This window comes from Oncorhynchus keta, chromosome 25, assembly GCF_023373465.1.
Source record: "Oncorhynchus keta strain PuntledgeMale-10-30-2019 chromosome 25, Oket_V2, whole genome shotgun sequence".
NCBI lineage: Eukaryota > Metazoa > Chordata > Actinopteri > Salmoniformes > Salmonidae > Oncorhynchus > Oncorhynchus keta.
The window spans coordinates 27,735,578-27,857,473 of NC_068445.1; the positions used below are offsets into that span (position 1 = coordinate 27,735,578).

At 42.7% G+C, this 121,896-nt stretch overlaps 1 pseudogene; it reads right to left on the minus strand.

Annotated features, from left to right (window-relative positions):
- Positions 1-68,249: 68,249 nt before the first annotated feature.
- LOC118357876 (hexokinase-2-like) lies at positions 68,250-121,569 on the minus strand (annotated as a pseudogene).
- Between the last annotated feature and the right edge of the window lie 327 nt (positions 121,570-121,896).

Consider the following 121,896-nt stretch of genomic DNA (forward strand, 5'->3'; position numbering starts at 1 on the left):
GAAGTGACAAAGAGCTCTTACAGGATCAGGGCACAAATAATAATAATCAATAATTTTTCTCTTTATTTAGCCATCTTACATATAAAACCTTATTTGTTCATCATAAATTGTGAATAGCTCACCACAGCTTAATGAGAAGAGTGTGCTTGAAAGGAAGCACATATCTCTGCAATGTTGCGTTATATTGGAGAGTGTCTCAGTGTTTTTCCACACACAGTCTGTGCCTGTATTTAGTTTATGCTAGTGAGGGCTGAGAATCCACTCTCACACACTGAAGGTACATGGTTGCAAAGGGAATCAGTGTCTTAATAGCGAGATTTGCCAAGGCAGGATACTCTGAGCGCAACCCAATCTAGCAGTGGCTTCTGATTAAATTATATTTTCACAAAACCGCTTGTTGAAATTTTGATGAGGCTCTTTTCTTCAGATATGGTTAAGTGGACTGGAGGCAGGGCATGAAAGGTATAACGAATCCAGTTGTTTGTGTCATCCGTTTCGAGAAAGTATAATTGAAGTCGGAAGTTTACATACAATTAGGTTGGAGTCATTAAAACTTGTTTTTCAACCACTCCACAAACTTCTTGTTAACAAGCTATAGTTTTGGCAAGTCGGTTAGGACATCTACTTTGTGCATGACACAAGTAATTCTTCCAACAACTGTTTACAGAAAGAATATTTCACTTATAATTCACTGTATCACAATTCCAGTGGGTCAGAAGTTTACATACACTTAAGTTGACTGTGCCTTTAAAAAGCTTGGAAAATTCCAGAAAATTATGGCATGGCTTTAGAAGTTTCTGTTAGGCTAATTTACATTATTTGAGTCAATTGGAGGTGTACCTGTGGATGTATTTCAAGGCCTACCTTCAAAGTCAGAGCCTCTGCTTGACATCATGGGAACATCAAAAGAAATCAGCCAAGACCCCAGGAAAAAAATTGTAGACCTCTACAAGTCTGGTTCATCCTTGGGAGCACTTTCCAAACACCTGAAGATACCATGTTCATCTGTCCCAAACAAATAGCATGCAAGTATAAACACAATGGGACAATGCATCTGTCATACCGCTCAGGAATGAGACGCATTCTGTCTCCGAGAGATGAAAGTACTTTGGTGTGAAAAGTGCAAATCAATCCCAGAACAACAGCAAAGGACCTTGTGAAGATGCTGGAGGAAACAGATGCAAACGTATCTACAGTGGGGAGAACAAGTATTTGAAACACTGCCGATTTTGCAGGTTTTCCTACTTACAAAGCATGTAGAGGTCTGTAATTGTTTATCATAGGTACACTTCAACTGTGAGAGACGGAATTTAAAACAAAAATAATTTTTTTATTCAGATCATTCAGATGAGAAAAAACATCACCCAGGTAGGCCAGTCGTGTGAGAAACTCGTCATCACGCAAGCGGTCAGAGAAGTGACAATTATGGTCAGTAAAGAAAACTTTAAGCTCCTCTCTCAATAAGGAAAACGTGTCAATACTTTGTCCCTTGATAACTAGAGCACTTCTGTATGTTGTAAAAGCGTTACATGGTCGCTGTTCATATCACTGAATAGTGCAGAAAATACACGAGAGTTCAGGGGCCTTGCTTTTAACAAAGTTAACCATTTTCACTGTAGTGTCCAAAACGTCTTTCAAGCTGTCAGGCATTCCCTTGGCAGCAAGAGCCTCTCGGTGGATGCTGCAGTGTACCCAAGTGACGTCGGGAGCACCTCCACTACGTCTCACTGTCATGGCTTTTGCACCATCAGTACAGATACCAACACATCTTGACCACCAAAGTCCATTTGATGTCACAAAGCTCTCCAAAGCTCTCCAAGCTCTCCAAAAAATATCCTCTCATGTTGTTCTGGTTTGCAGAAGAGGAGATCCTCCTTATTTGATCCCCCATAAACATAACGATACCCAGAGCTGTGCCAGGCCCGTCACATCTGTTGACTCATCCAGCTGTAAAGCATATAATTCACTGGCTTATATGCGAAGCAGTAATTGTTTCAAAACATCTCCTGCCATATCACTGATGCGTCGTGAAACAGTGTTGTTTGATGAAGGCATTGTCTGGATAGTTTTTTCCCCAGCATTGTCCCAGCCATGTCCGCGGCAGAAGGAAGAATAAGTCCACCACAATAGTATGGGGCTTGTCTCTCCTTGCACGTACCCCAGTTTGGAAATACCTGATATAGACATTAATAGACAAGAACAGCTCAAGGACTGAACTACATCAAATCAAAAATAAATAACAAAAGGCACACGAAGCCTACATATCAATACCAATTCATCCATACAAACTATCAAGGTCAAATAGGCATTGTGTTGCTTTATCTGTTTTTGAAACCAAGTTTGCTTTTAATTTGAGCAATATGAGATGGAACGGAGTTCCATGCATTAACGGCTCTATATAATACTGTACGCTTTATTTTTATTTTTAAAAAATTATAATTATTTTTTACTCCTTTTTCTCCCCAATTTCGTGGTATCCAATTGTTTTTAGTAGCTACTATCTTGTCTCATCGCTACAACTCCCTTACGGGCTCGGGAGAGACGAAGGTTGAAAGTCATGCGTCCTCCGATACACAACCCAACCAAGCCGCACTGCTTCTTAACACACCGCGCAACCAAACCAGAAGCCAGCCGCACCAATGTGTCGGAGGAAACACCGTGCACCTGGCAACCTTGGTTAGTGCGCACTGCGCCCAGGCCCACCACAGGAGTCGCTGGTGCACGATGAGACAAGGACATCCCTACCGGCCAAGCCCTCCCTAACCCGGACGACGCTAGGCCAACGACAGAGCCTGGGGCGCGAACCCAGAGTCTCTGATAGCACAGCTGGCGCTGCAGTACAGCACCCTTAACCACTGCGTCACCCGGGAGGCCACTGTACGCTTTCTTGAATTTGTTCTGGATTTGGGGACTGTGAAAATACCTCTGGTGGCATGTCTGGTGGGGTAAGTGTGTGTGTCAAAACTGTGTGTAAGTTGACTATGCAAACAATTTGGGATTTTCAACACATGAATGTTTCTTACAAAATTAAGAAGTGATGTAGTAAGTCTCTCCTCAACCCTTAGGTCAAGACACAAAGAAAAAGCCATATCTCAGACTGGCCAATAAACAGAAAAGATTAAGATGGGGAAAAAGAACACAGACACTGGACAGAGGAACTCTGCCTAGAAGGCCAGCATCCCGGAATCGCCTCTTCACTGTTGACGTTGAGACTGGTGTTTTTTACGGGTACTATTTAATGAAGCTGCCAGTTGAGGACTCGTCAGGCCTCTGTTTCTCAAACTAGACACTCTAATGTACTTGTCCTCTTGCTTAGTTGTGCACCGGGGCCTCCCACTCCTCTTTCTATTCTGGTTAGATCCAGTTCGCACTGTTCTGTGAAGGGAGTAGTACACAGCGTTGTATGAGATCTTTAGCTTCTTGGCAATTTCTCGCATGGAATAGCCATAATTTCTCAGAACAAGAATAGACTGACACATTTCAGAATAAAGTTCATAGTTTCTGGCTTAACCCAGAAATGCTGATGCTCCAGATACGCAACTAGTCTAAAAAAATGCCAGTTTTATTGCTTCTTTTATCAGAACTACAGTTTTCAGCTGTGTTAACATAATTTCAAAAGGGTTTTCTAATGATCAATTAGCCTTTTAAAATTATAAACTTGGATTAGATAACACAGCGTTCAATTGGAACACAGGATTGATGGTTGCTGATAAATGGGCCTCTGTACGCCTCTGTACGCCGATGTAGATAGACAATAGTCATTTACAACATTAACAATGTCTATGCTGTATTTCTGATCAATTTGATGTTATTTTAATGGACAAAAAATGTGCTTTTCTTTCAAAAACAAGGAAATGTCTAAGTGACCCAAACTTTTGAACGGTGGTGTACCTCTATGTTAAAATCACAAACATTATCCAACATTTCACACATTTATTACTAATACTGACTTTTAGCATTTGGTGGTCTACAGCAACTATCCTACGAGAATAGGCTTATTAAGGTGAGGCAGATGACCCTGACATGAGATCCTCTCTAAGCCTAACAGGAATATGACTCTGGATTTTCATGGCAACTACTCTTCCATTTGCATTTCTATCTTTCCAATATATATAACCATGTATAGTTACTAATGCATCATCAAATGAAAGTTCTACGTGTGTTTAAGAGATGGCCAGAATATGAATGTTTTCTGACGTTAATAAGTTGTCATTTTCATGAACCTTGTTTCTCAGGCTACGTATGTTATTATGGGATTTTTTTTGGTCCTTTTCTGGGTTGCTTGTTTGTTTTTAGTGCTATTCTGAGAGGCTGATAATGTCAGTGACATTTACATTTGAGTTAATGGTACTGAGTGGGCTGCCCACAGTGGGCTTCTTCCTAAGGCACACGGTTTCATTGCAAATTGTGGAATTAAATTCTATGTACATATAATTATTGCAGACAATACCCTCGGAGCTAACAGTTAAAGGAACATAGATTAGGTTACTTACATTTAATCCACTACTATTTCTCTTGGATATAATATAATTTCCATGTTCTCTGTTGCTTATTATGACAGGGAGGACTGGAGCGCTAACAAAACCAGAGCGTTAGTCTCTTAAGCAGTTCGCTATGTTGATTAAGATAATCCTGGAACCACTGTGGTTAGGGTGAATAACATCTACTGTATTTTAAAGAGTGTTGGTTGCTTCCACAGAAAGTCAAAATTTTCACAAAAGGAGACATTCCTGTCTTTGCAAAGTTTATTCAAAAACTCATTCTGAACCCCTTCTATAGCATGGCAGGGGGCCAGAGATGACTGTTCTCTTCCCTGTGCAAACAAGGCTGATCAAGAGAATGTTGTAGTCCTTCTTCAGTTCCTCATATTGCCGAAAGCGAATGTCGTTAAATCCAACGTGAGTGACAATAGTGACAATATTAGAGTAGTTGGCTAGAACTTTAGGCAGGGGGGAGTTGATGTCTTGGACATGGGAGCCTTGGTGACAGTGGACCTTGGTCGGCCCTTCAGAACTGAAATTCTGTGTGTCTGGGCTGCATTGAGGTACTTGGAAAGCCCATCTTGTTTTTTCCACAGCTGAGCTAGCAGCTGCAGAATTTCTTCCCCAAGCTGCTTGATGATGATACATTTGGAATATAATTTATGTTCATTCATCAGTTCCATCTTTTTTGACTCATCTTGCGTAGATATCATCTCATACCTAGTGCATTTGAGCCCAGATGTAGACATAAATACCATACTGGTGTTTTGTCTCTGGCAATGCTAGCGTTATCTTGCTCTGTTAGCATGATTGTGTTTTTTTAGCAGGAATCCGGGACTCAAACCTGCGGTCCCAGCCGAAAAAGCTAACCTCAATGCGAAATCCTTAGCTATCAAAAGTTCCAATGGTTAAAGATTGTCACGTTCTGACCTTAGTTCCTTTGTATTTGTCTTTGTTTTAGTATGGTCAGGGCACGAGTTGGGGTGGGCAGTTTATGTTTATTTTTCTATGTTGGTTTTTGAGTTCGGCCTAGTATGGTTCTCAATCAGAGGCAGCTGTCAATTGTTGTCCCTGATTGAGAATCATACTTAGGTAGCCTGGGTTTCACTTTTGGTTGGTGGGTGTTTGTTTCTGTGTGAGTGGTTGGGCCACACGGTACTGTTTCGTTTGGTACACATCGTTTATTGTTTTGTTCCAGTGTTCAGTTTGTCTATTTAAAAAGACATGAACACTTACCACGCTGCGCCTTGGTCCTCCTCTCTATCTCCAGACGACATCCGTTACAAAGATGTTGTTGTTATGATTAAAAACGATTTAGGGAAAAATACATCAAAAAAACAACAGACCGAGTGTAAACACTATACTGATCTCAAATCTAATACATTTTTATTTGTCACATACACATGGTTAGCAGATGTTAATGTGAGTGTAGCAAAATGCTTGTGCTTCTTGTTCCGACAATGCAGTAATAACCAACGAGTAATCTAACCTAACAATTCCACAACTACTACCTTATACACACAAGTGTAAAGGGATAAAGAATATGTACATAAAGATATATGAATGAGTGATGGTACAGAACGGCATAGGCAAGATGCAGTAGATGGTACAGTATATACATATGAGATGAGTAATGTAGGGTATATAAACAAAGTGGCATAGTTTAAAGTGGCTAGTGATACATGTATTACATAAAGATGGCAAGATGCAGTAGATGATATAGAGTACAGTATATACATATACATGTGAGATGAGTAATGTAGGGTATGTAAACATTATATTATGTGGCATTGTTTAAAGTGGCTAGTGATATTTTTTTCCCATCAATTCCACTATTAAAGTTGCTGGAGTTGAGTCAGTATGTTGGCAGCAGCCACTCAATGTTAGTGGTGGCAGTTTAACAGTCTGATGGCCTTGAGATAGAAGCTGTTTTTCAGTCTCTCGGTCCCTGCTTTGATGCACCTGTACTGACCTCGCCTTCTGGATGATAGCAGGTTGAACAGGCAGTGGCTCAGGTGGTTGTTGTCCTTGATGATATTTATGGCCTTCCTGTGACATCGGGTGGTGTAGGTGTCCTGGACGGTAGGTAGTTTGCCCCAGGCGATGCGTTGTGCAGACCTCACTACCCTCTGGAGAGCCTTACGGTTGTGGGTGAAGCAGTTTCCGTACCAGGCGGTGATACAGCCCGACAGGATGCTCTCGATTGTGCATCTGTAGAAGTTTGTGAGTGCTTTTGGTGATAAGCCAAATCTCTTCAGCCTCCTGAGGTTGAAGAGGCACTGTTGCGCCTTCTTCACAACGCTGTCTGTGTGGGCGGACCAATTCAGTTTGTCCATGATGTGTACGCCGAGGAACTTGAAACTGACTACCCTCTCCACTACTGTCCCGTAGATGTGGATAGAGGGGGGGGGGGTGCTCCCTCTGCTGTTTCCTGAAGTCCACAATCATCTCCTTTGTTTTGTTGATGTTGAGTGTGAGGTTATATTCCTGGCACCACACTCCGAGGGCCCTCACCTCCTCCCTGTAGGCTGCCTCGTCGTTGTTGGTAATCAAGCCTACCACTGTAGTGTCGTCCGCAAGCATGATGATTGAGTTGGAGGCGTGCATGGCCACACAGTCGTGGGTGAACAGGGAGTACAGGAGAGGGCTCAGAACACACCCTTGTGGGGCCCCAGTGTTGAGGATCAGCGGAGTGGAGATGTTGTTACCTACCCTCACCACCTGGGGGCGGCCCGTCAGGAAGTACAGTACCAGTTGCACAGGGCGGGGTTGAGACCCAGGGTCTCGAGCTTGATGACGAGTTTGGAGGGTACTATGGTGTTAAATGCTGAGCTGTAGTCGATGAACAGCATTCTCGTATAGGTATTCCTCTTGTCCAGATGGGTTAGGGCAGTGTGCAGTGTGGTTGCGATTGCATCGTCTGTGGACCTATTGGGGCGGTAAGCAAATTGGAGTGGGTCTATGGTGTCAGGTAGGGTGGAGGTGATATGGTCCTTGACTAGTCTCTCAAAGCACTTCAGGATGACAGAAGTGAGTGCTACGGGGCGGTAATCGTTCAGCTCAGTTACCTTAGCTTTCTTGGGAACAGGAACAATGGTGGCCCTCTTGAAGCATGTTGGAACAGCAGACTGGGATAAGAATTGATTGAATATGTCCGTAAACACACCAGTCAGCTGGTCTGAGCATGAGGACGCGGCTGGGGATGCCGTCTGGGCCTGCATCCTAGTGAGGGTTGACACATTTAAATGGTTTACTGACGTGAAGGAGAGCCCGCAGGTTTTGGTAGCGGGCCGTGTCAGTGGCATTGTATTGTCCTCAAAGCAAGCAAAAAAGTTATTTAGTCTGTCTGGGAGCAAGACATCCTGGTCCGCGATGGGGCTGGTTTTCTTTTTGTAATCCGTGATTGACTGTAGACCCTGCCACATACCTCTTGTGTCTGAGCCGTTGAATTGCGCCTCTACTTTGTCTCTATACTGACACTGTCGCTTTGGATAAAAGCGTCTGCTAAATGGCATATATTATTATTATTATTACTTAGCTTGTTTGATTGCCTTGCGGAGGGAATAGCTACACTGTTTGTATTCGGTCATGTTTCCGGTCACCTTGCCCTGGTCAAAAGCAGTGGTTCACGCTTTCAGTTTCGCGCTAATGCTGCCATCAATCCACGGTTTCTGGTTTGGGAATGTTTTAATCGTTGCTGTTGGTATAAGAACTCGCTCACCGAATCAGCGTATTCGTCAATGTTGTTGTTGGGCGCAATGTGGAACATATCCCAATCCACGTGATCGAAGCAGTCTTGAAGCGTGGAATCAGATTGGTCGGACCAGCGTTGAACAGACCTGCGTGTGGGTGCTGTAGGCTGGAAGCAACAAAATGGAGTTGTGGTCAGCTTTTCCGAAAGGAGGGTGGGGGAGGGGGGGGCTTATATGCGTCGAGGAAGTTAGAATAACAATGATCCAGGGTTTCTCTGGATCATCTCTGTCGGCGCCGGAAGTTAATCTGAAATAAAAAAGTTTAAATATGTCGAGACGACATCCTTTCCTTGGACGCACTTATCGCAATAGCCATCTGTCTGGATAACCTTCGGGAGCGTTGGTACCCTCATCGCTTCTCTCCCTCCCTCAGTGACCACTCTGTATCAGAGCCTGAACCCATGGAGGTAGGGGTCACATGCCTCGCCGCAGCTGAGTGACGCAGGCAGGGCTCAGTCCCTATTGTGATCAAGGGAGGCTTCAGCAGTGTCTGGTATGTCCCAGCTTGGGCTCCACGAGAGCAGAAGGACTGTCACATGATCTTCCACCTCCTGTGGCAGGTGTGAGTATCCTATCTTCATAATTTTCTGCCAACCTTTTGTGTCACTCACACTAGCTGGCTGTCCGTCATGTACTATTTCACAGCGCTAATCGATTCCGGTTTCTTTGGGAACTTTATTGATCAGACCCTTGCCTCCTCTCTGAACATCACCTCATACCTGCTCTCTTCTCAGTTTCCAGGTTCAAGCTGTTGATAATCGGCCGCTAGGATCCAGAACCATCACACACCACTACACCACTCACCCTCACCATGGAGTCCATTGATCAGGAAAACATACCCTTCATCAACCAGCTTACAAGATAATCCTCGGCCTCCCATGGCTCCAACGCCATAACCCCACCATCTCATGATTGAGGATGAGAATTACGTACTGGTCACTTGAATGCTGGAGGACCTGCTTTCCCGTCCCCTCTCAAGTCGTAGCACCTGTGGTCCGGGATGTAGATGTGGACATTCGTCAGGCTGTGGAAAGGGAACCCGCACCCACTACCTGTCATCCTGAGCGCGTCTACATTCCCACAGGGATAAGGGACTGGCTGCTGACTTGGGCACACACAGCTGTCATCACTGGACATCTCTCTGAAAAGTAATGGTGGCCCACCTTGGCACAGGATGTTATTCTCTACGGCAACTCCTGTTCTGTGTGTGCGCCCAAACTATTGGTTATGTGTTTCATGTCCAGATGCTACTCTTGTTTTGTGTCGGTCCATGTTGCTTGTATTTATTTATCTCACCACCTGCTTCTCGACTACCAGCGTCACCGTTACAGAATACGGGCACACTACAACAGGGAAACTCCTTCCCTTTTCCACAATTTTGGTGGTTGTGGATATGTTCTCAAAATCCTGTTATCTCTTTGGTCTGCCTACTGCTCTCCGGGTTGCTGAGGCACTGTTCCAGTAAGTCTTACGGTATTATATCTATCCAGAGGACATCATCCCTAAACGTGGCCACCAATTCACATCACAGGTATTGAGAGCCTTCATGGAGAAGCTCGGGGTCACAGTCAGCCTCACTTCCGGGTATAGGCCTCAGTCTAACGGCAGGTGGGGAGGATGAACCAGGAGATGGGGAGGTTCCTTCGGAGCCACTGCCAGGACCGGCAGGGGGAGTGGGCCCGATTCCCTCCCTGGGCGGAGTACGCCCAGAATTTGTTACGTCACTCTTCCAACTGGCTGAAACCCAGAACACACTGGAAGGGATAGCAGTCTGGCTCTCCACCAGGAACCTCCCACTCCTCCCTGCAAGAAGCTGAGCCCCTGGTTTGTGGAGCTGTTCAAGGTTCTCCCAAGTGACTACCGTATCTCACCTTCCTTTCATGTCTCCCTTCTCAGGCCGGTGGTTCTTGATCCCCTGTCTGAGGCTGTCCCCCACGACACCCCTCCACCTCCCCTGGATGTTGAGGGAGGTCCCGCCTTTGCAGTCAGATCCCTACTGGCGTTGTGGGGGTCAGCTCCAGTACCTGGTGGACTGGGAGGGGTACGGTCGAGAGGAGTGGGGTTGAGTTCCGGTGGAGGACATTCTTGATCCCAATATCATCCATGATTGCCAACCAGCCCGCTCCTTGCCCTCGAGGCTGTCCCCCTGGCTGGCGTCGTCGTACAGTCACGTCTACTCCCCCTCTCCGGTTTTCGCCATTGCCGGTTTACTAATCACTGGTTCTGACAAGCATCATTACGCATACCTGAGCCTCATCATGAGACACACCTGGACTCTGTCATTTCACTGATTACCTCCCCTATAACTGTCACTACCTTAGTTCCAAACCGCAGGCAGTATTAGTTAGGTGTTTCATGTCCAGACGCTACTCTTGTTTTGTATTATTAAACTCACCCCCTGCACCTGCTTCTCGACTCCCAGCATCTCCGTTAGTTACTCCATAATACTAACATAAATAACGCAGTGAAAAGGAACTCTGTACAGAATAAAATATTCAAACATGCATCATGTTTGCAATAAGGGACTAAAGCAAAACTAAAAAATGTGTCTAAGAAATTATCTCCATGTCCTCAATAGAAAGTTTTATGTTGGGGGCAAATCCAACACATCACTGAGTACCACTCTTCATATTTTCAAGCATGGTGGTGGCTGCATCATGTTATGGGTATGCTTGTCATCGGCAAGGACTAGTGAGGTTTTTTTTATGATAAAAAGAAACGGAATAGAGTACAGGCAAAATCCTAGAGGAAAACCTGATTGTTTGCTTTATAATAGACACTAGGAAACAAATTCACCTTTCAGCAAGACAATAACCTAAACACAAGGCCAAATATACACAAGTTGCTTACCAAGACAATTCTATGTCATATCCAAGATGACGTAGCAGTCTGACGTCTTTTGGCCTCGTCTTGTCGTGTTTTATATATTTTTTCTTCACATATATTTTTTATATATTTTTTAACCTCAACTTCCACATACTCTCCTGCAACTGAACCCCCAACAGAAGCTAGCCAGCTAGCTAGCTACTAGCTAGTAGTCGGCTAGCCACTGCTAGCGGTCATCAGCTACTCTTAGCCCTGACAATTCTCACCAGTCTGCACAGCACGACTCAAACTAGAGCAAATCGGACTTATTTTTATCCATATCTCTGGGTTCCTACCGCAAGCTCTGAACCTTTTCACCTGGATCATCGCAGCTAGCTAGCCGCTATCCGAGTGACTACTCCTGGCTAATGTCTCTGTCCCGAAGCTAGAACGAATTAGCCTGGAGCTAGGCTTTGCTAGGCCCATCTCCCGGCTAGCCGAAGAGGTCCATCAGCCTCTCCTTGGGCTACAATACATATTTTGCCAATTGGCCTGGACCCCTTTTACTGCCGACACGGAGCCCCGCCGACCCATCACGACTGGACTACCAATGTAATTCGCCCGAGGGTTTTTAAAAACTGGCTCCTCCGTTGCGACGTCCCCTGAATTGCCCATCTGCTAGCCTGCTATCCAAGGCCCGCTAGCTGTCTAGAGGATATTGGACTGTTAGCTGACGAGGCCTATCGGTCAAATTCTTTGGCCGCTATACCTATTTTGCCAATTGGCCTGAACCCTTTTACCACACGGAGCCCTGCTGATCCATGACGACTGGTCTGCCGACGGGGCTACAACCGACTTCTTCCGTCACGACGTCCCTCTAAGGCCCTTCAGTTAGCTTGCTAGCCCCGGTCTGCTAGCTGTCTGAATCGCCGTGTCTCCTGCCCGCCGAGCTATTCACTGGACCCCTATGATCACTCGGCTATGCATGCATCTCCCTAAAGTCAATATGCCTTGTCCATTGCTATTTTGGTTAGTAATTATTGCCTTATTTCACTGTAGAGCCTCTAGCCCTGTGTCACGACTTCGGCCGAAGTTGGTCCCTCTCCTTCTTCGGGCGGCGTTCGGCGGTCGATGTCACCGGCTTTCTAGACACCACGATCCATGTTTAATGTTCTTTTTGTTTTGTCTTGATTATTTACACACCTGGTTTCCAATCCATTAATTACTTTCATTATTTAACCCTCTGATTTCCTTCTCTGTTTTGTACGTTGTTGTTTGTCATGTGGGTCCTCGTTGTTCATGCTTTAGTTTATTGTATATGTTCCCTGTTGGAATCTGACCATCTTACCATAAATCTTGGAATATTACTCAGAACTGCGTCCTGTGCCTGACTCTGCATTTATTGAATTTTACCAACAGCCTCACACCCTGCTCAATACGCTTAACTAAACCTTCAGTTCCACCTCCCACACATGCGGTGACTTCATCTGGTTTAAATGTAAATGTTAAATGATGTTTCTAGAGACAATATCTCTCTCATTGTCACTCAATGCATAGGTTTACCTCCACTGTATTCACATCTTACCATACCTTTGTCTGTACATTATGCCTTGAATCTATTCTACTGTGCCCAGAAACCTGCTCATTTTTCTCTCTGTTCCGAACATACTAGGCGACCAGTTCTTATAGCCTTTTGCCGTACCCTTATCATACTCCTCCTCTGTTCCTCTGGTGATGTACAGGTTAATTCAGGCCCTGCAGTGCCTAGCTCCACTCTCATTCCCCAGGCGTTCTCACTTGTTGACTTCTGTAACTGTAAAATACTTTGTTTCATGCATGTTAACATTAGAAGCCTCTTCCCTAAGTTTGTTTTATTCACTGCTTTAGCACACTCTGCCAACGCAGATGTCCTAGCCGTATCTGAATCCTGGTTTAGGTAGAAAATCAAAAACCTGACATTTCCATCCCTAATAATAACATTTTCCGACAAGATAGAACTGCCAAAGGGTGCGGAGTTGCAATCTACTGTAGAGATAGCCTGCAGAGTTCTGTCTTACTAACCAGGTCTGTGCCCAAACAATTTGAGCTTCTACTTTTAAAAGTCCACCTTTCCAGAAACAAGTCTCTCACCTTTTCTGCTTACTATAGACCATCTTCTGCCCCCAGCTGTTTACTGGACAACATATGTGAATTGATTGCCCCCCATCTATCTTCAGAGCTCGTGCTGTTAGGTGACCTAAACTGGGACATACTTAACACCCCTAAAATCTACACTTGATGCCCTCAATCTCACACAAATGATCAATGAAACTACCAGGTACAATCCCAAATCCGTAAACACGGGCACATCTTAAATAAGCATGCCCCATTCAAAAAATGTAGAACCAGAAACAGATACAACCCTCGATTTACTCCAGACCTGACTGCCCTTGCCCAGCACAAAAACATCCTGTGGCGGACTGCATTAGCATCGAATAGCCCCCACGATATGCAACTTTTCAGAGAAGTTAGGAACCAATATACATAGGCAGTTAGGAAAGCAAAAGGCTAGCTTTTTTCAAACAGAAATATGCATCCTGTAGCACAAACTCCAAAAAGTTCTGGTACACTAAAGTAAGAGCACCTCCTCCCAGCTGGCCACTGCACTGAGGCTAGGAAACACTGTCACCACCGATAAATCTGCGACAATAAGCAATTTTCTACAGCTGGCCATGCTGTCCACCTGGCTTCCTATTTTGCAACAAAGCATCCTTCACTCATGCTGCCAACATACCCTCGTAAAACTGACTATCCTACCGATCCTTGACTTCGGCAATGTCATTTACAAAATAGCCTCCAACACTCTACTCAGAATATTGGATGCAGTCTATCACAGTGCCATCTGTTTTGTCACCAAAGCCCCATATACTACCCATCCCTGCGACCTGTACGCTCTCGTTGGCTGGCCCTCGCTACATACTTGTCGCCAAACCCACTGCCTCCAGGTCGTCTATAAGTCTATGCTAGATAATGCCCCGCCTTTTCTCAGCTCACTGGTCACCATAGCAGCACCCACCCGTAGCACACTCTCCAGAAGGTATATTTCAGCAGCACCCACCCGTAGCACACCCCCAAAGCCAATTCTTCCTTCGGCCACCTTTCCTTACATTTCTCTGCTGCCAATGACTGGAACGAACTGCAAAAATCACTGAAGCTGGAGACTCATATCTCCCTCACTAACTTCAAGCACCATCTGTCAGAGCAGCTCACAGATCATTACACATGTACATAGACCATCTGTAAATAGCCCATCCAACTACCTCATCCCCATACTGATATTTATTTGATTTATTTTGCTCCTTTGCACCCCAGTATCTCTACTTGCACACTTATCGTCTGCACATCTACCACTCCAGTGTTTAATTGCTATATTGTAATTATTTTGCCACTATGGCCTGTTTATTGCCTTACCTCCCTTATCCTACCTCATTTGCACACACTGTATATCAAGTTTTTTTCTATTGTATTATTGACTGTCTGTTTGTTTATTCCATGTGTAACTCTGTGTTTGTGTCACACTGCTTTGCTTTACCTTGGCCAGGTCGCAGTTGTGAATGAGAACTTGATCTCAACTAGCCTACCAGGTTAAATAAAGGTGAAATAAAAAATGCAAATACATTTTTTTTCCTGAGTGGCCTAGTTCGTTTTTACTTAAATTGGCTTAAATCGATGGCAGGACTTGAAAATGGCTGTCTAGCAATGATCAACAATCAATTTACCAGAGCTTACATTGTAAAAGAAAGACTCACAACCCAGAAAGACTCACAACTGTAATCACTGCCAAAGGTGATTATAACATGTATTGACTCGGGTTGAATACGTATCTAATCAAGATATACTGTAGTATATTAGTTTTACATTTTTTTACTGCTTTACTTTTTCTTTCACTTTGACAGTACATTATTTTGTGTAAATCATTAACCAAAAATTACAATTAAATCCATCTTAATCCCACTTAACAAAGACAGGAGTGCCAAGGAGTGGAATGTTAGCTAAAAATAATGGTACTCAGACTAGGAGTAAATGCCAGGGAGAGAGATAAAGGTGGAAGACAGTGATGAAGAGCAGTTTGAATCAATTCCAGGAAGGCAGAAGAATATACAGGATGTGCTAAAAGCTGCAGAACGCATCACAGGCTTAAAATGCATCACAGGCTTACACTGTCAGCTATCTGTGGGGACATGCCATCCGCTGAGGGCTTGCTGGCTGATTTCTGCAACCCTGTGTTTTTAACACTTTAGGAGGAACAGCATGGTAGACCTACAGCATATGCCCAGAGCCGTGTCTTTTGTTCCATTTATTTTCTACCCAGCAAGTTGATCACCCCACCTCAAAAGGCCATTACAGGGCCGATATAGCACATTATCACACCACGTGTCAATGAACTGTCACGTGTGTAGGCTATACCGTAATTATCTAACATAAGGGTGGCTACTTTGAATAATCTACACTCTAATATGTATTTTGATTGAACACCTTTTTGGTTACTACATGAATCCATACGTGTTATTTCATAGTTTTGATGTCTTCACTGTTATTCTATAATGTAGAAAATGGTAAAAATAAAGCAAAACCCTTGAATGAGTAGGTATGTCCAAACTTTTGACTGGTACTGTATATGTGGTAAAGAGATCAATGGAACACAGACAGTTGGGGGAAGAACAAGGACACCATCATTGACGGATGTTCAAAAAATCTGTTCTTACAAAGGCCCACAATCATCACAATGTGGTTACTAAAATCCAATTTGGATATATTTAGTTGTTTTCGAAATAGTAATTTTTGGGGGTTAGAAAAGAATTCTGCTATATGCTATCTCCCGTCCGTATATGGGGCGGCAGGGTAGCCTAGTGGTTAGAGCGTTGGACTAGTAACCGGAAGGTTGCGAGTTCAAACCCCCGAGCTGACAAGGTACAAATCTGTCATTCTGCCCCTGAACAGGCACTTAATCCACTGTTCCCAGGCCGTCATTGAAAATAAGAATGTGTTCTTAACTGACTTGCCTGGTTAAATAAAGGTAAAATAAATAAGATGGTAGCATGGCTAGCCATATAGAAATCGGTGGTGGTACTTTAAGCCATTTTAATGACTGTAAGTCGCTTTGGATAAAAGCGTCTGCTAAATGGCATATATTATTATTATTATTTAATAACATAAATATGTATTGGGGTTGACATTTTTTTTTATTTCACCTTTATTTAACCAGGTAGGCTAGTTGAAAACAAGCTCTCATTTACAACTGCGACCTGTCCAAGATAAAGCATAGCAGTGTGAACTGACAACAACACAGAGTTACACATGGAGTAAACAAACAGACAAGTCAATAACACAGTAGGAAAAAAAGAGTCTATATACATTGTGGAGTTAGAAAATAAATAGAACATAGGAGCGAATAATTACAATTTAGCAGATTAACACTGGAGTGATAAATTATCAGATGATCATGTGCAAGTAGAGATACTGGTGTGCTAAAGAGCAGAAAAGTAAATAAATAAAACAGTATGGGGATGAGGTAGGTAAATTGGGTGGGCTATTTACAGATGGACTATGTACAGCTGCAGCAATCGGTTAGCTGCTCAGAATAGCAGATGTTTAAAGTTGGTGAGGGAAATAAAAGTTCAGTCCAACTTCAGTGATTTTTGCAATTCGTTCCAATCACAGGCAGCAGAGAACTGGAAGAAAAGGCGGCCAAATGAGGTGTTGGCTTTAGGGATGATCAGTGAGATACACCTGCTGGAGCGCGTGCTACGGGTGGGTGTTGCCCTCGTGACCAGTGAACTGAGATAAGGCAGAGCTTTACCTAGCATGGACTTGTAGGTGACCTGGAGCCAGTGGGTCTGGCAATGAATATGTAGCGAGAGCCAGCCGACTAGAGCATACAGGTCGCAGTGGTGGGTGGTATAAGGTGCTTTAGTAACAAAACGGATGGCACTGTGATAAACTGCATCTAGTTTGCAGAGTAGAGTATTGGAAGCTATTTTGTAGATGACATCGCCGAAGTCGAGGATCGGTAGGATAGTCCGTTTTACTAAGTGGCCATTGTAAGTTTGGGTAAGTTTGGTGGCATGAGTGAAGGAGGCTTTGTTGCGAAATAGAAAGCCGACTCAAGATTTGATTTTGGATTGGAGATATTTGATATGAGTCTGGAAGGAGAGTTTACAGTCTAGCCAGACACCTAGGTACTTATAGATGTCCACATATTCTAGGTCGGAACCATCCAGGGTGGTGATGCTAGGTCGGGCGTGCGGGTGCAGGCAGCAAACGGTTGAAAAGCATTCATTTGGTTTTACTAGCGTTTAAGAGTAGTTGGAGGCCACCGAAGGAGTGTTGTATGGCATTGAAGCTCGTTTGGAGGTTAGATAGCACAGTGTCCAAGGAAGGCCTAGAAGTATACAGAATGGTGTCGTCTGCGTAGAGGTGGATCAGGGAATCGCCCGCAGCAAGAGCAACATTGTTGATATTTGCAGAGAAAAGAGTCAGCCCGAGAATTGAACCCTGTGGTACCCCCATAGAGACTGACAACATGCCCTCCGATTTGACACACTGAACTCTGTCTGCAAAGTAGTTGGTGAACCAGGCAAGGCAGTCATTAGAAAAACCGAGGCTACTGAGTTTGCCAATAAGAATATGGTGATTGACAGAGTCGATAGCCTTGGCCAGGTCGATGAAGATGGCTGCACAGTACTGTCTTTTATCGATGGCGGTTATGAAATCGTTTAGTACCTTGAGCGTCTCGGAAACCGGATTGAGCAGTGGAGAAGGTATGGTGGGATTCGAGATGGTCAGTAATCTGTTTGTTAACTTGGCTTTCGAAGACCTTAGATAGGCAGGGCAGGATGGATATACAGAGGGGAGAACAAGTATTTGATACACTGCCAATTTTGCAGGTTTTCCTACTTACAAAGCATGTAGAGGTCTGTAATTTTATCATAGTTACACTTTAGCTGTGAGAGGCGGAATCTAAAATAAAAATCCAGAAAATCACATTGTATGATTTTTTATTAATTAATTTGCATTTTATTGCATGACATAAGGATTTGATCACCTACCAACCAGTAAGAATTCCGGCTCTCACAGACCTGTTAGTTTTTCTTTAAGAAGCAGTCCTATTCTCCTCTCATTACCTGTATTAACTGCACCTGTTTGAACTCGTTACCTGTGTAAAATACACCTGTCCACACACTCAATCAAACAGACTCCAACCTCTCCACAATGGCCAAGACCAGAGAGCTGTGTAAGGACATCAGGGATACAATTGTAGACCTGCACAAGGCTGGGATGGGCTACAGGACAATAGGCAAGCAGCTTGGTGAGAAGGCAACAACTGTTGGCGCAATTATTAGAAAATGGAAGAAGTTCAAGATGACGGTCAATCACCCTCGGTCTGGGGCTCCATGCAAGATCTCACCTCGTGGGGCATCAATGATCATGAGGAAGGTGAAGGATCAGCCCAGACCTACACGGCAGGACCTGGTCAATGACCTGAAGAGAGCTGGGACCACAGTCTCAAAGAAAACCATTAGTAACACACTACGCCGTCATGGATTAAAATCCTGCAGCGCAGGCAAGGTCCCCCCTGCCCAAGCCAACGCATGTCCAGGCCCGTCTGAAGTTTGCAGCCCTGAAACCTGGATAATGTCTATGAGGGTGCCCATGTTTACGGATTTAGGGTTGTACCTGGTGGGTTCCTTGATGATTTGTGTGAGATTGAGGGCATCTAGCTTAGATTGTAGGACTGCCAGGGTGTTAAGCATATCCCAGTTTAGGTCACCTAACAGAACCAACTCTGAAGCTAGATGGGAGGTGATCAATTCACAAATGGTGTCCAGGGCACACCTGGGAGCTGAGGGGGGTCGGTAGCAGGCGGCAACAGTGAGAGACTTATTTCGGAAGAGATTCATTTTGAAAATTAAAAGTTCGAACTGTTTGGGTATGGGCCTGGAAAATATGACATTACTTTGCAGGCTATCTCTGAAAAAGAATGCAACTCCTCCCCCTTTGGCAGTTCTATCTTGACAGAAAATGTTATAGTTGGGTATGGAAATCTCAGAATTTTTGGTGGCCTTCCTAAGCCAGGATTCAGACATGGCAAGGACATGAGGGTTGGCAGAGTGTGCTAAAGCAGTGAGTAAAACAACTTATACTTGATTTTTAACTCCAAATAGTGTGAATAGCCTAAATGTAAGCTAATTTTGATGGGGGACAATGAGGTGTTTAGGAATATTTCCCCACTGGGGCCCAGTGTGAGTGACGTTGCCATGGCAATTTTCCATTCTTTTGTTCGGGTTTGATTGATCTCTACCGAATCCATACAGAAAAGTGAGGTGTAGAATTAATGATCTACTAATAATATTCCTGCTTAATAACAGGTTTTGTGCAATCCAGATTTGCAGAGCTACGTCTTCCCTGGCTTAGGCAATCCTCTCTGCCAAGCCTACGTTCACACAGCCAGACATTGATTTGTTGATTGGAGACAGCTTGTGTCAACTCCAGACCATTTCCTAGGATTTCCTACATGCAGTAACCCAAGAGCGGGATAATGCTGGAAATATCGGTAAAAGGACAGTGCAACCATTTCTGCACCAAAAGGCATGGCCTTATATCTGACTTACCTTATCAATGTGGGTTTATAGTGCAGTTATTTATGTAGAGCTGGTTCAGTTGACCTTAGAGAGTATACCAGTTGTGCTATGAATCATCTACACACCACATGAGCTGTAGCCTAACGACCAGATATTGTCCAAAATATATGCCACTTAGCAGACAATTTTATCCACAGGTGGATATTTGATCCCTGGGGGAAATTAACCCTTGACCTTGATGTTGCGTCTCATCATTTGTGAATGTGAATAATCAGAATCATCACTGTCAAACAGTAAAACCTTTCAGAGTATGAAATAATTTGAAATAATAATTCTTCCAATTATTATGTGATGGACTGCAAATGTTGATTTAATTGGTGTAATATTCATATGTGTAAACATACTGAATTGTAATTGGATGCATATCATACTGTGCTATTATTGGTTAAGACCACCCAAATGGTTAGGTCATGGGCAGTTTGATCCTGGTTGGCGATACATAAACATGCCAGTTATAGCTAGCTAATAAAGAGCTACTTTAAGAAATATCATGTAGTACTGCATTTTATTATTTTGTACAAAGTGTGCAAAACAAGACAATTGGTGGCTAAAAGGTTTATTGACCTCAGTCAATCTACAAACACATAGTCTATTAGCTATGCAATTGTAACGTTATACCCCTGAAAAGAGGGAAATATGAGAAATAATTCACACTGACCTGTAGCATCAGAGACAGTTCAGTCAGTTGTAATGATGAATTGTATAAAATCATCAACTCTTTACATAGATATCTCTTTTCTCAAGTTGCATAGCATTCACATTTGTATTCCTAGGCATTTAAAATCAAGCTATGCACAAACAGACATCAATTAAGCACACAGATGATCATATCACATTCAAATTAATTATTAGAATATTACTTACGCTTCTGAATTACTATCAGTGATGTAGTGGTAAAAAAGGTTAACTATAAACTCCAGTGGACAATTGAGATAAGATGAACAACCACAGATATAACAACAAGGTATAACATTTGTAGAACTGTATTGTTTGCATTTTCATTGCATTTTAACGTCGGCCTATGGGGAAGATTGGCCATATGGAGATGTTAAGATTAGCACAGATTTTCTAAGGGGACCGCACAGTGGGCCCCGACCCCAAGTTTGGGAACCACTGTACTAATCTCTATCTGCTTGTTTCCTCTCTTCCTGCCTCAGCCTTACCACTGAGCGCCAGTGCGACACATCACTGTCTGTTTCAGTAGCCTACTCTCTGTAAAGCAAGGTTATTATGAGAATATTGTATCTTATTTTTTGCTCCTCCTGAACAGCTGAGGTAGGCTCCGTTTAATGTTAGCTTGTTACTTCGTCCTTCTAGCTGGCTAGGTAATAAATCTCTGCTACCTGCCCGAGTCCAACAGGCCCCAACATTCATTATATATCTGGTTAGGGCCGGGTAAGGCCTGTTTTTTTCGTCAATAAGTAGGCTCCCTTCAGGGCTTGGGTATTATTAAATTGATCACTAACATTTTGAAGCTGAGCCAGTTGCTTGTGCTCTGCTGCTCAGTAGGCTACAGTCTGACTAAGATCACAACATGGTGCCAGAAGAACTTCAAACATGTCAAATATAAAATAGGATAGATTATTTCACAGAACATTTTGAGTGATGAAAAGCAGTGCTTCATTTGAGCCAATCCTGCCGGAACAGGATCTGCCACCTCTCCGTTTTGGACTGCTTCGTTCTGGAACATCTCATGGCATGACATTTTTTTGTTTGTTGCAATGTAATAATTTGAGTTGACTCTTTATTTTTCCGCTGAACGCAATACACAACATCCAAGATAAGTATTTAGCCGCTCTAGCATGGTGGTGGACAATGGTATTTCATATGGAAAGTATGCATATTTTCCCAGCTTTTTTCGCAATTAAATAAAGTTAGGGAGGAAATTGCATGTTTTAGATACAAACTGGTCCACGAGGGATATGAATATTACTGTCTGCATTGAATGCATTTGAATGGTAAAATGAAGATGACTCAATATCGCCATCTGCTGGCCTTTGGCCTAATATAGTTATATGCTGTACATTTACATTTTAGACACTCGGGATTTGGGATTTGAACCAGGGACCGTTTGGTTACTGGCCCAACACTCTTAACCGCTACCTACCATCCCTAGAACACCTACAAATACAGCTAAACAATTAAAATAACACTGTAGAAAGAAAGAATGAAAGAAAGAGTCATTCCTTGTCCTCCATAGCAGTACATGAATGAAAACCCAGTTCCCTCCCTCAGTCCTATTCAATGGACAGATTACAACAGCAGCAAAGGCAATGGACTTGATAGATTGAGTCTCCTGTCACGAACAAATGTCTGAATTACAATGATTGTCACAAATCAAACCAGACTGATTGGATAATGGCAGCATTGCTTCTACTCTGCCAATCAGTCTATTGTTTTGAGAGCCTCTTTGCGGGTAGGGACATTATCCTCGGTTACTTTGGTAGGATACATAGAGGCTACGTGTTGATTGAATAATTTTATCATGCTATTATAATTTTCTTACTGGAAATCAGTTAGCACTGTTTGCCTAATTTGATATCCACCCCTCTCAACAGCTCTTCCAAAGCCTGTCCTCAGCCCCATCACCTCCCTTTTCAGAAAGTCCACAGTCTGTATTTGTTTACAATCCTTTGTGTTGGTCCAAATCCCCAGCCACCTTGACATTCTGTACAGCAGTGTTCCCCAATATGTGACCCACTGGCCAAATTCGGCCCGTAAGTGATTTTATTTGGCCCCAAATCTATTTTTTTATTATTTTCATTGTTGGACATAAAACCCTGTAAAATCACCAGGAAATCAGCTGCATGTGATTTTAATTTAGGAAATCTGTCCACAATTATTCCCATGCATAAATAGAGAGGCATATGTGATCATATCCCAATGTAATCAAGGCTTGAAATAATTCCGTTGTTAATTCTGTTTGGTATTCTTGCGGTCAATTCGCAGTGTAAAAATGATCAGTAATTATTGACCCCTACTATACAGTATCTTTGATCATGTAAATGCATGTTAAAGGGTGCCTGCACTTCATGATTTGGTCTCGTTTTAGATCATATAAAATACTAATCTAATCTAATTTTATTTATCCCATGCTTGGTAAACAGCAGGTGTAGACTAACAGTGAAATGCTTACTTACGGGTCATTTTCCAACAAGAAAAAATAAAAATAAATTGTGACACAAGGCATAAAAACACTGAATAATGAACAACAATAACGCGTTAATATAACATGGCAATATACAGGGAGTACCAGTACTGAGTCAATGTGCAGAGTATGAGGTAATTGAGGTAGCTATGTACATATAGGTAGGGATAATGTGACTAGGTAACAGGATACAATGCATTCGGAAAGTACTCAGACCCCTTGACTCATTCCACATTTTGTTATGCTACAGCCTTATTCTAAAATTGATGACATTTGTTTTCCTTCATCAATTTACAACAATAGCCCATAATAACAAAGCAAAAACTGTTTTTTTTATATTTGCAAATTTAATCAAAATAAACAATTGAAACATCACATTTACATAAGTATTCAGACCCTTTACTCAGTACTTTGTTGAAGCACCTTTGGCAACGATTACAGCGTTAAGTCTTCTTGGGTATGAAGCTACAAGCTTGGCACACCTGTACTTGGAGAGTTTCTCCCATTCAATTTGGAATTTTAATGAATGTTTCTTATAACAAGAAGAAGTGATGCAGTCAGTCTCTCCTCAACTCTTAGCCAAGAGAGACTGGCATGTATAGTATTTTATATTAGCCCTCTGATTACAGTGAAGAGCAGTGCCGTTCTTTTCTGGGCCAGCTGCAGCTTAACTAGGTCTTTCTTTGCAGCATTCGACCACACGACTAGACAATAGTCAAGATAAGACAAAACTAGAGCCTGCAGGAATTGCTTTTTGGAGTGTGGTGTCAAAAAAGCAGAGCATCTCTTTATACAGGCAGACCTCTCCCCATCTTTACAATTGAATCTATATGTTTTGACCATGACCGTTTACAATCTAAGGAAATGCCAAGTAATTTAGTTTCCTCAACTTGTTCAAACAGCCACACCATTCATTACCAGATTCCGCTGAGATCTAGAACTTAGGGAATGATTTGTGGTTTCTGATGCATATATGGTTGAATCATCAGCATACACGGACACACATGCTTCGTTTAATGCCAGTTGTAGGTCATTGGTAAAAATAGAAAAAAGGGACTAGAGAGCTGCCCTGTGGTACACCACACTTTACATATTTGACATTAGAGAAGCTTCCAGTAAAGTGAACCCTTTGAGTTCTATTAGATAGATAGCTTTGAATCCATGATATGGCAGAGGTCAGTAATCAATCATTTGTGTCACTGCAGTACACTCAACTGCAGTACATGTTGAGTGCTCTTCTCTATAAGCATGCTGAAAGTCTGTTGTAATTTTTTTTTTAACAGAGAAATAGCATTGTATTTGGTCAAACACAATTTTTTCCAACAGTTTACTAAGAGCTGGCAGCAAGCTTGTAGGTCAGCTGTTAGAACCAGTAAAGGCCGCTTCCCTCCAAGCTTCCCTCCAGGCCCGAGGACAAAGACTTTCCTCTAGGCTCAGATATGATATATAGGAGTGGCTACCATCTTCAGTAGCTTAATTTTATTTAAAGTGCTCCAAAGTTTATATCATTGATATTGGCTTAATAATACAGTTCATTTGTATTTTTGTTGAGTCATCATCCACATTAGAGTCACAGCTAAATCTCTTATACGCTATTTTAGGCCCAACTTTTGGAACTTTGGCTTTCCTGGATATAGCAACTGGATATAGCAACTATATTGTGATCACTGCATCCAATGGGTAGGGATACAGCTTTAGAACAAAGTTCTACAGTATTAGTAAAATTGTGATCGATACATGTGGATGCTCTTGTTCCTGTAGTGTTTATAAACACCCCTGGTAGGTTGATGAATAACCTGAACCATATTCCTCTTGAGTGGACAGCTTGATGAAAACCAGTCAATATTCAGGTCCCCAAGAAAGTAAACTCTGTTTACATCACATACACTATCAAGCATTTCATATATATTACTTGGATAATGACTGTTAGAACTTGGTGACTTACAGCAACACCCCAGAAGAAAAGGCTTTAGATGTGTGAAGTGAACCTGCAACCACAACACTTCAATAACACTTGACATAAGATCTTCTCTAAGCATTACAGGGATATATGGCTCTGAATATATACAGCAACACCTCCCCATAAGCATTTCTGTCTCTTCTATAGATGTTATATCCTTGTACTGATATTGCTGTATCATCAAATGAGTTATATAAGTGAGTCTCAGAAATGGCTCATATATGAATGTTATCTGATGTTTGCAAGTTATTGATTTCATGAACCTTCTTGCTAAGGCTACATATATTAATATGGGCTACTTTCAGGCCTTTCCTGGGTAGGTTACGAGAGATAGACATAATATGGAAATGAGCAAACAAAGCAAGAGAAAAAATATATACATTCAGCAGTCCATTAATCAATTGGTGTGTGTGTGTGTGTGTGTGCTGCGGGCTTGAAGTTATGAACCCATAGGCTTCACTCTCTCACCCCTTCCAGGCTTTTGAAAGGGAGAGTGGCCAGTGAGCCTGTCATAGCAAATGAAAGCAACGTCCCCACGCGCTCTGGCCGCTTTCACGGCTGGGATAAGTTATTTCCTCCTCGGGTGCACAGCCTCAGGATGGTCCTCATTGAGGAAGATATATATTCTTCTCAAGTTCTGGGCTCTTTCCAGAACAGCTTCCTTGTCCTTGAACCTCAGCAACTTGACCACTATCGGCCTGGGCCTGTCACCTGGGCCAGTGGTGGGTTTTGGTCTATTATTGGGCTAATGTTTTAGCCCAATAGTACAGAATGTCAAGGGTATTTCATACATACAGTATGTTTTACCGTTTAAAAATGAAAGCACATGATCTCAAATCCAAAATGGTGGAGTATAGCACCAAGTTAAAGGTTTTATGAGGGGAGTGTACAGTAAATGGAACCAGGGGATGGTGTTTGAGTGGCAAGTCATTTTTGGACAAGCTCATTGCGCTTCATTGCATTGACATTTGTTTTGTGCTAAGGTCAAATGGAGTTGTATTGAAGTAGCCTAGCTGGTAATCATTTGCTTGGCAGATCTGGATAGTTTATGCTGTGACAGCTGGGATAAAAGGTCAATTAAATAATTTTCAAACCCAGGGACTGCTGGATGACATATTAAGGCATTTAATTACCCAGTCTTCTGGAGTATAGAGACTAAGTTCTAGAATATAAAAAGGACTTGGCTTGACATTCCTCCTATAGGACCAGAATTGCCACTTTCATGCTTCAGTGATCATAACTTGCATAAGGACCCTGAAACATAATATTTTCTTCAGAGAACATAGCCAAGACTGGAATGTGAGAAATATGCCTGCTGTAGAGATGGGCCCCATAGTTTTGAAGTTCAGATCACCAAGCACAAGCCACCTGCAAATCAGGCATGGCTTTCTTAATTATTCTACAGGCTTACAGGCATTTATTCTTGATACCTCAGACTCCAAAGCACTTGATAATGAATAAATGATCTACCAGTGCAGTAAAATAATGTACAATACCTTTTTACACATTTTGTTGTGTTACAGCCTGAATTTTAAATGGTTACATTGAGATTTTTTGTCACTGGCCTACACACAATACCCCATAATGTCAAAGTGGAATTACAGTACCAGTCAAAAGTTTAGACACACTTACTCATTCAAGGGTTTTTCTTTATGTTCTACATTGTAGAATATTAGTGAAGACATCAAAACTATGAAATAACACATATGGAATCAGGGAGTAACCAAAAAAGTGTTAAACAAATCAAAATATATTTTATATTTGAGATTCTTCAAAGTAGCCACCCTTTGCCTTGATGACAGCCTTGCACACTCTTGGCATTCTCCCAACCAACTTCATGAGGAATGCTTTTCCAACAGTCTTGGAGTTCCCACATATGCTGAGCACTTGTTGGCTGCTTTTACTTCACTCTGTGGTCCAACTCATCCCAAACCATCTCAATTGGATTGAGGTTGGGTGATTGTGGAGGCCAGGTCATCTGATGTAGTGCTCCATCACTCTCCTTCTTGGTCAAATACCCCTTACACAGCCTGGAAATGAGTTTTGGGTCATTGTCCTGTTGAAAAACAAATTATGATTCTCTGGTTAATCATATTGACATGTACGACAGCGTGTTTGGATTGACATGTACGACAGCATGTTCCAGTTCCCACCAATATCCAGCAACTTAACACAGCCATTGAAGAGGAGTGGAACAACATTCCACAGGCCACAGTCAATAGCCAGATCCATTCTATACAAAGGAGATGTGTCCCACTGCCAATGATCGACACAGATACTGACTGGTTTTCTGATCCATGCCCCTACCTGTGACCAACAGATACATATCTCTATTCCCAGTCAGGTGAAATCTATAGATTAGGGCCTGATTTATTTTTATGAACCGTAACTCAGTAAAATCTTTGAAATTGTTGCATATGCTTATATTATTGTTCAGTGTTCAGTGAATTTTTCACCCACTAGGGGACTTGTGAGTGGAGTTGCCATGGTATTACCATTGTTTTGGTCAAGTTCTATTGATGTCTTTACCACATCTACAGCCTATTTCTATCTGAATGTTCCAAAACGTTGTGTCCTAATAAATAGGTGAAAATAAATGGATAACATATTTTCCATTAATTTGTTTTCCATTCTCACTGACAAATGAATACAAAATCTAGCCTACACTGGCCTAATAGTTTATATTGCATGGTGCATGTATTGGTCCAGTTATGAGTAACATTCTTTGATGAAACCACAACAGGGATAGTAAGGTGTGTAGTAAAACCTATTATGGGGTCGAGTGTGCAGTGGACGCAACACAGACAAAGTTTGCAGTTTATTACAGCCAGAATTAATAGCAGAGCTGACCATGTCCTTCTTTAGGGGAAAGAGTAGGGTCTTGCCCCGTAGGGGCGCAATAACTGGCTTTGACAGTAACACAGGCCCATATGTTTACGTTAGTTTCTCAACCCATATGATTTTGCTACACAACCCATGTCATTAAGTTATTTGTACAGACCATATAAATATACTCGTTATACCTAAACGCTTTCCCTACCTGTCAATGCCTATCACACCATTCTTCACTTGCAACCCTACTTGCAACTCAAAGACAAACTAAACAAAAAGGGGGAAAAAATAATAGCACTTCAAATATTAGATGTTGAATATCTGTCACGCCTACTCTCTCTCTCTCCCGCTCCGGCACTTGACGTCTCCGGTTTACTAACCAATGGTTCTGGCAAACCATCATTACGCACACCTGGTAACCATCATTACGCACACCTGCGCCCCATCATTATGCACACCAGGACTTCATCACTACCTTGATTACTTCCCCTTCCTCTGTAGCCTCACTCATCAGGCAGTATTTGTTATGTTTTCTTGTCCAGAAGCTTCTCTTGTTTTGTATCTCTCCATGTTCATTATTATTACACTCACCAACTGCACCTGCTTCTTGACTCCCTGCATCTCCATTACAGAATACTACCTCAACAAATGGAAGCAGCAGGTAATCAAGACATGTCCCAGATGGTCGGCGAACATGGACACCTACTTCGCCAACACCACGACCAGCTAGTGCAACTGGGGATGGCTATGAATGACGTCCTCCACGTTCTTCAACATCTCGACATTACCCAAGGATCGTCACCTCCAGCTAGTAGAGGATTCTCGACCACGAGTCGACCCAGTGAGCCAGCACCCCAACCCATTCAGCAGTGCCCGATTGTCCCTCCCGGACAAATATGACGGGACTCCATCTAAATGCCGTGGCTTCCTACTCCAGTGATCCCTCTATTTCGCCCATCAGATGGGAGCACCCACCACTGAGCGGTACAAGGTTGCCATGGTTATTTCCCTGCTGGGTTCCTATGAGAGGTTCATGGCGTTGTTCAGGGGGTCTTTGATCATCCACCAGAGGGCAGAGAGCGTGGTGAATGCGTACTCCAACTACGGCAGGAAGGCCAGACTGCTACGGAATACGCCCTCACCCTCCGGACAGTGGCAGCATCCAGCGGGTGTAATGAACCGGCGCTCCGCACCTTCTTCAGAAGAGGACTGTGCGATGAGGTCCAGACAGAGTTGGCGTGACGAGACGACACCCTCTCTTTGGACACACTCATCGCGATGGCCATCCATCTGGATAACCTAACAGCTGGGGCTCTGTCCCTATTGCGGTCAGGAGTGACACCAGCTTCAACGGTGTCGGGTACGTTCCAACCCGGGGTCTTTGAAAGCAGAGGGACCCAGATCCGACGCTGCCCTTCATGGTGGTGGGCGCTTCAGAAGTGGGTGTGGTGGCTGTCCTGTCCCAACGACAAGGTAATCCACAGAAATTGTATTAATGTGCATATTGCTCAAAGAAATTGTCTCTGCAGAGAGGCACTATTATATTGGTGATCGGGAGCTCCTGGCAGTGAAGTTGGCATTAGAGGAGTGGTTCAAAGAACATCCAAACCGATGCCCTGTCCCGTCTTTACTGTCCTGAGGGCACCCATAATTCCGCCCTTTTGAGTCGTAGTCCCCTTGCTCTGGAATGTCGATGTGGACATTCGCCAGGCCCTGGAGAGGGAACCCTCACCTGCTACCTGTCCTCCTGAGTGCACCTACATTCCCTCAGGGATAAGGGATTGGCTGTTGACCTGGGCACACACAGCTGTCATCGCTGGACATCCAGGTATCACCAGAACTATTCAACCCATCTCTGAAAAATACTGGTGGCCCATCTTGGCGCAGGACATTGCTCGCTATGCCAACTCCTGTTCCGTATGTGCCTTTACTAAATAATTTCTGCATGCTCCAGCAGGGAAACTCCTTCCCATTCCCATGCCTCAGATCTCCCTTCCTATATATATAATAATATAATAATATAATAATATAATAATATTATAATATAATAATAATAATTCCTCTGATGGTTTCACCACCATTTTGGTGGTTGTGGACAGATTCTCTAAATCATGCCATTTTATCCCTTTCTCTGGTTTCCCTACCAGTTCTCCATGCCACTCAGGCACTGTTCTATCAGGTGTTCCGGCTGACTGTGGCCCCCAATACACGTCACGGATATAGAAAGCCTTCATGGAGAAGCTGGGGGTCACGGTCAACCTCACTTCCGGGTACCAGCCTCATTCTAACGGGCAGGTGGAGAGGATGAACCAGGAGCTGGGGAGGTTGGGACCGACTAGGGGATTGGGCCCAATTCCTTCCCTGGGCAGAGTTCACCCAGAATTCATTGTGTCACTCTCCACCGGGGTGATTTCCTTCCATTGTGTTCTGGATATGAGCCAGCCTTGGCTCCGTGGACCTTAAGCCAGACCGACGCTCCTGCCATGGACGAGTGGTTCAGAAGAGGTTTGGAACGATGCCCACGTGAGACTCTGCCGCCAGAACGAGCAGGCGGATCACCACCGCAGTGAGGCTCCCATCTTCCATTCTGGTGATCGCGTCTGGCTCTCCACCAGGAACCTCCCACAGCACCTGACTTTAAGAAGCAGAGCCCCCGGTTTGTGTGGCTGTTCAAGGTCCTTTGGAGGATCAAAGAGGTGACATAATAAATTCGCCATTTGCATTCTAGTTGTGCTCCTTGTGCGTGGTTGGTTATTGAACTGGTGATGTGGAAACTCCACACCCTTGAGCCTGCTACAATATATTATATATATACACACACACTTCCATTCAAAGGTTTGGGGTCGATTAGAAATGTCCTTGTTTTTGAAAGAAAAGCTTTTGGCCATTAAAATTACATCAAATTGATCAGGAAAACAGTATAGGCACTGTTAATGTTGTAAATGATTATTGTAGCTGGAAATGGCTGATTTTGAATGAAATATCTACATAGGCGTACAGAGGCCCATTATCAGCAACCATCGAGACTCCTGTGTTCCAATGGCACGTTGTGTTAGCTATTAACGATTAACAGACTCATAATGGCCAGAAACATCAGTCTATTCTTGTTCTGAGAAATTAAGGCTATTCCATGCCAGAAATTGCCAAGAAACTGAAGATCTCGTACAACGCTGTGTACTAATCCCTTCACAGAACAGCACAAACTGTCTCTAACCAGAATAGAAAGAGGAGTGGGAGGCCTGGTGCACAAGTGAGCAAGATGACAAGGACATTAGAGTGTCTAGTTTGAGAAACAGACGCCTCACAAGTCCTCAACTGGCAGCTTCATTAACCTCTTTGGGCTAGACGTGCTGCTAGTGATCCACCTTGACAACATCCGGTGAAATTGCAGAGTGCATAATTCAAAATACAAAAATCGTAATATTAAACATTCATGAAAATACAAGTGTAAAACATCATTTAAAAGCTTAACCTCTTGTTAATCCAGCCACTTTGTCAGATTTCAAAAAGACTTTACGGCAAAAGCATACCATGCAATTATCTGAGGACAGCGCCCCGTGTACATAAGCATTAAAAAAAATTACCAAACCAGCGGAGGCGTCACAAAAGTCAGAAATAGCGAGAAAATAAAACACTTACCTTTGAAGATCGTCCTCTGTTTTCAATCCCAAGGGTCCCAGCTACATAACAAATTGTCATTTTGTTCGATAAAGTGCTTCTTTATATCCCAAAAATGTCAGTGTAGTTGGCGCACTTGATTCAGCAATCCATCTGTTCCACTCGTTCAAAATGCACACAAAGGAATCCCAAAAGTTATCAATAATCTTTGTCCAAACAAGTCAAACAAAGTTTATAATCAATCCTCAGGTTCCCCAATATGTAAATAAACGATCACATTTAAGACAGAGAATAGTGTGTTCAATACCGGAGATAAATAACGAAGTGAGAGCCACCTTGAAAAACTAAAAATTCTAGGTCATTTTTCAAAAAACAAGCCTAAAACCCTTTCTAAAGACTATTGACATCTAGTGGAAGCCATAGGAACTGCAATTTGGGATGATTTCCTTTGATTTTCCCATAGACAGCCATTTCAATGGGTGGTCACCTCAACGACAAAAAAACATTCTGGAGGGATTCTCCTCGGGTTTTTACCTGCCATATCATTTCTGTTATACCCACAGACATTATTTTAACAGTTTCAGAGTGTTTTCTATCCAATACTACCAATTATATATCCTAGCTTCTGAGTAACAGGCAGTTTACTTTGGGCATCTCAGTCATCCGAACTTCCGAATACTGCCCCTTATCCCTAAGATGTTTTTAAATAGTTCCCGCAAAACACTAGTCTCAACATCAACAATGAAGAGGCGACTCCGGGATGCTGGCCTTCTAGGCAGAGTTCCTCTGGCCAGTGTCTGTGTTATTTTTGCCCATCTTATTCTTTTCTTTCTATTGGCCAGTCTGAGATATGGCTTTTTCTTTGCAACTCTGCCTAGAAGGCCAGCATCCCAGAGTCGCCTCTGCAGTGTTGACGTTGAGACTGGTGTTTTGTGGGTACTAATTTAATGAAGCTGCAAGTTGAGGCCCAAAACTCAGTTTATATGGTAATGGGTCTCCTAAATCCTCAGCCGGTGGCAAACGCCATCCTCGCACGTCTTCAGCATAAATCAGGCTAAGCTATGTTACATATAGCGATACTCTTCTGGCCTAAGTGGCCAATACTCTGTCCGTACTTAAATGCACACAATTACTTCAGACACTGACCAAGCTACGCTACAGTTAACAATACTCTTGACTATAACTTCATGCTATACTGAATCAGCAGAGTTTGGCTTTACGCCACCCCCTGCAGCTTCCTCTACACCAGGGGTGGGCAACTCCAGTCCTCAAGGGCCTGATTGGTGCCACACCTTTTCTCTATCCCTAGCAAACACCGCTGATTAATCAAATTCCATTCTAAACTGAAGATGATGATTAGGTGATTATTGGAGTCAGATGTGTTAGCTGGGGCAAAACTGTGACACCAATCAGGCCCTCGAGGACTGGAATTTCCCACCCCTGCACAATAGTTATCCAACACAAGAGAACAGGATTTCCTACCCGGTCCCAATATAGAGTCCTGTCTCACTTGCACCTGTGCAGTTCCCCCCAGTTACCTGGAGAATTAATCAGTGCATGGCAATATAATTTATGAACTCAGTTTATCACACTCTGCCTGGATGGGGGCTGTGGATCTGCCAGCTCTGCCTGGGCTGGGTCAACTGCTTGGTTGGGGTCTACAGGAGCCAAAATGTAATCATAGTCATAACATGGTTTTAGGCTATTTAAATGTAATACAGTGTCCCCATTACTTCCCTTTAGCCTATAGAAGTCAGCAAAATGACAAAGGGTCCAGCATACCGCCTTCTTAGTTTAGGGCACCTTTCATCTCACACCCAGACCCTCTCCCCTAGTTCATAAAACAGATAGGCAACTTTCAAGTCACGGATTGCTTTCTGGCTTTGAGCTGCTGCTCGCTGCTGTCCTTGAACGGACCAGGCCACTGACCGCAGCCTCTGTTTCAATGCATGCACATAATCCCTCACACATCTGTCCATGAGAATATCAACAGGTAGCACAAACTCCTGCCCAAATACTACTTCGTAGGGGTATGCTTAGTACTGGCCTGCACACCGCTACGATAGGCCACCTCGTGACAAGGAAGTAAACTGTCCCAGTCAAACTGGTTGGCATTGTCGAAGCAGGCTCAACTGGGGATGGCTATGGACTGGGGAAGGCTAACGTCTCAACGTTACCCGAGGGGCGTCACCTCCCTTGGGCAGAGGATCCTTTCCTGCGTGTCGATCCAGTGAATCAGCATCCTAGCCCATTCAGCAGTCCGTTCAGGTCAGCGAGTTCCATTTGACCCTCCTGGACAAATACAACAGGACTCCATCAAAATGCCGTGGCATACTACTCCGTTGCTCCCTCCAGTGCTCCCTGGGGCGGCAGGTAGCCTAGTGGTTAGAGCGTTGGACTAGTAACCAAAAGGTTGCAAGATTGAATCCCCAAGCTGACAAGGTAAAAATCTGTCGTTCTGCCCCTGAACAAGGCAGTTAACCCACTGTTCATAGGCTGTCATTGAAAATAAGAATTTGTTCAAAACTGACTTGCCAAGTTACATAAAGGTAAAAAATATATATATATAAAAAATGTTTTCATCAGATGGGAGCCCTCACCACTGAGAAGTCCAAGATTGCCATGGTTATTTCCCTTCTGACTGGACGGGCTTTGGAGTGGGCTATGGCCATCTGGGAGAGAGGAGAGCAGGAGCTGGATTTGTATGAGGAGTTCATGGCTCTGTTCAGGGGGATCTTCAACCATCCATCCGAGGGCAGAGTTGGAGGTGAGTGCTTACTCCACCTATGGCAGGAAGGCCAGACCAATATGTAGTACGCCCTCACCTTCAGGACAGTGGCAGCATCCAGCAGACGTAATGAGCCGGCGCTCCGCACCCTATCCTGAATAGGATTGTGCGAGGTGATCCAGACAGAGTTGGCGGAGATGACAACCTCTCCTTGGGCGCACTTATCGTGATGGTCATCCATCTGGATAACCTTCGGTGGGAGATTCAGCACCATCATCACCTCTCTCCCTCCTTCGTTGACCAATCTGAATCAGAGCTTGAACCCATGGAGAATTTCAATAAGCATTTCTCGACAGCTGGCCATGCTTTCCACCTTTTCCACCTCACATTAACCTCTTGCTCCTACCTGGCACGCAGGCGTCCCATCTAGAGCTCTGGAAATGCAAATTCGCTACGCTAAATGCTAATAGTATGAGTTAAAACTCAAACGTTCTGTCAGGATTTGGCCAGGGTTGTTCCGGTTTTTGGTCACTAGATGCCCCCATTGTGCTTTTTGACCTTTTGTTTTCCCTTGATCCCCATTATTATTTGCACCTGTGCCTCGTTTCCCCTGATTGTATTTAAACCCTTAGTTTTCCTCAGTTCTTTGCTCTGTGTTTGTATGTTAGCACCCAGCCCTAGTATTCTGTGAACTCTTGTTGATCCCGGTGGACTCTCTTGTGGAATTCTTTTTTTGTTCTTGTTTATTTATTTTTGAGTATCTTTTGAGGCTTTTTATGCTATACCTACCACCTTGTGGATTTACCTTTTTGTCTTGGAGGATTACCTTTGTTCTTGTGGAATTCCTTTTGAGGTTGTGGAGTTTCATGTTTTCCTGAAGGACTTCACTTTTTACTTCATTAAATACACCGTCTCAAGTACTGCTGTGTCTGCCTCATCTTCTGGTTTCTGCCGACTATTCGTGGCTCAGTTGGTTAAGTGACCGTTTCTCACTTCGGAGACCCGGGTTTGTAACCGGGTCCTGACAGAAACACAGAGCCCCCTAGGAACAGCTCCTGACGTTCCTACCTTTCTGTCAGGACCCGGTTACGAACCCGGGTCTCTTAATGAAGTAAAAAGTGAAGTCCTTCAACCTCAAAGGGAATCAGTTCCCTTGATTCAGTTTGACCAAGAATCAAAGCTGAATCAAATGACAAGACTCTAGACAACGTGTGGAAGCTGTAGGCACTGCAACCTCGGCCTCATTTAATTCGGTTCACTTTGAACAATTCCTGGAAGTAGCGCAAGGATATTTATTTCCATTTTCAGTGATCAGATTTTCCTGCACTTTTCGATGAAACGCACGTTCTGTTATAGTCACAGCCGTGATTTAACCAGTTTTATAAACGTCTGAGTGTTTTCTATCCACACATACTAATCATATGCATATACTATATTCCTGGCCTGAGTAGCAGGGCGCTGAAATGTTGCGCGATTTTTAACAGATTGTTCGAAAAAGTAGAGGGTCGACTTAACAGGTTAATAAGCATCTCCATTCCAAATTTAAATCTATAATCGGCTTCCTATTTCGCAACAAATCCTACTTCATTCATGCTGTCAAACATACCCTCGTAAAACTGACTATCCTACCGATCCTTGACTTTGGCGATGTCATTTACAAAATAGCCTCCAAAACTCTACTCAGCAAATTGGACGCAGTGTCTATCACAGTGCCATCCGTTCCATTCATGGCCAAATACACTGGCTCTAGGTCATCTATAAAGTCTTTGCTAGGTAAAGCTCCGCCTTTTCTCAGCTCACTTGTCACCATAGCAACACCCACCCGTAGCATGCATTCCAGCAGGTATATTTCACTGGTCATCCCCAAAGCCAACACCTTCTTTGGCCGCCATTCCTTCCAGTTCTCTGCTGGAAATGACTGGAACGAGTTGCAAAAATCACTGAATTTACAAACGTATATCTCCCTCATTACCTCTGTCAGAGCAGTTTACTGATCACTGTACCTGTACACAGCCCATCTGTAAATAGCCCATCCAAACAACTCCCTACCTCATCTCCATATTTGTTTTTGTTTTTCTGCTCTTTTGCACACCAGTATTTCTACTTGCACATCCTCATCTGCACATATATTACTCATCTGCACATATATTACTCCAGTGGAAATTGCAAAATTGTAATTACTTCGCCACTATTGGCCTATTTATTGCCTTTCCTCCTTACTTAACTTGCACACACTGCATACAGAGTTTTCTATTGTGATATTTGACTGTATGTTTGGTTATCCCATGTGTAACTCTGTGTTGTTGTTTTTGTCGCACTGCTTTGCTTTATCTTGGCCAGGTCGCAGTTGTAAATGAGAACTTGTTCTCAACTGGTGTACCTGGTTAAATAAAGGTGAGAAAAAAAATCCCACATTTCCCAAGTGATTCCAAACATTGAAACTAGTTAGGTGGAGTTTGCCTTCTCCCCCTTTCTCTAATTAGTCTAGATCTGGAGAGCTGCAAAAACGGTCATGTGACTCGTGATGTGTCCTTATGCTTTTTACAAAAGTACTATCGGTTTTTACTGGGGAAATAATTTGACACCTAACACAATATTTTTTATTACTTTATGTGGCCAACTGCAATAGCTGTGGAAATAGGTAACTGTGCAAGTTGTTTTTGCAGCTTTCAAGTTGTAGACTTTAGGGGGAGAGAGGGGGAGAAGGCAAACTTGACCGAACTACATAGTTTCAATGTATGGAATCACTTGGGAAATGTTGGATTTTAGGTAAACTTCCCCTTTACACACACGTTTCTTCGGGCAATGTCCAAGCTATACTACAGGTAACAATACTTTCTGCTATAACCGCATACTTCGTTGCACAGAGTAGCACGGGCACAAAGTAACAACTAAATAAAACAAAAGCTATAAACGAAAGATATAAACCAAAAGATTGGTTAGTGCATCTACATATCTAGGAAGTTTTGCGTGAATCCATAAACAATTTGTTGTTTTATTGAAAAAATATATATATATCAGGCCGAATTCTAAATATTCTTGCCGCCTCTCTTTTTTTAAATTATTGACATGGGGAACATTGTACATGTATCTAGTCATATATAATTTTATCAGTAAGGAGCAGTCTTCTGATATGTATAGTTGATAATAATTATTGTTGTATTTTCTCACAAGACTCAGATTAGACTCAGATTTTTAATGTTCCTTCAGAAAGTATTCACACCCATTGACTTTTTCCGCATTTTGTTGTGTTACAGCCTGAATTAAAAATGTATTAAATTTAGATTTTGTGTCACAGTGTCACACCAGCCTTCGCTTTGGCTCCCCCTCCTGCCCAGCTCAAGCGTTCGGCGCCCTTCACTCATCAACCCCGGACTTGTCGAGTCATCATTACACACACCTGGTTCCAATCCCCACTCTATCACTGTATATATACTCCCTCTGCCATTTGTCTCTGTCGGTCATTGTTTTCCTGAGAGGAATCTCTCCTACTCTTTCCTGAGTACTTTCTATTTTGCCCTTTGGGTTCGCCCTGTGCCTTTTTGTTTATGAAGATATATTTTGAGCACAACAGCGTTTGGGTTTCGTCCCGCTTTGATCTATGGTGCTTAAATAACTTCAGTAGTTCTAAACCTGCAACTGCCTCCTGCCTACTCCTCTCTACACCAGTGGCACACAGATCTAGACACAATACCCCTTAATGTCTAAGTGGAATTAAATATTCTTACACATTAATCAAAAGTGAAAAGTTGAATTGTCAAGTATTCAACCCCTTTGTTATGGCAATCCTAAATATCTTCAGGAGTAAAAATGTCCTTAACAAGTTAGATAATAAGGACTAAATGTGTGCAATACTAGCGGTTAACATGAGTTTTGAATGAGTACCCCATCTCTGCACCCCACACATACAGCAGGCCTTTGCTGACATGGCTATGCTAGTTGTCATAGTAACGACGGGTGTGTACGCCATACAGTGGTGCTCACAGTGGTGTAGGCTGATAGGTGATGCTCCTGCTTCCTATCACACAGAAGTTATGTAGAAAGCTAAGGTTACAACCGTGACTGCCATGTATGTTTACCAGTTGCTTTGAATGTTAAAAATCATAGCATAAGAACACGTTTAAAGCCTCAAAGGGGAGGATGATCCAACTTTCAATACAAGCCCTTTTGGGCTAACCACAGCAGTCAACTAGCTAGCTAGGTGGCTGTTTAGCTTTCTAGCACATTCACTCATTTATTTCTAAACAATTAACAAGTTATTTAGCTACCACATTAGCAATATACTTCAAAGCAGGATCAAGGAGTTGTCTGAATATTCTGACAACTTTTTTGTTTTTAGAAATAACAGCTTGAAATGGCCATGGTGTAATTGACTCAAATATTTTTTAATGTGCGGTCGCAAAAACCAAGCGCTATGATGAAACTGGCTCTCATGAGGACCGCCACAGGAAAGGAAGACCCAGAGTTAACTCTGCTGCAGATGATAAATTCATTACAGTTAACTGCACCTCAGATTGTAGTCCAAAAAAATGCTTCACAGAGTTTAAGTAACAGACACATCTCAACATCAACTGTTGAGAGGAGACTGCTTGAATCAGACCTTCATGGTCAAATTGCTGCAAAGAAACCACTACGAAAGGACACCAATAATAAGAAGAGGCTTGCTTGGGCCAAGAAACACGAGCAATGGACATTAGACCAGTAGAAATCTGTCCTTTGGTCCGATGAGTCCAAGTTTGAGGCTTTTGGTTCCAACCGCCGTGTCTTTGTGAGACACAGAGTAGGTGAACAGGTGACATCTGCATGTGTGATTCCCACCTTCAAGCATGGAGAAGGAGGTGTGATGGTGTGGGGGTGCTTTTGCTGGTGACACTGTCAGTGGTTTATTTAGAATTCATGGCACACTTAACCAGCATGGCTACCACAGAATTCTGCAGCAATAAGCCATCCCATCTGGTTTACACTTGTTTACACATTGAACAGGACAATGACCCAACACACACCTCCAGGCTGTGTAAGGGCTATTTGACCAAGAAGGAGAGTGATGGAGTGTTGCATCAGATGACCTGGCCTCCATAATCACCCGACCTCAACCCAATTGAGATGGTTTGGGAAGAGTTGGACCGCAGAGTGAAGGAAAAGCAGCCAACAAGTGCTCAGCATATGTGGGAACTCCTTCAAGACTGTTGGAAAAGCATTCCTGTAACATTTGTCGTCTGGGGAAGGAGAGGAGGACCAAAGTGCAGCGTGGTAAGTGTTCATATTATTTAATGAAATATGCAACACTAGACAAAACAACAAACCCGACAAACAAACAGTCCTGAAAGGTGAAACAACAACACTAAACAGGAAACAACCACCCACAAAACACAATGGAAAACAGGCTACCTAAATATGGTTCTCAATCAGGGACAACGATTGACAGCTGCCTCTGATTGAGAACCATACCAGGCCAAACACAGAAATAGAAAATCATAGACAAACTAACATAGACAATCCACCCAACTCACCCCCTGACCATACTAAAACAAAAGACAAAACAAGGGAACTAGGGTCAGAACGTGACAGTACCCCCCTCAAAGGTGCGGACTCCGGCCGCAAAACCTAAACCTATAGGGGAGGGTTTGGGTGGGCATCTGTCCGCGCTGCCGTGCTGCCTCCTCATACCAGCGCCTCTCTGCCTTCGCTGCCTCCAGCTCTGCTTTGGGGGCGACGATATTCCCCTGGCTGTGCCCAGGGTCCTTTGCCGTCCAGAATCTCCTCCCATATCCAGGAGTCCTAAGATCGCTGCTGCCCGATACCACACTACTTTGTCCTTTTTTGGTGGGTGGTTCTGTAACGCTTGTTGTCTGGGGAAGGAGAGGAGGACCAAAGTGCAGCGTGGTAAGTGTTCATATTATTTAATGAAATATGCAACACTAGTCAAAACAACAAACCCGACAAACAAACAGTCCTGAAAGGTGAAACAACAACACTAAACAGGAAACAACCACCCACAAAACACAATGGAAAACAGGCTACCTAAATATGGTTCTCAATCAGGGACAATGATTGACAGCTGCCTCTGATTGAGAACCATACCAGGCCAAACACAGAAATAGAAAATCATAGACAAACTAACATAGACAACCCACCCAACTCACCCCCTGACTATACTAAAACAAAAGACAAAACAAAGGAACTAAGGTCAGAACGTGACAATTCCTCCTGAAGCTGGTTGAGAGAATGCCAAAAGTGTGCAAAGCTGTCATCAAGGCAAAGGGTGGCTACTTTGAAGAATCTCAAATATACAATTTTTTGATTTGTTGAACACTTTTTTTGGTTAGTACATGATTCCATTTGTATTATTTCATAGTTTTGATGTCTTCACTATTATTCTACAATGTAGAAAACAGTAAAATAAATAAAAACCCTTGAATGTGTGTCAACTTTTGACTGGTACTGTACACGGACCAAAAATTCTCAATTTTCGCCTAAAATGACATAACCAAATCTAACTGCCTGTAGCTCAGGACTTGAAGCAAGGATATGCATATTCTTGTTACCATTTGAAAGGAATCACTGACGTTTGTGGAAAAGCTTTTCTTTTGAAAAATGAACAAGTAGTTGGAAGAACTACAAAGTGTCTCTCATTAGAAAAGTGGTCTTGTTGGCGCGTGAATGAGGTTGCGCTCTTCGTTATTTATCTTCCCCATTGAACATACTAATTTCCGTCTTAAATATCATTTATTTAGATATTAGAGTACCTGAGGATTAATTAGAAACATCGTTTGACTTGTTTGGACAAACTTTATTGGTAACTTTTTGGATTAGTTTCTATGCATGTTGAAAGAGTGGTGCTTCTACACCTGCATTGCTTGCTGTTTGGGGTTTTAGGCTGGGTTTCTGTACAGCACTTTGAGATATCAGCTGATGTACGAAGGGCTATATAAATACATTTGATTTGATTTGATTTGATTACTGAGATCATTGGAACCAACATATTTTTGAAAATAAAGGACTTTATTGAACAAAACGACCATTCATTGTGTAGCTGGGACCCTTGGGATTGCAAACAGAGGCAGATCTTCAAAGGTAAGTGATTTATTTTCATTCTCGCTATTTGTGATTTTGTGATGCCTGTGCTGGTTGAAAAGTATTTTGGTGTGGGGTGCTGTCCTCACATAATCACATGGTATGCTTTCGCCGTAAAGCCCTTGAAATCTGACAACGCAGTCAGGTTGGATTAACAAGAAGTTAAGCTTTTAAATGATGTATGATCCTTGTATTTTCATGAATGTTTAATATTACGATTTTTGTATTTTGAATTTCGCACTCTGCAATTTCACCGGATGTTGTTGTAGGTGTCCCCAAGCTAGCGGTTCATGCGCCAAAAGACAAGGATGTGCACAATTTATTTTACAACATTTTAGAGAAATAAGCTGTTGGTACATGTGGAAAATATATGGTAGCTTTCATTTCAGCTCATGAAACATGGGACCAACACTTTACATGTTGTTTATATTTTGGTTCAGTGTATATTTGTTACATCTGCGTCTGCCACAACCTCTACTGCTCATCCTGGGTCTCGCTAACCTGCCGCCACTCCCCCAGTGCTCTCTCCCTCTTTCTTTCTCTCTCTCTGTGTGTTAGTGTGTGTGTGTGTGTGTGTGTGTGTGTGTGTGTGTGTGTGTGTGTGTGTGTGTGTGTGTGTGTGTGTGTACCTATGTGTGTGTGTGTGTGTGTGTGTGTGTGTGTGTGTGTGTGTGTGTGTGTGTGTGTGTGTGTGTGTGTGTGTGTGTGTGTGTGTGTGTGTGTGTGTGTCAGATTGTGTCGGCGGAGACAGGTGTGATGGAGACCTGCCAAATATTCAGCCCTGCCACTTCCACTTTATTTTATTTTATTTATTTTATTTCACCTTCATTTAACCAGGTAGGCAAGTTGAGAACAAGTTCTCATTTACAATTGCGACCTGGCCAAGATAAAGCAAAGCAGTTTGACTTGCTGCAACGACACAGAGTTACACCTAAAACAAACATACATTCAATAATACAGTATAAACAAGTCTATATACAATGTGCAAATTAGGTGAGAAGGAGGTAAATGCAAAAAGGCCATGGTGGCAAAGTAAATACAATATAGCAAGTAAAACACTGGAATGGTAGTTTTGCAATGGAAGAATGTGCAAAGTAGAAATAAAAATAATGGGGTGCAAAGGAGCCAAATGCCTGCAAAATAAATTAATTAATTAAATACAGTTGGGAAAGAGGTAGTTGTTTGGGCTAAATTATACTATGTACAGGTGCAGTAATCAAATGCTCTGACAGTTGGTGCTTAAAGCTAGTGAGGGAGATAAGTGTTTCCAGTTCACTCAGAGATTTTACCCTAGCAGAGAACTGGAAGGAGACTTCGGCGGTCAAAGAAAAATGGTTTCCAACACTGACTAGAGAAACCTGCTGGAGCAGTCTGCTACAGGTGGGAGATCCGTATTGACCAGCGAGCTGATATCACTTTACCTACAGGGTCTTGTAGATGACATGGAGCCAGTGGGTTTGGCCCTCACTAGTATGAAGCGAGGGCCAGACCCACGAGGCGTACAGGTCATCTAATGGTGGGTAGTATATGGGGCTTTCTGACAAAACGTTGCACTGTGATAGACTGCATCACAATTTGTTGAGTAGGGTATTGGAGGCTATTTTGTAAATGACACGCCAAAGTCGAGGGATTGGTAGGATGGTCAGTTTTACAAGGGTATGTTTGGCGGCAAAAATCATTGAAGGATGCTTTGTCTGCGAAATTCAAACATCAATTCCGAGATTTAATTTGGATTGGAGATGTTTGATATGGGTCTGGAAGGAGAGTTTACAGTCTAACCAGACACCTAAGTATCTGTAGTTGTCCACGTAGTCTAAGTCAGAGCCACGCTGCCAGATCGTAACCTCTACTTAGTCGGTCTGCGTTTTAGCCGTTTATTACACCATAGATCCTGTTTTTGTGTTGTGCCTTATTTCCCTTGCCTGATGCTGTTTTCCTCTCCATTGCAGTTCTGTTCGCTCTGACTTTGGTCCCTGTCTCCAGTCCCATGTCTCGTCAGTCCTGCTACCCTGTCCTGGACCCCCCCCACCCACCCACCACTCTACTGCTTCCTTGGATTCCTCTCCGGACCTGGTTACCCAGCCCCAATTTCCCTCGCTCCAGCCACAGCACCTGGCTCCCTGCAACCCGCCTGAGCTTTCCTTGGCATGCACGCTATCTTCCCCCTGTTTTTCAATAAATACCTTGGTTCCCTTATCCTAATCTCCTCGTCTGAGTCTACTCTTGGGTTCACCTGCTCCGCTTTGCGTAACAATATTACGATGTATCTTCACCCTAAATCCATTACGTGTTATATTACATCTAATAATATTCAATTGTTCAATTTAATAGGTTGTTCTTTAGCTTACTGTAGCATTGAATAGAAACCAGTATAACAAAGTTGTACACTGTCTGGCCTCTCTCTGCAGTACACCTGCACATGCAGCCAAACAAATAAAAGAATGGCGTAAAAAGAGCAAGTGTCATTCTTCAGTTCTCTCCTTGTCCTTGAATGAAAGCCCAGCCCCCCCTCCCCCAGTCGTTTTCACTGGACAAATTAGAATAGCAGCAAAGACAATGGACTTGATGGATTGAGTCACCTCTCACAGGCTAATGCCCTAATTACAATGATTGCACAAATCAAACTGATTGGATAATGACAGTAGGGCTTTTACTCTGCCAGTCATTCTATTGTTTTGAGAACCTCTTTGGGGGTAGAGACATCTTATCCTGGGCTACACAGTTGTTGTGATTCATGGGATAATTGAGGCTATTTGTTGAGTTTATTATTTTATGCTATTGTAATATGCTTACTGGAAATCAGTTAGCACTGTACACCTGATTTGATAATCACAACACCTCTGCCAATGCCTGTCCCTATCCAGAAAGTCCACAATCTGTTTTATTTACAGTTTAGTCTTTTAGCAGATGCTCTTATCCAGAGAAACCGACATACTTACAATGCATACTAGTCCCACATGGGAAGCAAAACAACAACCTTGGCGTTTCAAGCACCACGTTCTACCAACTGAACCACACAATCCTTCAACATACAGTACTGTACATTATCACACACTGCAACTGTTCCTGATGACTCCTAACCGGAACCCTTTGATAAACCGTTAAGAGGGTCCACATGTTGAGCTTGGGGAACCGAGTCTCTCATAATTGTTTGATGGTTTGTAACATACTCTGTTTCATGGAAACATGGCTCTCTCTGAATATACTGTCGGAGTCCGAAAAGCCAGTTGGGTTATCAGTTCATCCCGCATACAGGAATAAATATCTCTCCAGGAAGAAGAAGGGGGGATGTATGTTTCCTGATGAACTACTCTTGGTGTGATTATGATAACACACAGGAACTCAAGTCATTTTGTTCCCCCGACCGTATTACCTCCCAAGAGGGTTCTCTTCGGTTACAGTCACAGCCGTGTATATTCCCCCTCAAGAGGATAACAAGATGGCCCTTAAAGAACTTCATTGGACTTCATGCAAACTGGAAACCACATATCCTGAGGCCGCATTTATTGTAGCCCTCCCTTCGGCAAATCTGATCATGACTTCATTTTGCTCCTCCATTCATATAGGGCAGAAACTCAAACAGGAAGTACCCGTGCTAAGGACTATTCAATGCTGGCCTGACCATTCAGAATCTACTCTTCAAGATATTTTTGATCACGCAGACTGGGATATTTACTGGGTGGCCTCTGAGAATAACATTGACAAAAACTAATCATCAAGTTTGCAGACGAAACAACAGTAGTTGGCTTGATTATCAACTATGACGAGACAGCCTACAGGGAGGAGGTGAGGGCTCTGGGAGTGTGGTGCCAGGAAAATAACCTCTCACTCAACATCAACAAAACAAAGGAGCCGATCGTGGACTGCAGTGGAGAGGGTGGAAAGATTCAAGTTTCTCGGCGAACACATCACTGAAAAAACTGAAATGGTCCACCCACACAGACAGTGTGATGAAGAAGGCAAAACAGTGAGGCTGAAGAAATTTGTCCTGGCACCTAAAAGCCTCAAACGTTTACAGATGCACAATTGAGAGCATCCTGTCAGGCTGCATCATCGCCTGGTACGGCAACTGCACGGCACGCAACAGCAGGGCTCCAAGAGGGTAGTGTGGTCTGCCCAACTCTTCACCAGGTGCAAACTACCTGCCCTCCAGGACACCTACACCACCAGATGTCACAGGAAGGCCAAAAAAATTGAGGACAACAACCACCCAAGCCACTGCCTGTTCACCCCTGTCACATTCGTTATAAGGATCGGACCAAGGCACAGCGTGGTATGCGTACATACTTCTTTATTTAATAATAATAATAATAATAATAATATATGCCATTTAGCTGACGCTTTTATCCAAAGCGACTTACAGTCATGTGTGCATACATTCTACGTATGGGTGGTCCCGGGAGTCGAACCCACTACCGTGGCATTACAAGCGCCATGCTCTACCAACTGAGCTACAGAAGGACCACACATTTAAAGAATGAACACTGAAAAAAATAACAAAACTAAACATGCCGCTATACAAACGAGTGCTGACAGGCAACTACACATAGCCAATATCCCACAAACACCAAAGGGAAATGGCTACCTAAATATGATTCCCAATCAGAGACAACGATAAACAGCTGCCTCTGATTGGGAACCATATCAGGCCACCATAGACATACAAATCACCTAAACATACAAAAAAAACCTAGACAATATTAAAACTAGCGTACCTACCCTAGTCACACCCTGACCTAACCAAAATATAAAGAAAACAGAGATATCTCAGATCAGGGCGTGACAACCCCGCTATCATCCAGAAGGCAAGGTCAGTACAGGTGCATGCATTAAAGCTGGGACTGAGAGACTGAAAAACAGCTTCTATCTCAAGGCCATCAGACTGTTAAATAGTCATCACTAGCACCTTAGAGCAGGGGTGGGCAACTCCTGTCTTCGGGGGCCTGATTGGTGTCACACTTTTTCTCCATCCCTAGCAAACAGTTAAGTAATCAAATTGCATTCTAAACTGAATATCATGATTAGGTGACTATTGGGGTCAGGTGTGTTAGCTGAGGCTAGGGCAAAACTGTGACACCAATGACGCCCTTGAGGACTGGAATTGCCCATCCCTGCTGCCTATAAACAGAGACTTGAAATCGCTGACCACATTAATAATGGAACACCAGTCACTTTAATAATGTTTACATATTTTGCATTACTCATGTTATATGTATATATTGTATTCTATTCTACTGTATCTTAGTATATGCTGCTCTGACATTGCTCATCCATATATTTATATATTCTTAATTCCATTCCTTTACTTAGAATTGTGTGTATTGTTGTGAAATTGTTAGATATTACTTGTTAGACATTAAATGCACTGTTGGAGCTAGAAACACAAGCATTTCGCTATACCCGTAATAACACCTGCTTAATCAAATTTAATTTGAGTGCCTAGCACATACGACCATACCATGCTCAACGTCGCGTAGGTCACTCGTTTTACCCATTCTAACATTCAACCGAGCAATAAGTGAATGCCTCGATGCCTGTCTGCCTGCTTTATACAGCAAGCCACGACCTGTACATTTGTGTGTACCTAATAACACCGACCGGTGAGTGTATATTTATTGTGTTAATAATGTTCTCTAGAGGCAGATGAAAGGTGTCATGCTGACTCAGGCAGATGTTTTAATGATGACAGTACTATATAAAAAATACAGCATGATCCAGCTGATGAACATGTTCATTTCGATAGGAATCAAGAACATACTAATAATTAGAATGAATGGTTTTTAACTTAGTTGTATTAGTTCCCTGAAGGACTTAGTATGACCGCATATCATGCTGACACTAACAAGTCAAAATCTATTTCCATGATAATGATCATAAAAGCAACTTCCGTTTATTTTTTCTTTCATACAGTGCCTACAGAAAGTATGCATACCTCTTTACTTATTCCACCTCTTGTTGTGTTACAGCCTGAATTCAAAATTGATTAAAACACTTATTGGAGAAATGTCCTCTGGTCCGACGAAACAAAAATAGAACTCGTTATGTTTGGAGGAAAAAGGGGAGGCTTGTAAGACAAAGTGGCAGCATCATGTTGTGGGGGTGCTTTGCTGCATGAGGGACTGGTGCACTTCACAAAATAGAAGGCATCATGAGGAGGAAAAGTATGTGGATATCTTGAAGCAACATCTCAAGACATCAGTCAGGAAGTTAAAGCTTGGTCCCAAATGGGTCTTCCAAATGGACAATGACCCCAAGCATAATTCCAAAGTTGTGGCAAAATGGCTTAAGGACAACAAAGTCAAGGTATTGGAGTGGCCATCACAAAGCCCTGACATCAATCCTATAGAAAATGTGTGGGCAGAACTGAAAAAGTGTGTGTGAGCAAAGAGGCCTACAAACCTGATTCAGTTACACCAGCTCTGCCAGGAGGAATGGGCCAAAATTCACCCAACTTATTGTGGGAAGCTTGTGGAAGGCTACCCAATACCTTTGACCCAAGTTAAACAATTTAAAGGCAATGCTACCAAATACTAATTGAGTGTATGTTAACTTCTGACCCACTGGGAATGTGATGAAATAAATTAACACGCTGAAATAAATAATCCTCTCTACTATTATACTGACATTTCACATTCTTAAAATAAAGTGGTGATCCTAACTGACCTAAGACAGATAATTTTTACTAGGATTAAATGTCAGGAATTGTGAAAAACTGAGTTTAAATGTATTTGGCTAAGGTGTATGTACACTTCCGACTTCAACTGTAGTAAGGGAACAAATAAGTGACACTGTAAATATAGCCCAAAAATGTTTTTTCAAGACTAATCTAAATCTGGTACAAAATAAGTATGCAGATCAAAGAAAATAATATATAAATATGAATCAGATTTTTAAAAAATAGACTATAGGCATATAGTATGGACATTGTTTGCCCTTGTGCATAGAGTCGAATAACCACAGTTCAGTAGCAGCATAGAATTATAATGAAAATACCTTAGTAGTGTGGTTAGGTGACATAACTATTGCATTGGTCCGGTAAGCTAAAGTAATTTAAGTGTATACAGAATATGATTAAATGGTAAGTATGGTAGGGTGCAGGAGTCAGCCCAGGGTTCAGGTGTTGGATCAGTCTTGTGGCTTGGGGGTAGTAGCTGGCTTCGAGACAGGTGGTCAGAGACTTGATGTTGACTGTAGCGGACCACTCTCCCCTGTGCACCGCCTTCTCCCACATTCACGATCGGAGGACCCTTTCAGGTAACAGGTGACCTGAATCTGGACCCCCTCATCTGTGGCATCTCGGGATGCAGGGTTCTTCTGAATGGCACTTACACACAAAGAAAGAACATTGAGTTTGTTACATTTGAATTGCAGAAGGTCTTACACAAGTTAAAAAATGTTTACCTAAAAGTAACATTTAATAACATCAAGAGTTACTGTGAAGAATAGTCTTAAGACATTGAAACAGGCCTTATCCCCTGAACCAGTCCAAGTTGTGTTGATGGCAAGACGGTTTGACAGAATGCACGGAATCATCTGCCACACTGTCGACTTCAGGTCGTTGGCACCCGTTACAGCCAGAAACCTAACCTACACATGCAAAAGTTGTGAAATGACACACCATGTTAATATATTTCCCTCCCCCTCCTCCCTATATTTTATATACATTTATTGTGACAGTCTGTAAAGACAGATGTCAGATTTCCAATAAGTATTTACAGGTAATGTTAATATAAATTCCTTATGTTAAATTTCTGAGCAGAAAATGCTGCTGTCACATCGGGTTACAATGATTGCAACAACAGGGTCTCTTGCTCTTTTCCAGAAAAAGCAATGTCTATATGACATTCTGAACACACCTACAAGTCTCTCCTGGAGCCTGGTCTCCAGAAGCTCCAGGTCTTTCCTGTCCTCCAGAGGGAGATTGATATCATCAGGCAAGGACAAATCTCCAACCGACCCATTGGCCTGTTGATAAGCTAACAGGTATTGGTATTGCAGCCAGGTCTCATAGAATAGATGTAAAAAAGTCTACTTTAATCCCTGGCACTCAAATGAGTATATGTTACGTTTGGTATGACTACATAAGACAGATGGTTACTTATGGCAAAACCGAAAGTAGGAGGGTTGGTTGGGTGTATAATGCAAACGTCTAGCAACCCAAAGGACACGAATTCAAATCTCATTATAGATGACTTTGGCATTTTAGCTAATTAACAACTTATCATGCAAACGTCTAGCAACCCAAAGGTTGCGAGTTCAAATATCATCACATACAACTTTAGTATTTTAGCTATTTAGCAACTTTTCAACTATTTACTACTTTTTAGCTACTTTGCAACTACTTAGCATGTTAGCTAACCCTTCCCTAACCCTAACCTTAACCCTTTTAGCTAGCCCTTCCCTTTAGCTAACCCTTCCAATAGCCCCTAACCCCTAGCCTAGCTAATGTTAACCATCTAGCTAATGTTAGCCACCTAGCTAGAATTTGTAATGTATCATACATTTTAGATATTCGTAACATATTGTACATTTTGCAAATCGTAATATATAATACGTTTTGCAGATCGTAATATATAATACGAATTGTAATTCATAGCATATCATACAAAATGGGTGATGAACATCCACAAATGAATACATAACATTTCATACTAAATAGGGTGTCTCGGATTTACACACAGAATAGTACAAAATGCTCTGAGACCAGGTTGGGTATTCATCTTGTTATCCATCTCAAGTGTTCATTTACCATTGTTCCCATACACCGCAGAAAAAGTGTGTTATGCGGACCTATAGGGGGAAAAGCAGTTAGTCACTGTCTAGCTCAGGGGAGTCAAACTCATTCCGAATGTCTGCAGGTTTTTGGTTTTCCCTTTCAATTAAGACCCAGACAGCCAGGTAAGGGGAGTTCCCTACTAATTAGTGACCTTAATTCATCAATCAAATACAAGGGAGGAGAGAACCCGCAGACATTCGGCCCTCAATGGAATGAGTCATGAGGGGCGTATGCCTCATGACTAACGGGACATGGTGTGATGAAGGAAACATACAGGAACTCAAATCCTTCTGTTCACCTGATTTAGAATTCCTCACAATCAAATGTAGACCGCATTATCTTCCAAGAGAATTCTCTTCGATTATAATCACAGCCGTATATATCCCCCCCCAAGCAGACACATCGATGGCTCTGAACGAACTTTATTTAACTCTTTGCAAACTGGAAACCATTTATCCGGAGGCTGCATTCATTGTAGCTGGGGATTTTAACAAAGCTAATCTGAAAACAAGACTCCCTAAATTTTATCAGCATATCGATTGCGCAACCAGGGGTGGTAAAACCTTGGATCATTGTTACTCTAACTTCCGCGACGCATATAAGGCCCTGCCCCGCCCCCCTTTCGGGAAAGCTGACCACGACTCCATTTTGCTGATCCCTGCCTACAGGCAGAAATTAAAACAAGAGGCTCCCACACTGAGGTCTGTCCAACGCTGGTCAGACCAAGCTGACTCTACACTCCAATACTGCTTCCATCACCTGGACTGGGACATGTTTCGTATTGCGTCAGATGGAAATATTGACGAATACGCTGATTCGGTGTGCGAGTTCATTAGAACGTGCGTCGAAGATGTCGTTCCCATTGCAACGATAAAAACATTCCCAAACCAGAAACCGTGGATTGATGGCAGCATTCGCGTGAAACTGAAAGCGCGAACCACTGCTTTTAATCAGGGCAAGGTGTCTGGTAACATGTCCGAATATAAACAATGCAGCTATTCCCTCCGCAAGGCTATTAAACAAGCTAAGCGTCAGTACAGAGACAAAGTGGAATCTCAATTCAATGTCTCAGACACAAGAGGCATGTGGCAGGGTCTACAGTCAATCACGGACTACAAGAAGAAACCCAGCCCAGTCACGGACCAGGATGTCTTGCTCCCAGGCAGACTAAATAACTTTTTTGCCCGATTTGAGGACAATACAGTGCCACTGACACGGCCTGCAACGAAAACATGCGGTCTCTCCTTCACTGCAGCCGAGGTGAGTAAGACATTTACATTTAACATTTACATTTAAACGTGTTAACCCTCGCAAGGCTGCAGGCCCAGACGGCATCCCCAGCCGCGCCCTCAGAGCATGCGCAGACCAGCTGGCCGGTGTGTTTACGGACATATTCAATCAATCCCTATACCAGTCTGCTGTTCCCACATGCTTCAAGAGGGCCACCATTGTTCCTGTTCCCAAGAAAGCTAAGGTAACTGAGCTAAACGACTACCGCCCGTAGCACTCACTTCCGTCATCATGAAGTGCTTTGAGGGACTAGTCAAGGACCATATCACCTCCACCCTACCTGACACCCGAGACCCACTCCAATTTGCTTACCGCCCAAATAGGTCCACAGACGATGCAATCTCAACCACACTGCACACTGCCCTAACCCACCTGGACAAGAGGAATACCTATGTGAGAATGCTGTTCATCGACTACAGCTCGGCATTCAACACCATAGTACCCTCCAAGCTCGTCATCAAGCTCGAGACCCTGGGTCTCGACCCCGCCCTGTGCAACTGGGTACTGGACTTCCTGACGGGCCGCCCCCAGGTGGTGAGGGTAGGCAACAACATCTCCTCCCCGCTGATCCTCAACACGGGGCCCCACAAGGGTGCGTTCTGAGCCCTCTCCTGTACTCCCTGTTCACCCACGACTGCGTGGTCACGCACGCCTCCAACTCAATCATCAAGTTTGCGGACGACACAACAGTGGTAGGCTTGATTACCAACAACGACGAGACGGCCTACAGAGAGGAGGTGAGGGCCCTCGGAGTGTGGTGTCAGGAAAATAACCTCACACTCAACGTCAACAAAACTAAGGAGATGATTGTGGACTTCAGGAAACAGCAGAGGGAACACCCCCCTATCCACATCGATGGAACAGTAGTGGAGAGGGTAGCTAGTTTTAAGTTCCTCGGCATACACATCACAGACAAACTGAATTGGTCCACTCACACTGACAGCGTCGTAAAGAAGGCGCAGCAGCGCCTATTCAACCTCAGGAGGCTGAAGAAATTCGGCTTGTCACAAAAAGCACTCACAAACTTCTACAGATGCACAATCAAATCAAATCAAAATCAAATCAAATTTATTTATATAGCCCTTCGTACATCAGCTGATATCTCAAAGTGCTGTACAGAAACCCAGCCTAAACCCCAAACAGCAAACAATGCAGGTGTAAAAGCACGGTGGCTAGGAAAAACTCCCTAGAAAGGCCAAAACCTAGGAAGAAACCTAGAGAGGAACCGGGCTATGTGGGGTGGCCAGTCCTCTTCTGGCTGTGCCGGGTAGAGATTATAACAGAACATGACCAAGATGTTCAAATGTTCATAAATGACCAGCATGGTCGAATAATAATAAGGCAGAACAGTTGAAACTGGAGCAGCAGCACAGTCAGGTGGACTGGGGACAGCAAGGAGCCATCATGTCAGGTAGTCTTGGGGCACGGTCCTAGGGATCAGGTCCTCCGAGAGAGAGAAAGAAAGAGAGAATTAGAGAGAGCATATGTGGGGTGGCCAGTCCTCTTCTGGCTGTGCCGGGTGGAGATTATAACAGAACGTGGCCAAGATGTTCAAATGTTCATAAATGACCAGCATGGTTGAATAATAGTAAGGCAGAACAGTTGAAACTGGAGCAGCAGCATGGCCAGGTGGACTGGGGACAGCAAGGAGTCATCATGTCAGGTAGTCCTGGGGCATGGTCCTAGGGCTCAGGTCCTCCGAGAGAGAGAAAGAAAGAGAGAAGGAGAGAATTAGAGAACGCACACTTAGATTCACACAGGACACCGAATAGGACAGGAGAAGTACTCCAGATATAACAAACTGACCCTAGCCCCCCCGACACATAAACTACTGCAGCATAAATACTGGAGGCTGAGACAGGAGGGGTCAGGAGACACTGTGGCCCCATCCGAGGACACCCCCGGACAGGGCCAAACAGGAAGGATATAACCCCACCCACTTTGCCAAAGCACAGCCCCCACACCACTAGAGGGATATCTTCAACCACCAACTTACCATCCTGAGACAAGGCCGAGTATAGCCCACAAAGATCTCCGCCACGGTACAACCCAAGGGGGGCGCCAACCCAGACAGGCCGACCACAACAGTGAATCAACCCACCCAGGGGACGCACCCCCAGGGCACGAGAGAGCCCCAGCAAGCCAGTGACTCAGCCCCAGTAACAGGGTTAGAGGCAGAGAATCCCAGTGGAAAGAGGGGAACCGGCCAGGCAGAGACAGCAAGGGCGGTTCGTTGCTCCAGAGCCTTTCCGTTCACCTTCCCACTCCTGGGCCAGACTACACTCAATCATATGACCCACTGAAGAGATGAGTCTTCAGTAAAGACTTAAAGGTTGAGACCGAGTTTGCGTCTCTGACATGGGTAGGCAGACCGTTCCATAAAAATGGAGCTCTATAGGAGAAAGCCCTGCCTCCAGCTGTTTGCTTAGAAATTCTAGGGACAATTAGGAGGCCTGCGTCTTGTGACCGTAGCGTACGTGTAGGTATGTACGGCAGGACCAAATCAGAGAGGTAGGTAGGAGCAAGCCCATGTAATGCTTTGTAGGTTTGCAGTAAAACCTTGAAATCAGCCCTTGCTTTGACAGGAAGCCAGTGTAGAGGCTAGCACTGGAGTAATATGATCAAATTTTTGGTTCTAGTCAGGATTCTAGCAGCCGTATTTAGCACTAACTGAAGTTTATTTAGTGCTTTATCCGGGTAGCCGGAAAATAGAGCAATTGCAGTAGTCTAACCTAGAAGTGACAAAAGCATGGATTCATTTTTCTGCATCATTTTGGACAGAAAGTTTCTGATTTTTGCAATGTTACGTAGATGGAAAAAGCTGTCCTCGAAATGGTCTTGATATGTTCTTCAAAAGAGAGATCAGGGTCCAGAGTAACGCCGAGGTCCTTCACAGTTTTATTTGAGACGACTGTACAACCATTAAGATTAATTGTCAGATTCAACAGAAGATCTCTTTGTTTCTTAGGACCTAGAACAAGCATCTCTGTTTTGTCCGAGTTTAATAGTAGAAAGTTTGCAGCCATCAACTTCCTTATGTCTGAAACACATGCTTCTAGCGAGGGCAATTTTGGGGCTTCACCATGTTTCATTGAAATGTACAGCTTTGTGTCATCCGCATAGCAGTGAAAGTTTACATTATGTTTTCGAATAACATCCCCAAGAGGTAAAATATATAGTGAAAACAATAGTGGTCCTAAAACAGAACCTTGAGGAACACCGAAATTTACAGTTGATTTGTCAGAGGGCAAACCATTCACAGAGACAAACTGATATCTTTCCGACAGATAAGACCTAAACCAGGCCAGAACATGTCCGTGTAGACCAATTTGGGTTTCCAATCTCTCCAAAAGAATGTGGTGATCGATGGTATCAAAAGCAGCACTAAGGTCTAGGAGCACGAGGACAGATGCAGAGCCTCGGTCCGATGCCATTAAAATGTCATTTACCACCTTCACAAGTGCCGTCTCAGTGCTATGATGGGGTCTAAAACCAGACTGAAGCATTTCGTATACATTGTTTGTCTTCAGGAAGGCAGTGAGTTGCTGCGCAACAGCCTTCTCTAAAATCTTTGAGAGGAATGGAAGATTCGATATAGGCCGATAGTTTTTATATTTTCTGGGTCAAGGTTTGGCTTTTTCAAGAGAGCTTTATTACTGCCACTTTTAGTGAGTTTGGTACACATCCAGTGGATAGAGAGCCGTTTATTATGTTCAACATAGGAGGGCCAAGCACAGGAAGCAGCTCTTTCAGTAGTTTAGTTGGAATAGGGTCCAGTATACAGCTTGAAGGTTTAGAGGCCATGATTATTTTCATCATTGTGTCAAGAGATATAGTACTAAAACACTTGAGCGTCTCTCTTGATCCTAGGTCCTGGCAGAGTTGTGCAGACTCAGGACAACTGAGGTTTGGAGGAATACGCAGGTTTAAAGAGGAGTCCGTAATTTGCTTTCTAATAATCATAATCTTTTCCTCAAAGAAGTTCATGAATTTATCACTGCTAAAGTGAAAGTCATCCTCTCTTGGGGAATGCTGCTTTTTAGTTAGCTTTGCCACAGTATCAAAAAGGAATTTCGGATTGTTCTTATTTTCCTCAATTAAGTTAGAAAAATAGGACGATCGAGCAGCAGTAAGGGCTCTTCGGTACTGCACGGTACCGTCCTTCCAAGCTAGTCGGAAGACTTCCAGTTTGGTGTGGCGCCATTTCCGTTCCAATTTTCTGGAAGCTTGCTTCAGAGCTCGGGTATTTTCTGTGTACCAGGGAGCTAGTTTCTTATGAGACATTTTTTTAGTTTTTAGGGGTGCAACTGCATCTAGGGTATTGCGCAAGGTTAAATTGAGATCCTCAGTTAGGTGGTTAACGGATTTTTGTCCTCTGGCGTCCTTGGGTAGGCAGAGGGAGTCTGGAAGGGCATCAAGGAATCTTTGTGTTGTCTGTGAATTTATAGCACGACTTTTGATGTTCCTTGGTTGGGGTCTGAGCAGATTATTTGTTGCAATTGCAAACGTAATAAAATGGTGGTCCGATAGTCCAGGATTATGAGGAAAAACATTAAGATCCACAACATTTATTCCATGGGACAAAACTAGGTCCAGCGTATGACTGTGACAGTGAGTGGGTCCAGAGACATGTTGGACAAAACCCACTGAGTCGATGATGGCTCCAAAAGCCTTTTGGAGTGGGTCTGTGGACTTTTCCATGTGAATATTAAAGTCACCAAAGATTAGAATATTATCTGCAATGACTACAAGGTCTGATAGGAATTCAGGGAACTCAGTGAGAAACGATGTATATGGCCCAGGAGGCCTGTAAACAGTACCAATAAAAAGTGATTGAGTAGGCTGCATAGATTTCATGACTAGAAGCTCAAAAGACGAAAACGTCATTTTTTTTTTTGTAAATTGAAATTTGCTATCGTAAATGTTAGCAACACCTCCGCCTTTGCGGGATGCACGGGGGATATGGTCACTAGTGTAGCCAGGAGGTGAGGCCTCATTTAACACAGTAAATTCATTAGGCTTAAGCCATGTTTCAGTCAGGCCAATCACATCAAGATTATGATCAGTGATTAGTTCATTGACTATAATTGCCTTTGAAGTAAGGGATCTAACATTAAGTAGCCCTATTTTGAGATGTGAGGTATCATGATCTCTTTCAGTAATGACAGGAATGGAGGTGGTCTTTATCCTAGTGAGATTGCGAAGGCGAACACCGCCATGTTTAGTTTTGCCCAACCTAGGTCGAGGCACAGACACGGTCTCAATGGTGATAGCTGAGCTGACTACACTGACTATGCTAGTGGCAGACTCCACTATGCTGGCAGGCTGGCTAATAGCCTGCTGCCTGGCCTGCACCCTATTTCATTGTGGAGCTAGAGGAGTTAGAGCCCTGTCTATGTTGGCAGATAAGATGAGAGCACCCCTCCAGCTAGGATGGAGTCCGTCACTCCTCAGCAGGTCAGGCTTGGTCATGTTTGTGGGTGAGTCCCAGAAAGAGGGCCAATTATCTACAAATTCTATCTTTTGGGAGGGGCAGAAAAAAGTTTTCAACCAGCGATTGAGTTGTGAGACTCTGCTGTAGAGCTCATCACTCCCCCTAACTGGGAGAGAATCGAGAGCATCCTGGCGGGCTGTATCACCGCCTGGTACGGCAACTGCTCCGCCCTCAACCGTAAGGCTCTCCAGAGGGTAGTGAGGACTGCACAACGCATCACCGGGGGCAAACTACCTGCCCTCCAGGACACCTACACCACCCGTTGTTACAGGAAGGCCATAAAGATCATCAAGGACATCAACCACCCGAACCACTGCCTGTTCACCCCGCTATCATCCAGAAGGCGAGGTCAGTACAGGTGCATCAAAACTGGGACCGAGAGACTGAAAAACAGCTTCTATCTCAAGGCCATCAGACTGTTAAACAGCCACCACTAACATTGAGTGGCTGCTGCCAACACACTGTCATTGACACTGACCCAACTCCAGCCATTTTAATAATGGGAAATGATGTAAATATATCACTAGCCACTTTAAACAATGCTACCTTATATAATGTTACTTACCCTACATTATTCATCTCATACGCATATGTATATACTGTACTCTACATCATCGACTGCATCCTTATGTAATACATGTATCACTAGCCACTTTAACTATGCCACTTTGTTTACTTTGTCTACACACTCATCTCATATGTATATACTGTACTCGATACCATCTACTGTATGCTGCTCTGTACCATCACTCATTCATATATCCTTATGTACATATTCCTTATCCCCTTACACTGTGTATAAGACAGTAGTTTTGGAATTGTTAGTTAGATTACTTGTTGGTTATCACTGCATTGTCGGAACTAGAAGCACAAGCATTTCGCTACACTCGCATTAACATCTGCTAACCATGTGTATGTGACAAATAAAATTTGATTTGATTTGAGTTTGACACGTTTTCTAGCTGAATCACTGAGTATTTAAGGGCTGAAAGAAGAGTACAGACCTTGACAGCTTTTTCTTCTAAAACATTTCCTGCCAAAGATCCAATGGGAGACTGCACAATTCATCCTGTAACAATGGTGTTTAAAAATGGGGGCATGTCACACAACCACATGGCAATCTTTCACAAAACTTTTCAGACTAAGGCATAGTTGAGCTATTTTGCTATCAAAATTGCAGTGAGTGGAGTGGGCACATTCTCAAATAGTGAGCAGAATTTGATGAAACCATATTGTCCAAGAATAGCACATTTGTAAGAGATGCACAAAACACAAATCACAAATCTAGCCATGACGAAACACCTCAAATTTGCCAAATGTCATATCATTTTCAAACATGCTCTCTCTTTAAAAAAAATGTAAATTACATTTTAATTTGTTTAATTAGGGGGTAGATCAGCTTTAATATTGCAGATAGATTGTAGACTCCATCAATGTAATTGTCTGCTTCACTTCCTTCCAATGACTATTGTAGCTGGAAACGGCAGATTTTTTTATGGAATATCTACATAGGCGTACAGAGGCCCTTTATCAGCAACCATCACTTCTGTGTTCCAATGGCACGTTGTGTTAGCTCATCCAAGTTTATCATTTTAAAAGGCTAATTGATAATTTATTTCGGGATATGTATACCAAGTATATCCACATCACCTTCAGACCATTTTATTGGCAAACTACATGGTAAAGTAAAAGTAGTTTTTTCAGTGATCCAATATGTAATGTAGTAAACATATCATAATTTGGTTGTAATCCAGAGAGGTTAGAACAATGATCTAGATCCTCTATGAGGCTGTGGAGGAATCCAAGTTGTGGATTTAAAAGAAAACATAAACCCATCAGGGTACAATGACACCTTTGTTTTTAAGCCCTGTATTTCTAACCCCTTAATATTATTGTTGGATCTAATTTAAACTGCTAACATTTCGATGGCCATAATAAATAGATATGCCGATAGTGGACCACCTTGTTTTACTCCTCTTGACAGTTTTAAACTTTCTGAGATGTAGCCATTATTTACTATTTTACACCTAGGGCTACTATACATGATTTTAACCCATTTTATAAGAGATTCTCCAAAATGGAAATGTTCCAGGCGTTTATATAAAAATTCCAGTCGTACTTCATCAAAAGCCTTTTCAAAGTCCGCTATCAATAGCAGGCCTGGTTTCCCAGATTTTTCATGGCATTCTATTGTTTCCAGTACTTGCCTTATGCCCAATGTATCGTCCATGTAAAAAACCTGTCTGATTAGAATGAATGTCTGACAATATCTTTTTAATTCTATCTGCTATACATGTTGCTTGAATTTTTCATCACATCACTGAAGTGTAAGGGGCCTCTAATTCTTTAAATGGACTGGATCTTTATATTTCCCACATGTATCCTGTTTCAGTAATAATGAAATCAGACCTTCTTGTTGAGTGTCTGATAATCTACCATTTACATAGGAGTGATTAAAACATGCTGATAACGGTTCTCTGAGTATACAGTATCAAAAAAGGTTTGGTATACCTCAACAGATATTCCATCCAGACCTGGAGTTTTCCCAGACTTAAAGGCTTTAATTGCATCAAGAAGTTCCTTCTCTGTAATTTCACCTTCACATGAGTCTCTCTATCGCTGTTAATTTTACATTATTAATAGAAAAAAATCTTTACAATTTGCTTCGGTTAGAGGAGATGAACAAAAACAAATTCTTAAAGTACTTTGCTTCCTCCTTCAAGATGTCATTTGGTGAATCATTTGTAACAAGTTTCAGTAATCTATTTTTGGTAGCATTTCTATGCTCTCCCTTGCATCCCACAAACATTGCATTTCTAACCCTGCACCGTGAACCCCATTAGATTTAGTGTGACCTGGAATTTCTGTTCATATTGCGTGTGGCCATTGGTCTATTTCGAGTGTGTCTGTCTATGAGACAGCGATAATAAGTGGTCATTAAAAAATTCCAGAGTCTAGCGTAACTATGTCAGCAGCACACAAATCTTCTAGGCATGAAACAATTAATGCCAGGTATGTCACTTTTCTTTTCTCATTCACACGAGAAAAAAATGCTGGTTACGGTCAAATGTGGTATAAGTATCGAATTTGTAAAAGGAATACATTATGTTGTCCATTCTCAATATGACATAAAGGGTTGGTAATATAACAATCTTGCCAATGCCATTAGACCTTGATACCGCTTTGTATTGATTCCTTCCAATGTTCCCACTGGCCACAGATGTCATTTCAAAGTCTTGTTTTGATTTACATTTGGTTGAGTTGTAAACTAATGTGAACAGTGTTTGTCTACACTGTTTCCCAAGGCAAGACGGTAAACTTCGGGCTTGTATTCCCTTTAGCCTTTAACAAGAGACACCATATGACAACACAATATTTACCATTCAGTACATCAATACCATAGATCCATTTTTCAACAGAATGGAAAAAAGTGTGACTGTTGTTTACTTCTCCTGTGCTGATGTTATACAATGCCTTCGGAAAGTATTCAGACCCTTTGAATTTTTCCACATTTTGTTACATTACAGCCTTATTCTGAAATTGATCTTTTTTTAAATCCTCAGCAAACTACACACAATACCCCATAATGACGAAGCAAAAACAGAAATGCCATATTTACTAAAGTATTCAGACCCTTTACTATTAGACTCAAAATTGAGCTCAGATGCATCCTGTTTCCATGATCATCCTTGCGATGTTTCTACAACTTGATTGGAGTCCACCTGTGGTCAATTCAATTGATTGGACATGATTTGGAAAGGCACACATCTGTCTATATAAGGTCCCACAGTTGACAGTGACAAAAACAGCCATAAGGTCAAAGAAATTGTCCGTAGAGCGCCAAGACAGGATTGTGTCAAGGAACAGATCTGGGGAAGGGTACCAAATAATGTCTGCAGCATTGAAGGTCCCCAAGAACACAGTGGCCTCCATCATCCTTAAATGGTAAGAAGTTTGGAACCACCAAGACTCTTCCAAGAGCTGGCTGAACGGCCAAACTGACCAATAGGGGGAGAAGAGCCTTGGTCAGGGAGGTGACCATGAACCTGACGATCACTCTGACAGAGATCTAGAGTTACTCTGTGGAGATGGGAGAACCTTCCAGAAGGACAACCATCTCTGCAGCACTCCACCAATCAGGCCTTTATGGTAGAGTGGCCAGACGGAAGCCACTCCTCAGTAAAAGGCACATGACAGCCCACTTGGAGTTTGCCAAAAGGATGCTAAAGACTCTCAGACCATGAGAAACAAGATTTTCTGGTCTGATGAAACCAAGATTGAACTCTTTGGCCTGAATAATAAGCGTCATGTCTGGAGGAAACATGGCACCATCCATACGGGAAAGCATGATGGTGGCAGCATCATGTTATGGGGATGTTTTTCAGCAGCAGGGACTGGGAGACTAGTCAGGATCGTGGCAAAGATGAACGTAGCAAAGTACAGAGAGATCCTTGATGAAAACCCTGCTCTAGAGTGAAGGTTCACATTCCAACAGGACAACAACCCTAAGCACACAGTCAAGACAACTCAGGAGTGGCTTCGGGACAAGTCTCTAAATGATCTTAAGTGGCCCAGCCAGAGCTCAGACTTGAACCCGATCGAAAATCTCTGGAAAAACCTGAATAAAGCTGTGCAGCGATGGTCCCTATCAAACATGACAGAGCTTGAGTGGATCTGCACAGAAGAATGGGAGAAACCCCCCCATTTTAATTGTAATTTTTTATTTAACCTTTATTTAAGTAGGCAAGTCAGTTAAGAAAAATTCTTAATTAGCATGACGGCCTACCAAAAGGCAAAAGGCTTCCTGAGGGGACGGGGGCTTGGATTAAAAATAAAAACAGGATTAAACAGACATCACAACAAGAGAGACACCACAACTCTACATCTAAGACAACATGATAGCATGGTAGCAACACAACATGATAACAACATGGTAGCAGAACAACATGGTAGCAGCACAAAACATGGAACAAACATTATTAGGCACAGACAACAGCACAAAGGGGCAAGAAGGTAGAGACAACAATACATCACGTGAAGCAGCCACAACTGTCTGCAAGTGTCCATGATTGAGTCTTTGAATGAAGAGATGGTGTGCCAAGCTTGTAGAGTCAGTCCCAAGAAGATTAAATTCTGTAATCGCTGCCAAAGGTGCTTCAACAAAGTACTGAGTAAAGAGTCTGAATACTGAAAAGGTGTTGTATCTTGGTCATGTTCTGTTATAATCTCTACCCGGCACAGCCAGAAGAGGACTGGCCACCCCACATAGCCCGGTTCCTCTCTAGGTTTCTTCCTAGGTTTTGGCCTTTCTAGGGAGTTTTTCCTAGCCACCGTGCTTTTACACCTGCATTGTTTGCTGTTTGGGGTTTTAGGCTGGGTTTCTGTACAGCACTTTGAGATATCAGCTGATGTACGAAGGGCTATATAAATAAATTTGATTTGATTTGATTTGATTTGTAGCAGCCCCCACCACCTCACGGGCATCATATTTTAGTGACCCCCCTCTTGATGGCAGAGAGAAGAAATGTAAGTTTTAGAGTTAATTTCCTGCAATTCTTCTTCATTTTACCATGACTTATAATATTTACATTTTTTATATAATATCTGAGTGAGAGTGACTAACAATATCCATTGGGGTCCCTGGAGGTCAGGGAACCTGGGCATGTGCCCTGCATGCCCGGTCGGTAATTGAACCATGATTACTACAAGTTTATATAGCTGGCTAGACTAACTTACTGTAGAGCAGCGTTGATTTTGCACATCAACGCCAGACAACAAGAGCAAATACAATACACATAGTGTCACGCCTTGGTCATTGTATTTTGTGTTTTGTTATATGTTTGGGTGGGCCAGGGTGTGACATGGGTTTATATGTTGTGTTTCGTATTGGGGTTTGTATTATTTGGGATCGCGGCTGATTAGGGGTGTGGTATAGGTTTGGCTGTCAGGTGCTTGTCGTTGTCTCTGATTGGGAACCGTATTTAGACAGCCTCAGTTTCGCTTTGTATTTCGTGGGTGTTTGTTCCTGTCTCTGTGTAGTAGTCACCAGATAGGCTGTAATTAGTTTCACGTTTCGTTTGTTGTTTTCGTATTCAGTTATTTCATGTACCACAATATATTTCATTAAAGTCATGAGTAACCTACACGCTGCATTTCGGTCTGACTCTCTTCATTCAACAGACGAACGTCGTTACACATAGGCCTCTCTTCATTGGCCAGAGAACCCATGAAGAGGGGGGGACTCACAGCAGGTTCCCAGCAGGAATCGTCCCCCCCCCCCCCTTTTGCTAATTTCACACATCCAGCATAGAACAATCAGCCTGATTGAACCAAATGGTAATCAGACGGCCTGTAGGAAACATGGACCCAACAGGGTTCTGACGAAGAGTGACGATGACTACGACTCAGCCAACTTAGCCAAGGAACTTCTCCATTGTAGAACAATGGACTGCATAGATTTTCTTAAGTAAACAGCGTAAATGGACTGAAAATGACAAGTGTAAAATAAAATAAAATGTTATTTGTCACGTGCCACAACAGGTGTAGTCCTTCCCATTAAATTCTTACTTACAATCCCTTAACCAACAGTGCAATATTTACTAAATAAAATACAGTAAAAATCAAAAGTAACACAGTAGAATTCCATAACAATAACGAGGCTATATACCAGGGGCCCGGTACCGAGTAAATGTGCAGGGGTACAGGGTAGTCGAGCTAATTTGTACATGTAGGTAGAGGAAAAGTGACTATGCATAGATGATAAACAGCAAGTAGCAGCAGTGTAAAAACAAAGGAGGCGGTCAACGTAGATAGTCTGGGTGGCCATTTGATTAACTGTTCAGCAGTCTTATAGCTTGGGGATAGAAGCTGTTAAGAAGCCTTTTTGACCTCGACTTGGCGTTCGGTACCACTTTCTGTGCGGTAGCATTGAGAAAAGTCTATGACTTGGGTGACTGGAGTCTTTGAGAATTTTTTGGGCTTTCCTCTGACACCACCTGGTATATAGGTCCTGGATGGCAGGAAGCTTGGCCCCAGTGATGTATTTGGATGTATGCACTACCCTCTGTAGCGCCTTGCGGTCAGATACGAGCAGTTGCCGTACCAGGCGGTGATGCAACCAGTCATGATTCTCTCGAAGGTGCAGCTGTAGAACTTTTTGAGGATCTCAGGACCCATGCCAAATTATTTCAGTCTCCTGAGGGGGAACATTTGTTGCCGTACCCTCTTCACGACTGTCTTGGTTTTGACCATGATAGTTTGTTGGTGATGTGGACACCAAGGAGCTTGAAATTCTCGACCCGCTCGACTTCAGCCCCGTTGATGTAAATGGGGGCCTGTTCGGCAAGCTTAATGATGGTGTTGGAGTCATGATTGGTGAACACTGAGTACAGGAGAGGACCTAGCTGTTCTGATGTACAGAGCTCTTTTCGGTCATAAGAGGTGGAAGCAGCAACTTTATGTAGATAATAAGTTACAAACAATGCGAAAAAACAAACAAAATAGCACAGTTGGTTAGGAGCCCGTAAAACGTCAGCCATTCCATTCGACGCAATGATTATTACAAAAGTGTTGAGATGTGTGTTTAATAAGACTGTATTTAGAATGTGTTGTAATGTTTTCCTGCCATTAACAGGTATTACCCTTATTGGTCCACGGAAAAGTATACTGTTTGATATCTGTACCATCGGACCGTCTTGACTCAAACGTATAACGATTTTATGAAAGTGTACTAAGCACTCTCGCAGTCATGCGGAACCCTTCCCTCACCTGAACCAATCACAGCTCTCCTGAAAGGAGGCCTTATCTCTTCCTGTCGCAGGACTACAAAATGGAAAACGTTGAAACAGCACCTCGGGTTCAGTTTGGCGACCAGACATGGTTGCTGTCATTTATGAACCAAAGAACAATTCAAGGCCACTCCAGTGGGGACCTTATGGAATTCTATTTGGAGTGGAGTTTCCTTTTCGGGCTCTGCATGCTTGGAGAGTTCTCTGAAGACCCTTGGGTGCAGACATATCTTGTCTAGCTTCATCTCATCTTGTCTTTTCCCTGATTTGACTGTGTCATCTGTATCTGTTACTTTTATTATTGCCTATTTTTATCCTTGAAATTCCTGTCTCTTCAGAATTAGGACTTTCAAAAGACTGCTCGTCTTTTGTCCATTTAATCAAATGCTATAGAAATATCCTATCCAGTTTTTCTCAGTGCAGTCAAAAACCATGATTTTCCAGTGTTTTATATATATTTCCAAACTATGAGGTTGGAATAATACTGTGAAAATGATGATAATGCCCTTTTAGTTTGAGAGCTGTTTGAAAAGACTGCCTGAAATGCCTGTCTGTTTTCATGGGATGGAGTTTTGACCTGCCTAGTGACATCACAAGGTGGTGAGTTCCAATCCCCTAATTTGCAGTTTTCCCCTCCTAACTGAGACCACTCCCAGAAAGTCCTAGCAAAATTATTGTTTGAGAAATGCTCTTTGTTAAGAATCTATTTTTGACCATTTTAATTCAAAACAATCATAGTAATTAATTGTTACCAAGAAATTATTCAATATTGAGATAAAAAACAAAACATCTGTATTGGACTTTTAACCTTAGTTATTTTTTATAATAAATATTATTCCTTCATAAAGTATATTGGTCTCTGAGAAATGCATTGCCTTGTAATTTAAAAGTACATAAAAGTGCAATATAATAATAAATTCTCATAGAAATGTGAGTTGTCATTTAAAGTAAGCCTAAGAAGGAGTAGATCTGTTCAATGACAAAGATGGCGCCGACAGAGGGCTACCTCGCTTCTTTCTCTCAGTTAACTTTGACGTATTTAGTTTTTTATGTGATATTTCTTACATTATTAGCCCAGGAACATTTTTGTCTTATCACATACAGCCGGGAATAACTATTGGATATCAGAGCGGCGGTAACTCATCAGCACTAACAGCATTACGACCAGGAATACGACTTTCCCGAAGCGGATCCTTTGTTTGCTCCCCCCAGGGCAATTGAACTGATTCCATAAGCCTACCCAAAACACCGGTGGAGGAGAGGTACTCGGAGTGGTCTTCTACTCCAATTTAGGAGGCGCACACACCACCCACCGCTTCCGAGTACATAACTCGCTAATGTTCAGTCTCTGGATAATAAAGTTGACCTGCTCAGGGCGAGGGTCTCTTTCCTGAGAGAAATCATGGATTGTAACATATTCTGCTTCACAGAAACATGGCTCTCACGGGATATACTGTCTGAATCGGTCTAGCCAGTTGGATTCTCAGTTCATCGCGCAGACAGGAATAAATATCTCTCTGGGAAGAAGAAGGGCGGGGGTGTATGTTTCATGATTAACGACTCATGGTGTAATTGTAATAACATATAGGAATTCCTTTTGTTCACCCAATCAAATGCACACCGTATTATCGCCCAAGAGTATTTTCTTCAGTTATAGTCACGGCCGTGTATATCCCCCCCTCAAGCTGATACCACGACAGCCCTCAAAGAACTCCACTGGACATTATGCAAACTGGAAACCACATATCCTGAGGCTACATTTATTGTAGCTGGGGATTTTTACAAAGCAAAACACTCGACCACTGCTACTCCAACTTCCGGGAAGCCTACAAGGCCTTCCCCCACCCTCCTTTCGGCAAATCTGACCACGTCTCCATTTTGCTCCTCCCTTCCTATAGGCGGACTGGGGCGGACCAGGTAGCTTCTGAGAATAATATTGACGAATACATTGATTCGGTGACTGAGTTTATTAGGAAGTGTATAGGAGATGTTGTACCCACTGTGTAACATAGCATGTGTAAATATTTGTATGAACACTCTCCGATCCAACAGGTCCCAACAGGTCCCAGAAATGCTCAATGGGATTGAGATCCGGGCTCTTCGTTGGCCATGGCAGAACATTGACATTCCTGTCTTGCAGGAAATCACCAGCAGAACGAGCAGTATGGCTGGTGGCATTGTCATGCTGGAGGGTCATGTCAGGATGAGCCTGCAGGTAGTGTACCACATGAGGGAGGAGGATGTCTTCCCTGTAACGCACAGCATTGAGATTGCCTGCAATGACAACAAGCTCAGTCCGATGATGTGACACACCGCCCCAGACCATGAAGGACCCTCCACCTCCACCTTGGACGATAAACGCAAATCCGACCTTCAACCCTGGTAAGAGAAAACCACGACTCGTCAGTGAAGAGCACTTTTTGCCAGTCCTGTCTGGTCCAGCGACGGTTGGTTTGTGCCCATAGGCAACGTTGTTGTCGGTGATGTCTGGTGAGGACCTGCCTTACAACAGGCCTACAAGCCCTCAGTCCAGCCTCTCTCAGCCTATTGCGGACAGTCTGAGCACTGATGGAGGGATTGTGCGTTCCTGGTGTAACTTGGGCAGTTGTTGTTGCCATCCTGTACCTGTCCCGCAGGTGTGATGTTCAGATATACCGATCCAGTGCAGGTGTTGTTACAGGTGGTCTGCCCCTGCGAGGAAGATCAGCTGACCGTCCTGTCTCCCTGTAGTGCCGTCTTAAGCGTCTCACAGTAATGACATTGCAATTTATTGCCCTGGCCACATCTGCAATCCTCATGCCTCCTTGCAGCATGCCTAAGGCACGTTCACGCAGATGGGCAGGGACCCTGGGCATCTTTCTTTTGGTGTTTTTCAGTCAGTAGAAAGGCCTCTTTATTGTCCTAAGTTAACTGTGACCTTAATTGCCTACTGTCTGTAAGCTGTTAGTGTCTTAACAACAGTTCCACAGGTGCATGTTCATGAATTGTTTATGGTTCATTGAACAAGCATGGGAAACAGTGTTTCAACCCTTTACAATGAAGATCTGTGAAGTTATTTGGATTTTTACAAATGATCTTTGAAAGACAGGGTCCTGAAAAGGGCCATTTATTTTTTTGCTGAGTTTATGTACAGCAGGACCAAATCGGAAAGATAGGTAGGAGCAAGCCCATGTAGTGCTTTGTAGGTTAGTAATAAAACCTTGAAATCATCCCTAGGCTTAACAGGAAGCCAGTGTAGAGGGCTAGCACTGGAGTATTATGATCAACTTTGTTGGTTATAGTCTAGATTCTAGTAGCCGTGTTTAGCACTAACTGAAGTTTATTTAGTACTTTATCTGGGTAGCCGTAAATTAGAGCATTGCAGTAGTCTAATCTAGAAGTGACAAAAGCGTGGATACATTTTTCTGCATCATTTTTGGACAGAAAGTTTCTGATTTTTGCAATGTTACATAGATGGAAAAAAGCTGTACTTGAAACAGTCTTGATATGTTCGTGAAAAGAGAGATCAGGGTCCAGAGTAATACCAAGGTCCTTCATAGTTTTATTTAAGACAACTGTACATCTATCAAGATGAATTGTCAGATCCAACAGAAGATCTCTTTGTTTAATTTGCCGCTATCCACACCCACACAAGCTCTCTGAAACATAGACAAACAGACACATATAACAATAATCAAATAAAATAGTACAAAAAAACTGGTGATGCAGGTTTGTGAACATGACATCATTTGCTTAACAGATGCGATGTGGCCCAGCATATCTGGAAATAGGGTGCCATTGTGGGAGGCAGCCCTTGTCCTCAGCGTACCCAGAACTCCCCCACTCAGCGTTGCCCGGCGTCTCGGATGCGACAAACCACCGCCTTTATGAGAGCCGCCCCCTTCCCACTGCCATCTTCTGATTGGATGAAAGTGACCTTGCACTGCGGCGCCAGGTCCCTGACAGTCTCATGCATGAAGTTGGAGAAGATGTGAAGACGAGAGGTAAGGAGAGAGATGAGAGGCAGTTTACAATGTTATTACTGAACATAAGACAATAGACCAGAAGCTGCAGGGAATGCAGGGGAGTGAGCTCACATGGCCAGAAGCAAGAGAATGAGGCAGATGCATATGTACTCACAGCTACTGTAAAAAGATGCGGTGAAAAGGCATTTGAGGGTAGACTTTAGGATTCCTAGATGCTTACTGCTGATTTCAACACTACTCAAATTAAATATATTTGGTAAAAAAATGCATAAAGAAACCAAATAACTATATTTTGTAGGCTACATTTAAAAAACATAAATTTGAGAATGTTATCAAAACCTTGGAAACAGACAGCTTGCATAAAAAGTTAGGTTAGAAGATCTCAATGTTTATCTTTTTCAGACAGATTTAGAAGGAGAAACTAAAGACTATAAGGTAAAACATTTCAAGATTTCTAGTTATAGTGCCTTCAGAAAGTATTCATACCCCTTGACCTTTTCTACATTTGGTTATGTAACAGCCTGAATTAAAAAAATGGTTTCAATAGTTTCCCCCCCTACAATACCCCGTAATGACAAAGCAAAAACATGTTTTTAGACATTTTTGCTAATTTATTGTAAATGAAATATCTCATTTACATGTATTCACACCCCTGACTAAATGTAGGTTAAAACCTTTGGCAGCGATTACAGCTTTGAGTCTTTCTGGGTAAATCTAAGAGCTTTGCACACCTGGATTGTTCAATATTTGGACAAGCTTTTTAAAACATCTCTGTCGAGATGTTTGTTGATCATTACTAGACAGCCATTTTCAAGTTTTGCCATAGATTTTCAAGCTGATTTAAGGAACATTCAATGCCGTATTGGTAAGCAACTCCCTTGTATAACCTAGTTGACATTGTGTTTTAGGTAATTGTCTGCTGAATAGCTGAATTTGACTCCCAGTGTCTGTTGGAAAGAGGACTGAACCAGGTTTTCCTCTAGGATTTTGCCAGTGCTTAGCTCTATTCCGTTTTTTTCCCCATCCTAAAAAAACTCCCTAGTCCCTGCCGATGTTAAGCATACCCATAAGATGATGCAGCCACCACCATGCTTGAAAATATGAAGAGTGGTACTCAGTGATGTGTTGTGTTGGATTTGCCCCAAACATAATGCTTCGTATTCAGGACATAAAATGTATTTCTGTGCCACATTTTGCAGTTTTACTTGAGTGCCTTATTACAAACAGAATGCATGTTTTGGAATATTTATATTCTGTACAGGCTTCCTTCTTTTCACTCTGTAATTTAGGTTAGTATTGTGGAGTAAATCCTTTGTTTTCTCCTATCACAGCCATTAAACTCTGTAACTGTTTTAAATTCACCATAGGCCTCATTGTGAAATCCCTGAGCGGGTTCCTACCTCTTCGGCAACTTTGTTAGGAAGAATTAGGTGTAATTAATAACTTAACATTGCTCAAAAGGATTTTTATTGTTTGTTGGGATATTCAATCTCTGCCTGCCCCCCCCCCTACCAATTGGTGCCCTTCTTTGCGAGACATTGGAAAACCTCCCTGGTCTTTGTGGTTGAATGAGCTTTGTGGTGTTTGGAGCTTTAACCTGACAGTATTATCACAACAAAGAAACCCTCACTGTGGGTGTAGTTTGTGGAGTGTTCCGTCGACACCCACTGTGATTTTGAGCTCAGGGAGGTTGCGGTTCTGCCGGATCTTATCGACCACGGCGGCCAGGCCGGCACCACAGAGCTGGGCAGCGCGGCAAGCCACCACGCTACACACCTCCTTCACCAGGATGCTGTCGTCACAAGTAGAGCTGGTCAGACCCAGGTGCTGCAGGATGGAGCGCACCTGCCTCAGGGCCAGACGGTCACTAACAGGGGGGCACAGACAACAGTCAAGTAAATATCAACGAGATCTATATCAAATCAACACTTTTTATGAACATAAATAGCACACATTCTCCATTCTATGCTAGACATATCGAAATCTAATAGCTTTGATACACAGAAAAAGGGATTCACACATTGCTCCCACCATGGTTGTCAACTTTTAAGCAACTTTTTTAATGAAACACTTTTCCAATCTTCTTCTTGCTCGTCATGCATCAACACTAGATCAAATCAAATCAAATGTATTTATATAGCCCTTCGTACATCAGCTGATATCTCAAAGTGCTGTACAGAAACCCAGCCTAAAACCCCAAACAGCAAGCAATGCAGGTGTAGAAGCACGGTGGCTAGGAAAAACTCCCTAGAAAGGCCAAAACCTAGGAAGAAACCTAGAGAGGAACCAGGCTATGTGGGGTGGCCAGATATTGATTAAAGGTGTGGTTACCACAAACATGACCAGACACTAGACACTGACTCACCTCTCGATCTGGGAGAGGAACTTGGTTTCAAAGATGCCTCTGGTCTTGAGCCTCTCAGAGAGTTTGCCACGGAACAGCAGTCCCTTAGTAGTGAACTCCAGCAGTACGTTCCTCACTATCTCCCCAAGGTACATCCCACTGATCATCTTCTCATACCTGACAGAGAGAGAGCGAGAGAGAACAAGAGAGAGAGAGCGAGACAAAGACACTTGATTCCTGTGGCTTACTCATGGAAAACCAGCTATCAGGCTTTATGGATTAAAGTGTTATTGCCCTGGTGTGTGTCTGGTAGTCCCCAGCCTCCAAAGATACATCAATCAACTTGAACAAACAGTAAATAATAAATCCAATACACTCACAAGAAGGAGATATGAGTTTGTTACTTTTTCTTTGTTCAGTTCATCCTTTGTAAGTCAACACCTCAACTAAAGGTGTTCTTTCGTTATTATAAACTGGGTGGATCAAGCCCTGAATGCTGATTGGCTGAAAGCCTTAGCCATGGTATATTGGCCATATACCATACCCCCTCTGGCCTTATTGCTTTATTATAACACTACTGCAAACAAACAGTAATAGTCTACGTCTGTTTTCCAGGGTTGGCGGAGTGCTCATCCACGGCTTTGTCGAAGTCTGTGCTGAAGTCGTCCAGCTCTCCGTGGTCCCCGAACGCCCCCCCACTCCATGTTAACACACATCTTCCCTTCGCTCCCATCCAACAGCTCCATGTTCTGCATCTCCTCCATGTAGCACACGTTGGTGCCAGTACCTGGAAAGAGGGGAAGTGAGTGAGTGAGTGAGTGAGTGAGTGAGTGAGTGAGTGAGTGAGTGAGTGAGTGAGTGAGTGAGTGAGTGAGTGAGTAAGTGAGAGGAAACTCATTGAAATAAATGGGAGACCGTTGTTGATCTGTTACAGCCTGTGCTTGTGGCCCAAAAGGCACATCCAGTAGGCTCTGAGACTCACCTACGATGAGGCCCACCTCACACAGTGGGTCCTCGTAGCCACATGTCATCATGGTGCCCACCGTATCATTCACCATGGCAACCGCGTCCAGGTCAAACTCCTACAAAAGCATCAACACGAAGAAGTACACATCACTAACATGGAACAGTGTGCTGTAATCAGAGAATTTCAGATTTGAGACTGGTATACTAACATCAAATTCCAAAATGGTTACGACGGTGTACTTTCATGGTATCATATTACATTTTTAAAGGATTTGAGATCCTACTGTTTTGTTTCTGGGCAGTGTAGGATTTTGAGAAAGCCCAGTCAATAGGTGTGACCTCTGACCTCTCTGCGGTAGATAGCATCCTTCAGTAGAGTGACAACATCCTCCCCCTCGCAGCCAGTAGCTTTGAAACCCTTGGTCCACTTTAGCAGGATGCCCTGGAGGAGGAGAAGGAAGAGGAACGGACATCACATTAGGACAGGCATCTTTATCTGGCCCTTAGCAGAGTGTTGATTAGTCGGAAACCTAAGACATGAAGGCCAGCCTTGGCACGTGTGGGTATTTGTTTTGGAACGCCAAGGTTTGGCAAGCCACCCCCCTCCCAAAAATGTATTTGTTATGTTCCAGACTTATTCTAAAATTGATTAAATTGTTTCCCCCCCTTAATCTACACACAATATACCATGACAAAGCAAAAACAGGTTATACATTTTTCCTAATTTATTAAATATAAAAAACAGAAATATCACATTTACATGTATTCAGACCCTTTACTCAGTACTTTGTTGAAGAACCTTAAGCAGCAATTACACCATTGAGTCTTCTTGAGTATGACATTACAAGCTTGGCACACCTGTATTTGGGGAATTTCTACAATTCTTCTATTTTCAGGTCTCTCCAGGGATGTTCGATTAGATTCAAGTCCAGGCTCTGGCTGGGCCACTCAAGGACATTGAGACTTGTCCCGAAGCCACTCCTGTGTTGTCTTGGCTGTGTGCTTAGGGTCGTTGTCCTGTTGGCAGATGAACCTTCACCCCAGTCTGATGTCCTGAGCACTCTTGAGCAGGTTTTCAACAAGGATCTCTGTACTTTCCTCCATTCATATTTGCCTTGATAATGACTAGTCTCCCAGTCCATGTTGCTGAAAAACCCCACAGCATGATGCTGCCACCACCATGCTTCACCGTAGGGATGGTGTCAGGTTTCCTACAGATGTGATGCTTGGCATTCAGGCCAAAGAGTTCAATCTTTATTTCATCAGACCAGAGATTCTTGTTTCTCATGGTCCGAGAGTATTTAGGTGCCTTTTGGCTAACTCCAAGTGAGCTGTCATGTGCCTTTTACTGATGAGTGGCTTCCTTCTGGCCACTCGACCATAAAGGCCACAGAAGAACTCTAGAGCTCTGTCAAGAGTGACCATCGGGTTCTTGGTCACCTCCCTGACCAAGGACCTTTCCCCCTGATCGCTCAGTTTGACCAGGCGGCCAGCTCTAGGAAGAGTCTTGGTGGTTGCAAACTTCTTCCATTTATGAATGATGGTGGCCACTGTGTTCTTGGGGACCTTCAATGCTGCAGAATTTTTTTGGTATCATTACCCTGATATGTGCCTCAACACAATCCTGTCTCGAAGCTCTACGGACAATTCCTTCGACCTCATGGCTTGGTTTTTGCTCTGACATGCACTGTCAACTGTGGGACCTTATATAGACAGGTGTGTGCCTTTCAAATTTTATTTAAACGTTTATTTAAACGTTTTCTAATTAAATAAATGTATTCAATTTAACCTTCATTTAACTAGGCAAGTCAGTTAGTCAGTTAAGAACACAATCTTATTTACACTTTTTAATTTCACCTTTATTTAACCAGGTAGGCTAGTTGAGAACAAGTTCTCATTTGCAACTGCGACCTGGCCAAGATAAAGCAAAGCAGTTTGACACAAACAACAACACAGAGTTAAACATGGAATAAACAAACATACAGTCAATAATACAATAGAAAACGTCTATATACAGTGTGTGCAAATGAGGTAGGATAAGGGAGGTAAGACAATAAATAGGCCATGGTGGCGAAGTAATTACATTACAGCAATTAAACACTGGAATGGTAGATGTGGAGAGAATATATATATCTGTGAGCTACTCTGACAGCTGGTGCTTGAAGTTAGTGAGAGAGATATGAGTCTCTGGCTTCAGTGATTTTTGCAGTTCGTTCCAGTCATTGGCAGCAGAGAACTGGAAGGAAAGGCAGAATTGGCTTTGGGGGTGACCAGTGAGATATACCTGCTGGAGCGCATGCTACGGGTGGGTGCTGCTATGGTGACCAGTGAGCTGAGATAAGGCGGGGCTTTACCTAGCAGAGACTTGTAGATGACCTGGAGCTAGTGGGTTTGGCAACGAGTATGAAGCGAGGGTCAGCCAACGAGAGCGTACAGGTCGCAGTGGTGGGTACTATACAGGGCTTTGGTGACAAAACGGATGGCACTGTGATAGACTGCATCCAATTGGTTGAGTAGAGTGTTGGAGGCTATTTTGTAAATGACATCACCGAAGTCAAGGATCGGTAGGATGGTCAGTTTTACGAGGGTATGTTTGAAAGCATGAGTGAAGGATGCTTTCACTTTGGATTGGTGATGCTTAATGTGAGGCTGGAAGGGGAGTTTACAGTCTAACCAGACACACCTAGGTATTTATAGTTGTCCACATATTCTAAGTCAGAACCGTCCAGAGTAGTGATGCAGGACAGGCGGACAGGTGTGGGCAGTGATCGGTTAAAGAGCATGCATTTAGTTTTACTTGCATTTAAGAGCAGTTGGAGGCCACGGAAGGAGAGCTGTATGGCATTGAAGCTCGTCTGGAGGTTAGTTAACACAGTGTCCAAAGAAGGGCCAGAGGTATACAGAATGGTGTCGTCTGCTTAGAGGTGGATCAGAGAATCCCCAGCAGCAAGAGCGACAATGACACCCTACCCTGGCCAAACCCTAACCCGGACGACGCGGGGCCAATTGTGCGCCGCCCTATGGGACTCCCAATCATAGCCGGTTGTGATATAGCCTGGAATCGAACCAGGGTTTGTAGCACACAGTGCCTTAGACCTCTGCGCCACTCGGGAGCCCCAAGTCATGTCTAATCTATTGAATTTACCACAGGTTGACTCCAATAAAGTTGTAGAAACATCAAGGATGATCAATGGATACAGAATGCACCTGAGTTAATTTCAAGTCTCATAGCAAAGGGTCTGAATACATGGTATTTCTGTTTCTTATTGTTAATACATTTGCAAAAATGCTTTGTCATCATGGGGTATTGTCTGTAGATTGCTGAGGATTTTACAAAAAAAATAAATTTTAGAATAAGGCTGTAACGTAACAAAATGTGGAAAAAGTCAAGGGGTCTGAATACTTTCCGAAGGCACTGTATATACAGTTCCAGTCAAAAGTTTGGACACACCTACTCATTCCAGGGTTTTTCTTTATTTGAACTATTTTCTACAATGTATAATAACAGTGAGGACAAATACTTATTTTCCACCATAATTTGCAAATAAATTCATTAAAAATCCCACAATGTGATTTTCTGGATTTTATTTTCTTATTTTGTCTGTCATTGTTTTACCTATGATGAATATTACAGGCCTCTCTCATCTTTTTAAGTGGGAGAACTTGCACAATTGGTGGCTGACTAAATACTTTTTTGCCCCACTGTACTTCCGTTCAAAGGTTTGGGGTCACTTAGAAATGTCCTTGTTTTTGAAAGAAAAGCACATTTTTTGTCCATTAAAATTACATCAAATTGATCAAAAATACAAGGTAGAAATTGTTAATGTTGTAAATGACTATTGTAGCTGGAAACGGTTTTGAATGGAATATCTACATAGGAGTAGAGGCTCATTATCAGCAACCATCACTCCTATGTTCCAATGGCACATCGTGTTAGCTCATCGAAGTTTATAATTTTAAAAGGCAAATTGATCATTAGAAAACCCTTTTGCAATTATGTTAGCACAGCTGTAAACTGTTGTGCTGATTAAAGAGGCAATTAAACTGGCCTTCTTTAGACTAGTTGAGTATCTGGAGCATCAGCATTTTTGAGTTCGATTACAGGCTCAAAATGGCCAGAAACAAAGAACTTTCTTCTGAAACTCGTCAGTCTATTCTTGTTCTGAGAAATTAAGGCTATTCCATGCGAGAAATTGCCCAAAAACTGAAGATCTCGTACAACGCTGTGTACTACTCACAGAACAGAACAGCACAAACTGGCTCTAGCCAGAATAGAAAGAGGAGTGGGAGGCGCGGTGCACAACTGAGCAAGAGGACAAGTACATTAGAGTGTCTAGTTTGAGAAACAGATGCCTCACAAGTCCTCAACTGGCAGCTTCATTAAATAGTACCCGCAAAACACCAGTTTCAAAGTCAACAGTAGAAGAGGCGACTTCGGGATGCTGGCCTTCTAGGCAGAGTTCCTCTGTCCAGTGTCTGTGTTCTTTTTCCCCATCTTAATATTTTATATTTATTGGCCAGTCTGAGATATGGCTTTTTCTTTGTTTCTTGACCTAAGAGTTGAGGAGAGACTTACTGCATCACTTCTTCATTTTATAAGAAACATTCATGTGTTGAAAATCCCAAATGATTTGCATAGTCAACTTACACACAGCTTTGACACACACACTTACCCCACCAGAAAAGATTAAGATGGGCAAAAGAACACAGACACTGGACAGAGGAATATAAATGTGTTTTACTGAAGGACCGTTCTATTTGCGCTCTCTGTTCTAAAACTGTCGTTTGTTGGACATTAATTGTATGGCGTCATTTTGAAACGAGACATGGGAAAAACTTCATGGATGAGGCGGACAAGGCTGAAGGAATCAAAAGGGCAGTGTCCAGGTATGAAAAGCAAAGCAGTGTGTTTACAAATCTATATGCAGTCAAAAATCAAGCTACAGAGGAGAGCTACAAAGTTGAGCAGTGCTTTGCTAAACATGGAAAACCATTTACTAATGGAGAATATATCAAGGAGGCTTTACTTAGTAGTTCCCAGGCTTAATTGGATGGATTGCCTAACAAAGACAAAATCACCTCAAAGACATGCCTGTCTCCAGAACTGTTGAAGGGTGCATTACGGAGATGGTTGAAAATGTAAAGGAACAGCAAACTGTAGCGTTGAAAGATGCACCTATGTTTAGTGTGGCCCCTGATGAGAGAGTGGATGTGAATGATATTCCACGTCTGACGGTTGTTGCAAGATACTGTGACCCAGAGCAGGTATGTGAGGAGCTGCTTGGTCTATAACCCATGCATGGTACTACTAAAGGGGAAGATGTAGCAAAAGCATTCACAGATCATTTTGAGGAGAGAGGTGTCGATATTAAAAACATCTCACTCGCATCTCAGACACATTGGTGTGGCTGGCTTCCGGGTTAAGCTGGCGGGTGTTAAGGAGCATGGTTTCGCTACACTCGGACAAGCATTTCGCTACACTCGCATTAACATCTGCTAACCATGTGTATGTGACAAATAACATTTGATTTGATTTGGTTTGGCGAGTCATGTTTTGCCTCTCCCAAGCCTGTTGGGGAGTTGTAGTGATGAGACAAGATCAAAATTGGGGAGAAATGGGGTGTAAAAAAAAGAAAATGTCACTATCATTCACCAAGAGAAACTGTGTTCCAAGATCAAGCCTGTGGTGCTGATGGACAGCACCTCTCTTTAGTGAGCTATGGAATTCTTCCATTTGTGGGCAATTAGATATTCAATAGACACAATTAGTTGAAATGCACATATGAAAATCCTAACTGGCATGCAGATCGTTAGAAATGGTAGGGTAAATTGTAAATTGGCACCCCACACAAAAAAGGTCTATGCTATGTCAGGATCACAGGCTACAGGCACCTAGAGCATGGGTGAATAGACCATCTGTTGCACTCCAACCACTCCTGTCAACACTTGTCCTTCCAAGCGTTGCCCTGGGAATGATGAGGTGCAGACAGAGCACGATGAGTGTTCTCTAGTCTTCTCAACGTTTTGTCTGTGAGAGTTTCAGCAGTAGTGGGTCAATCGATAAAAAAACGATTGAAATGCATTGCTTTTTGTGTATGTGTGGTGTGTATATGTGGTGTGTGTGTGTTTTGTGTGGTGTCTGTGTGTGTGTGTGTGTGTGTGTGTGTGTGTGTGTGTGTGTGTGTGTGTGTGTGTGTGTGTGTGTGTGTGTGTGTGTGTGTGTGTGTGTGTGTGCGTGCGTGCGTGCGTGCGTGCGTGCGTGCGTGCGTGCGTGCGTGCGTGCGTGCGTGTGTGTGTGTGTGCTTTGTTACCTGGTCCAGTTTGCTCTGATGGCAGGGGAAGGAGAAGGTGAAACCGAGGGGCAAGGACGCTCCTTTCATACCCATGTACTCCAGGAAGTCAGCGATGCAGTGCACTATGTGGTCAAACAGCTGACAGGGAGAGAGAGAACAGAAAGAGAAGGAGAGAACGAGAGAGATGACAGAGAGAAAGAGAAATAGAAAAGAGTGAGTGAGAAAGAGAGAAAAGATAGGTCAAATTACCAATGCAGTGGCCTGGGAATGAGCTCTACCTATTGGGGTTGGCCAATATTTTATATCTATGGATGATAATTGAAAGCCATTGTCGATGGTGACGACATAGTGAATTGACAGACGGTGGTTTAGCCTATTTGAACTTGACTGGCGCAGCACAGTAACGAATGGAGTAGGGCAGCACACGAGTGACATTCCGAGTAATCTTCCCATTCCTATTTGCTTTAGCGTATTTCAATAAATAGCCTATGTTGTACAGGCCTACAGAACGCAAGAGAGGAATGTAGGCTAGACAGCAGAGAATTCCACCAAAGCAGCACAAAATGTCCATTCAGAAAATATTGTTTCTCTTTCTCTCTCTCTGTCGAATGCATGGGCCTTATAGCCTAAACTTGTACATGTTTTATAACTGACACTCCTTAACTATAGTGTCTAGCTGTTAAAAAAAACATAGGCTATATTCCCTTCTCTCCATTCAATATGAATATGACCTTTGGGCAAGGCTACGCTTTCATCGTTTTATGCATGCATGGCTTTCTCCAGACCAAACAATTAATGAATCTAACAATATTCCATCTCAAAGTTGTTTGAATATCCTAAAAACGTATGGTATCCATGGGACTGATAATGAAAGAGAACAAACCATATCAATGGCCTATGGAAAAATATAATTACAAGTTAAATCAAGTTTAAATGATCAGTGCAGGGTGAAAAAATCCCTCCATGTGAGGTTAAAATCTAAATGGCCAATAACCTCTCCTCCTACGCCTATCATAAAAGCTTGAAGACAAAATGAATCTTGATCTTGTTGTGCATCTCCACACTGCGTCTCTTCCCGCGCCGCACACGCACCAGCAGAACCCGGAAGTTGGTCCCTCCCAGGTCCAGGGCCAAGAATTCACCGCTCTCTGATGAGTTCAATAGGCACAATGGGGAGAGAAGTTAAGAAAGTAAGATAACACTCCACAATTATATTTAGCAGTTTGGGGGTTATGTGCCTTGTTAAGGACCACAACAGCAGTAGGTGCTCACATCCTAATGTACATTTTGTCAGCCATGGATTTCCAACCGCTGAGCTTTTGATTGCTGGCCCATCTCTCTAACCCAGGGGTGTCAAACTAATTTACCCCAGGAGCCGCATTGGGTCTTAAACAAGGTCCGGAGGGCCGTACTGAAAATGTATTACATTTCCTCGCTGTCAATAATTGTATAAAGATCGTCCTCTATCCATTGTTTTTGGAATTTTCTATGCTCCCTGACTGTCTAGCTTTCATTTAGGTGACTATTAGCGAGCTAGACACAATCAAGAAACTGTATTATAAGTCCATTATAATTTCTCATTCGATTTGGTTTTAATAATTTGAAAGTATATTGAGTTTGTGTTTTTATTTGTAACAGCTTAAGGCTTCCTTCTCAGTTTCCTGCTATAGCCCTGCCAAGGACATCCATCTATTTTCAAGGATTTTCAAGGCCCATCAGTAGCTTATGGCTCCCTCTCCTACCATACACACATGGAAAATCCCGATTCCTAACCCGATTCTTCACGTCCCCTGTCCTCACCTCCTAAAAACCCATTGGATGAGGTCAGCGGTCCCTCCCCTCTGACTTTCTAATCCAATTGGTTTTGAAAAGCGGGCAAGGAGAGACTACATGAGGAATCAAGAAAATGCCATTGAGATTCTCCCACAGATAACACCCCTCTCCCTCCTCTCTCCATCTTCTCTTCTCTTGACCCTGTACCTGTGCCGTCGGGCATGGAGCGAACAAAGGTGGGCAGCATCTTGACGGTGGCCTGGTCATGACTCTCCTTGGCCAAGCCTCTGTTCATCTCCTCTCCCATCCGCCTTTTCACGTCCAGCAGCTGCTCCTGGCTCAGACACAGAGCGTCCAGGATACGCTGCCGCTCGGCATGCTGGATAGCCAGCCGAAACGCCACTGCTGTCACCATGGCTGCTCCCTTCCCACTTCCGTCCTCCGAGCGCAGGAAACGTTCATCGCAATCCGGCACCAGCCGCCGCACCATCTTGTGGAGCCGCCGCGCAAACCTGGGAGAGGAGGTACAACTTTATTTTAAGCTTATTAAACATTATTAAAAGGCTCATTAGGTATTAGTAAACTGTTTGTAAATTAAATATATTTGATCATGTTTCAGTTACTAGTGAATACATGTACAGTACCAGTCAAACGTTTGGACACCTACTCATTCAAGGGTTTTTTCTTTATTTTTACTATTTTCTACATTGTAGAATAATAGTGAAGAATTCATATGGAATCATGTAGTAACCAAAAAAGTGTTAAACAAATCAAAATATATTTGAGATTTTAGATTCTTGAAAGTAGCCACCCTTTGCATTGACAGCCTTGCACACTCTTGGCATTCTCTCAACCAGCTTCATGAGGTAGCCACCTGCAATGCATTTCAAGTAACATATGCCTTTTTAAAAGTGAATTTGTGGAATTTCTTCCCTTCTTAATGCGTTTGAGGCAATCATTTGGGTTGTGACAAAGTAAGGGTGGTATACAGAAGATAGCCCAATTTGGCAAAAGACCAAGTCCATATTATGGCAAGAACAGATCAAATAAGCAAAGAGAAACGACAGTCCATCATTACTTTAAGAAAGGAAGGTCAGTCAATACGGAACATTTCAAGAACTTTGAAAGTTTTCAAGTGGGGTAGCAAAAACCATCATGCACTATGATGAAACTGGCTCTCATGAGGACCGCCACAGGAAAGGAAGACCCAACGTTACCTCACGCTGCAGAGGATAAGTTCATTAGAGTTCCCAGCCTCAGAAATTGCAGACCAAATAAATGCTTCAGAGTTCACGTAACAGACCGGTGGAAGAAGCCAGACCGGTGGAAAAATGTTGGAGTGCTTCATCAGATGACCTGGCCTCCATAATCACCCAACCTCAACCAAATTGAGATGGTTTGGGATGAGTTGGATCGCAAACTGAAGGAAAAGGAGACAACAGCGCTCAGCGTATGTGGGAACTCTTTCAAGTCTGTTGGAAAAACATTCCAGGTAAACCTGGTTGAGAGAATGCCAAGAGCTGTCATCAAGTCAAAGGGTGGCTACTTTGAAGAATCTCAAATATAAAATATATTTTGATTTGTTGAACAATGTTTTGGTTACAACATGATTCCATATGTGTTATTTCATAGTTTATGTCCTCACTGATATTACACATTGTAGAAAATAGTACAAATAAAGAAAAACCCTTGAATGAGTAGGTGTGTCCAAACTTTTGACTGGTACTGTATATACAGTGCCTTCGGAAAGTATTCAGACCCCTTGACTTTTTCCACATTTTGTTACGTTATAGCCTTATTCTAAAATGGATAAAACAAACAAATTGTTCAGAGTAGACTGTGTGAATCAGCTCAAAATTGCTGCAAAGAAACCACTCCTAAAGGACACCAATAATACGAAGAGACTTGTTTGGGCCAAGATGAGCAAACGACATTAGACCAGTGGAAATCTGTCCTTTGGTCTGACAAGTCCAAATTTGAGAATTTGGGTTCCAACCGCCCTGTGTTTGTGAGACACAGAGTAGGTGAACGTTGATCGCCGCATGTGTGGTTCCCACCATGAAGCATGGAGGAGGAGGTGTGGTGGTGTGGGGGTTCTTTGCTAGTGACACTGTCAGTGATTTATTTAGAATTCAAGGCACACTTAACCAGCATGGCTACCACAGCATTCTGCAGCGATATGCCATCCCATCTGGTTTGCGCTTAGTGGCACGATCATTTGTTTTTCAACAGGACAATGACCCAACACTGCTCCAGGCTGTGTAAAGGCTATTTGACCAAGAAGGAGTGATGGAGTGCTGCATCAGATCACCCAACCTGAACCCAATTGAAATGGTTTGGGATGAGTTGGACTGCAAACTGAAGAAAAAGCAGCCAACAAGTGCACAGCATATGTGGGAACTCCTGTTGGAAAAGCATTCCAGGTGAAGCTGTGGTCCTTCTGTGGCTCAGTTGGTAGAGCATGGCGCTTGTAACGCCAGGGTAGTGGGTTCGATTCCCGGGACCACCCATACGTATAATGTATGCACACATGACTGTAAGTCGCTTTGGATAAAAGCGTCAGCTAAATGGCATATATTATTATTATATATTATATTTTTGAAGCTGGTTGAGAGAATGCCAAGAGTGTGCAAAGCTGTCATCAAGGCAAAGGGTGGCTACTTTGAATCTAACATCTTGTAAGGATCTGGGTGTAGCTGGTGCAGAGGAGTCAGGCGCAGGACAGTAGAGATGAGTAACACAAGGAACTTTACTCAATTTCCAAATACATTAAGTAATACCAGGCCCACAATCATCGGACCGAACTTACAATAAAGTATTCACGCACAAAAAACATGGGGAAAACAGAGGGTTAAATAATGAACATGTAATTGGGGAATTGAAACCAGGTGTGTAAAACAAATACAAAACAAATGGAAAATGAAAAGTGGATCGGCGATGGCTAGAAGGCCAGTGACGCCGCCCGCCAAACGCCGCCCGAACAAGAAGAGGCACCAACTTCATCTAAAATATATTGTGATTTGTTTAACATTGTTTTGGTTACTACATGATTCCATGTGTTAGTTAATTGTTTTGATGTCTTCCCTATTATTCTACAATGTAGAAAATAGTAAAATAAAGAAAAACCCTTGAATGAGTAGGTGTGTCCAAACTTTTAACTGGTACTGTATGTATAAGCCATTTCCTACTTGGTCTTGTAATTTTAACTGGCACTTGAGATGTAAGGGTCAACTCCATTGTAATTTCCCTCATCCACTGTGTAATTTAGTTAAGTCTATTCTAGGAGATTTGCTCTGAGTAGTCATGCTCTCAGGGAGGTGTAGATTGAAACTCAGGGAGGTGTAGATTGTTGTCAAGTTGAGTTGGAATTCATTCAAATGAAACTCGACAATGTCCATAGCATTTCATTTTTAATGTCCTGAAACGACTGGAGCTGAAGTGCATTCGAGCCTCTTTGGAATCAGAGTGGAAGTATACTTCCTCACTCGTCTTTAATATATATAGGGTAAAAAATTCCATACAGTACCTTATATGACTCATGCTCAGAGTGCTGTGAAACTCAGGGAGGTGTAGATTGTTTGAGTATCAAGTTGAGTTGGAATTTATTCATATAAAACTTGACAATGTGCAATAGCATTTCATTTTTTGAGTCATGACCACATAGGAAAATTACAGTTGGCCCAGAACAGAGCAGCACGACCGGCCCTTAAATGTAAACATAGGGCTTATATCAAGAACTTGCATGTCAATCTCTCCTGGCTCAAAGTAGAGGAGAGATTGACATGTTGAAAGCACTGTTCAAACAGCTAACACACAGCTCAGACACCCATGCATACCCCACAAAACATGCCACCAGGGGTCTTTTCACAGTTCCCAAGTCCAGAACAGAGGCTAGGAAACACACAGTATTATATAGAGCCATGACTACATGGAACTCTCCTCCACCTCAGGTAATTCAAGCTAGCAGTAAAATCAGATAAAATAAATAAAAAAACAGTTAAAACAACACCTCACGGGGGATCACGTGACCCTTGAAGAGTTGGCCGCATGAACTAAGAGCTCTGCACAAGTAGTTTCCAATTCCTAATCTTACCTCCACTCCAAGTTCAAACTCATTTAGCTTTAGTAAAAAAAGTCATGGCGGCTACAAAAGGCGACACTACAGGTGACATTTTTACCCGGACTCGAGCATTAGCGACGGAAAAAGCCTCCAAGAAGAAGCTAGCTTCAGAAAAAGCTAGCGCCATTTAGCCAGGAGCAAGAGGACCCGCTCCCCCCGAGGCCCAACCTCGCACTCTGTCGAAGACATCCTTTCTGAGTTGAGATCCCAACGTACAGAACTAAACACTAAATTAGATGCCATTAACTCTCAGCTCAGTGCGATAGGGGGCAAGGTGACAATCCTGGAAAACGCTTTGCCTGACATCAACAACAAGATAACCATAAACGCGGAGCGCCTGGACGAGGCAGAGGGGCGAATAGAAAGAAAATAGAGCATCTGGAAGAGAAAACAGAGGACCTGGAAAACAGGGGACGAATGAATAATTGTGTTCTATTCAATCTGGGTGAAAAAGAAGAGGGAAACATGCCACTGATCCGCTACCTGCAAGACAAACTTCCCGAGTGGCTCCACCTGTCCACCGACAGGCCCATAGAACTCGAGAGAGCTCACCGAGCACTGAGGCCCCCACCAGCAGCCAGACAACCACCGCGCCCAATCACCATACGTTTCCTGAGATTCACCGTCAAGGAACGAGTCCTACAGGCGGCGAAAAACAACACCAAACCAAGTGGGAAACGTCAAACTCACTTTACACCAGGACCTGTCAGCCGAGAATTTGACGAAGTGAAGAAATACTCAATTGACTGAGGCATCTTCAGGGGATTCAAATACCCAAACGAGCTCAGGATTCTTCACCAAGGAGCCTTGCGACACTTCAAAACTCCCGAAGAGGCAAAACGTTTCAGATAGATCCAACGGGATGTGTCGAGTTGTTTGGGAACTCGGCTGGGGTGTTCAGAGATTGTTATTTTATGTACTCCATTTATTTTCCTTTTATGTGAACGCAGCTGTAACTACTATCCACTTTTACCCAGCGATGACTTGCACTAAAGTTCGATTACTGTTCGATGACGATGACTAGTACCTTAAATCTATTGACATGGAACTGCCATGGTCTAGGTCATGCAATAAAACGGAAAAAGATACTATGTGCTCTAAAAAAGGAAAAAGCAGACATCGCGATATTACAAGAGACACAACTCTGTGATACTGAATATGCCAAACTCCGCAGAGCTTGGGTGGGACAGGTGTATTTCTCATCTTTCAAATCAAACAGTAGAGGCACAGCCATACTTATCCATAAAAATGTTCCATTCATAATTGACAAAAACATATCTGATCCGTAGGGGAGATTTATTTTGATAACTGGGTCACTATATGGTCAACCAATTACTATCTTAAACATATACGCCCCTAACACAGATACTCCTGCCTTCATGTCAAAAATTATAACCCTGTTCAATGAGCATTGTGTTTCCTTTGGTGTGGAGATTTTAATTGTACCCTTAACCCAACCCTAGACAAATCATCTCAAGTCCCCACCACAAATCCTAGATCTGCAAAGATTTTGAACTCTTACTAAAGAGATGGGACTGATAGATATCTGGAGAGAGACTAATAGCTCATCTATGGACTATACATACTATTCTAATGTCCATAACACCTACTCCCGTATAGATTACATTTTTATCCCAAAGAGTTTCATAAATTCAGCCACATGTACAATCGGACCCATAGCACTTTCAGATCACGCCTTTGTCCACCTCCGCTTTGACCTCTGCAAAAACATCCCGAGGTCAAAGAGCTGGAAATTCAACACCTCCATGCTATCAAACGAAGCGTTCCATACATTGGTAACTACATGGATAGACAACTACACACAAGACAACAAAGATTCTCCTGTTTCTCCTGCCACAATGTGGGACGCTGCTAAAGCCACACTAAGAGGTAATCTAATTGCATATGCTTCCTCTAAGAAAAAAGCAATGGAAGCACACAGGCTAGATCTTGAGAGGGAGCTGGAATGCTGTGAAAAAATACATAAACAATCCTGACAGCACCTCCTGGAGTCATCTTAAAGCAGCCAAAGCCAAACTAAATTTGGACTACACTCGGGAGATAAAAAAAAAGTTTTTGTTACTAAACAGAAATACCATGAGTATAGTAATAGGCCCAGTAGATTGCTTGCTTACCAATTAAAAAAGGAGCAGTCAGAGCGTACAATCATGGCTATCCGAACAGCAGAGGACGAGGTCACATATGACCCAAAAAAGATCAATTGAACTTTTCATGATTTTTACTGCAAACTATACACCTCTGAGAGAAAACACACGGAGGCAGAACTCCACTCTTTCCTAGAAGGAATCTCGCTACCTAAACTATCAGAGACCGACCAAGAAGATCTAAACTCCCCCTTCACTCCTGAGGAGATCCTGGAGGCAATTACCTCCATGCCACCTAATAAGTCCCCAGGCCCAGATGGATTCCCCAGAGAGTTCTAAAAAGCTTTTTGGCCCCAGCTCAGCCCTATCTTCATGCCAATGCTGGAGGTTCTCCCAGACTCAATGCACACAGCTCACATTACAGTGTTGCTCAAAAAGGACAAGGACCCCCTATCCTGCTCGTCCTTCCGGCCCATAAGCTTGTTGGATTTCGACTATAAAATAATTACCAAATTGCTCGCCAAAAGACTAAACACTCTTCTTCCCAAAATAATAAAAGCGGACCAAACTGGATTTATTAGAGACAGATACTCTTCTGATAACATTCGCAGTCTTTTTGATATTATTGATCAAGTAAACGCACAGAAGACCCCTGTCCTGCTGGCTTCACTGGATGCTGAGAAGGCGTTTGACAGGATGGAGTGGAGCTTTCTGTTTTCAACAGCAGAGATTTTCTGTCTGTCCCTCAGACATTTGCAACATTGTTTCAATATTGAAATTCGAACTCCTGCTGTCCCATAGTAATGAACTTGTCAGGAGTTTGGACGAGACAGACAGGTAGGCAGCATTTCTCAGCCAGTCTAGATAATGAATTAGCTGGAATCTTTTTATGGATATACAGTTGAAGTCAGAAGTTTACATACACCTTAGCCAGATACATTTAAAATCAGTTTTTCACAATTCCTGACATTTAATTGTTACGGTTTTCTGGTGAAGGAGTGGAGGACCAAAGTGCAGTGTGGTTATTTATAAACATCTTTAATAAAGATGATAACGTGAACAATATACTTATACAAAACAAGAAAACGTGGAAAACCGAAAACAGTCCTAACTGGTGCAAAACACAGAGACAGGAACAATCACCCACGAAATACTCAAAGAATATGGCTGCCTAAATATGGTTCCCAATCAGAGACAACGATAAACACCTGCCTCTGATTGAGAACCACTCTAGGCAACCATAGACTTACCTAGAATACTATTCTACACACAACCCCATAAATCTAATACACCCCTAGACAAGACAAGACACATAAATCACCCATGTCACACCCTGGCCTGACCAAAATAATAAAGAGTAAATAGGCATCTGTGGCAACTTCAGGAATAGACACCGGCTGGAATGTGGTTTTAACCAATCAGCATTCAGGATTAGACTATCCAATCAGCCAATCAGGGCTTGTAAATGTAAATATCTTCAAATTTGTGTCCTAATGTCCACACGATCAGACTGAGCATTTCAATGGCCAAAAGCTTAAGGCAGGATTTAAAATTAACACCCGCCAAATGTGAGTACATTTTGGCATTGGAGGGTAAGTTGTCTATTTCACCAGCCACGTTGGCGGGGGGTCAGGGCTCCACAGTGCAAGCATTTAACAATAAAAATAGTCAAGTATGATCACATTTATAGCAAAACGAATTCTACAGTAGCTGTTTTCAAAGAATTTCTGCTGTTTTCTTTCATAGCTGGTAAATTAAATTGTACTAAGTCAAAGAACTACGAATCCTACTTAACCTATCCTACCTCGCACTGCAACACTGCCTGGCTGGGGGCTGTGTACACGTGAAGGGCTAAGTGAAAGCTTCATTTTTAGAAGCGCTGTGCACAGGTATAAAAAGGGGGATGTTTTGCAGTGGCAGGGAGACTAGTAAGGATAGAGGGAAAGATGAACGGCGCAAAGTACAAAGAGATCCTTGATCAAAACCTGCTCCAGAGTGCTCAAGACCTCAGACTTGGGCGAAGGTTCACCTTCCAACAGGACAACAACACTAAGCACACAGCCAAGACAATGCAGGAGTGGCTTCGGGACAAGTCTCTGAATGTTCTTGAGTAGTGCCGGTGGCTGAATCAAGAGTGGTGATGGGGGTTGCCTTAATCGACATATTTGGCGCCCTGGGAGCAGTTGTTATTGGGGGTTAAGTGCCTTGCTCAGGGTCAGAATTACATTTACAGACATGTCGGCGATACGATCCAGCAACCTTTCGGGTTAGTGGCCCAATACTCCTACCCGCCAGGCTACCTTACTAGTAATAAATGTATTATTGTTTTAGAAGCTTTACAAAGCATGTTCATCCGTTTTGTCTGTTTGTTGGTGAAATTTTAGCAACAACAAAAACATTTTTGGAAGGTAATAAATCTTTTATCTTCCTACCACAGTGGTTGGTGGACCAAGCATTTTTTAGGCCCTGGGCTCAAGGAAAAACATAATAAAACATATAATTTGGAGTTATTTTTATTAAATAAACACAGAGTGATGTATTAGACATACAGTGATGACTTAAAAATAATAATTAAAGACTGCATGGGAGCTTTAAGATCAGTTCCACTGTAATTACACTGTGCAGTCTAGTTGAGTTAATTCTAATAGCAATGAGAGTATGTCTTCTATACTTCAGTGAGTAGTGCTTCAGAGTAGATTATCAGAGTGCCATGTCAAGTGCAACACTTCATCTGTTCTATTCTGAATTTAAGGGAGCTGCAATGGCAGCATCATTGACCCCAACTATGTTAGAGATAACCCCAGAGTACAGTATCTCCATGCTCACACACGGAGATACACACACGCACTAATACATATGCAAGCACTCACTCACACACACGCAACCCCACACACTCGCGCACCCCCCCCCACACACTCACTGTGGGTGGTTCTTGTAGACAGAGCCGTCCACTCCTATTGTTGTCCTCAGCCTCTCTGCAGCCTTGTTGTCTCTGATCTGTCTTAACACAGCAGCCAGGGTGGCAGCACACAGGTGGGCGGCTCGGGTCGACACCACCTGACACACCCTCCGAGTGGCCACGCAGTCCTCCACAGAGGGGTCCAGGCCCAGCCCCCTCAGCATCTTCTCTGCACTCACCAGACCCTCCTTGTCTCTGTCAGGAAAATAGTACCACCTCAGTTACATACCAGCTTATAAAGTATAACATTCAATTTGGTATTTGTATGAATTACATTTACTACCTATTATCATCATCATCATGAACCAAGTTATATCAAGATAGGCCCACATATCGTACACACACAAAAACTACTAACTTGTCATTCTCGATGGCAGAGACAAAGCTGGTCTGGAGTTGTCCATTGGTGATGAGGTCAGGGGTGGTGTGACCCTGAAACACCATGTCCTCCTTTGCCATCTTTACTAGGATCAGACGCACCAGCTCGCCCATGTACATCCCACTGATCATCTTCTCAAACCTACACACACACACAGCAGGCTGTCACACATTTACAACAACACCTGGCTAGCTGTGAGTAAATTCTGAGGGTGATACTTAACAACAAGCTGAAAATTACACTTTCAACACAAAGCCAGATCTATATAGCAGCTGGAGGTTGATATCTTTTCCAGGTGGGATTGGGCAACAGACAGAGAGGACTAGTGTAATAGACAATATAGTAGAAGTAGAGGGCGGGCCAGTTATCTGTCTGTCACTCACAGCTGTTTGCCGGGGTTGAGGGAGCCGGCGTCGATCTCCTGGTCGAAGTCTGTACGAAGATCATCCAGAGCGCCATCGTCCCCAAATGCCCCCCACTCCATGTTAACACACATCCTCCCCTCGTCCCCTTCCACCAGCTCCAGGTGACGCATCTCCTCCATGTAGCAGGCATTGGTGCCAGTGCCTGGGCGGCAGCAACAGACAACATGGTCATACTGTACTTCTTACTTACGAAGGCCTCATCACGCTATGCGGCATTCAAGGCCTCAAAAGGGCCCCCCTTCTATCTCTTTCTGTCCTGGGTTATTTTAGACACCTCTTTCCAGGCCCAGGTGAGCCCTACATTACACTAGTCTTGAGCTCGGCTCCATACTGTAATTCAAGGATTCTCTCAAATCTGGAAACTAACAGTACTCCATCTGGCCCTTCAGGCTTGGTTACAACAGAGTATCCCTGCTGTAATTTGTGCCAGCTACATTTTTGGGATGATCAGCGAAATAAATATTTGTTTTGTTGAACAATAAACACGAGATGCTGGGTGTTTCTTTTTCAAATAGTGTTTTAAATGAAATAATTTGTATATTGAGAATGTATGACTAATCTGATGATGTAAATAGTTTTTCATTTCCAGCCTGCATATAGGTTCACCTTCCCTCAACAACCACACTTCTAGGTTTATAAATGTACTAAACTTACAGACACGTTTCAACGGTCACACCTACTCATTCAAGGACTTTCTTTATTTTTACTACTTTCTACATTTTAGAATAATAGTAAACACATCAAAACTATGAAATAACACATGGAATCATGTAGTAAACAAAAAAGGGTTAAACAAATCAAAATACATTTTGTATTCTTGAAAGTATGACAGCTTTGCACACGCTTGGTATTCTCTCACCCAGCATCACCTGGAATGTTTTTCCAACCGTCTTGAAGGAGTTCCCACATATTTTTGGCTGCCTTTCCATCACTCTACGGTCCAACTCATCCCAAACCATCTCAATTGGTTGAGGTCAGGTGATTGTGGAGGCCAGGTTATATGATGCAGTACTCCATCACTTTCCTTCTTGGTCAAATAGCCCTTACACAGCTTGGAGGTGTGTTTTGGGTCATTGTCCTGTTGAAAAGCAAATGATAGTCCCACGAAGCACAAACCAGATAGGATGGCATATCGCTGCAGAATGCTGTGGTAGCCAAGCAGGTTACGTGTGCCTTGTATTCTAAATAAATCAGACAGTGTCACCATCACACCTCCTCTTCCATGTTTCACAGTGGGAACCACACATGCGGTGATCATCCATTCACCTACTCTGTGTCTCACAAAGACAGAGCATTGCGCTGTTTATGACTTCAAGCCTATCAACTCCCGAGATGAGGCTGGTGTAACCGAAGTGAAATGGCTAGCGAGTTAGCGCGCGCTAATAGAGTTTCAAAAGTCACTCGCTCTGAGCCTTCTAGTGGTTGTTCCCCTTGCTCTGCATGAGTAACGCTGCTTCGATGGTGGCTGTTGTCGTTGTGTTGCTGGTTCGAGCCCAGGGAGGAGCGAGGAGAGGGACGGAAGCTATACTGTTACCCTGGCAATACTAAAGTGCCTATGAGAACATCCAATAGTCAAAGGTTAATGAAATACAAATGGTATAGAGAGAAATAGTCCTATAATTCCTATAATAACTACAACCTAAAACTTTTTACCTGGGAATATTGAAGACTCATGTTAAAAGGAACCACCAGCTTTCATATGTTCTCATGTTCTGAGCAAGGAACTGAAACGTTAGCTTTCTTACATAACACATATTGCACTTTTACTTTCTTCTCCAACACTTTGTTTTTGCATTATTTAAACCAAATTGAACATGTTTCATTATTTACTTGAGACTAAATTGATTTTATTGATGTATTATATTAAGTTCAAATAAGTGTTCATTCAGTATTGTTGTAATTGTCATTGTTACAAATAAATAATTTAAAAGAATCGGCCGATTAATCGGTATCGGCTTTTTTGGTCCTCCAATAATCGGTATCGGTATTGAAAAATCATAATTGGTCGACCTCTACTACAATGATTATGGAAAATCATGAATGAATCCTGAATAATGATGACGGAGAAAGTTGACTGTCCAAATAAATTCATAGGGGATTTGTATATGGCAAGAACATACGGAGTGAGAATATTGGGAGCAAGAACATTGAGTCCTATTGATTAGGCCTGTGTGTGGACTGTATCGATTAAGGGCTCAGTACCTTGTACCTCACTCAAAACATTGGAAGTGTGCCATAGGGTTGGGAGATCTCAACCTTTGTCCTATTGTGATGATGTACTCATTAAACATTGTGAAATCTACTATATGTACAAATGTATGTGGACACCCCTTCAAATTAGTGGATTCGGCTATTTCAGCTACACCCGTTGTTGACAAGTGTACAAAAATCGAGCCACCGCCATGCAATCTCCATAGACAAACATTGACAGAAGAATGGCCTTACTGAAGGGATCAGTGACTTTCAACGTGGCCCCATCATAGGATGCCACCTTTCCAACAAGTTAGTATGTCAAATTTCAGCCCTGCTAGAGCGGCCCAGGTAAACTGTAAGTGCTGTTATTGTGAAGTGGAAACATCTAGGAGTAACAACGGCTGAGCCGTGAAGTGGTAGGCCATACAAGCTCAAAGAAATTGACCGCTGAGTGCTGAAGCGGGTCAAAAAAATCATCTGTCCTCAGTTGCAACACTCACTACCGAAATCAAACTGCCTCAGCAAGCAACGTCAGCACAATAACTGTTCGTCGGAAGCTTCATGAAATGGGTTTCCATGGCCGAGCAGCCGCACACAAGCGTCGGCTGGAGAGGTGTAAAGCTCGCCGCCATTGGACTCTGGGGCAGTAGAAACGCGTTCTCGGGAATGATGAATCATGCTTCACCATCTGGCAGTCTAATGGAGAACGCTACCTGCCCCAATGCAAATTGAGAATTGTAAAGTTTGGTGGAGGAGGAATAATGGTCTAGGGTGGTTTGTCATGGTCAGGCGAGGCCCCTTTCTTCCAGTGAAGGGAAATCTTAACTCTACAGCATATAATGACACTCTCGACAATTCTGTGCTTCTATCTTTGTGACAACAGTTTGGGGAAGGCCAAACTGACAATGCCTCCGTGCACAAAGCGAGGTCCATACAAAAAAGGTTTGTCGAGATCGTGTGGAAGAACTTGACTGGCCTGCACCCAGACCTCAACCCCATCGAACACCTTTGGGATGAATTGCGACAGGGTAGCCTAGTGTTTAGAGCGTTAGACTAGTAACCGAAAGGTTGCAAGTTCATATCCCCGAGCTGACAAGGTACAAATCTGTTGTTCTGCCCCTGAACAGGCAGTTAACCCACTGTTCCTAGGCCGTCGTTGAAAATAAGAATTTGTTCTTAACTGACTTGCCTAGTTAAATAAAGGTAAATAAAATAAATTGGAACACAGACTGCAAGCCAGGCCTAATCTCCCAACATCAGTGCCTGACCTCACAAATGCTCTTGTGGCTGAATGGAAGCAAGTCCCTGTAGCAATGTTCCAACATCTAATGGAAAGCCTTCCCAGAAGAGTGGAGGCTGTTATAGCAGCAAAGAGGGGACCATCTAGATGTTTGACAAACAGGTGTCCACATATATTTGGTCATGTAGTGCGTGATGGTATCACCCCCTTTTGGCCAGCGAATTTCTTTAAAAAAATGATAATAATAATAAAACAATAAAAAAATACATCCGCAAAAACAACGGTTTTCAATAAAATTATTTGATTTGCCTTCTAGGGGGCAAGGACACCCACAGCTCAGCTAAAAACATTGACAACTGCGTGCCGTTTTCAAGGGATAGTTAAATAAACTATTAGGCTGTAATATCATCACCTCTTGAAGAGTATAGTCAAGACCTACAAACGTCATATTATTGCATGCAAAACAACAAAACAATAGCTCTATCAGAGTTATACAGCAAATAAGTGCATGTTTTTCATGATCAGTAAACATCTATTTAGCATTTAATTTCAGATACGTATAGTAGCCTCACAATAGTTTCAACATTGGCCAAAATGTATTGGACATTTGAGTGATATAAAAAAAAGTGAACTATACCTGACAAGTATGAGTGGTTTATGTAACTTCCACCCTTTTGTGGGTTCTGCCTGTCAAGAAGAGGGACACATTTGCCGTGGTACTGTTAGGTGATAATGTTAACTTAGCAAGCTACCGGTAGAAACGTTGTACAGTTGGCAAAACATATAGTGATAAATACACCTAAATGTACTTTTTCCCCCTAACCAATGTACAAGTACAGTTGAAGTCGGAGGTTTACATACACCTCGGCCAAATGCATTTAAACTCAGTTTCCACAATTCCTGACATTTAACCCGTGCAAAAATTCCCCCTATTAGGTCAGTTAAGATCACCACTTCATTTTAAAAATGTGAAATGTCAGAATAATAGTAGAGAGAATTATTTATTTCAGCTTTTATTTCTTTCATCACATTCCCAGTGGTTCAAAAGTTTACATACACTCAATTAATATTTGGTCGCATTGCCTTTAAATTGTTTAACTTGGGTCAAACGTTTCGGGTAGCCTTCCACGACCCCAAGAATCCTTCCAAAGTTGTGGCAAAATGGCTTAAGGACAACATAGTCAAGGTATTGGAGTGGCCATCACAAAGCCCTGACCTCAATCCTACAGAACATTTGTGGGCAGAACTGAAAAAGCATGTGCGAGCAAGGAGGCCAACAAACCTGACTCAGTTACATCAGCTCTGTCAGGAGGAATGGGCCAAAACTCACCCAACTTATTGTGGGAAGCTTGAATAAAAGCTGAAATAAATCATTCTCTCTACTATTATTCTGACATTTCACATTTTTTAAATAAAGTGGTGATCCTACCTGACCTAAGACAGGGAATTTTTACTAGGAATAAATGTCAGGAATTGTGAAAAACTGAGGTTAAATGTATTTGGCTAAGGTGTATGTACTGTAGACTCCCGACTTCAACTGTATATATACACCTTATAATCTCCACCCGGCACAGCCAGAAGAGGACTGGCCACCCCTCATAGCCTGGTTCCTCTCTAGGTTTCTTTCTAGGTTTTGGCCTTTCTAGGGAGTTTTTCCTAGCCAACACCTGCATTGCTTGCTGTTTGGGGTTTTAGGCTGGGTTTCTGTACAGCACTTTGAGATATCAGCTGATGTACGAGGGGCTATATAAATACATTTTATTTTATTTGATTAGCGTGCGGTAACTAGCTAGCCATTTCACTTCAGTTACACCAGCCTCATCTCGGGAGTTGATAGGCCCGAAGTCATAAACTGCGCAATGCTTGACGCACAGCGAAGAGCTGCTGGGAAAACGCACGAAAATGCTGTTTGAGTGAATGTTTACGCGCCTGCTTCTGTCAGATTATATGCAATGCAGGACATGCTAGATAATATCTAGTAATATCATCAACCATGTGTAGTTAACTAGTGATTATGTTTGATTGTTTTTTATAAGATAAGTTTAATGCTAGCTAGCAACTTACCTTGGCTTACTGCATTCGCGTAACAGGCAGTCTCCTTGTGGAATGCAACGAGAGAGAGGCAGGTTGTTATTGCGTTGGACTAGTTAACTGTAAGGTTGCAAGATTGGATCCCCCGAGCTGACAAAGTGAAAATCTGTCGTTCTGCCCCTGACCGAGGCAGTTAACCCACCGTTCCTAGGCAGTCATTGAAAATAAGAATGTGTTCTTAACTGACTTGCCTCGTTAAATAAAGGTGTAAAAAAAAATATATATATATATATAAATAAAATCGGCACATCGGCGCCCAAAAATACCGATTTCCGATTGTTATGAAAACTTGAAATCGGCCCTAATTAAATCGGCCATTCCGATTCATCGGTCAACCTTTAGTGTGGATACGCTCAATACTTTGTTGCCATATATCATTGGGTCGCTCGCCACCTACGTCTTGCTCCCATGCAGATTTTGTATTGCAAAGGAAGGCAGATTAATGTTCTGTATTATGTCGTATAATCTGGAGATTGTGCCCTTCAGATAAGGGTTAAAATCTAAGCATCTCTCGACTGGACACTTAGTAGGCTCGAGTGGAAATGAAGGGAAATGTTTTTTGGCAAAGCTGCGAGTTTGCAAGTATCTAAAAAAGTGGGTATTGGGAATATTATGGTAAACCGTCAGAGTATCAAATGAGACAAATGTATTATCAACAAATAGGTCACAAAAAAACCCACCAGACTGTTCCTATGCCAGCACTGGAATGCCGTGTCAATCTGTGACGCTGGGAAGATATGATTAGATGTTAATGGGGAGACGCCGCTTGCTTGTTTAAGGCTAAAGTGATTTCGGAATTGGGACAAGATTTTAAGGGAGTTCTTAACAATGGGAATCAAAACATGGGCGCCAAGATTCACGGACATTGGGGTGTACAGGAGCGAGACCGGAGAAGTTGGAAGGCTTGACTGTAACTCCATGACGGCCCAAGTTGGGTCATTCTTGTTTTGAAATGTAGAAACCCAATAAACACATTTAGATATATTTGCTGACCAGTAGTACTGTAAAAATTTGGGAAGGCCCAGCCCACCTGTGGGCTTATGTCTCCCTAGATATACCCTTCTCATTGGTGGATTTGACTTATTCCAAATTAAGTTGAAAATGTACCTGTCCAGTTTTTTGAACATCGACATTGGCAGAAAAATGGGGATCATTTAGAATAAGTACAAAAACCTAGGTAGTAGTCACCTTAACATAATGAATGCAACCTGTTAATGAAATGGGAAGAGACGACCACCTTATGAAATCCTGCTTAGTGCACTCCAGGAGTGTTTTGAAGTTATGTTTAAACAGAGCCTTAAATGAGTGTGTGACCTTTATCCCCAAATAAGTAAAGACCTGATGCTCCACCATAAATGGGAAATTGACATACCCAATTCCTTCTGTTAACTTATAACCAGAAAATGCCCCAAAACCTTGTAGCATGTCCAAGAGATAGGGTATAGACTTCACAGGGTTAGAGATGTGTAAAAGAAGATTGTCTGCATATAAGGACACCTTGTGAGTCATGTTGCCCCTCAATATTCCCTTAATCCTCTCCTCCGCCCGCAGAGCGATAGCAAGAGGCTCAATAGACATATCAAATAGGAAAAGGGATAAACAGCAACCCTGCCTGGCCCCCCTGTGAAGAGGGAAGTAGCTGGAGGTAACATTGTTGGTGCGAACAGAAGCCACTGGGGAAGAGTATAAAATCTTAATCCAGGAAAGGAATGACAGGCCAAAACCAAATCTCTCTGGTACTGTAAATAGAAATTCCCACTCAACCCGGTCGGAAGCCTTTTCAGCATCAAGAGAGATGACAACCTCTGGCTGTAGACTTGAGAGGGCAGAATAAAAAACAATAAATAGCCGGTGCATACTATAAAATGATTGCCTACCTGAGAGAAATCCGGTTTGGTCAGAGTAATTATATTAAGCATCACTGTCTCTAAAAGGCACGAGAGGATCGTAGTGAGAATTGTATAACTGCAGCACAAAAAGATTATAGGGAGGTACGAGCCACAGTCTAGGGGATTCTTGTCTTTTTTCAGCAAAACCAAAATAGTCGCCTGGGTAAGTGTCTTTGGCAGTTTCTGACTAGAAAGGATTTCATTGTACATTGAGCTGAGAATAGGGAATAATTAAGAGGAGAATGATTTATAAAATTCAATAGGGAAGCCATCAGGCCCAGGGACTTCACAGCTCTGCATGGACTGGATTGCCAGAGTAGCTTCATCATCACTTATTGAGGCATCCATGTTGGTTTGTTCATCTGAATTGAGACAGGGGATGTCCAGATTGTCTGAAAATGCATGCATTCGAGATGTGTCAGGAAGAGCCTGTAACGAGTAAAGAGCAGAATAGAATTGCTTATATTGATTGTTGATTTCTTTGGGATTGGTAGAAGTTAAATCAGCTGCAACACATATTTCTGGTATGGTGCTGCTAGCAGCAGATTGTCGAAGTAGGTGCGATAACAACTTGCCAGCTTTCTCTCCGTGTTCATAGAATTTTTGCCTCGACTTAAACAGAAGCTGCGCCGTTTGTTTGGTGGAAATATTGTCAAATTCGGATTGGTGTAGCAGTCTCTCTTTGTCGATTTCAGGAGTTGGAGAAGAGGCATATCTATTGTCCACATCTAGCATGTGTTGAGATAGCTCCGATAAGTGTTTGGTGCTCTGTTTGTTGTCATACTCTGTGTATGAAATCATTTGGCCCCTGAGATATGCTTTAAACAACTCTCACACAGAGTGAGACACGTCAGGTAAAGTTTATCTATAAATATACGTAGAATGTATGCACACATGACTGTAAGTCGCTTTGGATAAAAGCGTCAGCTAAATGGCATATATATATATATTTTTTTTTTAAATATACATCAATGTGAGTTGATATGTATTTTTTAAAGGCACTACAGGATAGTAGTAGTGGGTCAAGTCATCAATCGCGTTGTGACACAGTACTGTCCGGAAAGCAGATATCTAGCTGGACAGGGCTATCTTCTGAGATAACGATGCTGTGATATTTGATATTAGTTACAAAATAGAATAATTCTATTGTCCAGCAGGAAAAAGTCATTCCTAGAGTGTGAGCGGTGGACTGGAGGAAAAAAGGAGTGGGACTGCTCCTCCTCCATCGATCAGAAAAATGATAGGATTCTAGAAATGAGTTGATTACTGCGCCTGATTTTGAAATTACATTGTTGGGCTTCGGTCTGGATCTGTCAAGACTTGGATGCAATACACAATTTAAATCTCCGCCCAATATCAAATGATGAGAGTTAAGGTCGGGAAGTGTTGTGATGAGGTCAAAGAAAAATTGATTGTCATCCCAATTAGTACCATAGAGGTTAGCGAGAACAACCTGTGTGCTAAACAATTTCCCCATCACTGTAATATATCTGCAATAAGAATCTCAAATTACTTTGGAGGAGACAAACGGGGGGGTGCCTTTTCTGATAAGGATGGCTGCCCCGCTGGCCTTAGCACCAAAGTTGGAGTGAAATAGTTGGTGTACCTATCCTCTCTTTAGTTTGTCATGGTTGCTGGACCGGAGATGGGCCTCTTGGAGAAAAACAATGTCCGGACCTAAGGACTTAAGATGAGGATACACTTGGCTACGCTTGATCACCTGGTTAATTCCTTTCACGTCCCAGCTGATAAAGCATGTGGAGCCTAGAGTATGTGAATTAGGCATAGTCATCAGAAATGAATGTTAGTACGATTACATGGCCAGTGTCCTGAAAGGTCAGAGCAATAGAACATAAAGAAAATAAAAAAAGATCTACCCAGAAGAAAACCTTGGATCCTATGCTGGGCTTCCCCTGTTGGAAGGCTGCATCTACCTCTCCTAGACTAGAGCAAAATGCTACCATGAAAACCTGAACCTCAGTAGAGCTCTATCCAGGGCCAACATGATCAAGTTTACACCTAGGGAAGAGATTCTGAAGGGAACAACCTTAGTTATCTAAGATATACGATACAATATGCATATTTGAAGGATAGTAAAACAATATATGAAAGTGAAGGTATAGGTATATGTTCCCCCCTCCCCCCGACAAACCCCATCCACTTGGGATTACTTAAAACATAAATAAATATTATATATACATACTGTATACACAGTCATACACATACATGCATACAGTTGAAGTCTGAAGTTTACTTACACTTAGGTTGGAGTCATTAAAACTAGTTTTTCAACCACTCCACAAATTTCTTGTTAACAAACTGTAGTTTTGGCAAGTTGGTTAGAACATCTACTTTGTGCATGACACAAGTAATTTTTCCAACAATTGTTTACTGACAAATTATTTCACTTAATCACAATTCCAGTGGGTCAGAAATGTAACTACACTTAATTGACTGTGCCTTTAAACAGGTTGGAAAATTCCAGAAAATTATGTCATGGAAGATTCTGATAGGCTAACTGACATAATTTGAGTCAATTGGAGGTGTACCTGTGGATGTATTTCAAGGCCTACCTTCAAACTCAGTGCCCCTTTGCTTGACATCATGGGAAAATCAAAAGAAATCAGCCAAGACCTCCACAAGTCTGGTTCATCCTTGGGAGCAATTTCCAAATGCCTGAAAGTACCACGTTCATCTGTACAAACAACAGTACACAAGTATAAACACCATGGGACCACGCAGCCGTCCTACCGCTCAGGAAGCAGACGCATTCTGTCCCCTAGAAATGTATGTACTTTGGTGAGAAAAGTGCAAATCAATCCCAGAACAACAGCAAAGGACCTTGTGAAGATGCTGGAGGAAACTGATACAAAAGTATCTATAGCCACAGTAAAATTAGTCCTATAACGACAACCTGAAAGGCTGCTCAGCAAGGAAGAAGCCACTGCTCCAAATCCGCCATAAAAAACCCAGACTACAGTTTGAAACTGCACATGGGGACAAAGATTGTACTTTTTGGAGAAATGTCTTCTGGTCTGATGAAACAAAATAGAACTGTTTGGCAATAATGACCATCTTTATGTTTGGAGGAAAAAGGGGTAGGCTTGCAAGCCAAAGAACACCATGAAGCACGGGGTGGCAGCATCATGTTGTGGGGGTGCTTTGCTGCAGGAGGGCCTGGTGCACTTCACAAAATAGATGGCCTCATGAGGTAGGAAAATTATGTGGATATATTGAAGCAATATCTCAAGACATCAGTCAGGAAGTTAAAGCTTGGTCGCAAATGGGTCTTCCAAATGGACAATGACCCCAAGCATACTTCCAAAGTTGTGGCAAAATGGCTTAAGGACAACAAAGTCAAGATATTTGAATGGCCATCACAACGCCCTGACCTCAAACCTATATAAAATGTGTGGGCAGAACTGAAAAGCGTGTGCGAGCAAGGAGGCCTACAAACCTGACTCAGTTACACCAGCTCTGTCAGGAGGAATGGGCCAAAACTCACCCAACTTATTGTGGGAAGCTTGCGGAAGGCTACCCGAAACGTTTGACCCAAGTTAAACAATTTAAAGGCAATGCTACCAAATACTAATGTAAACTTCTGACCCACTGGGAATGTGATGTAAGATATAAAAGCTGAAATAAATCATTCTCTCTACTATTATTCTGACATTTCACATTCTTAAAATTAAGTGGTGATCCTAACTGACCTAAGACAGGGAATTTTTACTTGGATTAAATGTCAGGAATTGTGAAAAACTGAGTTTAAATACATTTGGCTAAGGTTTATGCAAACTTCAGACTTCAACTGTACCTTCACGTATCTGACATTACATGATCATTGATGTTTACGGATCATGAAAAGCATAGTTATTTGCTGTACAACTCTGATGATAGGGCTAAATGTGCACAATTGTTTTGCATGGAATAATTAAACATTTGTAGTTCCGACTATGCTCAATAGGTGATGATATTAAAACAAATAGTTATAATATTTATTTCCCAATCCCTTGAAAACATTATGTAGTTGTCAATGGTTTCAGCGGAGCTGGGGGTCTCGTCTCTGTCTATAATGAAGCCCTTTTGTGAGGAAAAACTTTTTTGGATTGGCTGGGCTTGGCTCACCAGTAGGTGGGCCTCGCTCCCAAGTGGGTGGGCCTATGCCCTCTCAGGCCCCTGCTCAGTCATGGGAAATCCATAGACTAGGGCCTAATTAATTAATTTCAATTAACTGATTTCCTTACATGAACTGTAACTCAATAAAATTGTTGAAATTGTTGCATGTTGCGCTTATATTGTTGTTCAGTATAGTTTTTATGACATGCGACCCATAAAAATACACACTTTAATCTACACATGTTTTACACATTCTTTGTTATTGTCGGACAATCAAAGTGGCACTAGGCTACAATCTGTGGCTCCATGTGTATTTTCTGGATTTTTGTTTTAGATTCCGTCGCTCACAGTTGAAGTGTACCTATGATAAAAATTACAGACCTCTACATACTTTAAGTAGGAAAACCTGCAAAATCGGCAGTGTATCAAATACTTGTTCTCCCCACTGTACGTGTAACAGGATCCTAGTGAGACTCACCGACAATTAGGCCTATTTCACAGTGATGGTCATCGTATCCACATGTCATCATGGTGCCCACAGTGTTGTTGATCACCGACACAATGTCAATGTCAAAGTCCTAGAAAGAAATAAACAGGACATAATTAACTTATCAAGTGACTTACCTAGTAGCCAGTGTGCTGTGATTGACATCATTACGCATGACGCAACACCTATGAAGATCAACAAGTAAAGATACAGGTTGTGATCAGGGTAGTAGTGCAGTTCTAGGATCAGGTCCATCATGTCCATGTGATCTTATTAATTGTCATCTAAATGCCAAAACTGATCCTAGATCAACACTAATGGTCCGTTATTAGCAGCCAATTTAAATCACACACAAATTACATATTGGTTTCCTAACCCTGTAAGTAGTCTATGGACAAGGTATGACAGCAATCCATGCTTTGATTTAGTTACCCTGTGACTGTTTCCAAATCCACACATTTTAGCATTTGTGGCACAAATCCCATGCATGTCGTGCTTCATGTCTAAAACATCTTCGATAAACTACACAATCAATTTTACAGATAATTTAGCATTTGAAAAACATGCTATGAACAGTATCGTTTCAGTTGAGCGTATTAGCATTTTCCCTGTATTGGAAATTGATGCTGTTGCTATGCAACCTCTTGCTAGTTTACGATTTTGGGTGTATTCGTAAATTCAATCTGGAGTGCCAGAGTGCCCTCTGAGCATTTGAAAATCCAGAGCAGTGTCAGATTATCTGTTTGTTAGCTCAGAGCGTTCAGAGCACACACTGGACGCTCTGGCCGAGGAGTAGAGTTGATCCAAGCGTTTTGACCTCCCAACTACACCCAGACACAAATGAGAGAACACCTCACTCTGACCATTTTCCTTGCCCAAACAGAGCTGATTAGGCTGTTTTCATGTTATTCAGAGCGTTGGTGACTGTAAATGTACTGCTGGCAAAATAATGCGTTTTTTTGCCTACGTTTACAGACACCAGCGGCATTCAACAGGTTTTGAGTGTTCATAAATTCAGTTATTCTGCGCTCTGGAACACTCAGAAGAGAGTGCTCTGAAATCAGAGTAGATGGCCAGAATTAACAACGTCCATTGAGAAGGCACAACGACTATACCACTTAGCTAAGAATGAAGTGAATAATCAAGTCAATAAAAGCTGCGTAGTTAGCATATAGTTAATATACTGCATGGCAAGTTCGATGTATTAGTAGCCAACTCACATTAGGTAACTAGCATACCGGTACATACTGCTGTAATGCTATGCGGTTCGTAAGGATAGTGTAGCTAACAAATTGTCAGCCAACATAACATGTAATGTAATTGATTTAAATCATGACTTTATTACATTACTCAACATTGTAATGTTTGGTATAATTAGTTAAAGAAATTAATTTGTATCCGATCTTGTTGGACTTCGGCTGCATATTTTCCGTCATTTTCTTCAAATCTGAAACCGTTGTGAAGCCATACCCATTTTCGGAAGAATTGAAGAATTGCATTATGGGCCCTAAAAGCACGGGAAAAGTGTCCACCGCTTGTATACTTTGTATACTTGGTCACTGGGCTCCCTCCATCTGATGGCAACATTGTCATTCTGACGGTAGTGGACCGGTTCTCCAAGGCCACCCATTTCTGCACCCTTATTGGGTTGTTGGCCAGCCTGTCCTCCGGATTCCATCCCCAATCCAACGGCCAGTCGGCGCGAGCTAACCAGGACCTAGAAACCACCATAAGATGCCTGGTCTCAACCAACCCCACTACCTGGAGTCGACAACTGGTCTGGGTGGAATATGCTCGGAACACCCTTCCCTGTTCAGCCACAGGACTCTCCCGTTTTGAGTGCTCTATGGGGTATCAACCTCCGCTCTTCCCAGAGCAAGAGGTCCACATACCCTCGGCCCAGATGTTTATCCTCCACTGTCGATGTACCTGGAGAAGAGCTCAAGCGGCACTTCTCAAGACCAACTTTAGGTATCGTCGACAAGTGGACCGTCGCCGGACTCCAGCTCCCCGCTACCGCATTGGGCAGATGGTATGGCGCTTTCCACTCGGGACCTGCACCTTCGAGTGGAGTCCCGCAAACTGTTCCCCCCATCTCATTGGTCCTTTTCCCATCTCTAGGGTCCTTAGTTCCACTGCTGTCCATCTTGTGTTACCCTGTACCCTCCGTATTCACACAACTTTCCATGTGTCTAGGATTAATCCTGTGTCTCACAGCCCTTAGTCGTCTGTCTCCAGGCCCATTCCCCCCGTCATCGATGGCCATCTGGCATACACAGTGAAATGCCTCCTGGGTGTTCGACCACGGGGCAGGGGTTTCCAGTACCTGGTTGACTGGGATGGTTACGGCCCGGAGGAGAGGTGCTGGGTTCCCGCTAGAGACATCCTGGACCCGACCCTCATCGCCAACTTTCACCACCGAAATCCCGGTCACCCAGGTGGCGTCCCTAGAGGGGGGGGTACTGTCATGCCTTTATCCATTTCACCTGTCTTGGTGATTAGTCCCCAATCATTAGTCCCCGGTGTATTGATCCCTGTGTTTCTCTCTGTGCCAGTTCATTTTGTTTTGCCAAGTCAACCAGCGTTTCTCCTAGCTCCTATTTTTCCCAGTCTGTTTTTTCCTGGCCCTCGTGGTTTTGACCCTTGTCGGTCCTGACGCCGAATCCGCCTGCCTGACCACTCTAACCTGTGGTCCGCCTGCCTAACCTCTAGCCTGCTTATCCCCTTGGACTCTGACCTGGTTTATGAACCCTCGCCTTTCCCCAACCTGCCTTTTTGCCTAACCCTTTTGGTGCAATAAATATCTGAGCTCAACCATCTGCCTCCTGTGTCTGCATTTGGGCCTCGCCTTGTGCAATTATACTGCGGTCCAACTCCATCACAAACCCTCTCAGTTGGGTTGAGGTCAGGTGATTGTGGAGGCCAGTTCATATGATGCAGCACTCAATCACTCTCCTTCTTGGTCAAAATAGCCCTTACACAGCCTGGAGCTGTGTTTTGGGTCATTGTACTGTTGAAAAACAAATGATATCCCATCTAGTTCGCGCTTAGTGTGATGGTTTTTGGGACTGCACTTGAAGAAATGTTAAGTTCTTAATTTTTCTCATTGAAATCAAATTTTATTGGTCACATACATGTTTAGCAGATGTTATTGCGGGTATAGCGAAATGCTTGAGTTTGTAGCTCCAACAGTGCAGTGATGTCGAACAAGTAATATCTAACATTTTTCTGTTGCGCCTTGTTCACCATACTGTCTGTGTGGGTGGACCATTTCAGTTTGTCAGTGATGTGTACACCGAGGAACTTGAAGCTTTCCACCTTCTCCACTGCGGTCCCGTTGATGTGGAAAGGGGGGTGCTCCCTTTGCTGTTTCCTGAAGTCCATGATCAGCTCCTTTGTTTTGACGATGGCACCACACTCAGAGCCCTTACCACCTCCCTGTAGGCTGTCTCGTCATTGATGGTAATCAAGAATACTACTGTTGTGTCTGCACAATGACGTGGCCATGCAGTCATGGGTGAACAGGGAGTACAGGAGGGGGCTGAGCACTCAACCCTATGGGGCCACAGTGTTGAGGATCAGCAAAGTGGCGATGTTTCCTACCTTCACCACCTGGGGGTGGCCTGTCAGGAAGTCCAGGACCCAGTTGCACAGTGCAGGGTTCAGACCCAGGGCCCCGAGCTTAATGATGAGATTGGAGGGTACTAAGGTGCTGAATTCTGATCTATAGTCAATGAACAGCATTCTTACTTAGGTTTTCCTCTTGTCCATATGGGATAGTGCAGTGCGATGGAGATTGTATCGTCTGTGGATCTATTGAGGCGGTATGCAAATTGAAGTGGGTCTAGGGTGTCAGGTAAGGTAGTGGTGATATGATCCATGACTAGTCTCTCAAAGCACTTCCTAATGACAGAAGTGGATGCAATGGGGCAATAGACATTTAGTTCAGGTACCTTTGCTTTCTTGGGTACAGGACAAATGGTGGCCATCTTGAAGCATGTGGGGACAGCAGACTGGGACAGGGAGATTGAATATGTCCGTAAACACTCCAGCCAGCTGGTCTGTGCATGCTTGGTGGACAGGCAAGGGATGCCATCTGGCACGGCAGCCTTGCGAGGGTTAACAAGCTTAAATGTTTTAATCATGTTGGCCACGGAGAAGCAGAACCTACAGTCCTTGGTAGCGGACCGCCTCAGTGGCACTGTGTTATCCTCAAAGCAGGCGAAGAAGGTGTTTAGCTTATCTGGAAGCAAGACGTTGGTGTCCGATGTGGCTAGTTTTCCTTTTGTAGTTTGTGATTGTCTGTAGACCCTGACACATACGTCTCGTGTATGAGACATTGAATTGCTACTCCACTCTGTCTCTATACTGACATTTTGCATGTGATTGCCTTACAGAGGGAATAACAACCCTGTTTGTATTCAACCATATTCCCAGTCATCTTGCCATGGTTAAATGCAGTGGTTTCTCGCTTTGTTTGGCACAAATGCTGCCATCTATCCACGGTTTCTGGTTAGGGTTGGTTTTAATGGTCAGTCACATCTCCTGTACACTTCCTGATAAACTCAGTCACCGTATATCAGCGTATTCAATGTTATTCTCAGAGGCTACCCGGAACATATCCTAGCCCTCGTGATAAAAACAATATTGAAGTATGGATTCCGATTGGTCAGACCAGCATTGAATGGGTACAGTGCCTTGCAAAAGTTCATCCCCCTTGGCGTTTTTTCCTATTTTGATCCATTACAACCTGTAATTTCAATGGATTTTTATTTGGATTTTATGTAATGGGCATACAAAATAGTCCAAATTGGTGAAGTGAAAAATTTGTTGAAAAAAAATTCTAATTAAAAACGGAAAAGTGGTGCATGCATATGTGTTCACTTATGTATTCACCCCCTTTGCTATGAAGCCCCTAAATAAGATCTGGTGCAACCAATTACTTTCAGAAGTCACATAATTATTTAGTCCACGTGTGCAGTCCACGTGTGCAATCTAAGTATCACATGATCTCAGGATATCTACACCTGTTCTGAAAGGCCCCAGAGTCTGCAACACCTGTAAGCAAGGGGCACCAGCAAGCAAGCAAGCGGCACTATGAAGACCAAGGAGCTCTCCAAACAGGTCAGGGACAAAGTTGTGGAGAAGTACAGATCAGGGTTGGGTTATAAAAAAAATACCAGAAACCTTGAACATCCCACGGAGCACCATTGAAAAATTGAAAGATTATGGCACCACCACAAATCTGCCAAGAGAGGGCCCACCCACCAAAACTCACAGACCAGTCAAGGAGGGCATTAAACAGAGTCAACGATAAGACCAAAGATAAACCTGAAGGAGTTGCAAAGCTCCCCACCGAAGATTGGAGTATCTGTCCACAGGACCGACCACCTTAAGCTGTACACTGCACAGAGCGGCCAGAAAAAGCCATTGTTTAACGAAGGAAAATGGTGTTTGCCAAAAGGCATGTGGGAGACTCCCCAAGCATGTGGAAGAAGGTACTCTGGTCAGATGATATGAGCTTTTTGTCCATCAAGGAAAATGCTATGTCTGGTGCAAACTCAACACTCCATCACCCGAGAACACTATCCCCACAGTGAAGCATGGTGGCAGCATCAAGCAGTGGGGCTGTTTTTCATCAGCAGGGACTAGGAAACTGGTCAGAATTGAAGGAATGATGGATAGTGCTAAATACAGGGACATTCTTGCGGGAAACCTGTTTCAGTCTTCCAGATATTTGAGACTGGGACATAGGTTCACCTTCCAGCAGGGCAATGACCCTAAGCATACTGCTAAAGCAACACTCACGTGGTTTAAGGGGAAACATCTAAATGTCTTGGAATGGCCTAGTCAAAAGCCTAGACCTCAATCCAATTGAGAATCTGTGGTATGACTTAAAGATTGATGTACACCAGCAGGAACCCATCCAACTCGAAGGAGCTGGAGCAGTTGTACCTTGAAGAATGGGCAAAAATCCCAGTGGCTAGATGTGCCAAGCTTAGAGACATACCAAGAGACTTGCAGCTGTAATTGCTGCAAAAGGTGTCTCTACAAACTATTGACTTTGAGGGAGTGAATAGTTATGCACACTCAAGTTTTTTTGTCTTATTTCTTGTTTGTTTCACAAACACTATTTTGCATCTTCAAAGTGGTAGGCATGTTGTGTAAATCCAATTACACAAACCCCCCCAAAATACATTTTAATTCCAGGTGTAAGGCAAGAAAATATGAAAAATGCCAAGGGGGTGAATACTTTCACAAGCCATTGTACTTCAGTCAATGTGTTGATAGAACTTCGGTAGCATTTTCCTAAAATGTGCTTTGTTCAAATCCCCAGCTTCAATAAATGCGTCCTCAGGATATGTGGTTTCCAGTTTGCATAAAGTCCAGTGAAGTTCTTCGAGGGCTGCCGTGGTATCGGCTTGAGGGGGAATATACACGGCTGTGACGAACCGAAGAGAATTCTCTTGGGAGGTAATAGGATTGGCATTTGATTGAGGTATTCTAGGTCGGGGAAAAAAAAAACTTGAGTTCCTGTATATTATCATAATCACACCATGAGTAGTTAATCATGAAACATACATCCCCGCCCTCCTTCTTCCCGAAGAGATTTAATCCTGTCTGCGGGTTGAACTGAGAACCCAACTGGCTGTACGGAGAGCCATGTTTCTGTGAAACAGAGCATGTTACAATCCCAGATGTCTCTCTGCAAGGAAATCCATGCCCTCAGCTCATCAACTTTATTGTCCAGAGACTGAACATTAGCGAGTAATATACTTGGAAGTCCCCTCTGAGTACCTCTACTCCGCCAGCGGTGTTTTGGATCAGCCTTTGGAAACAGTTCTATTGCCCTCGTGGGTATGAACAAAGGATCCGATTCGGGAAATCGTATACCTTATCGTAATGCTGGTAAGTTACCACCGCTCTGATATCTAAAAGTTATTCCGCGCTGTACGTAATAACACGTTTCTGACCTAATAATGTAAGAAAAAACACAAAAATAAAAATACTGCAAAGTTGCCTAGGGGCTAGAAGAACAGCTGCCCTCTATCAGCACCATTTTGCCATTTTGACTGACCTTCATGTAATGATGGACTGTCCTCCATGAAGCTGGTTGAGAGAATGCCAAGAGTGTGCTCATCAAGGCAAAGGGTGGCTACTTTGAAGAAACTCAAATACACAATTTACTGATTTCTTTAACACCTTTTTTGGTAACTACATGATTCCATATTTTAGTTCATAGTTCTGATATCTTCACTATTATTCTACAATGTAGAAAATAAACAAATAAAGACAAACACTGGAATGAGAAGGTGTCCAAACGTTTGACTGGTACTGTACATATACAGTGCCTTCGGAAAGTATTTAGACCCCTTGACTTTTCGCACATTTTGTTACAATACAGCCTTGTTCTAAAATTGATTAAATTATTTTTTCCCCCCTCAATCTACACACAATACCCCATAATGACAAAACAAAAAATATTGTTAGAAATGTTTGCACATTTATTAAAAGTAAAAAACAAATACCTTATTTACAGAAGTATTCAAACCATTTGCTATGTGACTCGAAATTGAGCTCAGGTGCATCCTGTTTCCAGTGATCATCCTTGAGATGATCACCGTGCAGCCAGCCCTAGGAAGAGTCTTGATGGTTCGAAACTTCTTCCATTTAAGAATGATTGTGGCCACTGTGTTCTTGGCGAACTTCAATGCTGCAGAAATGTGTTGGTAACCTTCCCTAGATCTGTGCCTCGACACAATCCTGTCTCGGAGTTCTACTGACAATTCCTTCCAATTGTCCGGCTTGATTTTTGCTCTGACATACACTGTCAACTGTGTGAACTTATACAGACAGGTGTGCCTGTCCAAATCATGTCATATCATTTGAATTTACCACAGGTAGACCACAATCAAGTTGTAGAAACATCAAGGATGATCAATGGAAACAGGATGCACCTGAGCTCACTTGATTCTCATAGCAAAGGGTCTGAATAATTATGAAATTTGGTGTCTGCTCTTTATTATTAATACATTTGTAAAATGAAAAAAATGTAACCCGTTTTCGCTTTGTCCTCATGGGGCATTTGGTGTATATTGATGAGGAAAAAAATGTATGTAATCAATTTTAGAACAAGGCTGTAATGCGATGGACATTTTATACATGTGCTGTTCTAATAACAGCAAGTGACTGACTGAACAAATCCTCACTTATCAGTATCTGCAATTTGGCAGTACGCCTAGACCTTGTTTTGACAACTTAATATGTCAAGGTCTCAGCTTAAAGAGAAGAAGCCTCGTGAGGTATTGGTATGTCACATGTTATGAACCAGTCAGTATTGGTCAGCATTATGAATGAAACAAAACGGTAATGATTAATAAATTATGCTAAATCATGCAAATATAACTTGTCTTATACACAGCTATAAACAGACAACTGCTGGGACTGCCCTAGCAGAGCTTCTGACAGATATTCACTATGGTGCATTAAGTTTGTTGGAAACTCTCCAGCTCGCTGACAAACAATGATTAATTTAAAATGTACTTTGAGTGTCCCTGTTTAAGAACTTCCACAACAGTAAAAAGTTAAGGGGCCTGAATACTTTCCAAACGCACTGCACACTGCGTGACCTGAGACCTAGGACCATGTCCCATGACTACCTGACATGATGACTCCTTGCTGTCTCCAGTCCACCTGGCCATGCTGCTGCTCCAGTTTCAACTGTTCTGCCTTACTATTATTCGACCATGCTGGTCATTTATGAACATTTGAACATCTTGGCCATCTTCTGTTATAATCTCCACCCGGCACAGCCAGAAGAGGACTGGCCACCCCACATATGCTCTCTCTAATTCTCTCTTTCTTTCTCTCTCTCGGAGGACCTGAGCCCTAGGACCGTGCCCCAGGACTACCTGACATGATGACTCCTTGCTGTCCCCAGTCCACCTGACTGTGCTGCTGCTCCAGTTTCAACTGTTCTGCCTTATTATTATTCGACCATGCTGGTCATTTATGAACATTTGAACATCTTGGCCATGTTCTGTTATAATCTCCACCCGGCACAGCCAGAAGAGGACTGGCCACCCCACATAGCCTGATTCCTCTCTAGGTTTCTTCCTAGGTTTTGGCCTTTCTAGGGAGTTTTTCCTAGCCACCGTGCTTCTACACCTGCATTGCTTGCTGTTTGGGGTTTTAGGCTGGCTTTCTGTACAGCACTTTGATATATCAGCTGATGTACGAAGGGCTATATAAATACATTTGATTTGATTTGTGTACATACACACACACAGCACATTCCCATAATAGCCATCACAGAGTGGGCTATAAAAGAAATATGTTTTATTGTCACACCAAATGGGTGCAGTAAAATGTGTTTTATAGGGTCAGCCAAAGTAGTACAGCACCTTAGGGTTACGTACACCTGGCCCAACGCTCTAACCGCTAGATTACCTGCGCCCTATGACTTATCCCCCCCCCCTCGAGTTTTGAATACACCTTAAGACATGAAAGGATAACTACTGTAAAGCTCAGTAGGAAGAGTTTGACTTAATGTTCCATACAAAATGGGTAAATACTCCAAGGTTCATCAGTGCTGTCATTTATTTAAGCATGGAAACAAAGTCACACAGACATGTCAGCTACTAACAAGCATTATTCAGAGTGTGGTGTTATAAAATAGAAAAATTGCAAAAACAAAAACCTTGTTGTTATTTCTCTTTTGTGTTATAAAATCTTAATTTATTGGATTTATTATACAGTACCAGTCGAGTTAACACACCTACTCAAAGGTTTTTCTTTATTTTTACTATTTTCTACATTGTATAATAAGAAGACATCAAAACTATAAAATAGCACATATGGAATCATGTACTAACCAAAAATAAGTTTTAAAACAAATCAAACTAGAATTTATATTTGAGATTCTTCAAAGTCAAACCCTTTGCCTCTGACAGCTTTGCATACTCTTGGCATTCTCCCAACCAGCTTCATGAGGTAGTCACCTGGAATGCATTTCAATTAACAGGTGTGCCTTGTAAAAGTTAATTTGTGGTATTTCTTTCCTTCTTAATGCGTTTGAGCCAATCAGTTATGTTGTGACAAGGTAGGGGTGGTATACAGAAGATAGCCCTATTTGGTAAAAGACCAAGTCCATATTATGGCAAGAACAGCTCAAATAAACAAAGAGAACTTTGAAAGTTTCTTAACTTGCAGGGCTTGATGGTTCTTGCGACCATGATGAAACTCGCTCTCATTTTTTTTTTTTTTTTTTTTTTACCTTTATTTAACCAGGCAAGTCAGTTAAGAACACATTCTTATTTTCAATGACGGCCTGGGAACAGTGGGTTAACTGCCTGTTCAGGGGCAGAAAGACAGATTTGTACCCTGTCAGCTCGGGGGTTTGAACTCACAACCTTCTGGTTACTAGTCCAACACTCTAACCACTAGGCTACGCTGCCGCCCCCCCCGCTCATGAGGACCACCACAGGAAATAAAGACCCAGAATTACCTCTAATGAACTTCTCCTCTGCAGCAGAGTTACCAGCCCAAATAAATGCATCACAGAGTTCAAGTAACAGACATCTCATCATCAACTGTTCAGAGGAGACTGCGTGAATCAGGCCTTCATGGTTAAAGAAACCACTACTAAAGGATACCAATAAGAAGAAGAGACTTGCTTTGGCCAAGAAACACAAGCAATGGACATTAGACCGGTGGAAATCTCTCCTTTGGTCTGATGAGTCCAAATTTGAGATTTTTGGTTCCAACCGCCCTGTCTTTGTGAGATGCAAAGTAGGTGAACGGATGATCTCTGCATGTGTGGTTCCCACCGTGAAGCAAGGAGGAGGAGGTGTGATGCTGTGGGGGTGCTTTGCTGGTGACACTGTCTGTGATTTATTTAAAATTCAAGGCACACTTAACTAGCATGGCTACCACAGCATTCTGCAGCGATACGCCATCCCATCTGGTTTGCGCTTCGTGGGATTATCATTTGTTTTTCAACAGGACAATGACCCAACACAGCTCCAGGCTGTGTAAGGGCTATTTTACTAAGAAGGAGAGTGATGGAGTGCTGTGTCAGATGACCTGGCCTCCACAATCACCCGACCTCAACCCAATAGAGATGGTTTGGGATGAGTTGGACCGCAGAGTGAAGGAAAAGCAGCCAACAAGTACTCAGCATATGTGGGAACTCCTTCAAGACTGTTGGAAAAGCATTCCAGGTGAAGCTGGTCAAGAGAATGCCAAGAGTGTGCAAAGCTGTCATCAAGGCAAAGGATTGCTACTTTGAAGAATCTAAAATACATTTTGATTCGTTGAACACTTTTTTGGTTACTACATTATTCCATGTGTGTTAGTTCCTAGTTTTGATGTCTTCACTATTATACAATGTTTGACTGGTACTGTATATTTGTATGGCATATCTTTTTGCTTGATATTGGTGGGTTGAGTGTGATGGTCTCTTTCTAAACTTGAATAAACACTGGGTTTCAGTTTATCTTAATGTTGCTGGCCTGAAGCCTTCATGTTATACTTTCAGCATAACCTATATAGGTCAGATTACTTTTGTAGCACACAATGTCTGGGAGTTTGCTACGAGGCCATACATTATCTGTATGGAAGGAAAAAGGCATGATGTGGCAAGGTGGTAGGCACAGAGAGTGCTGCCACTGGTGCATAACCTTGGCCCATTCATTTTCCACTGACTCACCCCTCTCTTTATGATGGCTTTCCTCAGAAGGCTGACCACATCTCTCCCTTCCACACCATGCGACTTGAAGCCCTTGGTCCATGACACCAGAATACTCTGCATGAACATACACACGCACACAGACAATGACAACTTCTGGATCATTCTGAAGGCTCAAACCTCCAAATCACAGTTCCATTTTTCTCTTTAAATTTCAAATGCGGTCCTCAATAGTGAACCTCCTTATTCCTCACCTCATCCAGTTTGGTCTGCTGGCAGGGGAAGGAGAAGGTGAAGCCCAGAGGAAGCTTCTGGTTCTTGATCCCCAGCTTCTCCAGGAAGTTAGCAAGACACTCAGCAATATGGTCGAAGAGCTAAGGGCGAAACGGAGGGGTGTTAATATACAGCAGCAAACTGGTCAATGTGCTAGTAACCCCTTCAGTTCATTGATATGATTTATGCGTTTTCCCACCCCATTTTTCTCGTATTTTAGCGAAATTATGATGTTATGGTCAAATATGACATATATGACATAAAAGCCATTACCAACCTCAACCCTTATTGAACACCCCGAATGTTGTCTTTACCCAACACAGTTCGTATTAGAAATACCTATGAAACCCCTATTCCAGAACCAGATGTTCTTCCCAGCATCAAAGTTAGCGATGTTATACAAATGTCATAAATCAGACCTACCGACATTGATACTGCTTGGTCTGGACGATGAGGCAGTGTTTAAAGGGACAATTGCTACATACATATCATTCATGTATACGTTTTTTTAATTTTAATGTATCTGTTGATTCTTGAAGAATATAACTTATGACTCATGAGCTTATTAGTTTCGTACCCCATCAGAACCCAAAATAGAAAACTGTTTTACACCAATGTTTGTAAACAAAGTAAATGTAAACAAACCAGTTACAGCCTCATAACATAGTTAAAACTATAATTTTGATATCATGGATGGTCAGTCCTTGCATCCATAGGTCTGTGTGTTAATTAAATTTCTCCAGCCCCATCCATCAGCTTTTTACAGAAACATTGGTGGAGTGGTTGCTTTGTTTTTGTTTAAACTCATGATTGTCCCTTTAAGAGGTCATAGTAATAAGGTCAAAGGTCAAGCATCTGGCCCATTGCTTGGATTTGCTGTGTGAATTTAGGTCATTCCTGATGTCCATTGAAATGAACATCCCCTTCTCCTCTCACCTCTTCGCCGCTGCCCCTCATCAGCTCCTCAGGAATGGCATAGATCTGGTTCTCCATCTCCACCTTCTGCTTCCCGTTGTCAGACACCTTCACCAGCAGGACCCAGAAGTTGGTCCCACCCAGGTCGAGAGCCAGGAAGTCTCCCTTTTCTGGAAGAGTCAGGGAAAAAACACACACATACTCAAAAATGCTGCAAAGCAAGAAAAAATGTTTTATACAAAAAACACAAACTAACAGTTCTACGTCTACTAAACTGCAATAGAGAGGGTAAAGAAAACAGGTATACCAAATATTTAAGTGGGAATGTGGTGCTTGTCTGGGTAAATCAATTATATACTACAAGTCTTCCAAACAGCCTAAATGGAGGACAACAATAAATCCAAGAATGTACCAAAAATAGGCCTAATGGTATTTTTCATGTCATAGTACTATTTTATAAATAGTGTATACGTTTCTACCACAGTCTCTATGAAAGTTACAAAGCTGCAATAGAGATAACCATGAGCAGCAATAATGTTGATTGGAGCAGGGGTGATCACAAGTCAGACTAAAATGAATTTCATTACAACCACAAAGGACATTGGCCATGAAGCAGTAGGCTCTTTCTGAACATCAGAGTCCTCTTTGAAAAGTGATGTCTTTCACCCATTGCCAATAACATACCCATGACCTTCTACCATTTTTAAGAGATATAAAGGGGAATCTTTCAATGGACTGACCTTATTTTATAATGCGTAACAACCAACATAAAATGTTAATTACCAAACTATAAGGTTTTATCAAATGCAATAAACAAGTATAAAATAAGTTTTGAATCCTGTCACATTTGAGTGAAAAGCCTACTGAACATTCAACATCAGTGGCTAACCACATCATTTAGAATGAAAAGAAAAACACATCGAAAGGAAGGAGAGAGAACGAGGAGAGAACGAGGAGAGAGAGAGAGAGAATCAGAAATAGTGCTGTCACACACACACACACAATACCAGATTTTTTCAATACAGATTTTTTGTTAACATTGAACAATACTTTGATAACTGGTAGAACAAATAAAATAACAAATAGAATATCTCATTTCTGCTGAAGCTTCTATACTGCAATAGTCTACCATAGACATTTAGTCTACAGCAGTGTCCCCCCCATGCACTAAACAACTGATTCAAATAACCAACTCATCATCAAGCTTTGATTATTTGATGATGTAGTGCACATAAAAATAACTTTTGACGTTAAATGGCCATGTACCGAACACAAATACAAGTTAAATGCGTTTCGTTCGCATTTTCAACTCTACTGATGGTTATGTCAAAAACTGTTGCGTTTATATAGCAAATGTGCCCACTCTGGTCTTGGCATGTGAGCTAGAGACAATAACTCGCAGATAGGCTACCTAAATTATGAGATTATTATGGATAAGATAGCTATTTGTATTTGTCAAATGGCAACCAAGCATTGATCATGTCACCAGAATAAAACCCTCGTTATATATTGGAAAGGAACATCAAGCTCATCACTTTGCACATTGACCACCCTGTGAAGTTCATCACGTATTTAATCTGTAGCCTAATAAAGTGCACTGTACTGCTTTGTAACACCTTTTACTTGGGAGTTTTGGTGGGCTGGCCTCCCATCTGCTCTGTAATCAAAGTATTCCCATAGTTCGCTTCTGCAGACAGTTTGGTCAACAAGCTGCGGACACTGAGCTATAATAAAAGTTGTGTGTGTGAAGGTATGAAATTACCGTTTGAAGAAGCCATGCTCTTCTTGCTTGCTTCTTAAGTAAGTGGCTTGCTCGGTGTCAGCTGCATGTGCAAACGCAGCCTGGCTAGCTACTGCCCCCTTCAGTAATTTGTCTGAATCTTTGACGTCACGTGAGACACCTTTGACATTAGTACAGAAAGTAACAATAATTTGTCTGTCAAAGATTCAGACTCGATCCTCTCAATCCACATATGATGTCACGTGAGACAAATTTGACATAAGTACAGAAAGTAACAACAATTCTAGTACCAAACCACTTTTCATGTTTTAGTATAAAAAAAAGTACAGAAGCTTCGGTATATCGTGCAACACTAGTCAAAAGAGTGAGAGAAAGACAAGATAGAGAGGCAGATAAAGTGAGAGTGATGAGAAAGAGGGAGGGAGACATAACAGTGGTTCAACTGGATAGACACTTATCTGATAGGTTGGAGTTTAATATGCCAATAATGACCAGAATCAACAGGCTGAGCAAACCGAGGTCTGACCTGGGTGCTTTTGCACTTTCTCTGCAATTCACGTTTACCATTCCTCTCCAGTCACTTACGACAAATCACCTTCCCCAGTCTCCAAGAGTGGTTTTTGCCACCTGATATACTTTTGATATGCCCCGGTCACAGTCACTAACACAGGTCAAACTCAAAGGAAAACGCAGCTGGGACATTTCAATGTTCATGCAGCATAGGGCTACCGCTAGAGTGTAATGTCTAGATGGGATACAGCTACGTCCAAAAAAAAAAGGGGGGGGGGGGCATTTTAGCTAACCTTAACCCTTTTCCAAACCTTAACCTAATTCTCCTAAGCTGCTACATTAATGATCCTAACCTGCTGGTAAGTTCACAAAAGCTGTGTCCCTTCTAGACAAAACCCTCCTAGAGTGCATGTCCAATTAATTTCTTTAAAAGTGGTATGCTAGTGTAGATGGATATTATAACAGAGCCCAGATTTTCTATGTGCCATTCTTCACCAGCATACTCTCATTAGCTAAAGGTTCATCGTGGTTCTGGGGATTCAAAGGGTTGCACATTTTGTTCTTGACCTAGCACTCACACACCCAATTTAAATCAAAAGGCTTGCTGATGAGTGGATTAGTTGAATCAAATGGGTGAATGCTAGGGCAAAAACAAAAGGTGCCAAGATTGAGAAACTAGGGCGAAGATTGAGAAACTAGGGCGAAGATTGAGAAACCCTGATCTAAAGGGCTGTCAAACAAAAAAACTCCCTCCTATTCTCACCTCAACAACCAGTCCATAGTTGACATATTTCTAAGCTGTTTCTTGAAGATTCCAATTACTGTGCATGAGAAGGCTTGATGGCCAGGTCTCTCTTGGGAGAGAGGTCTTCTGACACCAATGGCACTTTTTCATTCAATACAGGTTAAATAAGATTTTTTTTAAACACTTTAGATGGGGCAAGAGTCATATAGTTATAAATATATACAGTATATATCCATCTATGGCTCTTAACTGGGCTTAGCTGTGTCATTCTGACACAGTTCACTGGAACAGGTCATATTCTGCAGCTGAGACACACAGCTTCAGGATTTATGTGCTTTTCACCACCAGTCTCTCATTCTACCAGCCTGCCCTCATCTAAGCAAGTTACAAATATGAAATTATTGAAGGACTGTGCAATTTTTCTTATTCCTGTAAAGTGCATTGGTAGGCAAGGCATGGGTCTCTATGGACTCTAAGAAGGGCCTGCGGCATGGATGTACTGAGATTTCTCCAGGCCTCCCTGAAGAAAGAAGTCTTCTGACCTCGATGGGACTTCCTGATTAAATAACATTTAAGTCTGCATCCCAAATGGCACCCTATTACCTTTATAGTGAACTACTTTTGACCAGTACTTTTGGCCAGTCCCACTGTAAAGGGAATGTGGTGCCATTTGGGACACAACGTAAATAAAATAGAAATTACTCAGATGTCTGTCAGACCCCCTCCACCGACCCCCTTACCTGTCCCGTCAGGGGTGGAGCGCACAAACGTGGGCAGCATATTCACAGCAGCCGTAGGGTTGGAGTCATGGCCCAGCCCCTTATCCATCTCCCTCCGGAACCACTCAGACACGTCAATCAGGTTCTCGTCCGATAACCGCAGGTGGTACAAGAATTTATCCACCTTAAGAGGGAGAAAGAGAGGAAGAAAACAGAGTAATATAAATATACAGCGCATTCGGAAAGTTTTCAGACCCAATTACTTTTTCCACATTTTGTTACTTAACATCCTTATTCTAAAATTGAATTAATTCTATTTTTCCATTAATCTACACAAAATACCCCATAATGACGAAGCAAAAACAGGTTTAGACATTTTTGCAAATACTCAGTACTGTTCAAAAGTTTGAGGTCATTTAGAAACGTCCTTGTTTTTGAAAGAAAAGCAATTTTTTTTGTCCATTAAAATAACTTCTAATTTATCAGAAATACAGTGTAGACATTGTTAATGTTGTAAATGACAATTGTAGATGGAAATGGCAGCTTTTTAATGGAATATCTACATAGGCGTACAGAGAACCATTATCAGCAACCATCACTCCTGTGTTCCAGTGAAACGTTGTGTTAGCTAATCCAAGTCCAAATCCAAGATCATTAGAAAACCCTTTTGCAATTACAGTTGAAGTAGGAAGTTTACATATGAGTTTTAATGACATTTACATTACATTTAAGTCATTTAGCAGACGCTCTTATCCAGAGCGACTTACAAATTGGTGCATACACCTTATGACAACCAGTGGAACAGCCACTTGCATCTAAATCTTGTTGGGGGAGAAGGATTACCTACCCTTACTTACCCTATCCTAGGTATTCCTTGAAGAGGTGGGGTTTCAGGTGTCTCCGGAAGGTGGTGATTGACTCCGCTGTCCTGGCGTCGTGAGGGAGTTTGTTCCACCATTGGGGGCCAGAGCAGCGAACAGTTTTGACTGGGCTGAGCGGGAACTGTACTTCCTCAGTGGTAGGGAGGCGAGCAGGCCAGAGGTGGATGAACGCAGTGCCCTTGTTTGGGTGTAGGGCCTGATCAGAGCCTGGAGGTACTGAGGTGCCGTTCCCCTCACAGCTCCGTGGCGAGCACCATGGTCTTGTAGCGGATGCGAGCTTCAACTGGAAGCCAGTGGAGAGAGCGGAGGAGCGGGGTGACGTGAGAGAACTTGGGAAGGTTGAACACCAGACGGGCTGCGGCGTTCTGGATGAGTTGTAGGGTTTAATGGCACAGGCAGGGAGCCCAGCCAACAGCGAGTTGCAGTAATCAAGACGGGAGATGACAAGTGCCTGGATTAGGACCTGCGCCGCTTCCTGTGTGAGGCAGGGTCGTACTCTGCGGATGTTGTAGAGCATGAACCTACAGGAACGGGACACCGCCTTGATGTTAGTTGAAACGTCAGGGTGTTGTCCAGGATCACGCCAAGGTTCTTAGCGCTCTGGGAGGAGGACACAATGGAGTTGTCAACCGTGATGGCGAGATCATGGAGCGGGCAGTCCTTCCCGGGAGGAAGAGGAGCTCCGTCTTGCTGAGGTTCAGCTTGAGGTGGTGATCCGTCATCCACACTGATATGTCTGCCAGACATGCAGAGATGCGATTCGCCACCTGGTCATCAGAAGGGGAAAGGAGAAGATTAATTGTGTGTCGTCTGCATAGCAATGATAGGAGAGACCATGTGAGGTTATGACAGAGCCAAGTGACTTGGTGTATAGCGAGAATAAGAGAGGGCCTAGAACAGAGCCCTGGGGGACACCAGTGGTGAGAGCGCGTGGTGAGGAGACAGATTCTCGCCACGCCACCTGGTAGGAGCGACCTGTCAGGTAGGACGCAATCAAGCGTGGGCCGCGCCGGAGATGCCCAACTCGGAGAGGGTGGAGAGGAGGATCTGATGGTTCACAGTATCGAAGGCAGCCGATAGGTCTAGAAGGATGAGAGCAGAGGAGAGAGAGTTAGCTTTAGCAGTGCGGAGCGCCTCCGTGATACAGAGAAGAGCAGTCTCAGTTGAATGACTAGTCTTGAAACCTGACTGATTTGGATCAAGAAGGTCATTCTGAGAGAGATAGCGGTAGAGCTGGCCAAGGACGGCACGCTCAAGAGTTTTGGAGAGAAAAGAGAGAAGGGATACTGGTCTGTAGTTGTTGACATCGGAGGGATCGAGTGTAGGTTTTTTCAGAAGGGGTGCAACTCTCGACACCAACCAAAGTGTTTTTCAACCACTCCAGAGTTCCTCTGTCCAGTGTCTGTGTTTTATTTTTATTGGCTAGTCTGAGATATGGCTTTTTCTTGGCAACTCTGCCTAGAAGGCCAGCATCCCGGAGTCATCTCTTCACTGTTGACGTTGACTGGTGTTTTGCGGGTACCATTTAATGAAGCTGCAAATTGAGGACTTGTGAGGCGTCTGTTTCTCAAACTAGACACGAATGTACTTGTCCTCTTGCTCAATGTCTACAGTTCACTGTATTTCTGATCAATTTGATATTATTTTAAAAATGGACCAAAAAATATTGCTTTTCTTTCTTAAACAAGGACATTTCTAAGTGACCCCAAACTTTTGAACTAGTGAATAAAAAAAAACAGAAATACCTTATTTACATAAGTATTCAGACCCTTTGAAAAGAGACTCAACATTTAGGTCAGGTGCATCCTGTTTCCATTGATCATCCATGAGATGTTTCTACAACTTTATTGGAGTCCACCTGTGGTAACTTCAAACGATTGAACATGATTTGGAAAGGCACACAGCTGTCTCTATAAGGTCCCACAGTTGACAGTGAATGTCAGAGCAAAAACCAAGCCATGAGGTCGAAGGAATTGTCAGTAGAGCTCCGAGACAGGATTGTGTCGAGGCACAGATCTGGGGAAGGGTACCAAAACATTTCTGCAGCATTGAAGGTCCCCAGAACACAGTGGCCTCCATTATTCTTAAATTGAAGTAAACTCAGCAAAAAAAGAAATGTCCTCTCACTGTCAACTGCGTTTATTGTCAGCAAACTTAACATGTGTAAATATTTGTATGAACATAAGATTCAACAAATGAACAAGTTCCACAGACATGTGACTAACAGAAATGGAACATTACAGTGTTGATTTTATTTTTTTACTGTACTTTGACGCATTTGTTGATAACGAAACCCGACAACACCCTGGATACATTCAGTAACATGATATGACTATTCATGGAAATGTGGGGTAGGTGAATAATAAGACAAACAAATTACAAGGTTTTAAGTGAGAGGACTAATTGGTGTCCCTAAGTGGCCACACACCTCTAAAGAATGGACAGTTCCTAAGAAATTTCAATGCACTTTTATGACTAATGGACTATGAACTCTGCTGCACACCGCATCAAGTCATCTCTGACTTGAACTGTACACAAAATAACTGCACTATACTGCTAATCTGTCAACATTTAGATATATTCATACTGATAGTGTACATTTGTACATCCACTGTATATGTGTATAGCTGCTCATTCCCATAGCTCTATGCT